The 144,179-nt window shown below is 35.8% G+C and overlaps 6 protein-coding genes and 1 long non-coding RNA gene across 8 annotated transcripts; 3 read left to right on the forward strand and 4 right to left on the reverse strand.

Moving 5' to 3' along the window:
* Nucleotides 1-7,615: 7,615 nt before the first annotated feature.
* LOC121254509 (putative UPF0481 protein At3g02645) lies at nt 7,616-101,671 on the reverse strand. The gene is made up of 3 exons (XM_041154573.1): nt 101,547-101,671; nt 8,418-9,787; nt 7,616-8,384 (listed from the first exon to the last, which is right to left on the reverse strand). Exons 2-3 carry the CDS (start codon nt 9,755-9,757, stop codon nt 7,700-7,702), a joined length of 2,025 nt encoding a protein of 674 aa, XP_041010507.1. The 5' UTR covers nt 9,758-9,787; nt 101,547-101,671; the 3' UTR covers nt 7,616-7,699.
* LOC121242293 lies at nt 33,390-34,388 on the reverse strand. Its single transcript, XM_041140197.1, has one exon. The coding sequence runs from the start codon at nt 34,386-34,388 to the stop codon at nt 33,390-33,392; it is 999 nt and encodes a 332-aa protein (XP_040996131.1).
* Nucleotides 36,817-47,333, forward strand: LOC121254517 (protein FAR-RED IMPAIRED RESPONSE 1-like). Of its 2 annotated transcripts, none has more exons than XM_041154598.1 (2): nt 36,817-36,828; nt 46,025-47,333. In XM_041154598.1, exon 2 carries the CDS (start codon nt 46,040-46,042, stop codon nt 46,952-46,954), a length of 915 nt encoding a protein of 304 aa, XP_041010532.1. In that variant the 5' UTR covers nt 36,817-36,828; nt 46,025-46,039; the 3' UTR covers nt 46,955-47,333. The 2 variants fall into 2 exon arrangements, with proteins under 2 accessions (XP_041010532.1, XP_041010521.1); XM_041154587.1 differs by lacking the exon at nt 36,817-36,828 and adding an exon at nt 45,243-45,563 and having other exon boundaries at nt 46,023-47,333.
* Nucleotides 48,388-49,425, forward strand: LOC121254526. The gene is made up of 3 exons (XM_041154609.1): nt 48,388-49,097; nt 49,203-49,274; nt 49,354-49,425. Exons 1-3 carry the CDS (start codon nt 48,675-48,677, stop codon nt 49,396-49,398), a joined length of 540 nt encoding a protein of 179 aa, XP_041010543.1. The 5' UTR covers nt 48,388-48,674; the 3' UTR covers nt 49,399-49,425.
* On the reverse strand, nt 54,492-56,510 carry LOC121242367. The gene is made up of 2 exons (XM_041140267.1): nt 55,600-56,510; nt 54,492-55,554 (listed from the first exon to the last, which is right to left on the reverse strand). The coding sequence occupies exons 1-2, from the start codon at nt 56,431-56,433 to the stop codon at nt 54,568-54,570; spliced, it is 1,821 nt and encodes a 606-aa protein (XP_040996201.1). The 5' UTR covers nt 56,434-56,510; the 3' UTR covers nt 54,492-54,567.
* LOC121242444 lies at nt 79,355-82,783 on the reverse strand. Its single transcript, XM_041140315.1, has 5 exons — nt 82,530-82,783; nt 81,893-82,439; nt 81,359-81,823; nt 80,432-81,211; nt 79,355-80,107 (listed from the first exon to the last, which is right to left on the reverse strand). Exons 1-5 carry the CDS (start codon nt 82,781-82,783, stop codon nt 79,355-79,357), a joined length of 2,799 nt encoding a protein of 932 aa, XP_040996249.1.
* LOC121254534 lies at nt 99,202-112,697 on the forward strand. The gene is made up of 3 exons (XR_005938658.1): nt 99,202-99,338; nt 103,935-103,942; nt 112,685-112,697. It is a non-coding gene; the product is annotated as an uncharacterized LOC121254534 (long non-coding RNA).
* Nucleotides 112,698-144,179: the final 31,482 nt, after the last annotated feature.

Consider the following 144,179-nt stretch of genomic DNA (forward strand, 5'->3'; position numbering starts at 1 on the left):
ATCGCTTGGTCTAATCTTTCTCTTATGAGTGCTTGACCCTATCTATTATTGGTCCATGTAAACTTTGGGCCCATGTAGCCAATGTCTATGAGACCATTCCTATCCATGAGAGCTTTTAAACCCTTATAAGGATTGTAAGAGATAGGTCTTCCTCCATATTTTTTAGATTAATCAATGAGGTCGTTGAAATCTCTCAGACAAATCCAAGGCCTTAGAATAGCTTGATATAATGAATCTAAATGACTCTAAAAGCTAGCTTTGTTGTTCCATTGGGTCGGTGCATATACATAAGTAATCAGCCATGGTTGATGTGTAGGATTAAAGTAGACTAAAACTGATATTGCATTAATATTTATATTTACAGGTTCTATTTCTACACCTGGTCTCCAAAAAAGTAAAAAGCCTATTTTTTTTATAAACTGCTGGAATGTGAACAAAATAATAGAAACCTAAACTATTTACAATAGATATGGTGCGATCATCCGTCATCAAGGTTTATTACAAAAAAACTACATCCGGATTATATTTCCTAATATTAGCCTTTAAGTTTCTAATTGCTTTGGGATGGGCTAATCCCCTACAATTCCATGTCATTATCTTCACTTGGCTGGTGGAGGCATTTTTAAGCTTGCCTCACAAGCTGATTTGGACTTTCCACGTGTGTGTGTTGGTGGCTTGCTATATGGATTGATTTTTGCTTTGCCTTTTGATTTTTTTTTTCCTTTCCTACTGAGCCTGAGTGCATTGCCAGGATAGTTAGTGCCATTGAATCTTCCTCTGTTTGTTGCTTTGGAGAATGGCATTCAATTGGATTTATTTTCTCCACTTTGATGAGGTGTTGGGATTTTCCTTTTGGAGCATCAGTAGACTCAACATGTTGCTGCCTTTTGGAGGAGAGTATTATTCGGCCAACTTGTTAAGGATCAGTTGCCATTTCAATCTACATGGGATTATTTTCACAATGAACATCTAAATCTTCTAGCTATTGAATATGTATCTTATTTGGATGCAATTCCAAGACTTTTTCAGAAGCTGGACATGAAGGAGTGACAGTAGTAAAAACATCTGGTTCACTTGAAGCTGAAGGGCTATGCTTTTGGCTATTAACGGGCTGATGACTTCTGAAGGCTTGTAGAGGAGTTCAGGCTTATTACCAAAGAAGAAGTGCTGAGGCCTATTAGAATATATGTCTTGTGGGTCCATAAATAAAGGCCTAGTTTCCTTTTGAAAACCCGAATTAAGCCCAAGTCCAATGCCTAACCCAAGCCCTAGCCCAATTCCGAGTTTTTCCTTCTAAGTGTTGTATTTCTGAATTGCCGTATATATATGCTTCCATTGAGTTCTCCATGGGGGGCAAATTTGCATTGACTCAATGGCCGAGAGAGTAAAGGAGAATATTCATGTACCCGAGTACTAAATTTGTCTGCCACCTGCTCTTCTGCGAATGGAGAAAAAAGGGATATTTTGCTACAATTCGAAGTGAGGCTGTTCGATTCTATAGTTGGCTGAACAGTGAAGAAATTAATGTTTCTTGGTGAAGAAATTAATGAGTTGGGATCATTGTAGCTATACTGTGTTGCTGCATCTTCTCTCATGGAAATTTCGCCCGGTTGCAGAGAGCTTGATGGAGTTGAAAGCAAATGATGTAAGTCTAACTTGCTTGCTGAAATTTGTTCAATATGGTCACTGCAAAAGTAGCTCTGGCCCTTAAGAGCAAGCTCATGTTATTTACTCGTATTTAGAGCTTGTTTTCCTTTGTTATAAGTGCCTATGGTTGAACCCGAAGGAGAGAAATCTTCAATATGCTCTGTTTCTTCATACTGCCCAGCACCCATTTGATGAAAAGCCTGACTATTTTCAAAGTTGTTTTGAAACTCTGCTTGTATCCAAGGGCCATACTTTAATCTTGTTGGTGATGAGCTTAAGAAACCACAAAAAATTTGGGAATGACCAAGCCTTCCACATGCATACAAAAGTCTGACAACTTTTCATATTTTAGAGCTATCCATATTTCATGGTTGCCGAGTCTTGGCATCATAAACCCTTGTTGAAGTGGTTTTGTGACATCTAGCTCAACTTTGATTCTAATAAATTTTCTGAAAGCTAAACCATAAAGAGGATCTTCCTCAATTTTGATCAAATTACCAAGGGCTTTCTCAATTTCTATTGCATTATTGAGAGTGATGCGATCTAGGGGTAGTCCATGAATTTGTACATTAAAAATTGCATGATTTAAATTGATTTCATGGAAAGTGGCTCTCGGAGACCATGGTTTCAAAATAAGCAAGTGCCCTTTGATATTCCAAGGGGCTTGATTCAGCACTCTTAACTTGTCTTGAGAAGTTCTAAAGGTGAATATAAACTTATTTATATCCATGTCTTCAATGAGAAAGTTTTGGAGAAAGTTCCAAGAGGCTTTAATACTAGAATGAATTGCATATTTGTTCAAAGGTCTGTCTACAACTAACCTTCATGTCAGGATTTTATCTGAAGTAGCTTTTGTTGTCTCTGGAGTAGGTTGAAGATTGAGATCATTCCATGAAAAAGCTTTTGTTTGAAGGATCAGTGAATCGATTTCCATTTGATGTTGATGTTGAAACCGTAATAGAAGTGGCTATTGTTTGGATTGAAAACTAAGAACGGTTTGACAGTCAAAATGTTGATGTTTGAACTTCTTCTTTGTATATAAAATAATTACGTGAAAAGGAGCAACCGTAAGTGCAGGATAGATTTCCACCTCCTAGATAGAGAAACTCTGACTTTTCTCTAGCCGATTCTTACAAGCAAAAATTTTTTTTGCTCTCTCGCTTGCATAATTGCATAGAATTGATTGCACTTTTGGAATCTTCCGTCAATGCGGACAATATAAATATATATATATATATATATAAGCAAGTAAGCATGTCATAGATGAACTAATAGATTACAGGATACAAGGTTCGATGGAGTGTGAGCCTTCTACAGTCTTCTCAAAGTCAACATATACAATACTAGAAATAAGAAAAGAAAGATCTGGATATAAAAACTTCGCTCTCACCCATTTCTTGCAAGGGGAAGCCGCTTGAAATAGTTTTTACATAGTATGATAAATAGACTATAATATTATGGCTAGAGTTGTGTTCTACATTTTATTGGTTTGGATTATCTGAAAGAGACTTTCACGACCACTTTAACTTTATCACTGGTTAGGAAAAGCAGGAACATAGGGTAGTAGCAACCAGAAATTGTGTCGAATCACCGGCGAAAGACCACCACTGATTGTGGTGGCGCGTGCAGCTAACGTGCCACCCTGGGAGTGAAAGTGTAGTTTGGATCTAAAATATCTGATGTCGCTGGTCCCAAGGGTGCCGCACTTTTGAACTGCTTTCTTCTACCTACTGGTAGATCGGCGACTGGAGAGTTTGGTAGTGGGGCGCATGTTAGTCTAAGGACGTCGAAAGATAGTAGATCGGCATATTTCAGTGCTATGGACGGAAAACTATAGGAGAAAAAATATAAAGGCAACTTGAAACAGAAAACAGGTCCACCGAAGGGGGAGGGTGGGTGGAGCTGAAGCTCCAACCCCCTCCCCCCAGAGTGAACGGAGAGAATCTCGAGTGGTGGAGAGAGGTCTTTGTTGCTAGAGAGAGAAAAATTCCCTCTAGCTATATATATATATATATATATACACACACACACATACATGACTTTATAACATATATATATGGTGACTCCAAGAAAAAAATAACGTTGGAAAAATTAAAGAGAAAAGCATTGAATTGACTACACTTGTTAAAAAAGCCATGGAAGAGGAAAAATGACTAAAAATATTAGGCAGGGGAATCCAATTCCACTCAACTCATATATGTAAAAGGCAAGGGAAATTAAGAGAAAGTAGATTGAAATAATGTTAAGCTTTTACTTGTGGAATTTTTCTACTGGCTTCCAATGGAGCCAATTCATAAGTCGAAATTAATAAGAGGAAAATGAAGAGGATAATAGGGGCCCTGTGAACCATCTTGTTGCTACTCACGATCAAAGCCCTTATCTTTTAAGAGACTATGGCTGGAGATTAATTTTGGGCCAATTATATAGCAATATCTACAAATAGGCAGACCATATGGGTCAAAAGCATTTCTTCCTATACTATGGCTACTACTTGGCTTCCTAAGAAAATCACCAAAAAAATTGATAGAATTCAAATGAGGTTCTAGTGGGGCTTTAAGGCTAACAAAGCTCACAATCTTACACCAAAATCTTGGAAATCAATTTGCCAACCTAAATTCTTAGGAGGTCTAGGAATGAGAACTGCAACAAACTTCAATAAAGCCCTTCTGAGCAAAGTTACCTGTCACCTTATCAATAAGGAAACAAGCACATGCAAAGAAATGCTCATCCAAAAATACATGAGACACTCAATTGGAGCAATATCTTTGCAAAACCAACAGATTCCAGTTTTTTGGAAAAGCATTCTCAAACAAAAAGACTTCATTCTCTTGAATCTCAATATCTAGATCTACAATGGGTAGGAACTAAAGTTTGGTCAGACCCATGGGTACCTTCTATTGATGGATTCACTCCAAAACCAAAAATACCGGATACATGGCAAGACCCTCAAATGACAGTTTCTAAACTCATTCTTGAGGAGCCAAGAAGATAGAACATAATTTTGCTACAAACTCTTTTTACTCAAGAAACAGTAATTGAAATTAAAAAAAAAAAATCCATCTAACTGAGCACCATCATCACAATCAGCAGGACAATTCAAGATGGATTCAACATACATCAGGTCTTTTTTCTGTAAAATTAGCTTATGCAGCTATTGGTCTCCAACAAAATTCAACAAATCTCACTCCCCCATGGAAAAAACTCTAGTCCCATAATCTTCAAGACATGCTGAAGCTCTTCCTTTGGAAAGTGTTAAATGACATGGTAATTACTAAGAGCCTCCCTAGGAGGTTTATAGCACTTTCTGAGGATCGAAAAATCTGTCCTATTTGTCATCAGGAGGAGGAGACTAATGAGCATCTTTTTCTAAGCTGCCTTTTCACAAGAATTCTTTGGAGACAATCACCTTGGCCACTAGACATAGAAGCATTCAAACCTTTAGGCATTAGGACTTGGATTGAAAATATTCTTAACCCTACCAAGCTAAATCTCTTTGATGAAGAAGTACATCATTTATAGATTTTTATTATTGTGGCAATGGATAATATTTGGTTCACTAGAAATAAAAAAATTCATGCAAACAACAACATAGCAGTAGATCAATTTGTCAAAAAAACCTTAGACATGTATCAGGAACATTGTAAAGCATGGGAGTGGAAATGTTCAGAACTCAACTCTAATTGGAATTGGAAACCACCTGAATTCGAAGACACCTAATCCATCACATTTGATGCTGCAGTGAGACAACATGGTAGTACATCAACAGCAGCTTGCAGATAAAAAAATGGAGAAGTTTCAATTTGTAGTGACCAGGTTTGTATGGAGTACTAATCCAAATCAGAGTGAAGCGATGGCAGCCTACATAGGAGTTCAAGAAGCATTCAAAAGAAATATCAGAAAAGTTATCATTGAAGGGGATTCACTAAATGTTATCAATAGCATTAATCATCCACAAAAATCAAACAATTGGGAATCAGAAGGAGTAACAAGGGATACCAAATTTTTGTTAAAAGAGCTGAAAGAATGGAGAGCAATCAAGATACATCAATCACAAAATCGATGTGCACATTCAATAGTGCAATGAGCATATTCCAACAATAAGTTTGAAAAAATCCCTCTGATAGAAATACGACCATATTTATTAGATTTTCATAGTGGGAATGACCCTCCCTTAGGTACTAGAAGCATGATCTCATATAATGGTTTGTAATATAATCTACTCTTGTACAAATGCTCTTTTACTAATGAAGTCACTTTAGAAAATATATATATATATATATGGGTCAAAAGCTGGATCATATTTCTAGTAGGAAGTTATATGTATTTCTGATTGGAAATTAATTTCTTTTGGTTATTGGATTAGTACAAAAATTACAAGTGGCTAAACTTTGAGTTGAGTGGCCCTGCACATGACATTATGATTATTGACTCGAAAGATTAAGTAACAAAGGGAAGATAACAAAATCATGATCAGCATTAATTGAATTGACTACACTTTCAATGGCAGACCATAAAAAGGAGGGAATTTGGCATGGAATCCATTGAAATCTCTATGAGATCCATCATGATCAAGACCACTCATCCGTCAATGATCATTTGCCTAACTTGTTCCCCCACACCTATCCAATAAAATCCAAGAAGCATTTTTTAGAAAATAGGCTACGTATGTCAATGACCAAAAATTCTAGTATTGCCACACCACATTCAAGTGTGCTAGCTTCCATCGCCCCTCAACCCATCAAAGGCACCAAATTTGCACTAGACAATCAGCCAGTACTATCACCCATGCACTCTAGGAGACTGCCATGGTCAGGCCCACCACCTATTCAAGATCATAATCTTGTTAATTTTCTAGCCATTTCTTGCTTGCTTGCCTTTATTTTGCGTTCTATATTAACTTGTTTGGGGTTTTCTGAGGTTGTTACACTTCTAGTTCATTTAGCAAACACTAATGAAGATCCTAAAACAATTAAGGAGTGGGGCCACATGCTTAGCAACAATGGGAATGAAATTTTTGAGTTTTTATTAGGTTTGAATATTATTTGGTATGACATATATTGATGATGCTATAGAGTAATTTTCTTATTTCCTACTTGAAAAAAAACTAAGATCTTTAGAGGATGATGATTTGAGAAAAAAGTTTCTTAGTTTGGAAAGTTTTCTAAAATAAGGTGAATATTCTTGGTTTAGATTTGTTTTCAGAATTAAAAGTATTAAAAGAAGGTTTTGCAAATAGATACTAGCAGTAATCCAATAGAAGCATTAGATTATATTAAAAAGTTAGATTCTTTTCCAATTGCATGCACTGCTTATAGAATGTTATTGCAATACTTGTGACAATTGCACCCGAAGAAAGAAGTTTTTCAAAACTAAAATTAATAAAACCATATTTACATTCAACAGTGTCATTAGAAGAAAGATTAGATGAGTTGAGATCAACTCATCTCATTACTATTCACAAATTTCAACTCATAAATCTCACAACTGTTTATAAATCATTTCATCTCATTTCATCTCTTATCTCAATCCAAACGGAGCTAAATAGATTGGCCATTTTATCTATTGAAAATAACATATTAACAAATATTGAGTATAAAAATTTGATAAGTAATTTTGCATCTCAAAAGGCAAGAAGAATGATATATAAAATTTCATGATAATACGTAGCCTTGCCGCTATGGTGGTCTTCTAACCATGTGAGGAATAACACTACTAGATAATATGTAGCCTTGTCGTACGGCTGTCTAAGCAATGAGAAATTCATTCCACGTTGTTATTCAAGAGCAGTGCTATTAATTGCACTGCTAGGGGCCCGAGTTAAAACATGGAATAGGCTAAATTGGATGCACGGATAGTCTTATCCATCTTAGCCTATTTCGTGTATTAGCCTAAGCACTCACCCGTGGCCAATCAATTTCATTCAATAAAACATGATTCATATATAAATAACTCAACAAAAGATAATAAGTCACTCTTACTTGGTAAAATCTTATTGTTCGATATTTATTACATTTACTAATTAAGAGAACACACATCAAGCAGCACCCAAAACTTACGGAATAATAGAAAATATGGTTTGTACAATTGTAAGTGCAAGCAATAAGAAAGCAGCCATAAATGAAATCCATGCCCAAGGACTGTTGAAATAATCACGCCTTAATTTTGCCATCCATACATTCCTGCGTCTCCTACAATGCATGTTCACATCCATGATAGTTCTAGCATAAATGTTGATTGAAAAACCGACATAGTGACCAAGCTTGTTAACCATGGTGGAAATAGTTTCATCATCACCCAAATTATTATGGATAATTCCTCTTCGACGAAGTAACTCAACATCCTTTGGAGTGTTAATGAGATGATCCATGAAGCACACATAGTTGTAGATGTAATTCACTTCGTAGGGTGGATGACAGTATTGCTCATATGCAATTAGATTTCGTAAGTAAGTCTCTGTCTGATCTTGTATGCTCAAAGGTGAAATCTCCATTAGCCCATTGTTGAACTTTATGGAAAACACATTAGATTTCTCTACCTTCTTGAATTTGATTCCAGCCTCTTGAAGCTCTGTGGCACCATGTATGTTCCTAGCTTCAATATCTCTAAGAGCAAGTAGACGCTTAAATTTCTTTGCCTTGTTGAATTCGACTCCAGCTTCCTGAAGCTCTTTGTCGTAAGGTACTGACTTCCAATTTTCAATCTTGTCCAAACAAAGTAGATGCTTCAATTTCTGTACTGTCTTTAATTCAACTCCATCCATTTGCGTCCATGTTTCACACGGTTTTGACTTCTGGTCTTCATTCCTATTTCGATAAGCAAGTAGATCCTTAAATTTCTTTGCTTTGTCGAATTCAATTCCAGCCTCTTGAAGTTCAATGGCATAAGGTATTGCTGTCCAGCTCAAAATCTCAAATAGACCATCCTTAAATTTCTTTGCCATATTGAATTCAACTCCAGCCTCTTGAAACTCTGAGCCAAACGGAATTGATTCCCAGTCTTCATTTTCAATCTCTACCATAATGACTTGGAATCTAGGTTTCTGAAATTTGCTGGTGTACGGAATTGTCTTCCTCATGTTTTCCATTTTTGCAAGTAATGGAATGATAGCTTCATGAATCAGACCAAATAGGCACTTAAATATCTCTACATTCTTGAGCTTGACTCTTGCCTTTTGACGTTCACTAGCATGATCTATTTCCGTATCAAGTAATGAAATACTAATTGTTGCATGTATGAGACCAAGGAGATGCTCAAACTCTGCATTCTTGATTCTGAACCTGACCGTTAAACGTTGATGTACCATGTCTAGAAGTGAAGGGGTGAGAGCTTCATGCGCCAAACAAAGTAGATGCTTAATCTTTTCGGTTGAATTATAACTCGATGCATCAACATTCCATTCAAATGGTAAAAAGCAAGAGAAAAAATTGAGGGCAAGATCATTAAGTCGTGCCTGGATAACCAGAGCTATGGAAGTAGAGCTTTCAATACTAATTCCATCTTTCTCCTCATCAATATCGACAACGTGTTCTCCTAACTTTTTGGATCTGTTATGAAGTATTGTGTTGTTACTCTCACTCATTCCGAACAATTTATCCAAAACAAAGAATGGAAGTTGATTTTCAAATAACAGTAGATCACAAGCTATTCTAGAGCGCACCCACCACATTTGAAAGATTGGGTCATCTTCATGATAATCTCCTGTTTTCCTGTAGATTTCATACTTGTGGAACAACTCAATAATGAAACACCCATCAAGTACCATCATTTCTACAAACTCCTCTGGGGTGTGGCTAATGTGTTCTCCATAGCAATTACGAGCTCTTTCTTCCAATTCTTTCAAGGTGGCAATGTATGTTTCTACACTTCCTTTCGTTCTTTTAAGCATTTGATGTAGATATCGCAATTTATGCATTTCCATAAACCCCTGGCCAACCTTGCTTTGATCGTTGTAAGGACCGATGGCAACCAGCACAGGCTTATACGCCTTCTCGTTTACATTACGTAACTGCTCATGCACTTTATACATACAACACTCGTTAGCATTTCTAGTCAACCTAGCATGCTTTTCCTCAAATTCCTTAATACGAGTGGACAGTGTCTCCCTGCTCATATTCTAAAGAAGTAGTACAAGTCTCTATTCCTAATACAAACAATAAAATTTCTCTATAATTTTAACAAAAGTTTCTTATAGAAAAATGCAAGCTACTAAATTGTTAATACGAATAGAGAGCAGACCTCATATTCTAGAAATAATACAACTATCTACTCCATGTATTTGCATACAAATTGTCACTAACATGTAACAACTAAGACAAATTAAGCTTCCCACTAAACTAGATTGGACAATTTCATTAGCTTATCTTGTGCCCTTAAGGAAGATGTACAAAAAACATGCTTTTCTAATAGGATTAAGGTAAGTGTTTTGAGGGATACTTGTCAATTTCTTCCATTCCAATATAAAAGGTGCAAAAGCTAGAAATCATGCATCCCTTTATCTTGAGGTTTTCTTTCTTCCATTCCAATATTGAAGGTGCTAAAGCATTAGGGGAGTGCCTTACTACTTCCATTCACCAACGTGGAAGACTATATGTAAATTCTACCCATAATTCATAAAGAAAGCCAATGAATTATTCGAGAGGGTTGAAGTTCTTTTCAATTTGGGAACTCCTTAGTTCATAAGGGTTTTTTCATCACTTATTCTCACTTACAGGTCAAAGATCTATGCTCAACCACTGGATGGTGCATCCCAAATGTTCGGGCACTCAATAACTCAACTTTGCTTTAGGAGGTAAACAAATTCTCCATCAGACTTCAGCAACAAGGAACAGAAACTAGGGTATGGAAAGATACTCTAGATTAGGGGTGAAAGATTTTCGGTCCGAACCAGAAAACTGACCAGATCAAACGGTTTAGTTCGAGCCAAACCAGACCAAAAATAATGACAGTCAGTCTCAATGCATAGTATATGAGACTTTTGGTTTTCGGTCCGGTGCCAGGCTATGGCTTTTTTGGACTGGTCCAAACCGAAATGTTTAAATATAAATTTTTAAATAAATTTTTTAATATATAATATATTATGATATATATAATATATTATTTTATAGAGTAGTGTATAAGTTAATTAAATTTAGTTAATTTAATTATTATTATTTTATTAAATTTAGTTTAAATTTTATTTTATTTTTTTAAATCTATTAACGTTCCTTTACTTAGTTTGATAGAAAAGAAATATAAAAGTGATTTTGATCCTAAAAATTTAAGAAGAATTCTAAATTAATTAAAAAAAAACTAGATAGTTTAAAAAAAAAAAAACGTTTAATAACAACTTGAAAAAAAACCATTAGGAATTTACAAAAACCCAAAAAGGAAAGATAAAATTTGAGGGATACTGGTTAAAATAAAAGGAGTCCAAAAACATAAAGATGAAGATTAAAATCTTAAATTCTATCTACTTTTTTGTGTTTGTATTTTTTTAATAAATCAAAAAGTTCATATCAGCGATAAGTGTTCAATGACCCAATAACATTAATATTTTATTTATTATTAATCCCTCCATTAATTTGAAACATCAAACCGGAACTAAAAAAATTAAAAAAAAAAAACGAAAACTTAACACCAAATTATTAAAAAATTTGTAATAACAACATAATTACACTTAAGGATATATAGACAGACATACGTACCTGGAGAACCAAGGCAATGGAGCGAACTTGCTAATTTGTTGCTCAAATGTTGATCTCCGTTGTTCGGAGTAGCACTTTAATCTTTTTGAATCCAAAAAGCCTAAAGGATAGAGATTATGTAAAGATGCACGAGCCTTCTTCTGCCCTCACATACTTGAAGGGAACATGACTAGACGTAGACTCTGCTAGGACCCTCGTCAGCTGTGTGACATGTGATCCCCGACCTCATGCCACGTTTAAACAGTAATATATGTCAAATCTGAAAAATAATATTTTAAAAAAAATTTATCATCCCCTCAAATTTTATTATATATAAATAAATTTCCGTATAAATCTACATATTAATATTATTATTTTTATATTCTAAATTTAAATTAGTATTATTTTTAATAAAATTTATTTTTTAACTAATCATATCGAATGGATGTATGTATTAGTACACAAAATCACTTACAATTAAATTTTTTCTATCTTCACCTCGCTATATACTATATTTTTTTTAAAAAAATTTTATCAAGTATATAATATATAAATGATGATGTGTAGTAAGGGCACGTTGATGAATCATCCAAGCATTTTTCTAGTTGTATTGGTCTTTTTTCAGAATAAGACTGATAATATTTTTTAAAAAGACAATGTTATATATAGTTATTGAATATATAAGAATAGTTTATTTATTTTAAAAAAATGAAATTTATTATAAAATATATATATATATATTTTTTATATAAATTAATATACTGTTTTAAAAGTTAGTTTAAGCATATTTTCCGTCCACAAACTATTACCCAATGTTACCCAAAGTTTAAATTAGTATCACATTAAGTTATTGAATTGTAGATCATTCATATATAGACACCTCAAATACTTAAGCCTTATTGAACTGTAGATGTTGAACCATTAAAAAACTTGCATTGCTCGTAAAAATTAATTTCCAAAACATTATATAATGTCGTTTTTGATAATTTTAATAAACATTATATATCACACATAATTAATCTTATATTATATACTGCACATAATTTATTAATTTTCTTATTAAATATGTAATATATAGATGATGAGTAGAATAACTTAATTAAATTAATAATAATAAATTTAAAAATATTTTAAAAATAAAAATAAATATTACGTGAATAATATTAATAAAACTCAAAAATGGTACAGCGATAGAATATATAAAGATGCTGGAGTAGTGCTAGCCCGAATTTGTCCAGAGGAAGGCAATTTTATTTTATTTTTTTATATCATCCCGACGTCATATTTAAGATGTAAAATGTTTACAAATATATAATAAAATATTTCCTTATTAGTTTTGTTTACTTAATAAATATAGAGAAAGGAGACAAAGCATTATTGTAGAGAAAATAATCATGTCCTCTCATTTTTGGATTCATCCGAACAAAGAATCATGTCGAGGTCCCACACCTTTCACCGAAAGACAGACCATGTAATAATCGTACTGTGCATTTCGAAAAGAGCCATGCTACAGCCCTGCTTTAGTCGTACGGAAAATGCACGTGTATACTACTTTTAGGTCAAGATTCGTTACATTACATTTAAAAAAAAAAAAGATTCGTTACATGATTGCGCATGATTTTGGATACGGATAAGCTTACTATTCTTTTGCCTGTTCTTTACTATTTTGTGTATATTTAAAATTTTATTTTTTTATTATTATTTAACATTCTTAATCATTAAACAAAATATTTTAAAAATATACAATTTTATTAATAATTATTTTCTTAACTATTAAATAAAAAAAATTTAAAAATAAAAAAAGTATTAAAAATATGATAAAATAGTAGTAAGATTATCATTATTTCATGACATTAGCCAGCATAAGGGCCGCTTGGATACATAGGTTCTCATTTTATCTCATTTCAACTAAGAATCTTCTTGTTCTTCATAAATTATCTCAACTCATTTTATTTTATCTCACTATCTAAATAGATCCTATGTATTAGGACGTTCATTTGGCTAATTATTAGACTAATCCAAATAATATATTTATTTAGTGTTTGTTTCTCTTAGATGTATTAAATAAGATAAATACCATAAAAATATTTCATAGAAATAAATTTATAAATTGACATTATTTGATGTGATATATTAAATTTTAAAATTATTTTTATTATAAAATTGATCTAATTTATTTCTTCCCACATTATTGCTTTGATATGTCTTCTTTTTATAAGGATATTGTACTAGGCTTTCAAAAAATAGTTTTTCTAACCTGGTGTGAGGAGTTAAACTAACCTGGTGTGAGGAGTTAAAAATGATACATTTTTTAGCACTAACATTGATTTTTCTATATGCATCTTCAAAATAACATCTTTTAAGATTGATTTTACATATCAAGAAAAACATCCATATTGGATTATGCATATTTGTAATTGATCATTTCTAATTAAGATGTTTTTTGAACTAAATATTAGTAAAATATTATTATTTTTTTATTTTTTTCTTAAAATTATTAGTTTTATATATTTTGCAATTAGCACCATATTGTACTATCTATTCCTACTTACTCTATGAGCTGCTTTAAGCTTCCTATGTCTTTGTGTTCTGAGTTAGAGAATTTGATTGCTAAGTTCTGATGAGATCAAAGGAATGAAGAAAATAAAATTAGATGGGTAAGTTGGAGAAAACTATGCAAGTCAAAAGGCCATGGTGGTATGGGTTTTAAAGACTTGCACAATTTCAACATGGCTCTTCTAGCCAAACAGGGATGGAGGATCCTAAAGAAGGAAAACTCACTGCTGTATAACATCTTTAAAGCCAAGTATTTTCCAACAACAAGTTTTAAAGATGCTAAGATAGGTGCAACATCATCCTATGTATGGAGGGGTATATGGGAGGCAAAAAGCTTACTTTTACAAGGATGTTGATGGAGGGTAGGTGATGGTAAGGCCATCAACATTTGGACAGATTACTGGCTGCCTCATCATAAACTTATCCCAGTCCCAGAATTTGTCTCACAAGCACAGATGGATTGGACAGTTTCTGAGCTTATTGATGATAACACTAAGAGATGGGATATGGAAAAGATTACTAGATTTTTACCCCCAAGAGAAGCATATGATGTCTTCAAGTTACCACTTCCTACTAATAATAGACCTGATACTATAATATGGGAGCCTAAGAAGAATGTGTTGTTTAGTGTTCGAAGTGCATACAAGTTGCTTTTAGCATCTCAAGAAGAGAGGCAGTTAGGGGAGGTATCATATGGAGAGGAGCAAAGGAAGATGTGGAGAAGAATCTGGTCATTGCAGGTACCAAATAGAGTCAAGATTTTTGCATGGAGAGTTTGTCATAATGGTTTGCCAACTTTAAAAAACTTACAAGTAAAGAAAGTGCTGACAGATGCAAGGTGTAGATGGTGTTACATGGAGGAAGAGGATATAAGTCATGCCGTACTATATTGTTCTAGACTTCAAGATGTTCTACTTTCTCAGTTTACTTTCTTAAAAGAAAATGTTGTTCAAACAGATTTTATACATATTGTGGAGAGAGTAGTTCGAAGGAACAAATCTGGGGAATTGGAAAAGCTATTCTTATGTGCTTGGGGTATTTGGTATAGCAGAAACCAATTAATTTTTGAAAATAAGCGGATAGGTCCATAACAAGCAATAGATCATGCTCTCTCAATTGCAAAGGAATATGAGTGTGCAATAGCAGAATAGCAGATGGGTTCTAAACCTCATTGTGGCTAGCTCCACCCACCTATTGGTAGTCTAAATCTAAATGTTGATGGGGCTCTATTTCATGATCAAGGTAGATCTGGTGAGGGGATGATACTACGAGATGAAACTGGGAAGGTGCTTTTTACAGCTAGTAAACCCGAGCATGAGATTATTGATCCTATGGAAGTGGAATTGCTGGCACTACTAAGGGGCCTACAATTATGTTTGCCTTTAGGAATTCATGACCTTCAAGTGGAAAGTGATACTCTTTTGGTTGTGCAAGAGCTTACAAAAGGGGAGGAGTCTATGTCTATTTGGGGAAGTCTAGTTCTTGAGATTAGAAATATGTTACTAAGGTTCCCTAAAGTTGTAATACAACATAGAGGTTGTATTGCCAATGCTACAGCCGATTGTTTGGCTAAATATTCATGGCATCTTCATGACTTAATGGTGTGGTGGAACTCATTCCCTGAAGTGGTTTCACATATCATTGAGCATGATGCCTTGTAGTTTTTTTTTTTCAAATGAATAAAGCTAGTCTTGTTATCAAAGAAAAAAATATTACCAATTTCATATATCAAAATGACCAATTTTATCGATAAATATTAATATGTATTAAAAATACTTTGTATCATCAACTTAATACAAATTTCATATATTAAAATCATCTTAATACAAATTCTATAAAGTTGATTTTAATGGGTAGGAGAGAGAAAAATAGTAAAATAATATTTGGAGAGTGAATAATATTTCTTCAAATTTGAAGAAATACTATTCATAGCTATGCAAAATTTTGAAGATGCATAATCTAATGTAAACCAATTTAAAGAGATATTATGCAAATATGAAGAAATTTTTTATTTCACTTAACCCAACAGATTAGCCTGCCTAAGTATTAGGTCATTGGCATTCAAGTCGAATGAGGGCACTGCCTACATTTGCCAATTAAAATCATGCTATAATTGTAGTTTAAACACTCGCATAGCTGTCTCACTTTCCATTATTACTTTTATATCCTAAATCTAACCTTGTGAGCGAAGTTCCATCTTATCATGAACTCAAGTTTGCGAGATAGAAGTTGTTTAAGGGTTCTTTTGGACACTTGGAAGGGATTTTTAAGGCTCCTAGTGATCTGACTCGCGATTAAAGAACCAGTCCACATGAAAAATAACCCCTTAAAAGTTAGAAATAAATGCCAGTTGAAATAACCACCTCAGATAAGATAACTCCTACAAGATAGGAACATTCAAAAAGGGATAACTCTAGGAATATAGGAGCTATCCGTCCTGATCATCTAGGGATCATGGATGATCCGTAGTGCTAGGAGTAGCAACCATTTTCAGTTACCAACGAATCCTTCTATAAGTAACCCTCAAAAGGTAACGAATTGGGCTCTCACTATTTACATACACTTACTCTCATATACTTCACAAACTTCGGCATCGGAATGTTCCTAGGACATCCGGTGCTGCCTCTCTACTTATCATATAACACTGTTTGGAAATAGACTTTTAGGTCAAGATTCGTTACATGGCTTTTGGATACCTATAAGCTTATCATCCTTTTACTTGTTTTTTATTATTTTGTATAGTTAAAATTTTATTTTTTTATTATTTTTTAACATTCTTAATCATTAAAGAAAAATTTAAAAAATATACAACTTCACTAATAATCATTTTCTTAACTATTAAGTAAAAAAAGTTCAAAAAAAAATGATATATAGATACATAAACGAAAAGCAAACTTTAATACTAATTTTAACAATGTGTACAAAGTCTCAGTAAACTTTGTCAGTGAGGAGCCTTTTTCCCATTTATTTAATTATTATTATTTTATTAAATTTAGTTTTAAGCATATCTTCCGTCCACAAATTACACCCCAATGTTACCCGCAAGTATAAATTAATTAGTATCACATTACGTTAGGAATCCTTAAAAGGCAAAATAAAACTTGAGAGATTCTGGTTAAAATAAAAGGAGTCCGAAAACATAAAAATGAAAACTAAAATCTTAAATTCTCTCCATCTTTTTGTGTTTGTATTTTTTTTAATAAATAAAAAAGTCATATTGAGGGATAAGTTTTAATGACCCAATAACTTTAATATTTTCTTTATTATTTATCCCTCCATTAATTTGATACATCAAACCGGAATAACACCAACACTACAAGAAAAATGGGTTTTTGTGACCATTTAATTACGGTGAAAAGATTATTTATGACCAAAACATATTAATTTTGGCTGTAAATAGTCATTTCGCTGGTATTAACTGGCCACAAATAAACAGTTTTTTTGTAGTGCAAATTATTAAAAAATTCTAAAAATAAAATACAAAATAAATTTGAACTATTTGAGAAAGAGTAGAAGAGATAAATTTCCCAGAATGCATCCACCGTAGGATATATAGATGGTTCATATATAGACACCTAGAGACACTAATTTAATTGTAGATATTGAACCATTCCAAAACTTAATTTGGGCGTAAATATTTGAGCAAGATGCAGCAGCCTAATATGTCCATGTGTGCAGGTTTTGTGCAGTTATTTAAATAAAAGTGGGATCTACCATAAAAGAAAAAACTAAACTTTTCATTTATGTCCAAAGTGTGTCTATTTTTGTTTTCTAAAAGACTGCAGGACTTGCATTTCTTAAAAGTATACGATTTATTTCATATAACAAAAGTTAAGAATGATGGCTTTGTAAGCTAGGGTACATATAATAGATTATTAAAGAAAGGGGAAGTTTTTAGAAGCTAGTTAACAGAGCTAGTTTTGCTATTAATTGGTAAGGGTGTAATCGGTCTAGTCCGGACTGATTTTAGATAAAATTTAAGACCAAATCGATATGCACCGGTTTTACATTTTCAAAAATCAATTAAGCATCAGTTACCCTCCCAAACCGGTACCTCCAATTTTACTGGTTTCGATCTAGTTCGATCCAGTTTTTCAGTTTTAATAGTATTAGTATTATGGCATACAATGGGATTAATATACTAATATACATTAGTATACTAATGTATACTAATTAATTAAAGTGAAATGTAATTAACATACTAATGTATATTAGTATTATTAATGTATTATGTATTTATCAAAAGGAATATGTTGAGAATTTATTAGGTCATAAAATTTTATTAATATATATATATATATATTATGTTTAAAGCATATGATCAAATAAATTTTCATGTTTACGATTAAAATTTTATCTTATAAATTATAATAACATTATCTTATATATAATTATAATTTATATTATTATATATAATATTAAAAAAATTAATTTAAAATATATAATATAATGAACCGATAAATCCTAAAAAGCATAGAATCGGAACCAGACCGATACCGGCCGGTTTTGAAACTAAAAAGGAATGGGTCCCGGACCAGAGTGGTCCAAAACCAGACTAGACCAGTTTTCCATTTTTCCGTTTAATTTTTACACCCCTATTAATCAATTTGAACTATTTAATCAAGAGTAGAAAAGATTAAATTTCATAGAATGCATCCACAGTACGTAGGATATATAGATGCATGGTTCATATATATATATATAGACACCTCATAAACTTAAGCCTCATTTAATTGTAGATATTGAACCATTCCAAAACTTAATTTGGGCATAAACCTAGAGACACTAAATATTTTCTTTCATTAAAATGTCGTACGTGTAATATTTGTAATAACAACTTAATTACACTTAAGTATATATAGACAGACATACGTACCTGGAGAACCAAGGCAATGGAACGAACTTACTAATTTGTTGCTCAAATGTTGATCTCCGTTGATCGGATCTGCACTTTAATATTTTTTGAACCGAAAAAGCCTAAAGGATACGTTATATAAAGATGCAGCAGCCTTATTCTGCCCCCACGTAATTATCCCCGACGTCAGAATATATATCACGTTTGAACAGTAATATATGCCAAATTTAAAAGTTATATTTTATCTCATCTATTTTTTTTTTTAAGATCAAGATCTCGTCTTATTATTATAATTTTAAGATTAATTTAGATAATAAGATAGGATAATATAATCTTAGATAAAATTTAAACCTTGACTAAAATATTTATTTTTAATATTATTATTATTTTAGAATTTTAAAAAAATTAAATTATTCAATATATTTTATGTAAAAATTTGTAAAAATTGTGATGATAAGATAAGATGAGTTGAGAATCTCAACTTGAGATAGTTTTGATATCCAAACATATTAAATTTTCATATAAAATATAATAAAAATTTATTTTTTCAAATCTTAAAATAATAAAAATATTAAAAAATATATTCTAATAATATTTTATTTAACTTTCAACTTTTATTAAAATTTAACTCATCTCAATTCACTATCTAAACGATATCAAAATAAATTTTGTTTACTAAATAAAACATAGAGAAAGGAGACAACGCATTGCAGAGAAAAGAATCAAAAGATCTTGTTTCCAAAAAATAAATCTTATAGATGTATTGCATGTTCGGGATGTCCGCTATTGAACCAAAGGTTTTAAATTTCATATAATTATATATCTACATATGAATTTTAATGATAACAAATGAATTCAAGAATAAAGAAGTCCCAAACTTAAGTTATCTACACAATAGAGCCAAGTATATTAACGAATCAAGTAGAAGCAACAAAAAAAAAATAAAAATGAACAAGCTTACAAATAAAGCTCTTGAAGTAATTTTGTAGATCTCTTGATAAAACTCGAAATTGAATTAAGGTTCAAAATTAATATTTTCACATAAAACATCAAATTATATTTTTTACATGTGCATGACATATTTAAAAATTAAATGTTTGAATTTAAAATTTTTAGAAGATGATTGATTATTATCTTTCACATGTGTATATTTTGTTTGAAACTTTTAAAAATAATTAATATTCTTTTTTATATATATATAAAAGGTAGATAATTCTATTTAAAAATTTTAAAAAGTAAATTATGCTATTTTATTCTATGTAAAAAGTAAAAGATGCACTTGAATCTTTTTGAATCGAAAAAGCCTAAAGGATAGAGATTATATAAAGATGCAGCAATAATTAAAGTGGCGCATCATTTGGTCCGTTTGAATTTAGAGAGAAATTAAGATGAATTGAAATAATTTATAAATAATAAAATAAAATATTATTTTTTTATATTATTATTATTTTAATATTTAAGAAAATTAAATATTTTTTATATTTTATATAAAAATATTAATAAATTATAATAAAAAATGAGATGAAGTCACTTATGATAGACGTAGACTCTGCTTGGCCTCCCTCGTCTGTTGTGTGACGTGTGAATGTGATCCTCGACGTCAGAATATATATGCCACGTTTAAACAGTAATATATGCCAAGTAATATTTTATCTCATCCTTTTTTTTTTTTTTTTTTATTTTAATTTGAACAAGAACGGATCTCATCTTATTAATTTTATAATTGATTTGGTAATGACATAAAAGGAGATAGTTTTAGATAAAATTTAAATATTTAATAAAATATTAAAATATTATTATTATTTTAAAATTTAAAAAGTTGAAAATTTTATTGTATTTTACGAAGAAAATTATAAAAATTATGATGATGAGATGAGATGAGATAGTTTTATATCCAAATAAGATTTTAAATTTTCACATAAAATATAATAAATAATTTAATTTATTTAAATCATAAAATAATAATAATATTAAAACATATATTTTAATAATATTTTATTTAACTTTCAATTTTTATCTAAATTTAACTCATCTCAACTCACTAAATAAAACATAGAGCAAGGAGACAACGCATTGCAAAGAAAAGAATCAAAAGATCTTGTTTCCAAAAAATAAATGTTATAGATGTGTTACATGTTGGGGATGTCTGCTGTTGAACTAAAGGTTTCAATTTTCATATAATTATATATCTATATATGAATTTTAATGATAACAAATAAATTCAAGTATAAAGGAGTCTAAAATTTAAATTGTCTACACAATAGAGCCAAATACATCAATGAATCAAAAGCAACAAAAAAAAAAAAAAAAAAAAGAACAAGCTTACAAATAAAGCTCTTGAAATAATTTTGTAGATCTCTTGATAAAATTTGAAACTAAATTAAGGTTCAAAATTAATATTTTTACATAAAATATTAAATTGTATTTTCTACATATGCATGACATTTAAAAATTAAATGTTTGAATTTAAAATTTTTAGAAGATGATTGATTATTATCTTTTATATGTGTATATTTTATTTGAAATTTTTAAAAAGTGATTGATACTTTTTTGATATATATATATATGTATATATATAAAGTAGATAATTTTATTTAAAATTTTTAAAAAGTAAATTATGCTATTTTGTTCTATGTAAAAAGTAAAAGATGCACATGAGTATTTTTGAATCGAAAAAGCCTAAAGGATAGAGATTATGTAAGTGCGGCTATTATGCCGTCCCATTTTAGTTCGTTGGGCTTATCGTCTTGCGTAATTTTTTTTTCTTTTTTATTATTTTACATTTTTTTACATATTTAAATATAATTTAAAAATAAAAAAATATACTAATATATTTAAAATCAATTCTTTAATTATTAAATAAAAAAATAAAAAATTTTAACCAACAGTCAAATAGACCTGTTTTTGGGGAGATAAAGTAGTGTTTCTCATTATATAAAGATGCAGCAGCCTTCTTCTGCCCCCACTTAATTAAAGGGCACATGACTTGTCGCCTCCTCCTGCCCCCACATAATTAAAGTGGTGCATCATTTGGTTGGTTTGAATTTAGAGATAAATTAAGATAGGTTAAAATAATTTATAAATAATAAAATAAAATATTATTTTTTTATATTATTATTATTTTAATATTTAAAAAAATTAAATTGTTTTTTATATTTTATATAAAAATTTTAAAAAATTATAATAAGAAATGAGATGAAGTCACTTATGATAGATGTAGACTCTGTTAAGTCTCCCACGTTTATTGTGTGACGTGTGAATGTGATCCCCGATGTCAGAATATTAAAAAATCTATACAACCTCCTACTATTCACACAACCTCTACATACCAAATTTCTTTTAATTTTTATTTTTATTTTTATCAAATATTTAATATATAAATAATGAATAGAAAACTTGAATTAGTTTAAAAAGAATAAATTCAAAAAAATAATTAAAAAAAATATTAAAAAATTTTAAAATTTTAAAAAAATGTGGTGTGTGAAGGATGGAAGGTTGTGTAGCATTCCTCTCAGAATATATATGCCACGTTTGAACAGTAATATATGCCAAGTAATATTTTATCTCATCTTTTTTTTTTATTTAAACAAGAACGGATCTCATCTTATTAATTTTAGAATTGATTTGGATAATGACATAAAAGGAGATAGTTTTAGATAAAATTTAAATATTTAATAAAATATTAAATTATTATTATTATTATTTTAGAATTTAAAAAGTTAAAAAAATTATTATATTTTGTGAAGAAAATTGTGAAAATTATGATGATAAGATGAGATGAGATGAGTTGAGATAGTTTTATATTCAAATAAGATTTTAAATTTTCACATAAAATATAATAAATAATTTAATTTATTTAAATCATAAAATAATAACAATATTAAAAAAAATATTCTAATAATATTTTATTTAACTTTCAATTTTTATCTAAATTCAATTCATCTCAACTCACTAAATAAAACATAGAGCAAGGAGACAACGCATTGCAGAGAAAAGAATCAAAAGATCTTATTTCCATTTTTTTTTTAAGAAATTCCATTAATAGAACTTCAACAAAAGTCAAGAATACAAGGGGAAACATTCGTCATATCAACAGAAGAAATAGAATGTAAAAGTGCATCCCTAGCAAGCTTATGCGCAACTTGGTTTCCTTCTCTTCATACATGTATAGCTGACCATCTTTCTCCTCATCAAAATTGACAACATGTTCTCCTAACTTTTTAGATCTGTTATGAAGTAGTATGTTGCTACTCTCACTCATCCCGAACAATTTAATCAAAAAAAGGAATGAAAGTTGATTTTCAAATAACAGTAGATCACAAGCTATTCTAGAACATACCCACGTCGTTTGAAAGATTGGGTCATCTAAAAAATATCTTGTTTTCTTGTAGAGTTCAAACATGTGGAACAACTCAATAATGAAACACCTATCAAATACCATCATTTCTACAAACTTCTTTGGGGTGTGGCTAATGTGTTCTCCATAGCAATTACAAGCTCTTTCTTCCAATTCTTTCAAGGTGGCCATGTATGTTTCTACACTTCCTTTCGTTCTTTTAAGCATTTGATGTAGATATCGCAATTTATGCTCTTCCATAAACTCCTGGCCAACCTTGCTTTGATCGTTGTAAGGACCGATGACAAGTGGCATAGGCTTGTATACCTTCTCGTTTACGCTACGTAACTGCTTATGCACTTTATACATACAACACTCGTTAGCATTTCTAGTCAACCCAGCATGCTTTCCCTCAAATTCCTAAATATGAGTGGGCAGTATCTTCATGATCATATTGTAAAGAAGTAGTACAAGTCTTTGTTTTTAATACAAATCATAAAATTTCTCGATAATTTTAACAAAGCTTTCTGATAGAAAAATACAAGCTACTAAATTGTTAATACGAATAGAGAGAAGACCTCGTATTCTAGAGAAATAGTACAACTATCTGCTCCATGTATTTGCATACAAATTGTCCCTAACATGTAACAACTAAGACAAATTAAGCTTTCCACTAAACTAGATTGGACGATGTCATTAGCTTATCTTTTGCCATTAAAGAAGATGTACGAAAAATATGCTTTTTTAATAGGATTAATGTAAGTGTTTTAAGGGATACTTGTCAATTTCTTCCATAGTTCCATTCCAATATAAAAGGTGCAAAAGCTAGAGAATCATGCATCCCTTTATGTTGAGGTTTCTTTCTTCCATTCCAATATAGAAGGTGCTTATAAAACATTAGTGGAGTGCCTTACTATCAAAGACCATTCACCAACGTGGAAGACTATATGCAAATTCTACCCATAATTCAAAAAGATAGCCAATGGAGTATTCAAGAGGCATTTGGAAGAAGCTGGGACGAGGCTAGACCCAAGAAGTCCAAGACCTTGCGAGGGAGTGGCAAAAAGGAAGTCGTAGCCCCATCGAGAACATGATGGTGTAAAGGTCCACTTGCTCGGCAAACCCCTCCAAGTCCACAATGCCTTGATACGGATCAAGCAGGACTAGTTCCGTAGAGTCTAGGACTCCGTGTAGATCTTGCATAGAGTTAAGGTCTGAAGCAATGGTCGGGTGGACTGCACCGTATAGCACCCTATTCGGAAGAACCCGCATCGTTAGGGTCGTCATGTGACCTATGAACTTGGCGAGAGGCGTGAGCTCCATCAGGAACCCACCACAAGCACTGCCACGAAAGGTACAATGAGAGGGCATCTATGGTTGTGCGATATTGAGAGGATAAGAAAAAAAGAAAGACAACTATGAAGACTATAGAAGGAAAGACAGGACGAAGGTATGTGCATGAGCTAGTGGGACCGACAGAGAGGAACAAAAGGTGACCATAGGGAGCTAGCAAGATAAGGAAGGAAACCGACGATTAGGAACCTACACTTCCCCTTAGGGCGACACGTTTCACTAGCCATAGGAGGAGACGTGATTCTGCGAAATGAGTGGGTTGAAAGAACGTGGGGAAAAGGGAATCGACAGAGGTTACTCTATTTGAGAGAGGATAGTCATGACAACGGGTCGACAAAGACCGCGCAAAAAAAAATAATGATGAAATTCCAGTCACACACGTGCGTGACAAGAATTCACAGGGTAACTATTATACCCAAAATGCGCTTTGAAAGATAAGAGCCTAACCAAGCTTGTTAAAAAAGTCTACTAGACTAAGCTCTGAACAAAGGTAAGGTTGTGCAAATGGCCTTAGAGTTTGCCATTCAGAAATGAGGACAAGGCCACCAAGGGGAAAATGGCAGCCCACCTCCCTTCAGGAAGGCCATGGTAAGGGGCAAATTCGCTGAATTGCAGATCGAACCTAACCTCGTTAGGGAGGATTCGTCGAGATCCTCAGAGGGCCCACCGCATTAAATGCGATGATGCATCCACTCGAAAAAGGGCCTATAGGATGAATTTATCTGTGTCAGGGAGGGTTCACCGAGGTTCTTAGCAAGGCATGCTGCATCAAATGCGCTAACTAGTACACCCAGTCGAGAAGTCAAGTCCGAAATTGGCCAGAATGGCCTTGGAACCCAAAGAGGTTACAGCATTAAATGCAATAGTATATCCCCTCTGGAAGGTGTCAACCACTTAACTAGCAAGGCCCCCCGTGGGAGTTATGATACAAATACGAAAAGGAAGAGAAATCTAAAGTTATGTTCATATTCTCTTATACTTTCTCCTTTCTACATAATCAATGACCATGACTTTGGTAAGAGCTAACTTAGGCATTGGTAGCATCCTTTGGCCGAAGAGGCTGCACTAGCCTTCTTGGTTTTAGGAGTGAACAATTTATCTAGAACGGAGTGGGTGAGGGTGAGAAACACATCCCTAACAATTTGAACTTGACAACACAAGATTATAACCCTTAATCTCATTTTACCTTTTGCCCACACACTCACTCACTCTCTCTAAGTTGTTGTTCTACCCCAACTATAGACCATTTTTGGCCCTTCAAAGTTCATTTTGCTCTGCTATTGAAATCCTTTATTCTTTCACTGTCCAATATATGTGCCATGACACATTTATAGTATTTTTTTCTTTAATGTTTGAATAGTTGGTCTTGATGTAGTGTTTTTTCCTTTTCTTTTTTGAATACATTCTCTTGTTAATGGAATTGTTGCTCAGAAATTGATTTCTTAGGCTTAACTTGAAGAAATCATCAATGTTGGCACACATTTTGGGTTGGGGGTGTTTTGTTGAGGGATTTTTCGGAAATGCAGGCCATGAAATTTGCTTGGCGTCTTATGTCTATGGATTCTTTGTGGTCTCACTTCCTTATATCCAAATATGGGAAAGGAAGACATATCTCATTGATGACATCTCAAAGGTCTGGTTCGAGGCACTGAAGATCTATGGTTTTAGTTATTCTGGATGTTTGTGAAGCTACCAAAGTCAAGGTTAAGGAGGGTCGGGCCTCATTCTGGTTTGATAGATGGTTTATTGATGGCCCTTTTATGCAATATGGTTGATATGGTGAGGAATCCTTCTTTGCAAATAAAAGATGTTTAGTCTGGTCATACTTGGAATTTGGAATTGTTAGAGCAACTAGTAGGGGATAAGCTGGCGGAGGAAGTGCATCATAGTACTTGTGCAATCAGACCTGGGAATGATGTGTGAGTGTGGAAGCCAGCTCAAGATGATCGGTTCACTTCAGCTAGTGCATGAGAATTAATCTGAGTCAAGGGCGAGCGACATCCGTGGATGGATTGGATTTGGAATAAGCACTTGCCAAAAAAGATTTCAATTTGTATGTGGAGAACTTGTTTTAGGGGTTTATCTATTGATGACAGAGTGCAGTCTCGTGGAGTAGTTTTGGCTTCAACATGTGACTATTGTAGCTCGCCAAAGATGGAAATGTTCGATCATGTCCTTGCGTCTGAAGAGGTTGCACAACAGGTCTGGCGCATGGCAGTAGTGCCGCTGGGGGTATCTTGCTTCCATGCAAGGACCTGGTGGAACTGAGTTGAAGTTTGGATGTCTTGTGCAAAAACATACACCAAGAGGGGTTTATTGATTGGTTTACTGCCAAGCATTTTTACGTGGTGTCTGTGGCGAAGTCACTGCAAAGCTTAGATGGAAGGAACCTAGGAAAATGCAGCGGGTGTCTAGCAGGCCATTCGGTTATGGTTAGGCCATGTAGTTAATGAGATTGATGATAAAAAGGCTTTAGCACCTATTTATGAACAAATATTGAGGGCCATGGACATTCAGTTCAGTCACCGTCCAGTTGAGAGAGCAGTGTTAGTAACCTGGTCGAAGCCATTGTGCAATTGGTGGAAACTGAACGTGGATGGTAGTTGTAGAGGGAACCTAGGGAGATGTGGTGGTGGAGGAGTGTTGCTGGATCGTAGGGGTGAGATACAAGTAGGTTTTTCCGCTCAATTTGATTTTGGCACAAACACTGAGGCTGAGTTGAGAGCAATATTGCAAGGGGTGGTGATATGCAAAGAGTTGGGTTGTAGACAGGTTATCCTGGAATGTGATTCCAAGCTAGTGGTGGACTGGCTTGTTACTCGTCTCTGCAATTTGTGGTATTTATAGGATTTTTGGGATGCACTTCTACATGAACTAGAGTTTAATAATTTTCAGGTGGTACATCAATTCTGGAAAGGCAACCAAGCTATCGACTATCTTGTAAGAAGAAGTGAAGAGGGTCTAAACTGGAGGTTTGTCACGGGTAAAAGTTTACCAAGTCTTTTGAGGGGCATTATCATATTAGATAAATGGGGCTCCCTAGTATTAGAAATTAAATTTGTTGGCTCTATTTGTTTATTTAAGGGGTTTGTTTTGTATGGTTTTTAGTTTTGGTTTGTGATTTTGTGGTTGGTTGTGTTCCACGGTTTTCCTCCACCCTGAATGAGGTTTATAAATAAAAGTTGAGGTGCCGTCCTCTTTTATTAAAAAAAAAAATTATTCGAAGGATTTCATGACTTTGCAATTGGCGGTACGCATAAAAAGACTTTTAGGACAAAAAAAGTTACGATTTAAAGAGGAAAAAAGAGTATATTGGAAAAACATAAAACCGAAATGAGTAAATAAAAGTCAACATTTGCTCCAACTCCAAGTCCTTATCAATATTGTACGTCTTCATTGATCGTGTGGACCATTTATGATCCACATTTGTCAAATTCTTCCCTTTCGAAAATAATTGTATTCTACTGTTTGGAAATGACTTTCACCGAAAGACAGTCCATGTTGGTCGTATGGTCCATTTCGGAAGCAACTCTATATTACTGTTTCGGAAAAGACTTTCAGGTCTAAGAGATTGAAAAGGTGACATTTTTTCCAATCCCAATGTCACTGTGCTTGACATTAGACTGCCTAAATATTAAGACATTTATTTGGCTAATTATTAAAGTAGTCGAGCAACAAATATATTTACAAGTTTATTTATTGATGTATTAAACATATCATCCATTTCACATCAACTTGCATAAAAAGTTATCAATACTTTAACATTGATGGGATGAGATGAGAAATTATGAGAATTATGTGTATTGTGAGAAATTGTGAGAGATGAGAACTTGCGAGAATTTTGTGAATAGTTGTAAAATGATTTGAGATAATATGTTTTATTGAATAATTTTTGGAAATGAGAGAGAAAAAGTTAAATAATTTTGAGTTAATATGTTTTATTATAAAGTTAAAAAATTGTTTGAATATAATTTTGAATATAATTTTTATTTTGAAACCGCCTTCTATTGTACAATTTTTGCCAAGCGGGGCTTGTTCCTGGTCTTGCCTTGGACGGGGGGAGTGGTTTCTCCCTTCCCTTTCTAGCTTCTGGCGCTTAGGGCTCCTCCTTTTCCGTTCTTGCTAGCGTCCCTCCTTCGTTTGTGGTTTAATGTAGTCAGCTAACATTTTTTCTAACTCTCCACTACCTGTCATCTCATTGATTCACCTTTTCAAAGTAAAGCAATCTTTAGTTCTGTGGGAGCTAGTTTGGTGATACCTACAGTAGTGCTAGTTCTTGCATGAGGGGCAGCCCTCTTCCTTAGACGTATGGCTACTTTCATGAACATTGTGGTTGTTATGGATCAAACGGCACCCTTGATCTTGTTGGTTGGCATATCGTTCATGCCTCTCATCTCGATGGTTCCGTCCATGTGTTTCTTATCTTTGTCTTTGGAGCTACTCTGGTTCTTATCCTCCGATTTCATCTCCTGTTTCCTCCGTTCTAGGAAAGCCTGTAGCGTGTCTTATGCATTGACAAAATCGTCTGCCCAATCCATAAATTCTCTTAAGGTGGAGGGCGTCCTTTTGGCTATCTTGGTCATAAAGGGGCTCTGAGTCCAGATTTCGCCTGGGAGGGCAGCCAGGTGATTTTTTCATCCTGGTCATCCGTGGTGAGTCTCTCTTTGTTGAAACGTGTAAAATAAGCCTTTAAGCTCTTCCCTTCTCTTTGTTTCATAGTGAGTAGATATGTGGCTGGTCGTCGATGCGTCCTACTTGCCATGAATTGCGTAAGGATTTGCTTTGCCAATTCCTTGGAATTGCCAATAGATCCGGGACACAACATCCCAAACCAACCCCTCACTATTCCTTTCAACGTCAGTGGTGAAGCGCAACAAGCCACTTCTCTAGAGAAGCCGTGAAGAGTCATATGCGCCTTGAAGTTCTCGAGGTGGTCGACGGGGTCCTTGGACCCATCATATAGTTCGAATTGTGGGACTTTGAATTTTGCTGGCAGAGGCACGACCATGACCTCCTCACTATAGGGAAGGTCTGTTTGAGTCAGTAGCTACTCCACGGAGGAGGAACCTCCCATCTTCTTCGCCATTTATTGATATTTATCAACCAAATTGTGCAGTTCGTCATGCAGTCTTTTCTTTTCAATTTCATCACTATTTATTCCTCCTATGATGTGCGCGTCTCCCTCAGCCTACTCATTTTGAAGTCGGGGGGGGGGGGGGGGGTGGGGTTGTCCTTTTGTTGCTTCAGCTATTTGTTCTCCTTTTGCAATTGCTCAACGACCTCCATCACTTGTTTCAGCCTTTCTTCAGCCTTCACCAGTCTTACTTCTACATATGTCATGCTTGATTCTGGGTCGCGGTTTGTGTGTGATCGAGTAGTCGACATGTGAAAATCATATTGAAGTCTGTAAGTATTCTACAGACAGTGCCACTATAGAAGATGTGTTTCACACCACCATGCCTGACCAAAACACTCTTACTTTGTAGGAATTATCTTATTTGAGATAGTTATTTCAATTGTAGATATTTATAATCAACCCCAGGGTCATTTTTATGTAGTCATGATTATGGGCTTTTCAGTTGTGGGTTGGGCCACTATTGGACCCAAACATCCTCTCCAATACCAAAACACTGCCGTCTGACACAATTGAATTGTTTGAAATGTAGAACGAGCATGAATTGTTGATTTTAAAACTAAAAATGACATCTTAAAATCGTGTGGTTAATAGTGGGTAATGCCGTAATTTTAACACATTTGATGGCAAAATGGGGACAGAATTTCAAAACACAAGCCAAAAATAAAAAGCTGCCTGTATTGAACTGTCTAAAAAGTATATATAACAATTATGAACCGTTGACTTTAAGGACAAAAATGGCATGTTCACCATAACTTTATGAGAGCTGCTACAGGGAAGCCTCCACGAATGTGCCAAGGTGGATAAGTGCAGGAAAACAAATAAAAACAAAAAACAAAACAATTTTTTTTTTAAAGAAGAATTCCATTTATAGAACTTCAGTTACAATCATGAATACAATGGGGAATAATTCCCATATCAACAGAAGAGATGGAATGTAACAAAGCATCCCTAGCAAGCTTATGAGCAGCTTGATTACCTTCCCTCCTAACATGTGAAGCTGACCACTCTTCATAGCTATTCAACTGAATCTTGACATCTTCAATGAGCATACCCATAGCTGACCAGTTCTCCTCTCTGTTGTTTATTGCTGAGATGACTGTCTTGGAGTCGCCTTCAAGGATGATCCTTTTGATTCCCAACTATAGACCAAAACAAGAGGCTTCCATAGCTCCCATAGCCTCTACCAACAAAGGGTCAGGGAAGAGGGGTCTAAATTTCCTTGAAGTTGCCACAACCCTCCCATTCCAGTCCCTGATGATTAGGCCTATCCCAATCTTGCATTGAATTCTATCGACAGCAGCATCCCAGTTGAGTTTATATATGTTTTCAGGGGGTGGGTTCCATGATGAGTTCCTGTGTTGCACTGAAATTTGCTAAACTGACTAATTGATAAGGCTAGAGTTCAATTCATTTAGAGTTTCCTTAGCCAGTTTAACCACTGAGTTGGGAAAACTGAACTCTTGTTGGAAGATGAAATGATTTCTCCTCATCCAAACTCTTCTAGCCACCACAACAAACTCTTCAACCAGTTCCTTGCCTCCTGAATCCTTCCGCTCTGTTATGAGATTCTTGATTGTAGTTTTGGGGGAGGAACAATTTTGAAGTTTCCTTGAGCACTGGTGCCATACATCCTGAGAAGCAGGACAATTCCAAATGGCATGAATGACACTCTCCTCTTCCAGGTAGCATATAGGGCAGAAAGGCTTTTCTATGATCTTCTTTTTAAAAAGATTTTGGTTGGTAGGCAGTCCCTCATGGCTGGCTCTCCACAGGAACAGTTTGTCAGTAAGAGTGATTTGAAGCTTCCACAAGTTCGACCAAAACCTCTCATCATTAGAGCTACTAGAAGCCTGGCCCCTCACAAATTCCATGAATTCCATCTACATGTGGTAGGCACTCCTCAAAGAAAAAGACCCTCGAGTAGTACCAGACCAAATTAGTTTATCAGGGTTGTTGTTATAGCTAATAGGGATATGCTTGATCAAAGTAGCTTCTTCAGGTAAAAACAGATCCTCCACCATACCAGTCTTCCATTGTTTTGTGCCAGGATCAATTAAGACACTAACAGAAGCCTCGGGACTCAGTACCCTCACTGGACTCATAATCTTAGCATATGGAAGTTTTGAAACCCACTTATCCTCCCAGATTTTAATAGCTTCACCATTTCCTACTCTCCACCTGGTGCCCCTTTTAACAAGTTCTCTAGCATCCATAATACTCCTCCAGATGAAAGAAGGCTTGCTTCCTAGTTTGGCTTGAAAAAATTCACTGTGGGGAAAATATTTAGCTTTCAGTACTAGAGAAGCTAAAGCTTGAGGATGATGCAGTAGCTTCCAACCTTGTTTTGCCAGCATTGCAAGGTTGAAGCTATGTAATTCTTTGAAGCCCATGCCACCAGCTGCTTTCAATTTTCCCATTGTCTTCCAAGATACCCAATGGATTTTCCTTTCCTCTTCAACCTGACCCAACCAGAAATTTCTCATAACCTTGTTTATATCTTTTAGAAGGGACCAAGGTAGTTTAAAAACCCTCATGCTATAAGTTGGCAAAGCCTGCACCACTCTTTTAGGAAGATTTCTTTTCCAGCTTGTGACAACAATTTGACTCGATAGCTACTTAACCTTTGTCTGACTTTGTCCATAATAGACTTGAAAGATTTGTATCTTGACCTGCCTATTAGAGAGGGGAGTCCAATATATTGTTCATAAGGAAGGCTAGATCTCACCCCTGCAATGTTCAAGATAATATCCTGGTTTTCCTTTGGAGTGTTCTTGCTAAACTGTATTGAGGTCTTCTCTTTGTTTAAACATTGGCCTGAAGCTTTTTCATAAATGTTAAGCAAAAAGATCAGCCTGCTCCATTCAAGGGAGTTTGCTTTGCAAAAGATTAAGTTGTCATCTGCAAATAGCTGATGGTTTAGGTGTATTCTGCTGCTTGCAATAGGGACACCCGATATTACTTTTGAGAGTTGAGCTTGGTTGAGTATAGAGCTTAACACTTCTGCACATAGGATGAAGAGGTAAGGAGACAAAGGGTCTCCCTGCCTGATTCCTCTAGTCGGCTTGAAAGGTTCTTAAGGGATGCCATTGAGTAGAATGGAGTATGACACAGATTCCACACACTTCATCACAAGTCTGATCCAGTTTTCAGCAAAACCCATTTTCCTCATCACTTCTCTTAGGAAAGCCAATTCAATACGATCATAAGCTTTGCTCATATCCAGCTCCAAAGCCATGAAATCCTATTTTCCTTTCAATCTGCTATTCATGGAGCGTAAAGCCTCAAAAGCCACTATAATATTATCATAGATTAATCTGCCTGGGACAAAGGCTGCTTGGGTAGGGGAAATAATGTCTTGCAGTATAAGCTTCAATCTGTTGGCAATGGCTTTTGAGACAATCTTGTACAAAACATTACAAAGGCTTATAGGGCGTAAGTCAGATACTTTAGAGGGACAATTTAGCTTAGGAATAAGGGCTATATGAGTAGAGTTTATAGCATCAAAATGGCCTTTAGAGTCGAGTAAGAAAAGAGCAGCTTCACTAACCTCAAGTCCAACCGTGCCCTTATGGTTTTGATAGAAAGCTCGAGGGAAGCCATCAGGCCCTGGGGAACTCAGAGGGTTCATGCTAAATAAAGCTTCTTCAACTTCTTGCCTTGTGAACTTTCTAAGAAGCTTTGAGTTCATTTCAGCTGTGACAGTTTTGTTCAAGTGCTTTAAGCATAAGGGAATGTCTTCAGGGCTAGAAGTAGTAAAGAGACCCTTGAAGAAGTTCTGAAATTTTGCACTTATCTCCTCCTTAGTAATCGCCTATTCACCATTTTCATCTGTAATTTTTCTAATCAAATTCCTTTTCCTTCTTTGGGTGGCACATTGGTGAAAAATTTGGTGTTCCTATCCCCTTCCCTCAACCATTTCTGTTTTGCCCTTTGTCTCCATTTTTTGTCTTCCTCCTCAAGCAACTTGTCTAATTCTTGTTTTTTGGCCCTTATTTCCTCTGTTAGATTCCCTATATTAGCCTTCTGTAGGTAAGATAACTGTTGTCTCTTGGCTTGATGTTCTTTACTTAAGCCATTAGCTATAGCTTTGCCCCATTTTTTGAGTTTATCTTTGCATCTGGACAGACCTGTAATAGCCAGATCGAGTTTGTTTTGTACCAAAACACTCCCCTTCCATGCCTCATTTACAATCTTGTGACACTCCTCTCTGGTAGCCCAGCAGGCCTCATATCTTAAAGGCCATTCTTCTCTGGTAAAGAACTGACTTCTCGAGGAGATGGATATTATTAAAGGCCTATGGTCTGACTTTTGGGCAGCCTCTATACTCACCATGGAATCTAAAAACATTTCAATCCATTTAGCACTTGCACATGCCCTATCCAATCTTTCCTTGGTGAATTGAGGACCCTGTCTGTTATTGCACCATGTGAATTTGTCTCCTACGTAGCCCAGATCACTCACCCCATTCAAAATTAGGGATTGTCTAAAAGCTTCCATCTGAGAGTAAGGTCTCATTCCCCCTCCATACTTTTCACCATTATAGAGGATTTCATTATAGTCTCCTACACAAAACCATGGTACATTATCAGTAGGTTTTAAAGTATTCAGTAAGTTCCAACTACTACTTCTCTTGGATATCAAAGGGTGGCCATAGAAACCTGTCATGAGCCATTCCCCCTTATTACCTCTTTGTTTGATCTTGGTAGAGATATGGAAATGAGAATAAGATGTCAACGACACATTCAAATCATCCTTCCAAAATAAAGCCATGCCACCACTTGCACCCTTGCTATCCACCACATAACAATTTTTCATTCCTAGTTTAAGTTTCACTTTCTCCATCTTAGACCTGGAACACTTAGTCTCCATTAGGAAAATGAGACTTTGGACCTTGGTCTTCACCAAGAGGTGAAGTTCGTGAACTGTCCGGGGGCTCCTAGGCCCCCGATAGTTCCAGCTTATACAAATCATGGCAATTGGTGGTGTTGCCTAGCAGCCACCACCAACATATCATCTTTGATCTCACCCAAACATGGTAGATTAAGCTTATGTTTTTTACTAATATCTGAGAGCCTTTTCTCATCTTGATCAGAGGCAAGATTCCTCTTCAGAGGAGTTAAACAGTGGACCTTTTGAGAAGTTACATGGATGTTCTCAACTGAACCAAGATTGTGAGCCCTTGCTTGTCTTTTCCATTGTGGGTTCTTCTTAACTTGAACCAGCTGGTTAATCTTCTTGGACATAAACTGATTTAGAGAGTTAACTTGAGAAGCTAAGCAGGGACCCTTGGCAGCTTTTGGAAAGTCTTCTATGTGACAATATGCAACATCACCACATCTGTAGGAGCTTCTGAGGACCCCCATCCTTTATCAACAGGTTTCGAGGTAGAGCCAGTAGTTCCTGAAAATCCTCCCTTATGATCTTTTTTGAAAATTTCCTTTTTTATTAAAAAAAGATCTTGTTTGATCTTTTACTGCAGTATGCGACTCTGGCGAAGTTTCCTCGAGACTTTCCACTTTCGGTAGGTTAGCTTGCCTCTTCTGTTGGTCCTCCTTTTTGGGAACCACAAAAGCATGGGTGTCCACTGCAGGATCTTGAAATATAGGGGCCTAATTATAGTCGATAGGGTGGCCTCCCTCCTCTGGCCTGTCCTGTTGCCGGACTGGATGCTCAACACTCTGGCCACCACCTTCGTATCTTTTAGTGATTGTGTTGCCAGCTTTTGGAGGGTTAGCACAGAGCCGAGGGCCAAAATCATTGCTTGATTGTCCGAATGTTCCTCGAGATCCTTTCGAGCAACCTCCAACCTTATGCTTAATGGTGCCACACTGGAAACAAAAGGAGGGAAGGCGTTCGTATTTAATAGGCAACCATACCTGTTTATCTTCTAGCTTTAGCAGCCTCTCTCTACACAGAGGACTTGTGATGTCAATCTTCACTTTCATAAGTAAAAAAGGACCCCATGCATTACCAGACCCATCGATGTCCAACTCAAGAACACTTCCAACTCCAGACCCCAGTTGCCTTCCTATTTCATGGGTCATGCTCACCAATGGCATGTTATGAAATTGTATCCAGAAAACCTCAGAAGAAAAAGATGGCGCTTCTTGCAGTAGGGTCCTTTCAAGATCCTCCATGCATACCAAGAACCTATCAAAAGTCCAAGGTCTACCTCGAAGTACCTTCTGTTTATCTTGTTGGTGCTAAAACTCAACCATGAATTTATTATGACCCATCTCTTTGAATTGTACCCAACCCACCATGCCACACTTTGGCCATTGTAAACCGAAAAGCTTCTTTGTTGACCATTCTCTCAGAAATGACAAGTACCATGATGCATAACTTCCGTTTTCCCGCTTCTCTATACACTTTTTGCTTTCTCCCTCTCCTTTGCTTTTCTCTCTCTCTCTCTCTCTGTGTATCGTTGGTTCATCTCCCGCACAACTTCACAAACAAATAAAACTTTCTCTTCTCCTGCCCTAACGTCGTGCATCCACAACATTGCAACATTTTTCTTCTCTTGAATAAAATACGTGTATAAATGATTTGTAAACATTTTTTTTTTTGGAAAATTCGAGATTATCTTCTTTGCATTTTATCTTAACTTGTATAGTACTTAAAAAATTTTCACTAAATTGATAGCATCCATTTTATCTTCATTTGTATGTGTTCCTTCTACAACTTGAAAAAATTTGAAAAAAAAAAATGTAGAGCAGCAACCATGGCCAAGATTTGCAATTTTTTTCTTAAAAAAATCATTTTTATGTACATCCTCGAATTTTTCTTAAAGATTTGCACCATTGAATAAAAGTCATACGTACAGGAAGACAAAACATGAAAATGAACTGCATTATTATCAAAATGATTAAACTCCACCTTTGGAATTTTTTCAAAATAGTGTTTCCTAATCTTTTTGGTCGAGTAGTTAGAGACCTAGAAACAAATCCACACAGGAAAACATATGTTGATATAAAACTTTAGGGATGAGTGCTATGCAGATTGTTGGTTATCTAATTGTATGAAATAAATAATTAGAGTAGTGAGGAGGAGTATTTTTGGTTGACTAGAGCATTTCTCCCGACACTATTTTTTTTTAATTTAATAATTAAGGTAATATTTTTTAGTAATGTTGTGAATTTTTTATTTTTTTAAAAAAATATTTATGATGATTAAAAGAATAAATGAAAAAAAAAATAATGAGACTGCTGGGCAACATGCCTTTACACAGGGACGTGATTACATTTGCTATTCTACGGGCAAGGGTTCCAAATTTTTCTAAGACGTGATTAGCTAAAAACTATAAAAAGACAATTTTTCTAATGAGTTAAAGTCTGAAGACGTGATTAAGGGACCGCTGACATGGGTAAAATGGTAAAATAGAATATTGTTGTTTTATGCGCGCAAGGATAATGAGAGTTTTCAGACTACTGACATGGGATGAGGATTTGTGCTTTCTGTGCCTCTCCCGTTCGTGCGTTCTAGTATTTTTCTAACTTTATAAATTTATTATGTGAACCATGACTTTATCCCCTTCCTTTACAGGATAGGGCTGTATTCACCGTTCATCTTCTCCTTGATGATCAGGGATGGCTTGGATTGCTCCCAGCTAGGCCATGGGGCCGAGCCTTTTACTATTTTTTTAATTAAAAAATTAATATACTTTTTTAAAAGTTAGTTTAAGCATATCTTCCGTCCACAAACTATTACCCAATGTTACCCACAGTTTAAATTAGTATCACATATATAGAATTGTAGATGATTCATATATAGACACCTCCAAAACTTATATTGAACTGTAGATACTAATGTCGTCTTTGATAATTTTATTAAACATTATATACCACACATAATTAATCTTATATTATATTCCCTGCATAATTTTTTGATTTTTTTTCTTATCAAATATGTAATATATAGATAATGGGTAGAAAAATTCAATTAAATTAATAATAATAAATTTAAAGAAATTAAAAAAAAATAAATATTACGTGAATGATATTAATAAAACTCAAAAATCGTACAGGGATAGATTATATAAAGATGTTGGAGTAGTGCTAGCCCGAATTTGTACAGAGGAAGGCAATTTTTTTTTTTTTCCGTTCATTTTTTCATCCTGACGTCATATTTAAGATGTAAAGTTTAAACAAATATATAATAAAATATTTCCTTTTTAGTTTTGTTTACTTAATAAATATAGAGAAAGGAGACAAAGCATTATTGTAGAGAAAATATATATCTTTTTTTCATAAATTAAGAAAAATGCTCTTTCGTTAAAATTACCTTTTCAGTATTTTATTTTATGTTTTATTTTTATTTAATAGTTAAAGAAATGGTTACTAATGCAACTGTTTGTTCTTCTAATACTTTTAATAATTAAAAATATTTAAAATAAATAATTAAAAAAAATCAAATACAGTAAAAGGAATGACCTAGCATTGTTCTTTTCCGTAATGGATCAATTCAACTAATTTGTTTATTATAATTTTTTTAAATTTTTAAACAAAATAAAAGAAATAATTCAACCTTCTTATATCTTAAAATAAAAATAATATTAAATAAATATATTTTAATAATATTTTATTTAATTTTTAATTTTTATCTTAAATCAACTCGATTAAAAAAAAAACCAAATTAGGCATTATTCTCGAAAAGGACCAACATGAAAAATGCGCAACAGAAATGGATCACATGGACTGTCGTTCGTACCGGTTGATGTGAAAATGCTTACTCAGGGCATTGGTGGTGGCTTCTCTATCTTTATCTTTATTTTTAAAGTTAAAAAATATGTTTTTAAATTTATCTATGTTAACTTATGTATCTCTAAATTTTTGCATAACTATAAATAATATTTCTTTAAATTTGAAGAAATACTATTCATTCTTTAAATATTATTTTACTATTTTTTCTTTCTCCTACCCATTAAAATCAATTTTATAAAATTTATATTAAGATGATTTTGATACATAAAATTTGTATTAAGTTGATAATATAAAATTAATGTTAATTATAAATATATATAAAAAAATAATTTTAGAAAACAAATAAAAAATAAAAAAAATAATATTTTATTATTATTTAATTTAAAGATATATAAATCAGCGTGAGAGTTTTTTTTTTCATATACAAAATCATTCTTCAAGAAGGATGATTTTATATATAAATATGCATAAACCACTGCCATTACTCTCAGAGCACTTACAATGAGTTTTGTAAAACCCATTTTTATGTAAAATTTGAAGAAAAGTAGCCTGAAACTACCTCCAATGGCTTCTTTATTTTCAAATATATTTTACATTTTACTATAGTGTTAAGCTAAATGTAGAGTGAACTATTCACAAATGTAAAAATATTTTATTTATTTATTCTCTTTTCATGTACTTTATCTCTCACAATAGTTTCTCTCTCTTTGTATTTTTTTTTCCCAACAAACTATTAAATAATATAATATAAAGAAAAAATAGATAAACTGATGTATGGTATATTGTAAAAATTAATATGTAAAATAAAAAAAGTGAATTTTAATGATATATCTTAAATGATAAGATATATAAACTATTGGGAGTGCTCTCAGCCCTCCCAATGATATATCCTAGGATCATATCGGCTTAAAGACAGCGAGGGAAGAGAATTGCAACACCCATGGAACGCGAGCACCTAAAAAGGTTCTATCCTTAGAAAAGCTTATCTCCTTACGCATTTACATTTATTTATCTCAGAAATAATTTTCTGCTTTTTGGAATGTACGTTTTTCTTTTAGACTCAAGAAAATAGAAATGAGTACTTGATCAATTACTAGGCGGAACAGACGTGAAGGACAAAAGACCACACGACCCTCTCCAATGTTAGCCAACAAAAGCCGAGTTACACACTCGTGGTGCAAATGAACGGGCGTGGAGGTCAGAATACCACCTGACCCTATCCAAAGTTAGCATCCAAAGGGCAAAGTTGAATACTCGCAACATAGCTAGAGCATGCGCAAAGGGTAAAAAAGGCATTTGTAAGCACATTCATAAGGCAAACAACAAAAGCATGGGGGTCAGAAGACCCCATAAACAACAAAAGCATGGGGGTCAGAAGACCCCATGACTCTCAAGTTCACAAGACAACCACCCACTAAACCCAAAGCACAAAAGCAAGCCCACAGGCGTGAAGGACTAAATAGCGAATGCTGCCAAAGAATAAGGACAAAAACACAAGGAACAAAACAGTCTGAATCAACAACCAAAACGTTAGAAAGAAGTACAAGATTTGCAAAAGCCCAAAATTAGACTTGAATTCCTCCAAGATTAGACTCCTCAAGTCGGACTAAGGGTTGGCCAAAAGGTGCATCTTCAGGCGTGCCAACCTGCGCCATACCCATATCCAAAAGCTCTGTCTAGGACAGCTCTGGCGGCTACTAACTGAGGGTGCAGTAGAACAATTTTGTTGTTGGCATCAATTAGTTGATGCTCCAACCTTCCCCAAGCCTCGCGCAGCTTGTTCACCTCTCTAGCCAACCTGGACACAATATCAATCATCCGATCTTGACAGGCATCAATCTCCGCGCGGTCCTTTTTATACTTGGCAAAATCAACCTCCGCCTGAACCCACTCACCTTATAGTTCGTTGATCTTTGTGTCCTTCTCATGACGCACCTTCCAGAATGCCCCCCTTCCTTTGAGCCAGCTCCTTAGCCACCTTTTCAAGCCTCTTTTCAGAAAAAGCCAAAGCAATAGCCGCCTCTTGGTACTTTCTCTCAGCGTCCAACTGGGATCACTCGGAAGAGTCTAGTGCCCCCCTTAAGGCATAATACCTCCACTCGGGTGGCGGCTCTCTCCATCTTTGCCATATGCAAGGCAAAGCTATCGTGAGCATGGAGGTTCTTAACACGAAGGAGCTCAGAACGAAGGCTGGATGACTTCTCATGAAGAGAGTCAAGGTTAGCCTCCAAGGACCGAACATAACCATCAGACTGCTCCAGATAGCCTTGTAGGAAGTCCCTCTTAGCCTTAAGGCTATCGTTCTCTTGCTTAGCAAAGTAAGAGAACTTCTGCCTCTCAAGGACCTCCTCATCCAAAGAATCCCTCTCCTCCACGATCCAAGACGCCAAAGCCTCTACATTCTATACAAGCGTAAAAAGCTAAATAAAGTCTCATACAAGCACCAAAAAGCACCTACATACAAACTTGAATGAAAAAGAAAGAAGGAACCTTACTGGAGCTAACATTCTCCTCAGGAGCTTGGTCATTTCCATGACTGCCTTTGATGGAGGTGCAAAAGCACGGCGGCCAGGATCTTCCACCCGACTGGCATCCTCCATGTGGCCGCTCCAAGCTATGCTCTAGGGCCACGATAACTTTAGGAGTGGGCGCGGATAGGACGTCTTCAACACGGGCGCCAACCAGTTCCCTCGCTGACTCATCTTGGTGGACTTTGACTCACGCCCTAATCCAATCTTCAAATTGAGCACCTACTTCAACGCCCACTTGTTGTCAAGGGCATTGCCACCCTTACGAGGGGTGACGTCTCCATCCCCGCCAAATGAAGACGTAGTCGGCTAAGGGATGGACACCCTATCCTGATCTGTGGGTGGAGTCTCGCCGCCCGAAATAGTTGTAGGCAGGGAAAGCGAAGAAGAATCTAGCCCCCTCGGGAGGCAACTCTGCCATCGACAGCTTCGGTCACAGTGTCACAAACCGCGAACGTAGGAACATCAAGCACCACTTCCCCAGATACGCCCAAAGCAAAGGCGGCAAATAGTCACGTCCACATCCACCCCCTGCGTCAACTTCTCAAGAGAACTAGAAGCACTAGTAGGTGTTGTGCCCTCGATACGAGGGCGCTTCAATTTTGGCCCTTAGTCTGGGGAGCACTTCGTTTCATTGGAAGGGGAACTGGTTTGAGTTTTTCCCCGATGACATGGGCGCGAATAGGCACCGACAAGAATCTGTCAATAGTCGAATCAGAAAGAAAGTCTTCTGACCACAGACCATCGCGGTTGTGGTCCTTCGCCCATTCACGAACAAGGTTTACATGATTTTGTTTTACATGATTTTGTTGACTATCAGTTGTAAATGCTAAAGTTGGCTAGGATTAGATGACTAAATGATAAAGTTTATCTTATCATTATAAGTTTGAATTTGAATGAATGTAAAACAATTGTTGACTTTATCTTGAACAACATTGAGTTTATCTAGAAGTCTTTAAGCTTGGTTAGATAAGTTAGTAACATGAAATTTGAATTCAAAAAGATCTGCAATTATCCAGAACAGAAGCTGAACACAGATCAGTAACTACAGAGAAGAATTATCGCGAAATGTTAGCAATCCGTTGGGAAACGTTCTCGTGGTTGACTCTACGTGTCAGCAGAATCCTACTTCAACTGAGACTCTTTCCAAATCTAATATTTAAAAGGATTCGGTTTCATGACTCTGTAGGGAGTTTGATTAACGATCATTGAGATATATTTCGTGTGCTTATGAAGGGAGAATCATCTTGAGGATTTTCACTTTTATTTTCATCTCTCCTTAAATGTGATCGTGCTCCAAGTGTGGAGGATCGTGTGATTGAACTTCAGCCCTTAGAGTTCTAGGAGGAAAGGCAATATTTGAATATCGCCAGAAGTTCTGGCTGCTACCACGGTAGAAGACAAACGGGTCGTTTGTCTTGGAAAGTAAGAGAGTCAAGTTACAAAGGTTTTGTAATTGATGAATACTTGTAATTGATTTTCAAATAATAAGATTGACTTTCCTGAGTTTGGCTGCCCTGTAGAGTTTTACATTTAAAGATTTTTTTAAGGGATTTCTCTTCGAAACCAATCATTGTGTTAAACAAAGTGTTTGATTTGCTTCAAGTATTTGATTTATTTAATAATTCTAATATTGAGATCTAACCAATTTTTTCAAGTAAATTGGTAAAAATGGGGTAATCCCTTATGAGCATCTCATCGGCGGGATACTTCCAGTCACTACCGGAGATCAAGAAAAACTTACTAGTCCATTGTTTGGCATTGGAATAACGCCCTTCAAAGGCTTGAGGTGTTGCCCGTGCACGTTGAAGCTGCAAATGTTCCCTGACAGGGAAACCACCCCGTAAAAAGAAAGGAATTCATTCTCCGTAAGGTTGGAGTACCTCTACCCAAGGGGCTCCAAAATGCGGCGGAAGGCAACGTAGGCTCACATCAGCATGCGCCATGCTTTATTGCGAAGCTGGGCAGGAGCAAGCTTCAAGAAATGCAGGACATCACGCACTAGGTGGATGAAAGAGAGATAAAGCCCGTGGGTTAGGGCACAAACTGTTAGGGCTATGTCCCCGCCATAGCCCTCCTCATCGACACACCCTTTTTCCAGAATGTTCATGTCTATCGACTCAAGGATGGGTAATGACTCCCTCCGTTCGCGAAGTCCTCCACATCTAGAACTGAGCGCCACGAATGCCCATCAAAGGAAGTGGGTCGACGGGTGAGAGAAGAATCTGGCTTTTGTTTGGGGTATTTCTTGGTAGAGCTGCAACTAGCCATTAAAAATATCTTGAAGAAGGAAATGCGAAGAAAACAGAGGGGAGTACGAAGGAATCTGAAGAGAAGGGAAGAACGGAGAAACGAGAAGGAAATAGAGGGAAATACAAAGAAATATGAGGAAGACGAAAGAGTAAAGAAAGAAGTTACGGGAAGTAAATGGCATGTGAAGCACATCTGAGAAAGGTAATCATGAGGGTTCCTGAGAATCCGAAAGGTTGGTTGCGCTGGCAGTTACACTTCTTTTTGAAAACCATTAAATTAGCAAGAATAATTATGCCTGACGCAAACCAAGTATTTTCTAAAAAGAGAAAGGGTGGAGACTGGTGCACACCACCTAGTAGGGACTATAGCCAAAAGAAGGAAAATAATGAATAAATGCTTACAGACTAGCCGAGCAAGTAATAAAAAAAATATTTAATTTCCCATGTGCCAGCACAAGGGAAATTAGCGGGGTAACTGGAGGGGACATTTAGACCCCTGGGCTCCGAGCCCATCTCTAAGGCCAAGCCCATCCATAAGTCTAAGAGGGCTTATTGGAAGCTTAAAGCTAGGAGCCCCATGGATAGAGGGCTTGTAACCACAATCACAAGATAAGATAATCCCGAAGAACTAGGGATGAGGCCCACAGTTAGACATAAATATCCTGAGTAAGATAACTCATACAAAACATGAGATATCTTCTTTAGTTAATAAGGGATCATGAGATATCTTCTCTAGTTAATAACTCCTATAAATATCTTCTCTGGTTACTAGAGTCAATCGCCATCACGCCACAACCTTCTATAAATAACTTGTTAGAGGTAACATACATTTTCGTCTTCATTTTCATATTCGTTTATCTTTACATTGTTACTGACTTAAATATTGGAGTTTACACAGGGTGACTAGCGTCGTTCTTTCATCGTCGCAAGGTTATCCATACGGTTGGCAGTGTGAAACACGTTCTTTATAGGTAACAACAAAATAAGGACACTAATTGGTCGGCATATTTGTTGCTATGGTTTCTGATGGAGCCTTTAACTCAACCTAAATTAAGGCCTCGTTCATTTTCATAAAACATTTCATCTCATCTCATCTCATCTCATGTAATCATTATAACTTTTTTAAATTTTTACATAAAATAAAATAAATAATTCAACTTTTTTAAATCTCAAAATAAAAAATAATATTAAAAAAATATATTCTAATATTATTTTATTCAATTTTTATTTTATTTTATCTGTAAAAATAAAGAAGGCTGAGTGCAATGAAGAGGATGGAGAGAGATGCATAAGGGAACCACTTTGCTCCAACTCCAACTGCTTATCAATATTGACTCCCTTGATCATGTGGTCCTCTTATGGTACGCATGTGTTCTTTTCAGAAATAACTGCATTGTAACCCAGATACGGACCATGTTGGTTTTAACGTGCATTTCGGAAACAGCTGTATACAGCTTTACGGAAATGAACTTTAAGGTCTTAGAGATTGTATAGGTCACATCTTTCCCAAGCCATGCGGTACTGTGCATGACCTCAGCCTCCCTAAATAAACTTAGCCGACACGGGAATGCCCAGGTGTATAGTCGTATTGACTTACAACTAAAGTTTTTACTTTTTACTTGAGCCGGCGAAAAAAAATCTTCGTAAGGTCATGGGCAGTCAAGCCGATTGAGGGCACACTGCCTACATGGGTTATGGGTATACATTTAGACAGAGTCCACATATTTCATTATATTTTGGCCATATTTGTGTATACATTTATTCTCAAATATTTTCTTCCAAAACATCAATTAAAGTACTTGCCAAGGAATCTCATCTTTAGTGGTACTCCTTCAACGTACAGCCTCCAATTTATAATTATTCTTATTCGAGTTTTAACTAAGAAAGTAAATTAATTATAAAGTGGTAACAACAAAATAATGACACTAATTGGTCGGCATGTTTGTCGATATGGTTTTCGATGGAGCCAACAGAAATTAAGAGTGCAATGAAGAGGATGGTGAGAGATGCCTTAGGGAACCATCTTGCTCAAACTCCCAAGTCCTCATCAATATTGCCTCCATTGATCACGTGGCCATCCGCATTTGTCATATTAGTTTGTCCTTTTTCCGATTGAGAAATGCTACCCATCCCGCCCTCAAGTCCCGTTCAGATATCCCGCTCGACGTGTCAATACACGTTGCAAATGAAATAGAGTAAAATAAGTGAAATAAGTGATTTAAAACACACGGGCGACAACCGAACCTGCGCGATACCCATCTCCACTTCTCGAGCAGCCTTCGCGAGCAGAACCTGTTCGGACCAGCCATCGACACCGCTGCCGAGCTCCATCTCCGGCCTCATCTCCGACCTCCATCTCCGACCTCTCATCTCCGACCTCGACTACATTTTTTCCTTTTTTTTTTCCTCCCCCAGACCCCGTGCGCTCTCTGCTTCTCCCTCACTCGTCTACCCCGTTCGGCGCAGCCATCTCCCCCAGCCCCACGAGTTCGAGCCCCACCAGTCTCTCGGCCATCTCTCCGACGGATCGGACCCAAGGTAGGTTCTTCAAGTTTCCCTTTCTCAGTTTCCCCTACAATTGATGTCCGAAGGTTTTTTTTTTTTTTTTTTTTTGTTGTTTGTCTGGGATTTGTTTTTTCTTCTGAGCTATGTTGCACTAGTCTTGTTATGATCTCTATGTATTGTACTAAGGAAGGGAAATAAAATGGAAAGATGGAGAAATTTGTGAAACAAGAACTTGCACTTTACATGTTTGTGAAAATGCCTCTGTGAGAACCTAAAATCAAAATGGATTGGGTAAACTAGAAGTTAACCCTTCAAGCTAGCTGATGAATTTCAAGACTTATGGAATTGCAGAAATAGATGGTAGCTGGTCATTTTATAAAATTTAGTTGATGACAGACATATGAATCATTTGCTTAATCTTTTTTATGCCAAATTTAGTTTATGCCAATGCTTTATTTTAATATCCTTGTTTCACATGTTGTATATTTGTAGAGAATTTGAATGTTGCAATGGATGCCGACATAGAATTTTCAAATAATGAGTGTGATGAGGTAGAAATTGATAAGGAGATTGGAGGTGATGAAACAATTGAAGAACCTACGGTTGGAATGCAATTTTCATCTGTAGAAGAAGTGCATGCTTATTATATGAAATATGGTAAGAAGAAAGGGTTTGGGGTATCCAAAAGGAATATTAGACAGGATGACGATGAGACAGTAATATGGTTTTGCTTGGCATGCGCGCGAGGAGGCACATCGAAGAGTGCTGTCGCCAATGTTATGAAACCAAGACAAACTGTAAAGATGGGATGTAAGGCTAGAATTAATACAGTATTAAATGTTGAAGGTGGATATACTATATCTAAGGTGATATTGGATCACACCCACGCCTGTAGTTCGGGGAAGGCAAGACATTTCAGATGCTTTAAGAAGGTTGATGCTCGTATTGCTAAAAGACTTGAAATAAATGACGAGGCAGGTATAAGGTTGTCCAAAAATTTAAAGTCTTTGGTTGTTGAGGCGAGGCGTTATGAGAATGTAACATTCAAGGAGGAGGAGTGTCGAAACTACATTGACAAAGTACGACGACTTCGCCTTGGGGTTGGAGGTGGTGTAGCTCTATGTAACTATTTCGAAGATATGCAAAAAAGAAATCCGGAGTTTTATTATAAAATTGACGTTGACAATGAGATGCGGTTAAAGAATGTGTTTTGGGCAGACGCCCGGAGTAGAGCTGTGTATGAATCATTCAGGGATGTGATTACATTTGATACAACATATCTCACTAATGCGTATAAAATGCATTTTCCACCGTTTGTAGGTGTGAACCACCATGGACAGTCAATCCTACTCGGTTGCGGATTGATATCCAATGAAGATGCAGATACATTTGAGTGGTTGTTTCAGTCAGGTTGCAGTGTATGAATAACCAACCGCCAAATGCAATCATCACAGACCAAGACAAGGCCATGAAAATTGCAATATCGAGGGTGTTTCCAACTTCTAGGCATCGATTCTGCTTGTGGCATATAATGAAAAAACTTCCTAAGAAATTTGGCTCACATTGTCGATACGAGGAAATCAAGAGTACCATACATAGATGCGTATATGACTCTTTCAGTCAGCATGAGTTTGATGAATATTGGTGTCGTATGCTCGATACATATGATTTGCATGAGAATGCATGATTAGTATCACTGTATAGTGATCGACATTATTGGGTGCCGGCCTATGTTAGAGACACATTCTGGGCAGGAATGTCAACCACACAGCGAAGTGAAGGAATGAATGCATTTTTTGACGACTACGTCACGTAGGGGTGAAAAACCGACCTATTGGTTCGGTTTAGACTTGAAACCGAGACCGCACCGATACACTGAAAAAAAGAATATCTCGACCGAAACCGGCCGGTGAAGGGGAAGAAAACAGTCGACGTTGATCTCGATTTTCTACCGGTCGGTTCGTCTGCTTCGTCGGCGACGTGAAGAGAGAGAGAGAGAGAGGAATGAGAAACACAGAAACCGAACCGGAAAACTTCGGTTTGAGCAAAGTTACATGTAAACTCGAACTCCATCATCACATATTCACAAAATTACAATATATACAACAAATATCAAATGATTCACAACAAATATCACATTATCACAACAATATCGGTACCCTCTCTGAGAAAAATAAAAGAACCGTGGTCCCCATCAACAAACCTCAACGAATCAAAGATGGAAGCTTGAAACGATGCAAATGGATGAAATGGCGCAAATGGATGGAGGGAGAGAGGGACGGCATCGGAGAGAGAGGGAGCTGAGAGGGAGACGAGAGAGTCTGAGAGAGAGAGCTAAGACGCAGAACGGCGCAGAAAGATGAGAACGAGAAAGGGGAAGGGGGATCTTAGCCTAATCATGAAATGGCGTCGTTTGGTTGAAACCAAACGACGCCGTTTGCTTTATTTTTTTTTTTCAACTAGGTGGATTAAAACGACGTCGTTTTACTCATTTAAGTGAAACGGCGTCGTTTCTTATATAGGTATAAAATGAAAAAAAAAAATTAGAATCGGTCGGCCGGTTCATCGATTTTTCACTGGGTTGAACCGATACCGAACCGGAAAACTTCAGTTTCAGAAAATATCTACCACACGCTGGCTGGTTCTTCACCGGTTCCGACCGGTTCCTGACTCCGGCGGTCGGTTCCAGTCGATTGCAGCCGGTTTGGTACGTTCCTGTACACCCCTAACTACGTGAACTCTAGAACTACTCTGAAGCAATTTGTTGACCAGTATGATTCGGCCCTTAGGAGGAAGGTAGAGAATGAAGCAATTGCTAACTTCAATTTCTTTAACACGAACATTCCTTGCATAAGTCGCTATCCTCTTGAGAAGCAATTTCAAAGTGCATGTATTCTTGCTAAATTCAAAGAGGTACAAGAGGAATTGCGAGGATTTCTATATTTGACTACTAAGGAGATGGGGTGTGAGGAAGGTAGATATATGTTCGTTGTTGTGGATGAGGTTTAAGTTGGTAATGACTTATTAAAACGTGTAACCTTTAATGTGGAAGTTGATCAAGATCCACTTGATGTGAAATGCAGTTGTAAGTTATTTGAGTTTAAGGGTATTTTGTGTAGACACGCTCTCCGTGTCTTAACTCAAATGGGCCAACATACAGTACTATCAAAATACATCTTGGATCGGTGGAGGAAAGATATTAAGCGAAAATACACCTTTGTGAAAAGTAATTATGACACTACTAGCATCGACGATGCACGAAGGTATGATAGGATCCAAAATCGTTTCAATGAACTGTGTTCCAATGCTTCAAAGGCTGAGAGCAGTTGTGTTAAATTAATTAGTCAGATAGAACAGTTGAAGACACAGTACCCTGGTATCGCTGATCATGATACTAGCAACATAGTTGATACAGCTCCTTCGACGGAGGCTTCAACCCCTAGAGTTCTTAGTCCTTTTGTAGTTCGGAGTAAGGGAAGACCACCGTCTAAGAGAAAAGTGCACCCCGCTGAGAAGAGTATTAAGAAATCCAGTACGAAAAGGCAATTGCACAACAACCAAGCTGAGGTTCATTTTTATTAATTTTGTATACTAAATTTACGATTCACTTGGTCTTGAATATTTTTGTTGTTTTTTATTTAATTTATTTTTAATTTATACTTTTAACACTAGGATCAACAAAGTCAAGTTTGGACACATGCGCCGGAATTTTTTTCAACTCCTTCGACTGCTCATCACTCACAGGTAATGTAAAACTAAAATATTTTGATAATCTTTTTAGTGAATTGTGTTGACACTAACAAGATTTTTTATGCCTTTATAGGACAACATTACAGAGGCTTTCCATCAAGACTTCAGTGCTTTTTGATTGGTAGATACCAGGGGAGATGAGATCGGAGATGGAGCTTGGCAACGGTGTCGATGGCTGGTTCTAACGGGTTCTGCTCGCGAAGGCTACTCGCGAAGTGGAGATGGGTATCGCGTGGGTTCGGGTCTCGCCCGTGTGTTTTAAAATCACTTATTTTACTTTATTTCATTTGCAACGTGTATTGACACGTCGAGCGGGATGTCCGAACGGGACTTAAGGGTGGGATGGGTAGCATTTCTCTTTGCAATTAAATGACAGTATTCGAATCCTTCCGAAATGACCGACCATATTGGTTGTATGGTCCATTTCGAAAATAAATGTATACCACTATTTCGAAGAAGACTTTCAAGTTGAGATTGAGGAGGTGACAATTTTTTCCAAGCGTTACATCAATGCGCATGACATTAGCATGCCTAATTAATATTGAATTGTCGTTCATTTGGCTAATTATTAGAGTAGTCCGAGTAATAAGTTTATTTACATGTTTGATTCTTGAGATGTATTAAACAAACCACCAATTTCACATGAATTTCTATTTGTGGGTCGTGTTGAGTCGTGTCAAGTCATCAGTATTAGATTATATCAGTAAATCAAACACAACCCATTTAATTAAATGGGTTAGAACCTAAAATCCTAACATGATCTATATAAACATGGGTGACACGACATGACCCGCTAAAACCATTTAATACTTATGTATACGACCCATTTCACCTATTTCAACTCGTTTAGCCCGTTTCAATCCTCTCATATAAAGAGGTTTAGATTACTCATATTTATTTTTTAACTTAATTAATTCAATTTCATATATAATCAATGATAACTATATAACATGATCCACAATTACTATTGGATTTATGATAAAATATTTTAGTATCAATATCCAAATCAATAATATATAAGAAAATTAATACTTTCGTAAAATAAAATTATATATTAACAACAAAGCTCAATAGTTTGAAATATTAAGTTGTTAAATACTAAAATTAATATTACATTCCAAGAAAAAAAAATTTTAAACTAAACATTTATAAAACTTGAAAAATATAATTCATTCATATAATACAGGTTGATTGCATGTTCTATGAACTCACTAGCAATTGACCTGTTTATTAATTGTGTCTCATTTGATCAACCCTTTTAGACCCAAACCCATTTATATCAAACCTAAATCCGGTAATTATTTTATTTCATAATTGTATCGAATTCATGAGTCGTGTTATATGTTATCACACCTAATTAATTTACCCCTACATCTCTGGCCACTTGATTGTTGTGATATACATATATATATATATATATATATTTTGTATGAAAACAATCATGTGGTAACATATGTTATGTATATGCCAGCGATTTGTTGTGTATACCGGCGACTTGCCAGCGATATAAAAATCGCTGGATTATGTATATGCCAGCGATTTGTTGTGTATATCCAGCGATACATAATCGCTGGAAAAATTGTTGAACCTTGTAGTGCATGTTCATATGACACGAACTGTATTAAAAATGAAGTTTAAAATTAAATTTTTTACAAATAAGATTCTAAGAAGTAAATGATACCAAAAGTGTATAAGTTTTCCTTTCTTACTTATCCCGACATAAAAAAAAAAAAAAAAAAAAAAAAAAAAAAATTCTTCGTAAGGTCAGGGGCATTGGAGCCAATTGAAGGCATTCAAGAACTTGAATAATAATACTATAAAATTATTTATTGATAATTTTTTAATATTATTTTTATTTTGAAGTTTATACAAGTTATATTAATTTTTGTGTTTAGATAATGATACAATATTGATTAAATAAAATATTTAAAAATTTAAAATTAAAATTTTTTATATTTGAATGATGTTTGAGAATGAAATTTTGTGAATTTTAAATTTCCATGTCTCATCTCAATTGCTAACCAATTAAAGCTCAAAATTTGGATACGAGAGACTGATGTAGGCCGAATGTCTTTCAGTTTGTTCCCCGGTTATTCTATTTTTATATTCCTTCTTCATCCACCATTCTCTCTCCGTCTCTGTGACTGATTTAATTTTATACCATCATGGGGTCTACAGTATAAGTTTGGGAACGAAATAACATTTAGGATTAATCGTTTAGGCCTCATAATTATATTGTCTTACTTCCGTAATTTTCTTTGGTTGATAACCTACTCTCAAACCCCTAATTAGTTCGAAGAATGACATGCAAGTTTAATTAAGCATTAAACTCTTGAAAGAGAATCAATCTCTGTATAAAATAAATATTAAGAATAGTAGTCGTACTTTAAAGAGAAAAACATAAGTTAAATTTTTTATTTTATTTTATATGAAAATTTAAAAAAATCATAAAGATGAGATATGATATTTTTAAAATTTCCAAAATTCTAAGTTTTATCTTTGAAAGCAAACCAGCCCTTACTTGTTGTTCGAACGTAGGCTTTTTGTTACGAAGGCTTCTAAGTTTTTTGTTTACGAAGAAAGATTCAGCTGACTGTTAATATTGTCTCGGGGAACCATCTCGATCCAACTCCAAGTCCTTATAATTAGTATTGTCTCCATTGATCACGTGGTCCATTTATGATCATCATTGTCATATTAAAGGTCCATTTATAACCTTCAACCCAAAACAGACCTGTTGGTTGTATAGTCCATTTCGGAAGCAGCCCATGTATCCACTGTCCCGAAAGACAAGTCGAGATTGAATTGATGATAATTTTTTCAAGCGTTACATCACTGCGCATGACATTAGCCTTCGTAGTAAACATTTGGACGTTTATTTGTCTAATTATTAGAGTATTCCGAACAATAAGTTTATTTACATGTTTATTTCTTGGGATGTATTAAACAAACCCCTAATTTCATGTGAATTTATATTTATACATATATTGTATTGAATCGTATTAAGTCATAAATATTAGATTATATATATTAATTTAAATACGATCTATTTAATTATACAGACCAAAACTTAAAAACATAACCTGATTCAAATAAATAAGCATGATACGACATGATCCGTATTTAATAATTATGTACACAGTCGTCATGTCTTGAAAAAACACAAGAGGCGGAGAAATGACTTTTAGATCGAGAAAAGTTAGTATTACACTTCCAACATTTGCGTCTCTGTATGTGAATTAAGGGTGTTGATTTAGAGATGAAGAAGAGTAAAGAGGAAAAGTTAAAAAAGACGACATGACAAATAACAAAACCATGACAACGAGTACGAAACTTGACTACACTTTGGGAAACGACACCAGCTAGCATTGACTAGACATGAGTGCAATCAAAAACGAAAAAAATAAAACTAAGAAAAGCCTAGCATACAAAATGAGTAGAAATGGAGAGGCCTTTTTTGGGGGTCTTCTTCGGTGTAGCGACCTTTCTTCAAATACCAAGCAATTCAACCCACGGTGAATTGAAGTCCAACCTTGATAGACTTTGAGATCGACTTCTTCCTGTCTCCACCTCTTCTGCCTTTTGGTGGCCCCACCGAGCCAACCTGCCTCTTCCTTCAAAGCCATAGCAACTCGGTGGCCCTACTGAGCCAGCCTTATCTTCATCTTCTTCCTCGGGGTGAAGAACAAGAAGAGGATCAAAGCCTTGGAGAATAAGCTGAGGACAAAGCTTTGGATTATGGGTTGAGAGAAAATCCCAAGAAAAGCTTCAGACTTGCAGATCCTGAGTTCTCGTTTGGCAGTGAAAGGACAAGTAGGGAGAAAGGGAAACGTGCTTCGTAGGGAGAAGAGATAGAGAGAAAAACAAAACATAAAAAAAAAAAAAGACACGCTAAGTGTGTGGTGTACTCCGGTAAACAGTAGGCTGATGCCAAAAATTTCTCTAACTTATTTGGGGTTTTGTGAGGTCGTTACACTTCTAGTTCATTTAGCAAACACTAGTGAAGATCCTAAAACAATTAAGGAGTGGGGCCACATGCTTAGCAACAATGGGATTTAAAATTTTGAGTTTTTATTAGGTATGAATATTTGGTATATATGACATGATATTGATGTTGCTATAGAGCAATTTTCTTATTTCCTACTTGAAAAATTATAGAGAAATTAGATTCATGTCTGCTTTAATTTCAACTAAAGAAATTGCAATTGAAATGAAAATAGAATCAATATTTCATGAAAAGCGAACAATTTGTATAAAGAAACAATTTGGTGAAAAATATTGATGATGAGACTGCGCCACATTAATCTGCCGAAAAGTTTTTTAGAATTGATTATTATATATATATATATATATATATATATATATATATATATAGTACTAGATCAAGCTAGCTTTTCAATCAACTAAAAATAGGTTCGAACAAGTTACAATATATGAAAATATTTTTGGTTTTTATTCAGTTTGAAAAAAACTAAGATCTTTAGAGGATGATGATTTGGGAAAAAAGTTTCTTAGTTTGGAAAGTTTTCTAAAACATGGTGAATATTCTTGGTTTAGATTTGCTTTCAAATTGAAAGTATTAAAAAAAGGTTTTGCAAATAGATACTAGTAGTACTCCAATAGAAACATTAGATTATATTAAAAAGTTAGATTCTTTTCCAATTTTATGCATTGCTTATAGAATATTATTGACAATACTTGTGACCGTTGCACCCGAAGAAAGAAGTTTTTCAAAACTAAAATTAATAAAATCATATTTACATTCAACTGTCACAAGAAAGATTAAATGGATTAGCCATTTTATCTATCGAAAATAACATATTAACAAATATTGAGTATAAAAATTTGATAAGTAATTTTGCATCTCAAATGGCAAGAAGAATGATATATAACATTTCATGATAATACGTAGCCTTGCCGCTATGGTGGTCTTCTAATGATGTGAGTAATAACACTGCTAGATAATACGTAGCCTTGCCATACGGCTGTCTAAGCAATGAGAAATTTCATTCCACATTGTTATTCAAGAATAGTGCTATTAATTGCACTGATAGGGACACGAGTTAAAGCACAGAATAGGCTAAAATGGATGCACGGACAATCTTATCCATCTTAGCCAATTTCGTGTTTTAGCTTGAGCACTCGCCCGTGTCCCAATCAATTTCATTCAATAAATAACTCAACAAAAGATAACAAGTCACTCTTAATTTGTAAAATCTTATTATTCGACATTTATTACATTTAACTATGAGAACAAACATCAAGATTAACACACTGCACGAAAAACCTAATGAATAATGGAAAATATGGTTTGTGTAATTGTAAGTGCAAGCAATAAGAAAGCAACCAGAAATGAAACCGATGCCCAAGGACTGTTGAAATAATCACGCCTTAATTTTGCCATCCATACATTCCTGCGTCTCCTACAATGCATGTTCACATCCATGATAGTTCTAGCATAAATGTTGGTTGAAAAACTGACATAGTGACCAAGCTTGTTAACCATGGTGGAAATAATTTCATCATCACCCAAATTGTTATGGATAATTCCTCTATGACGGAGTAACTTAACATCCTTTGGAGTATTAATGAGATCATCCATGAAGCACACATAGTTGGTGACGTAATTCACATTGCAAGGTGGATGACAGTATTGCTCATCTGCAATTAGATTTCGTAAGTAAGTCTCTGTATGATCTTCTATGCTCAAAGGTGAAATCTCCATTAGCCCATTGTTGAACTTTATGGAAAACAAATTAGATTTCTTTGCCTTCTTGAATTTGATTCCAGCCTCTGCAAGCTCTGTGGCACCATGTATGTTCATGGCTTCAATCTCTCTAAGAGCAAGTAGACGCTTAAATTTCTTTGCCTTGTTGAATTCGACTCCAGCCTCATGAAGCTCCTTACCATAAGGTACTGACTTCCAGTTTTCAATCTTGTCCAGACAAAGTAGACTCTTCAATTTCTCTACTGTCTTTAATTCATCTACATCCATTTGCGTCCCTGTTTCACACAATTTTGACTTCTGGTCTTCATTCCTATTTCGATGAGCATGTAGATCCTTAAATTTCTTTGCCTTGTCGAATTCAATTCCAGCCTCTTGAAGTTCAATGGCATAAGGTATTGTTGTCCAACTCCAAATCTCAAATAGATCATCCTTAAATTTCTTTGCTATATTGAATGCAACTCCAGCCTCCTGAAACTCTGAGCCAAACGGAATTGATTCCCAGTCTTCATTTTCAATTGCTGCCATATTGACTTGGAATCTAGGTTTCTGAAATTCGCGGGTTTACGAAATTGCCTTCCTCATGTTTTCCACCTTTGCAAGTAATGGAATGATAGCTTCATGAATTAGGCCAAATAGGCGCTTAAATATCTCTGCCACCTTGAGTTTGACTCCTTCCTCTTGATGTTCTTTGGCATGATCTATTTCTGTATCAAGTAATGAAATACCAATGGTTGCATGTATGAGACCAAGGAGATGCTCAAACTCTGTGTTCTTGAATCTGAACCCGATCGTTAAACATTGACATACCATGTCTAGAAGTGAAGCGGTGAGAGCATCATGCGCCAAACAAAGTAGATGCGTAATCTTTTCGATTAAATTATAACTTGATGCATCGACATTCCATTCAAATGGTAAAAAGTAGGAGAAAAAATCGAGGGCAAGATCCTTAAGTCGTGTCTGGATAGCCTGAGCTGTGGAGGTAAAGCTTTCAACACTAATTCCATCTTTCTCCTCATCAATATCGACAACGTGTTCTCCTAACTTTTTGGATCTGTTATGAAGTAGTGTGTTGTTACTCTCACTCATTCCAAACAATTTATCCAAAACAAAGAATGGAAGTTGATTTTCAAATAACAGTAGATCACGAGCTATTCTAGAACGCACCCACTGCATTTGAAAGATTGGGTCATCTTCATGACAATCTTCTGCTTTCTTGTAGATTTCATACTTGTGGAACAACTCAATAATGAAACACCCATCAAGTACCATCATTTCTACAAACTCCTCTGAGGTGTGGCTAATGTGTTCTCCATAGCAATTACGAGCTCCTTTTTCCAATTCTTTCATGGTGGCAATGTATGTTTCTACACTTCCTTCCGTTCTTTTAAGCATTTGATATAGATATCGCAATTTATGCTCTTTCATAAACCCCTGGCCAACCGTGCTTTGATCGTTGTAAGGACCGATGGCAAGCAGCACAGGTTTGTATGCCTTCTCGTTTACGTTACGTAATTGCTCATGCCAGGTTGTGACTTTTTTGGACCAGACCAGACCGGACCGAAATGTTTAAATATAAATTTTTTAATATATAATATATTATTTTACATAGTAGTGGATAAGTTAATTATGTAAGTTCCATATAATCTATCACTATTGATCATATAAAATGTAAAATAATATATACTATTAATTAACTAATATATCATATGATACTATATATTATTTTATGTAGATACATATAACTCTACTATTTATACTAAATTAAAGTAATTTAGTAATTTTATTAAGATATATAAGTTATAAATAAGCATGAATAATTTATAGATAATGAAATTATTTAATGTTCATTAACCATATATAGAACGTTAGAATCTCTCCTCTGATCAGCAACCTAAGCGCAGTTTGGGTATTTTATAATTTATACTGGATCAAGCTGGAATCTCTTATTTGAGAGGGTTATCCTGACCTTTTTTCGACACACGTTTAAAGCTTTGTTTTGGGATACCTCTATTCCCTACATTTCTTCTTGCAAAGCATTCAACAGAACCAACTTTCCGACGGCACAATGTTTCTTTGCAGAATCTTGCTTTCCTTTTTCTCTTTTATAAATGTATAGCAGTATATATATATATAGGCAGCTAGTAAAAGACTTGTAAATATATATAAAAAAAAAAAAACAGAGTTAATAAAACCATATTAAAGTTCTTGTAAAAGGCTAAAAGGAGACTCTAATCTCGATATTGGAATCAGGCCAGTTATTTATTAAATTTTTTAAGCATATCTTCCGTCCACAAATTACATCCCAACGTGACCCGCAAGTATAAATTATTAATTAGTATCACATTATGTTAGGAATCCTTTAAAACTTAAAAAAAAAAAAGAAAAAAAAAATCTATTCACGTTCCGTTAATTAGTTTGATAGAAAAGAAATATAAAAGTGATTTTGGTCCTATATAAAAATTTAAGAAGAATTCTAAATTAATTAAAAAAACTAGATAATTTTTTAAAAAATAAACGTTTAGATAATAACAACGTGTTGAAAAAAAATTAGAAATTTACAAAAATCCAAAAAGGGAAAATAAAATGTGAGCGATACTGGTTAAAATAAAAGGAGTTCGAAAACACAAAAGATTAATAGGACCCAATAACATTAATATATATATATATGGTTCTCTCTATCCTTTTGTGTTTATATTTTTTTAATAAATCAAAAAGTTCATATGAGCGATAAGTTTTCAATGACCCAATAACATTAATATTTTCTTTATTATTACGCCCTTCATTAATTTGAAACATAAAACCGGAACTAAAAGAACTTTAAAAAAAAAAAAAAACTTAACACCAAATTATTAAAAGATTCTAAAAATAAAATATATAAATAAATTAGAACTATTTGAGCAAGAGTAGAAGAGATCAATTTCACAGAATGCATCCACCGTAGGATATATACATGGTTCATATATAGACACCTCATAAACTTAAGCCTCATTTAATTGTAGATTTTGATATCCAAAAGTAGAGATACTAATTATACTGTCTTTCATTAAACATCCTAATTAGTATATTCAGGTAAAATGCTGTGTAATTGTAATAACAACTCAACGATATAGACAGCCTGCAGATAATTGTATATGCATGGCCAAAGAAGGAAATGGAACTTATTAGAGCATTCGCAATAGACTAGTCAAATGTCAATACAAGTCCAAACTTTAGCTAGATGTGAGAAAAAACCTCCATATTGGACTAGCCAATAATTTAAAGCTTAAGACTTGATGAATAGTAAATCTTAAGTCCTCTCTAAATATGACTAGCTACTATTCATAATGGAAATCAATATTTAATGATTTTATCACTTCCCTCTCTCTTTAAATGGTAAAGCATGCATGACATGCACATTATTTCTATTGATTGATAAAGTAAAAAATATAATATTATATTATTATTTTAACTTTATAATAGCTAGTCTAATGTGAACTCACCTAATTAAAAATTAAGATTCTAATCAAATTTTAGACTTGATAATAGTTAGACCATTAAAAATGCTCTTACTTACTTGCTCTATTGCTCAACGGCCTACATATGATTGTTTCTTCGGCTGAATCGAGAAAGCCTGAAGGAGAGATTATAAAGATGCAACCTACATAGAGGGAACGTTAAAGACTCTGCTAGGCTTGTCAGCTCTGTGACATATAAATATTCCCGAGGACAGCTCTAACTCTAAGACGCAGTAAAGTGTAAAACAAATATACAATAGACTATTTTCTTTTTAAATTTAGTTTACTATTTTCTTTACTTTGGTATATTTAAATTATAAAACAATATTTTATTGTATAACTGTAAAATGATTGTGAGAGGAAATTACCTATTTAAGATGTTAGAATTAAAAAAATTATAGTATAGGGATATATAGATATATATATATATATATGTATGTTTATGTATTAGGAATATAGGTACTTCAATAATGTTTTAAATGACTTGCGCTTAGTGAATTATTTGTGTAGTTATAGGAGATGTAAATTCGTATATTTTTTTTGAAAAAATTAATAATTTGAGATCTTTATGAAAAATCTCATTTTTCAATAGTAGACATAACTATTTTTTAAAAAGAGTACGTACGTGAGATTATACATCCTAAAATTATATCCAACATTAGTTAAAATTTAATTTTTTTTCTTAAGTTCTGAACTGGTTTGAAAATTTGAGAAAACAGAGTGAAAAGATAAAAATATGGTTGGTTGACCCATGACCCGAAATATGTTAATTTCAAATACATATATCATGACCTACTAGAATATGTTGAAGTTTCAACCTATAGTAGTGGCACACCGACACCGGAAATGTATAAATAATATAAAATACTTGATCAAAAATAATATTTTTTTGAAATTCCTAAAACATCTAAAATGTGTTAAAATATGTGTAACACATTCATTTTATACCTTCCATCGCAAAATAAAAATAATAACTTTTATTATAATAAAATAAAATTTGAGAAACCCATCTTTGTAAAGTCATTCTTTTTGGGCAATATCAATATTATCATATAATGAAATCAGTCACATCTCTATAATCTTTCACAGGTTAATTTTTCTCTTTAATTAAAAGATTTGCATTTTGAAAACTTAATGACTTCTAGTTTTAAATAAAAATTAGTAACTTGATTAATAAAAATTAATTAACTAATTAGATCTATTATTGTTTAAATAAACTCAACTTATAAGTTAGAGCCTTGAATACGAAAAGAAAATTAACTAATTATTTCATCTTGATGGGAGTTTCAAATTGGAAATTCGGTCAGCTGGGAAATGAGTCTCATACAAGTGTGAGTAAAGAACCGGATTAAAAGCATCCATAATTTTAATAAGATGGTTTAATTGTGTTTAAATTCATCGTGGTAGGTTGTAATAAGAGAATATACATGGGCAGGGGAATTGGCCATGTTTGTAAGGTAGAGTTTGACTCGATCAAAGTGATTTTAACTAGTTAATTAACTAATTCCCATTTTAATATATAGATGATGCTGCTACAATTATATTATACACATCACTTGCAATTATGATAATTTTTATTAAGTAGTTATCATAATTGGTTAGGTAGGGTTCTTTTTTTTTATTATTATTATTATTATAATAGGTTCAAATTGTTCCAAGTGCCTATATAAATTAGAGCCTTGAATATGAAAGAAAAATTAACTAATTATTTTATCTTGATGGGAGTTTCAAATTGGAAATCTGGTTAGGTGAAAACTGTGTCTCATGATACAAGTGGGACTAATTTTAATAAGATAGTTTAATTGTGTTTAAATTCAACGCGGTAGGTTGTAATAAGAGTATATACTTGGGGAGGGGAATTGGCGAAGTTGGTTAGGTAGAGTTTGACCTGATCAAAGCGATTTTTACTAGTTAATTAACTAATTCCCATTTTAATATATAGATGATGATGCTACAATTATATTATACACATGGGATCAGAGAGCCTAAGGATTAGAGAGTTTTTAATGTTAAAATTAATAAGTATTCTTGAAAGTTTGTAAATAAGTAAAAGAGTCTAATGATCAGAGAGCCTCTTTCGTACCTGGAGCTGGCTATTTATATCATGGGTTGGGTTGGGTTGGGGAGATCATCTTTGTCTCCACAAAGTTCATGCCTTTCCTTCTATTTATGTTGTCAGAGTCCTTTAATGCGGTGTAACTCTATGACGGCACCATAAATGTGGCGTATAGCTTGATAGTGGCGTCATTAATGCGACGTGATTTCTTGACTTTCTGTTTATACCTTGTGAGTCTTTGATGGTCTGATGTCGACGGATCGAGGGTCGTCCGCGTTTCCCGTTGCGCTATGTACAAGTTTTTGTGCTCTGAATGCGGCTGCAGGCTGTTAGGCTAACCTGTCTTGTCGATTACTTGTCTCCCTTTTCTGGTAGAGGTTTTACCCCCTAGGGGGGCTTAGTGGCGTTTGAGCCAGGTATCGGGCTAAGGCCCAATGGGCCCTATGAAGTAAGGGAAAAATCCCCTTACAAGTTTGAGGGGAATTCTTTCTTTATTCCTTAACCCTTTGCATTGCAAGTCCACCCAGCCTTCTTTGCTGCAAGCCAAGCATGGTTCGCCTCACACCAACGTGGTGATATGTTGTCGATTACGTTTTCACATTGAATAGCATCCCTGCGATTTCTATGTTGTGACTTCGTGTTATGTAGCCATTTATTCCACACATCGTATCTATAGATATACTCTGCAGGAGTTGCGATAATTGAGGGATTCTGGTACATTGAGGGACACGTGGTGCTACATGGAATTATGACACCTCAGGAGTTCAAACGTTAACCCTGCCTATATAAGGACCCTTCCTCTCTATTGGGAAATCCAATATACTCATTCTGCCTTTCACTCTACTTCCTGTGCTCCTTACCCCACTGTTTGAGTTCTTCGTTCCTCTACTTTCCTTCGTTTTTCTCCCAAAACGTTTTTGCTTTTCCTTCTATCTCTCATGGCTCCAAAGAAATCTTCACGCCTTGCTGGATGGGTTGGATCCTCTAGTGGTGCCTAGGCCACTACTCATTTCATTTGCAAAAACAAACATGGCAGTCGTGTCAGTATAATCTGAGTTGTGGAGGTTGAGCTTTCAACACTAATTCCACATTTCTCCTCATCAATATCGACAACGTGTTCTCCTAAATTTTTGGATCTGTTATGAAGTAATGTGTTGTTACTCTCACTAATCCCGAACAATTTAGCCAGAACAAAGAATGGAAGTTGATTTTCTAATAACAGTAGATCACGAGCTATTCTAGGAAGCACCCACTTCATTTGAAAGATTGGGTCATCTTGACAATCTCCTGTTTTACAATAGATTTCAAACTAGTGGAACACTCAATAATGAAACACTCATCAACTACTATCATTTTTACAAACTCATCTTAGGTTTGGCTAATGCGTTCTCCATAGCATTTAAGAGCTGTTTCTTCCAAAGTTTTTTTTCAAGGTGGTAATGTATGTTTCTACACTTCCTTTCATTCTTTTAAGCATTTGTTGTAGATAGCGCAATTTATGCTCTTCCATAAACCCCTGGCCAACCTTGCCTTGGTTGTTGTAAGGACTGATGGCAAGCAACATAGGCTTGTAAGCCTTCTTGTTTACATTTTTTTTTAAGCAAGCAGATTTTATTAGAAAATGAAAAGATGATACATGAGGAAGGGATGAGGTTTTCCAACAAACACCCCAGTACAATAGCCACAGTGCAAAAGTGATGGAAAAACAAAAATTACAATGGGTTTTGGGACTAATTTCTTGGTCTCTACCCATGCCCTATAAAGAGGGTGTCATCTTAAAAGATGGTTTTTAAGTAAGCCATTACTGGAGGTGGTGTAAGTTGTGGATGCACTGTATTTTATTGTCTTAAGATATTTTTTGGAGAGATACTTATTCTCTTTTTCAAGATCATCGGTTAGGAAAAGCGATAACATAGTAGTCCCTTTTTCAAGACCGGCATCGGATGGACATATTTGGTGGAGCATGGAGGCCACGCGCCGATGGTTGGGAGGTGAGGTGGTGTAGATCTGAATTATCTTGAGGTAGGGAACCTGCTAGTGTGGCATGTGTAACTGGCAGAGTCATCAGGGCGTGGCGGCGCATGAGTGCCACGCGTGGAAGCTGCCTACATTTTCTCTGTGGTTCAATGTCGTTCCAGAAGATCAACGACTGTAATGTTGTGTGGTGGGGAGCATGTCGATAGGTGGTCACTGGATAGCGGTAGATCTGACCAAAACCGAACCGGTGGAGAGGAGGAGGAAAAAAACCATTACCATAAAAGCATACACACTAAACGGTTTCATAAAGGGAATGAAGAGGAGGGTGGGAGGGCGTCTCGTTTAAGTTACGTAAATGCTCATGCACTTTATACATACAACGCTCATGTTTAAAAATTCAAGTCAAGCTAGCAAGCTTTTTCTCAATTGCCTCAATACGAGTGGAGAGTTTATCCCAGCTCATATTGTAAAGAAGTAGTACAAACCTCTACTCCTAATACAAAGCATACAAATTCTAATTAATTTTAACGAAAATTTCTGATAGAAAAATGCAAGCCTTTTAATTATTAATGCGAATAGAGAGAGCATACCTCATATTCTAGAGAAATAGTACAAATCCGCAATGCTTTAAGTATTTGCATACAAATTGTCACTAAATTTATACTATTTTTCATTAAAAAATAACATGTATTGACTAAGACAAATTAAGCTTTCCACTAAACTAACAACTGTAGGTTTTTCTAAGTCTCTTCTCTAGTTTTTCTCTCGAGAGTTTTTTCTTTCACGCAAAACTAGAGGCTGAGTAAAGGAGTCAACTTTGGGTTGTTTGTGGTACGAAGCCATCAACGGAAGGATATGATGGAGGAACTAGAAAAGCAATGGGAACAAATGAGCCTCACGGAGGAAGAGATGTTGACAAATCATTTGGATGCAGGAGAAACAGAGGTTGTTCAGCGGAAGGGTGAGAAGTGCTTGATTGGAAAGGTCTGTGTTGACAAGGCTATAAGTAAGATAGTGATAACTTCAACAATGGCGAGAGTATGGCGATTGAGTAAACGGCTACTTTTATGGAAGTAGGCCCGAATCTATTCATCATTGCTTTTAGTACTCATGCTGATAAATAGAAGATAGAGGAGGGGCAACCTTAGTTGTTCGAGAATAGCCTATTCATATTCCATGAGTTTGATGGGGAGTCCTAGCCAAATAAAATGGTTTTTGATGGTGAAGCTTTCTGGATGCAAATGCATAATTTGCAACTGGCTAATATGAACCAGAATACTGGTTTGAAGATTGGCAATTCAATAGGGAAGTGGTGGATGTTGATGTCGGTGATGACTGAATTGGGTTGGGAAAATCTTTCCAGATCAAAGTGGATTTGGATCTAACAAAGCCAGTTGGAAGAGGAAGAACAATGTGTTAATGGTGTTAACGCTTGCATACCCTTAAAGTATGAGAAGTTACCATGTTTATGTTTCACTTGTAGTTGTATTTTGCATAACAATTTGCTGTGTCAAAGTCTGAAGGAAAAGGGCGATGGTAATACTACTTAGTTTGGGACATGGCTTCGAGCAGAAGCTGGTGGACGTCATATGTTTTCTAATTTTGATGTAATTTCAGGGAAACCCATTGTTGTTGCGGAGTCTAGTAATAGGAATTCCGATGTTATGAAGGTGGTTCATGGTCAGGCTGCTACGGTGGAGACTGGTGTTGAGGAAGAAATTAGGGTGGTTACTTCTCTAGAATCAGTTATGGGTAAGAACTAGGATGCAGTTACCAAAAAACAAGGAGAGGTTACAAAGATAAGAGCGAAAGGAATAAACTGCTCAAAAGTTTCAAATAGTGGAGCAACTATCACAAATAAGGATGGAAACAAATTACGTGGGAAAGGGTTAGTTACTGATGTGGTTGCTGGTGGTGAAAAGGCTCTGATATGTGATGATGGGCCAGATATGGAGTGAAGGCCCATTCAACATGGGCTAGCTATGCTAAAAGTCGATAGTAAGCCCATTGAGGGAATGGATCAACTATGTGATGTGAAACCAACTACCTGGAAGGCAATGCTTGTACAAGACAGACTACAAGATCAACGGAACTTGAAAAAAGGGGGTTGGAAATTGAAGGCACGCAAGAAAGGTATACACCCAGTCACATGTTCTGTCCAGCTAAGGAAGAAACGTATTCTGAGAGAAGGGGAGGAAGATGACAGTGACAAGTTTCAATTCAAGAAACTGAGAGATGCAAATGTGGTCTCAATTCTTGATAATATTGATGAATTGGCAGAAGTTGCTCAACACCCTGCCAACAATAATGAAAATTTTAAGTTGGAACTGCCGAAAGCTTGGGAACCCCCGTACAGTTTAGGAGCTTTACCTCATGGTAAAGTACAAGAAACTCTTTTTGGTCCTTTTGATGGAGACCAAACTTATTGCTAATAGGTTAATTTCTTAAAAGTCAAGTTGGGATATGAAGGGTGCTTTGTGGTTGACTCAGTTGGAAGGAGTGGGGAATTAGTTCTTTTGTGGAAGGAAGAGGCAGATGTGGAGATCATTAATTACTCACAAAGTCATATTAGTGGTGATGACATTGTTTAACTGCAGTTTGTGTGATCTTGGTTGGAAAGGTTGCTTATACACATGGTGTAATAATCATGCTGATGAATCTTTCACAAAAGAAAGGCTTGATAGGGTAGTTGCTAACCCAAAATGGTCAGAGATATTCTCTAATTCTGTAGTTGAGGTATTAGCAGTTTGCAATTTAGACCATAATCCTTTTTTATTACATTGTAGTAAGAGTCATGAACATATTCTTGTTCATAAAAGCAAGTTCAAATATGAAAATTGTTGGGCTCTAGAGGAAGTTTGTGTTCAAGTTGTGGATGAAGAATGAAATCGAGATGATGAAAGTGGAGATGTAGTTGGCAGGGTGCAGAAAAAACTAAGGGCTTGCATAACAGCTTTAAGTAGATGGAGCAAGCATGTTTTTAGGGGGAGAGAAAAATTGATTCAAGACAAGACTGAGTAGATTAGAAGACTGCAATTGGAAGGGGATAAGTATAAGGTGGAGGAATTAAGAGAAGTAAGAAAGGAATTGGGGATAATGTTAGAACATGAAGATCAAAACTAGAGACAAAGAGCTAAATTATAATGGTATCAAAAGGGGGATAAGAAAATGAAATATTTCCATGCTTGTGCAACAGAAAGGAAGAGAAGGGGTTTCGTTACCAAGATCAGAGATCAAAATCAGGTTTCGAGGTATGGAAAAGTTGATATCAAGAAGAATTTACAGATTATTTTCAAGGCATTTATTCTTCAACATGTCCAACATTTGAAACTATCAATGCAGTAGTGGAAAATGTACAGACAAAGGTGACTTTACAGGTGAAAGAGAATCTTGGTAGAGTATATACAGTTGAAGAAGTGGAACTTGCCCTTCATCAAATGTCCCCTTTAAGTCACCAGGACTAGATGGATTTGGTGTAGGCTTTTTCCAGCAACAATGGCATACAATTAAGGATGAGGTGTATGCTGTAGCTTTCAAATTTTTAAATAATGGCTCTCTTTCATCCTCTTTGAATTATACATACATTGCTTTGATTAAAAAGGTCTCTAAACTTGAAGCAGTGCAGGAGTTTCGACCTATTAGTCTTTGTAACGTTCTCTATAAAATTGTTTCAAAGACTATATCAAATAGATTGAAGAGAATTCTACTTGATTTAATAGCATGCAACCAAAGTGCTTTTATACCAGATAGATTAATCTCTGATAATATAATGGTGGCATTTGAGGTTCTTCATTCTATGGGAACTAAACAAAAAGGTAAAGTGGGGAGCATGGCTTTGAATTTGGATATCTCAAAAGCTTATGATAGGGTCGAGTGGAATTATCTGGAGGCTATAATGGTTAAGTTGGGTTTTGAGCATAAATTTATTTCTTTGGTAATGATGTGTGTGAAGTCGGTGAAATATTTTGTTCTGGTGAATGGGAACCCTACTAGAGAGATTGTACCAAGTTGTGGTTTGAGGTAGGGAGATCGAGATCCCCGATCTCCCTACCTATTTATAATTTGTGATAAAGGTTTGACTTCCCTAATCAATATGGCATAGCATAAGGTTCTGATTAAGGGTGTGAGTGTTGCTAGGGGGAGTCCAAGAATTAGTCATCTCTTTGCAGATAACTGTCTTATTCTGTAGAGCTAGGAGATCAGATTGGGATAATTTACAGATTCTTTTAAGGACCTATGAGATAGCATCTGATCAGAAACTAAATAGGAACAAGACTTCAGTATTTTTTAGTACAAACACAACTGCAAGTTTTAAGCAACAATTTGTGAATGAAGTAGGGGTAGCAACATGTGAAAGCTATGAAAGGTACTTGGGATTGCCATCAATGATTGGGAAGTCTAAGCATAATTCTTTTAGAAGTATTAAAGATAGAATATGGAACAAAATTTCTTGCTGGAAGAATAGTTTTTTAACAACAGTTGGTGAGGAAGTTTTAATAAAAGCTGTCTTACAATCCATTCCCACTTATACAATGAATGTTTTCAAGCTTCCTCAAAGGCTTTGTCATGAGATTTCAGCTATGTTGGCTAACTTCTAGTTGGGGAAGAAAGATAGGAGAGGGGTGCACTGGAAAAGCTGGAGTTTTATGGGAAAGGCCAAGAATTTGGGTACGATGGGGTTTAGAGATTTAGAAGACTTCAGTTTAGCACTGCTTGCTAAAAACAGTTGGAGGTTTCTACAAGATCCAATATATTTTGTTGCCAAGGTTTATAAAAGTAAATACTTTAGCAAAGAGAGTATTCTTGATGCTAAGTTAGGCAGTTCCCCATCATTCATTTGGAGAAGTATATGGATGGCAAGAGAGATGTTAAAAGAAGGCTTAATTTGGCGTGTTGGTAAGGCAAACAGATTAAAATATGGGGACATGAGTGGTTGCCAAAGCCCTCAAATTTTAGTGTTCGATCTCCAATTTCATCTCTTGGAGTTGAGGCTAAAGTTTGCTAGCTAATTGAAGAGGATGTTCATCAATGGAAAGAAGATACTATTCGAGCTCATTTTAATGAAGAAGGGGCTGCAATGATCTGTAATTACCTATCAATATCAGAGGTGGGGAGGACAAACTTATCTGGAATTGGAGTAAGGAGGGGAAATTTTTTGTTCGCAGTGCCTATTATATGTTACAAGAAAAAAGAAGAAAGGACAAGGGAGAGTGCTCCAATAGAGGAAAAATAGATGAAAAATGGAGTAAGATTTGGAATTTGCAGGTTCCAAATATGATAAAGCAATTTCTGTGGAGAGCTAACAATGATGCTTTACCTATTAAAACTTCTCTTTGTAAGAGTCAGATTTGTGATGAATCTAACTGCTCAATATGTGGCAATGCTGAAGAGACTATCATGCATGTTTTATGTCAATGTCCAGCAACTAATGATGTTTGGACAAATCTAGTAGCGTTCTGCAGAAATGGACAGTCACTAGAAATGATTTCCAGGAATTATGGGACAAGTTGTGCAGTCATTTAGATAAAGAAAAGCTGGAGGAAACTTCTTCAATATTGAGGGGTATATGGCATCGAAGGAATAAGTACTTATTTTATAACATGTTTCTTAACCCTTCACAGGTAATCAAATGGGCTTTATCACAGCTAAAGGAAAATAAGGAAGCACAAGAGAGATTAGGTGGGAGACAAGCTAATGAAGGAGGGGGAGGGATAGACCGGCAAAGGAGGAGGAAGCCAGCAGAAGAGATTTTTAAAGCTAATTTCGATGCTGCTATTGATAATCAAAGAAGCTAGTTGGATTGGGAGTTATTATCCGAGACTAGGAAGGTTAGATTGTGGTAGCCTTTTGTGATCAAGTGAAGATGGCAGCTGATTCTGCAATGGCAAAGAATTTAGCTTTGAGGAAAGCAGTGAAACTGTGTTCTGATTTAGGCCTTAATAAGGTGATATTTGAAGGAGATGCTCAAGTGATTGTGAATGCAGTAAACAAAGATAAAGAACATTGGACATGGTATGGGCAAGTTTTAGAGGATGTAAAGCAGTTTCTCAAAATTATGTTACATTGGAAAATAGCTTTTATTCGTAGATCCGGTGATGGGTGTAAATGATAAAGTTGGCTAGGATTAGATGACTAAATGATAAGGTTTATCTTATCATTATAAGTTTGAATTTGAATGAATGTAAAACAATTGTTGACTTTATCTTGAACAACATTGAGTTTATCTAGAAGTCTTTAAGGTTGGTTAGATAAGTCAGTAATGTGAAATTTGAATTCAAAAATATCTGAAATTATCCATAACAGAAGTTGAACACATATCAGTAACTATAGAGAAGAATTATCGTGAAGTGTTAGCAATCCGTCAGGAAACGTTCTCGCAACTGACTCTACGTGTCAGTAGAATCCTACTTCAACTGGGACTCTTTCCAGATCTAATATTTAAAGGGATTCGGTTTTATAACTCAATTAAGGAGTTGGATTAAGGATCATTCATATACATGTTCGTGTGCTTATAAAGGAAAAATTATCTTGATAATTTTCACATTGATTTTTTTCATCTCTCCTTAAGTGTGATGGTGCTCCAAGTGTAGAGGAACAAGTGATTGGATTTTAGCCTCTAGAGTTCGAGGAGGAAAGGCAATATTTGAAGATCGCCAGAGGTTCTGGCTGCTACCGCGGTAGAAGACAATCGAGTTGTTTGTCTTGGCAAGTAAGAAAATCAAGTTGCAAAGGTTTTGTAATTGATGAATACTTGTAATTGATTTTCAAATAATAAAATTGACTTTTCTGGATTTGGCTGCCCCATAGGGTTTTACCTTTAAAAAGTTCTTTAAAGGGTTTCCCTTCGAAACCAATCATTGTATTGATCACAGTATTTGATTTATTTCAACATTCCTACTATTGAGATCTAACCAATTTGTTCAAGTAATTTGGTAGGTGATTTATTGGAATAATAGGGATACTTTGGAAATTTCAATTGGCATCAGAGTGTGGTTCATTCATTCGAGTGTGATCTATGCCCCTGCAATATGTCATCCTTGACTGCCCCACCGCACTTCAATGATGAAAATTATGCATATTGGAAAGTACGTATGCGAGCTTTTCTCAAATCATTGGATGAACGAGTGTGGCATTCTGTTGAAAAAGGATCGACTAAACCAACAACAAGTATTGACGATTGGACAAAAGATGAAATCAGCAACTGTAACTGGAACATCAATGGACTGAATGCTATATTCGTGGCTGTATCTCCTGAACAATTTAATAGGATATCCATGTGTGAGGTTGCTAAAATAGCATGGGATATTCTGGAGGTTACACATGAAGGAACAAAAACTGTGAAAAATTCAAAAGTACAATTTTCAACCTCTCAGTTTGAAGAGATTAAGGCCTCGTTTGTTTTCAAGAAATATCTCATCTCATCTCATCTCACTTCATCATTACAACTTTCTCAAATCCCCACACAAAATAAAATAAACAATTCAACTTTTTCAAATCCCAAAATAAAAATAATATTAAAAAATATATTCTAACAATATTTTATTCAACTTTTTAACTTTAATCTCATATCTGAAAACAAACGAGCCCTAAGATGCTGGAAGATAAAAGTTTTTATGAGTTTTATGCTAAACTAAATGACATTGTTAATTCCAGGTTTAATCTCGGATAAAAAGTTGAAGATTCAAGAATTGTAAGGAAGATTCTGAGATCCTTACCTGAAAGATTTCGGCGTAAAGTCACTGTTACTGAAGAATGTAAAGACTTGGATGTATAAAGGTACAAGAGCTGGTCGGGTCTTTACAAACATATGAGTCTTCACTTCCTCAAGCAAGAAAAGGTAAGTCTATTGCCTTAAAAAATATAATAGAAAATCATGAGGATTCTTCAGATGAACAAAGTCTAAATAATGAGGAAATAACCCTCATTGCAAGGAAGTTCAGAAAATTCATGTTTAATAAAAAGGATAGTAGTAAACTAAAACGAAGAAAAGAGTTTTCTAGTAAGAAAAATGAATCTGAAAATTGGAATAAAAATAAGATTGAAAAAAAGGACAAAGTGAAGTGTCATGAATGTTCAGGGTATGGTCATATAAAAATTAAATGCTCAAATTTCAGAAAAAGTAAAGGAAAAGCATTGATTGTCACACTAAGTGATAGTTATGAATCTGAAAATTCATCATCTGATAATGAAAAATCTTTTATGGCTTTTTCCACTATTGTGAAGGATTTGACTAAGGTTGAACTAACAAAACTTGAAAGTGAAAGTGTATTTAGTGATTTGGATGTAGCACTGGTCGAAGTTGATCAAGATTTGAGCATACAAGAAGCATATAATGATGTATGTGAAGAAGTAGTCAAACTGAGGAAATTCAACAAGAAGCTGTACAATAGACTTACTACTGTGGAGAATGAGAAAAACAATCTCTCAGAGGCACTAAAGATTGCTGATGTTGAGATATCTAGATTAAATGATCAAAAGGATGTGCTGGAAAAAGAAGTTGAAAAATTTCGAGCAAGCAAAAGTCAGCAACGCAGAAATTAGAAGAGATGTTGAGTTTTCAGAAGGTAAGTAATGACAGAACTGGTTTAGGATATACGACTTCAAAAAGGAAAGAAAAACTAGCCTCATTATCCGCTACAATTACCTCTAAAGGTATAGTTTTTGTTAAATGAAGTCAAGATAAAAATATTCAAAATCATCATTTACCTAAATCAGTATTTTCAACAAATCTGCATGATAAATCAGTCACGAGAATGATGAAAGGTAAATATGATGATCAATTTATTCCTACTTGTCATAATTGTAGAGTTATTGGTCATATAAAACCATATTGTTTTAACTTTTATGAAGTCCAGAAAATGAAAAGTAAAAGAAATACAAAAGGGAGAGGGAAGAATCTAGAAGATCAAGTTGATGGATTGAATCAACAGATAAACTTCTTAAGTATTAAACTCAGTGAATTAACTGATTTTTGCTTAAAAAACAGGAGCATTCAAAGAAATAAGAATGAAAAGAACAAGTCATCACCAAAGTTAAAATGGGTAATAAAAGAAAATGCTATGTGCCTTGTTGCTCACACAGCACTTAAATAAATGGAAGACTGCCTATGGTACCTTAACAGTGCTTGTTCCAGACACATGTCTGGAGACAAATCCTTATTCAAGAAAGTTGAACAAACTGATGGAGGCACAGTGACCTTTGGAGATGGGAGCAAAGCTGTTGTAGAAGGGAAATAGAGTATTGAAATATCTGGTTTACCTGTTCTACATAATGTCTTATTTGTTAATGGTCTTAAAGCAATTTTACTCAGCATTAGTTAGTTTTGTGATGATAATCTTTCTGTCAGTTTTCAAAGGATGAGTGTAATGTATACAATCAAGCTGGAGAATGGATTTTGAAGGGCACTAGAACCTCAGATAATTGCTATGGAGTCTCTTCAAGTTCAAAGTTAAAGTGTCATACAACCTTACTTGATGAAACTAAATTATGGCATCAACATCTTGGACACATTAATTTTAGAGATCTATCTAAAATTTCAAAAAGAGAAGCTGTAGATGGGCTACCTAAAGCCAAGAAAATAGTGTGTGGAGCATGTCAAGAAGGAAAGCAAACTAGAGCTCAACATCAGAAAATTACTCACATACTTACTTCTCGACCACTTGAGTTATTGCATATGGACTTGATGGGTCCAACACAAACCGAGAGTCTTGGTGGAAAGAAATATATTATGGTGATTGTGGATGACTTCTCAAGATTTACATGGACCATTTTATTGAGAGAAAAATCTGAAGCTTTTGATCTTGCCAAAAAGTTGTTCAAGAAACTACAAATTGAAAAGGAAGTTTCTATCTCTAAAATATGTAGTGATGATGGTAGAGAGTTTGAAAATACTAATTTCACTAATTTTTGTGATGAACAGGGTATACATCAAGAATTTTCTACACCCATTACTCCACAACAAAATGGAGTGGTGGAAAGGAAAAATAGAGCAATTCAAGAGATGGCCTGAACCATGTTGAGTAACAAGAAGATGACATTATACTTTTGGGGAGAAGCTGTAAATACAGCAAATCACATTCTGAATTGAGTGGTTCTAAGACCAGGCACCAAATATACACCTTATGGTTTGTGGAAAAATAAAAAGCCACGGTAAAATATTTTAAGGTTTTTGGGAGCACATGTTATATCTTGAGAGATCGAGAAACACTCATAAATTTGAAAGCAAAAGTGATGAAGGAGTGTTTCTAGGATATTCTTCAAATAGTAGGGCTTATAGAGTTTACAACTTACAGACAAAAACTGTTATGGAATCAATTAATGTTGGTGTGGATGATATTTCAGCTGAAACCACCATGCAGGAACTTGAAAATATGAAGGAAGTGGTACAAGCTGTTGAAGAAGACTCTCAAGAGCAAGATATAGAAGAAACACCACAAATTTCACCAGAAAAAGAATCATCTTCTAGAATTACTCAAAATCATCCAAAGGAAAATATACTTGGTGATCTAGATGAAGGTATGAGACTTAGAAAAAGAGTACTAAATCAAGTTTCTTTTGTGTGTTATTTGTCACAGGTTGAACCCAAGAAGGTTGAGGAAGCATTGAATGATGAAAGTTGGGTCAATGTAATGCATGAAGAACTTCATCAATTTACTAGAAATGATGTATGGGAGTTAGTTCCTAGATTAGAAAATTGCAATATTATAGGGACAAAGTGGATTTTCAAGAATAAATCTGATGAACATGGCACTATTGTGAGGAATAAAGCAAGGCTGGTTGCACAAGGTTACATACAAGTGGAAGGAATTGATTTTGATGAAACATTTGCTCCTGTGGCTCGTTTGGCATTTTACTTGCACTTGCATGTCATCTAGACTTCAAATTATATCAAATGGATGTCAAAAGTGGATTTCTAAATGGACTTTTACATGAAGAGGTATATGTCGAACAACCTAAAGGGTTTACTAATCATCTTTATCCTGATTATGTGTACAGGTTAAAGGTAAACAACTCTTAATTGCTCAAATTTATGTTGATGATATTGTCTTTGGAGCAACACTAGAGTCTCTTGCACATGACTTTGCAAATGAAATGAAATCTGAATTTGAGATGAGCATGATTGGTGAGTTGAATTTTTTCTTAGGCATTCAAGTAAAACAAAGTAAAGAAGGAATTTTTATCTCACAATCTAAATAAGCAAGAGATCTTGTTAAGAAGTTTGGAATGGAAGGAAAAAGTAATGCTTGCACGCCTATGAGTACTTCAATAAAAATCAGTAATGAATCTATAAGTAAAAACATTGATCCCATACTTTATAGAAGCATGATAGGAAGTCTTTTATATATCACAGCAAGTAGACCCGACATAGCTTTTTGTGTTGATGTGTGTGCTAGATTTTAGGCTAATCTGAAAGAATCTCATCTTACAGCAGTGAAAAGAATCATAAAATATCTTAATGCTACTGTTGATTATGGGATATAGTATTCAAAAGACACTAATCTAACACTTGTTGGTTATTCGGATGCTGATTGGGCTGGGAATGCTGATGATAGGAAGAGTACTACGGGTGGATGTTTTTATGTAGGTGGAAACCTTGTAGCTTGGATGAGTAAAAAGCAAAATTCAATTTCTTTATCCACCACTGAAGCCAAATATATAGCTGCAGAGAGTTGTTGTACACATTTTTTATGGATAAAATAGATGTTTGATGACTATGGTTTTCCTCAAGATACCATGACAATCTATTGTGACAACTCTAGTGCTATAAATATTTCAAAAAGTCCTGTCCAGCACTCTAGAACTAAGCATATTGATATTAGACATAATTTTATAAGAGACTTAGTTGAGTCTAAAATAGTATCCTTAGAACATGTGTCTACAGAACATCAATTGGCTGACTTATTTACTAAACCTTTAGATGGTCTAAGGTTTGAGTTCCTAAGGAAAGCCATTGGCATATGTGATATCAAGTAAGTAACATCTTATTAGATTAGTTTAGGATTTTTTTTTTAAAAGAAAAACATTTTTTTTAAGGTATTCTTATTTCTTAAGGAACATGATTGATAAACTCAAAGTCTGAACATGTGTGGTATTACTTAAAAAATTTCTGAACTCATGCACTTTCTTCTTTGTGCAGTACACTCCATGAATACTAACCCAATGAGTCATCTTGACAAAGTTCACTTACAAAGCACTGTGAGAAACTTGTATGTATGCATATTATAATCAAAGTATACATTGGATATTGACATGCTCATAAAAGAAGGAGTTCATGCCCTAAATTGACTAATACTAGTTGAACCTAGCACATTAATAAAAAGCTCTCCTCTTGCCAAACACTAAGAGTTGATCCATATAGAAAAAGTCGGTGATAAATCATTACGGAAAAAGACAAACATCCTACACGGATCTACCTCCTTAAGTTCTTATAGAAAGAATCATTGCTCTAATCATTATGGAAAAAGATGAGCAATAAACATGAACACAAAAAAGGGGTTGTACAAACTAGTGTTTGGAGGGACTACTCATGTATCTAGGCCCTAGCATAAAATTTGACTTTTAAGGCGAGTAACAAACTCTTGTGAGCATCTCAGTGAACATTGAAGAAAGAAGTTATAAAAGTGCTATGATATAAGGTTACTCACTCACACACTCACTTGAACTTTGAAATTGATGATCTTATGAGGAGTGAACATTCATAAGTGATTGTTGCAAATGAGTGTGGCAAATGATCAGTTTTTGTTTTTGTTTTTGGACCACACTATGGTTAAACTATGAGTAATATTAAGCATGTTACTTATCTCATTATTCATTTTTTACAATAAAAAAAAACCTTCATTTTGTTTATATATTATGTTTTTAAGTTTTCTTATTTTTTTAAAAAAAATAAAAATAAAAATAAAAAAGCTTCTATTGGGTGAGTTTTGGGTGTTGGTCTGCTTTAGGGGACTCTGTGCTAGTTACTTGGAGTCTTAACTTTTTTACTTAAAAAACACGTGCTCGGCATCAAGTCTCTTAAAGTGACTAAGATATTTAGTCAAACAACCATATGTATATTCGCACACGGCATAGTTCTCTCTGTCGAAACCATACTCATTCACGACATCTCCTTTACTTCTCTAACAAACCTAGAAATTTGGCATCTCATCTTATTAGTTTAGTGCCTCTTGACCCAGTCAATTCCTTTCGGTATCAAGGTCAGATTTCTATCTAAAATCAGAATTCTTTTATCTCTCTAAACCTATGGTTCTACATATATATCTGGAGATTGGGTTGTGAAGTTTGGATTTGTGTAGTTTGGGATATTTTGTTTAATCTACCTAGTTGTTGCTCTGATTACTCATTTGAGAGTATTTTTTTACATGTATTAAGGATTGTTGTGTGTGGGATTCCAAACTTGTTGATTTTGGATTTTCACGGGAGCACACCACCTATTTGTGAAAATTTCTGAATCAACCTAGAGTTACTATTCAGAGCTATATTTTTGACTTAGTTGATTTTATGCTTCAAGTGAGATTCAAAGAACGTGCTAAGTGCCAAAAACTCACAACCCCAGTGCCAACTAAGAGCTCCACCTCCTCAAGTAAGGATGAACCTGTGGCAGATCCACGTCAATCAAGAGAAACCTCAAATCATTCTCTTCCACTCGTGCCTGCACGTACTGAAGCCACTACTATTCGTTTTACTTCAAGTGATGCTGAAAATGCTTATCGCACTACTTTTTCTAAAAGATCAGTGTTGGGTGAAAGGGAGGTAAGTATTAATGATTTTCCTTCGGATGATTTTCAACTCATCCAAAGAATATTTACTGAGAGAGGCTGTGAGAACCTTACTCATGCATCTCCCACTCCTTGTGTTGAAGTTGTCTGCAAGTTCTATTCGAAGATTGCTCACTTTAACCTAGATGAGCATAGCATTACGTCTATTGTTCGAGGAACTCAAATTGATGTTTCTCTTGCTGTTTTAAGAGACTCATTTGATCTACCTGAGGTGGAAAATCCTTTATATCCATATAAGGGCAGGGGCTCCAACAAAGACTGCAATGCGCAATCTATTTGTTGGTCCCGATGATCCAAAGTGGACAGCCAAGTCTCATAGGCTACCTCTTAACAATATGCTTCCTCAGTTTAGACTCTTGGCAAAAATAGTGCTCACAAATCTCTGGCCCATAAGCGTCACACAGAAATTACACTTGAGAGAGCCTACTTGATGTATGCTTTGGCAACTGGAGTCTCTATTGATTTTCCACATCATGTTATTGATATTATACATCGTTGTCACGTGAAAAAAGAGCAAAATATTCATTTTGGCAACTTAATTACCAAGTTAGCTATGAAAGCCAAAGTCCCCCTTTGGGCAAATGAGCCTACATGGAAGATGCCAAGGTCTATCTCAGCCTTAACTGTGGTCAAATCTGCGGCTGTCCTCACTAAAAGGAGACCTCCAACTAATGAGTCAGCTTTTTCACCCATAGAGCCTCCTGGTTCTATGACTCAAATTCTTGAGAAAATCTCTCTTTTGTCTCAAAAGATTGATTTGTTTCCTGCAAAATGGGAAGAAGGCCAGTCCAAGTTAGAGCAACAATTAGCTGCTGTACGCTCTGATTGTGTACAAGCAAATGATCGATTGGTACAACTTTCTTTGGATGCCCAGTAGATCATGGCAAATGTGGCTGACTTTGATGATGAGTTCTAGATCCCCTTGGCTGATAGCAGACGAATAAGGGGGAGAAAAAATTGAGGGGAGCAGCAGCAACAAAATGGGAGAATAGCTACATTAGAAGGAAACTATCCTATTATGTTTTTACTTTTTCATGCTTATATTATGCTTTGAATGCTAGACTAATATACTGGCTATTAACTAAACTAGTACTTGATATTGGGTTGATTTCTTTATGTCTAAGTCAGGTTATTGAATCACAACTGTTGAGAATCTTTACTATTTTTTGGTTTGTTGTTTCGAAATATGTCATAGGAAATTTACATTCATCAAGATGTCTTCGTCACCAATCTGCCAAAGGGGGAGATTGTTAATGCTAAAGTTGGCTAGGATTAGATGACTAAATGATAAGGTTCATCTTATCATTATAAGTTTGAATTTGAATGAACGTAAAACAATTGTTGACTTTATCTTGAACAACATTGAGTTTATCTAGAAGTTTTTAAGGTTGGTTAGATAAGTCAGTAATGTGAAATTCAAATTCAAAAATATCTAAAATTATCCAGAACAGAAGCTGAACACAGATCAGTAACTACAGAGAAGAATTATCGCAAAGTGTTAGCAATCTGTCAGGAAACGTTCTCGCAACTAACTCTACGTGTTAGTAGAATCCTACTTCAACTGAGACTCTTTCCAGATCTAATATTTAAAGGGATTCGGTTTTATAACTCAATTAAGGAGTTGGATTAAGGATCATTCAGATACATGTTCGTGTGCTTATAAAGGGAAAATTATCTTGATGATTTTCACTTTGATTTTTTTCATCTCTCATTGAGTGTGATCGTGCTCCAAGTGTAGAGGATCAAGTGATTGGATTTCAGCCTCTAGAGTTCTAGGAGGAAAGACAATATTTGAAGATCGTCAGAGGTTCTGGCTGCTACCACGGTAGAAGACAAACGGGTCGTTTGTCTTGGCAAGTAAGAGAATCAAGTTGCAAAGGTTTTGTAATTGATGAATACTTGTAATTGATTTTCAAATAATAAAATTGACTTTCCTGAATTTGGCTACCCCATAGGGTTTTACCTTTAAAGAGTTCTTTAAAGAGTTTCCCTTCGAAACCAATCATTGTGTTGATCACAGTATTTGATTTATTTCAGCATTCCTACTATTGAGATCTAACCAATTTGTTCAAGTAATTTGGTAGGTGATTTATTGGAATAACATGGGTACTTCAGAAATTTCAATGGGGTTGCTCACCTGTTAGCCAAGCAAAGCTTTATCTATGGATGGTGGTAAAGTTTGGTTAGAAGAGGGTCCTTTGTGATAAAGGACTTGGTGTCTTCTGATATGCTATGTATCTGATTTTTTTTATTAATGAAATGTTATGTGGTTAAAAGGAAAAATAATAATAAAGCAAAAAAACTTCCCACTAAACTAGATTGGAGGATTCTATTATTTTTTTTTTTTTTGAAAAGAAGCTTAAGAGCTTGTTCCATTATATCATATCTGAAATGCATGGGGGAATTTCCTCCATAATAACAATTACATCATAAATGACTAAGGCATCTCGTGCCAAAACATGAGCCATCACATTTCCACTTCTTTTGACATGAGTGACATTCCAAGTATCAAAATTTCTAAGTTTCATCTTGGCTTCAGAGACATACATGCCAAAGCTGGATAGTTGATCCTCCTCTTTCTTCAAAGCTTGGACTGTTTGGGGTGAATCCCCTTCAAATATAATCTTTGTTAACCCCAGGTGCAGTGCAAAATCCACTGCTAATAGTGCCCCATATGCTTCAGCCAAAGAAGGCAGGGGAAGAAGACTTTGTTTTCTCCTCGTAGTTGCTATTATTCTACCTTCACAGTCTCTGACTACTATACCAATACCAACTTTAGCTCTAATTTTGTCCACAGCCGCATCCCAATTAACCTTGTAAAAAAATATTGGAGGTGGTTGCTAAATAATAATGTTGCTGTTACTAAGAGCTGAGGAGCCATTTTTCTGCATTTCCAAGTCCTTCATCATTCTTAAGTTCTGATTTGCAACCAAGAAGACTTGATTAGGGTGTCTAAACCTTTGGTTAAAAATAAACTCATTTCTCCTCCACCAAATTTGCTTTGCAACCATAACAAATTCCTGTATGCACTCAAAACTCATTTATTCTGCAATAGCTTTGAAAATCTCTGAGAAATCCATATGTGGGAAATGCCTTTTCTGAATGCTCTTGGTACATTGGCTCCAAACATCTCTTGCTGACTCACAATCCCATAAAGCATGTGCTACTGTCTCTTCCTCTATCTCGCAAATTGGGCACTTTGGATGTTCAACAATCTTCTTCTTAAAAAGGTTTGACTGAGTTGGAAGTGCATTTAAGCAAGCTCTCCACAGAAACACTTTCTCTCCTGGTGAAACTTGTAGTTGCCAGAGAGTTTTCCAAACCTCCTTGAAATTATGACTGCTCGATGGTTGCCCTTTAAGAGCTTGGTTCATCTCCTGGTGCATATGGTATGCGCTCTTGACTGTGAAAAAACCTGAAGAGGTTCCTTTCCATATCAGTTGGTCAGGACTAGTGGATGAGCTGATTGGAATTTGAGCAATGAGATCAGCATCTTCTTTACAAAAGATGTGTTCCACAAGCTCCATATTCCATCTCTTTTCCCCTGGCTTTAACATTTCTTGAACTTTAGCATTGCCATCAAGTTGGGATATTGGGCTTTTAACTATAGATGGTATGGTCTTAGGTAGCCATTTGTCTCCCCAAATTCTGACCTTATCACCAGACCCAATTCTCCAAAAATAGCCTGCATCAATCAGGTTTCTTGCTTTAAGTATACTCCATATATATGATGGTTTCTGACCCAACTCTGCATTCATAAAAGAAGTCTCTTGGAAGTACTTGGCTCTTAAAACCTATGAAACAAGGGAAAAGGGATTATGAATCACTCTCCAACCTTGTTTTGCTAGAAGAGCAAGGTTAAAACCTTCTAAGTCTTGAAAACCCAAGCCTCCATCAGCCTTAGATCTTCCCATTTTGTTCCAAGCCACCCAATGAATCCTTCTTTCTGCCTCATGCTACCCCCACAAAAAATTGTGTATAATGCTGTTTAAATTTCGAAGGAGTTTGGCAGGTAGCATAAAAACAGACATGCTATAAGTTGGGAGGGCTTGCACAACAGCCTTGATGAATATTTCCTTTCCTGCTTGAGATAAAAATTTAACCCTTTGATTGCTGACCCTCATTCTGACTCGGTCCAGAATATCTCTGAATGATTTCTCTCTTGTTTTGCCAACAACAGTTGGTAAACCAAGATACTTCTCATAAGCCATTGAGGACCTCACTCCTGCAATGCTAAGGATGAAATCTTGAGTTGCCTTAGCAGTGTTTCTACTGAATTGTATTGAGGTTTTTTTAAGATTCAGTCTTTGACCCGAGGCTTCCTCATAAATTTTCAGCATATTGTGCAGCTTACCCCATTCCAAAGCATTTGCTTTGCAAAATAACAAACTGTCATCAGCAAAAAACAGGTGAGAAATTCTGATTCTACCCCTTGCAAAAGGCACTCTTGAGATGACTCCTTCTTCTACCCCTTTGCTGATCATAGAGCTCAAAGCTTCAGCACACATTATGAAGAGATAAGGTGATAATGGATCACCCTGTCTAATGCCTCTTGAAGGTCTAAACTCACTTTGAGGGACACCATTGACTAAAATGGAGTAGGACACTGATTCCACACATCTCATCACCAACTCTATCCAAGCAAAATCAAACCCCATTTTACATAAGGCAGCTCTTAGAAAAGACCACTCAACCCTATCATATGCTTTGCTCATGTCAAGCTTCATTGCCATATACCCTTCTCTTCCTGCCATTTTACAATTCATAGAATGCAAAGCCTCAAAAGCAACTATTACATTATCAGAGATAAGCCTTCTAGGAATGAAAGCTGATTGGTTCTGAGAGATGATGCTAGGCAGAATTTTCTTAAGTCTGTTGGCTATGACTTTGGAGATAATCTTATACAAAACATTACAAAGAGATATTGGCCTGAAATCAGAAACTTTAGTACAGTTCTTCTATTTTGGGATTAAAGCAATGAAAGTATTATTAATAACATCCAAGTTGCCTTTTGAATTGAGCACATACAGAACTGATTCACTGACCTGCCTCCCTACCACATCCCAGTTTTGTTGATAAAAAGCTGCTGGAAAGCCATTAGGTCCAGGTGAGCTCAAGCCATCCATTTGAAACAAAACTTCTTCAATCTCCTGAGCACAGTAGGGCCTCATCAATGCTTGGTTCATATCATTTGTGACTATGGGATTGGTGGCTGCCAAACAACCATCAATGTTCTGAGGGTTAGCAGTGGTGAAAAGCTCCTGGAAGAAAGCTTGAAACTGCTGGCAAATTGCAGATGCATTGGTAATTTCCTGATCTCTGTCATCAATAAGTTTGCTGATTCTAATCACTTTCCTCCTTTGAGAAGCACACTGGTGGAAATACTTCGTGTTCCTGTCTCCTTCTTTAAGCCATCTCTGTTTTGCTCTTTGTTGCCATTTTAGATTCTCCTCTTCCAACACTTTTTCAAACTCAGCTTTCAAGCCTTTTATGCTGTCATGCTTGTCCCCCTGATTGCACTACTGTAGTAAGTTGAGTTGATCCATTTTTTGTTGAAATTCTTTCTTGGTATTACTCACAGCCTGTTTACTCCACTGTTGTAGTTTAAATTGGCACCTCTTCAAACCTTCAGTAGTGTAGCTCAGCTCATTTGAAGCTAACCTAGGTCTCTTCCATTCATCAGCAATTAGCTTGTTACACTCTTCTCTTTGACCCCAACTCACCTCATATCTGAAAATTTTGGTATGACTTCCTGCACCCTGCTGATGATTTCCATTGGTGATGAAAATAGGACAGTGATCTGAATTGAGTGCAGTTAATGAAAGGGTCACTACTCCAGTGTTCCAGGCAGCCCATTGAGGGTTGCACAAGGCTCTGTCAAGCCTTTCTTTAGTGAATTCAATCCCACCACGATTGTTAGACCAGGTAAACTTGTTCCCCACATACCCCATATCAGTAAGGTCACAATCCTCCAGTGCCTCTCGAAAGCATTCCATCTGACCATAGGGTCTTAGAGGCCCTCCAACTTTTTCATTAGTGCTAATAATTTCATTAAAATCCCCAACACAAAGCCAACCCACATCATTTTCTGGTTTCAACTTTCTAAGCAACTGCCAACTACCTTTCCTGTTAGCAGCAATAGGGTTTCCATAAAATCCAGTTAAGATCCATGTCTTCTCTTTTATCGAGTCCTTAACTTTCAAGGAAATATGCTACATAGTGTAAGACACCAGAACTGCATCCACATCCTCCTTCCATAAGAAAGCCAGACCACCACTTAAGCCTTTACAATCCACCACAAAACTGTTTTCCATATTCAGCAACCTCTTGATTTTCTCAACCTTGGATCTTTTACATTTTGTTTCCATCAGGAAAACAAAACTTGGGGCCTTATTCTTCACCAAAAAGTGAAGTTCTCTAACTGTCCGAGGGTTCCCAAGCCCTCGGCAATTCCAACTTAGACAACTCATTACTGTTGGTGGGGCTGAAAATCAGCCTTCACCAAATCTTTAACAAAAGTCTCCATATCCACCACATGATCTTTCTTTTGTTTCTTATTCCCACATAACTCAGAAGCCTCAGCCTCAACCTTTGCACTGCCCAACCTCTTTTTCCTCTCATCACAATTTTGCAACTTCTCCTTCCTGTCAGTAGCATGCTCAACATAAAATTTGTCTCGAGCTCTTCTTTTCCAATTAACTCGTTTTTTTGAACTTTCCAACAATTGAGCCTGCTTAGTCAAAAACTGATCTAGATCATTAATGTGTGATGCCAGAGTGGAATCAGTTGATATAGGACTAGCTTTGGTCTTTTGCTGATCTCTATCAGAAACTGAAGCCTTAATAATAGCCTCTTCCTTATTTGAGACTCGATCTGAGTTGGAAAGTCTGACCCCATTATCAATAGGTAACTCCTTCATTTGAAAAAAAAATTCCTTTCCCAGTCCTCCCATTCCCTCCTTAATGACCCCCTTATCTGCCTCTCCTTCCTCCACACGATTCTCCTCTGACAGAATAAAACCACTTTCCTTATGAGTACTATTTTCCTTATTGATTTCTTGAGAATCCTCCTGCATGTGATCCTTTCCTTTTGAGTCATCATCCTCACCACAGTGCCCATTCTACCATAGTTTTCTAGTAGTCTGTTCAGCCCTATCCTCTCCCCCTCCATACCTCTTTTGATTAAACATATTAAAAGGAGTAGCAGCAGCACGCAACCAAGGGCCATATTGATGAGAATCACCATCCTCTCTTCTAACAGTTGACAGTTTTGGGCATAACTTATTAATGTGTTTGATAACACCACACTTCAAGCAAAAAGATGGTAGTTTTTCATACTTGAATTGCGGCCATATTAGGAGACCATCATAATTTAAAAAGGTACCTCTCACCAAAGCTTTGGAGATATCCACTTCCACTTTGAGTCTCATGAATTTCCCCCATCCAATCCCCCATTGATCAGCAATAATATCCACCACTTTCCTTGCACACTCCCCAACCTTCATGCCAACCTCTTTTGTCATACAAGCAAGAGGCATGTTATGAACTTGCATCTAGAAAACTTCCTTTTGAAAAGGAATGGCATTCAAAGATAAGTCACTATCAAAATCTTGAAGGCACACCAACCATCTATCAAAGGACCAAGGCTTTCCTTGGATGATCTTCTGCCTGTCCTCATACTTTTGGAATTTTAACAAAAATTTGTTCTCACCCATGTTAGAGAATTCTATCCAGCCTAATGTGTTCCATATCTTAGACATGGTCATCGTGAAAGCTTCTCGGTTGATAACTTTATCTGCAATGACCATGGCTAGCAAACAGGACCTTCCTCTTTCCTTCGCTTTGCGAAGGGTGGATGACTCCACCTTGACTCCTGAACTCTCCTGCTTAGTAAGGCTAAACCCTTCCCATAGTTTTGTCAAGTCTTCAGCCATCTCCAACTCTTCAAGCAAGGAAGTCCAACCTGAGAGACTCTACTCTAACATAAGAGAAAAAACCTCAACTCAGTGAGGACTCACTGTTTACTCTACTCTTACCCCTTAGATTGGAGGATTCTATTAGATTATCTTGTGTCGTTAAGAATTCTAAAATAGTACGACTTAAGGATAAAAAGAAAGCAACAAAATAAAGAAAGCTAAAAATGGCCCTACTGTTTTGGTAGGCTTTTCTCTTCAATATGCGATAATGGACTTGCTTAATCTTTCGCCGTAGATCGCTCCTGCAGATTCATTCTTTTCCTTTATAGGAACAGAAAGAAAAACCACTAGAGATGAGAGTTACCAAACACAGAAAATTGTAGTAACCCAAGGAAGCGTTGACTTGCAATTTACAATGGCTTCTTTATATTTCTATAAATAATATCTCATTAAAACTTACTTTATTTATTTTAACTAATAGTTTTTATAATGCATTATACATCAATTTATCTATTTTCTCTCTATATTAATTAAGTCTTATTTTTTATTGCATATTTATTTTATTAAATATTTATTCTAAATTCTAATAAAGTTGTAATATTCACAAATCTTTCAGTATTAAAAATATCTCACCAAATAGTATTGTGATTGCAATATTTATTTACACAAAAATTTAAAAAAAACAAATAATCCAAACAAAAATTAAAAATAAAACCAAAAGATAAAAGACGAAATGGGCTTTATAATATAAGATAATATAATAATGGTTAGTACATGGGTTTTACGTTTCTGCAATTTGAGATTTTGATTGTCAACTTTTGCAAAATTGAGATATGAATTTTAAGAAACTTATAATTCAGTACCTCTTGTTAATTTTACAGTTAGAACCTTAATAGCATGATTGACACGTGGCATCCATATGCCATATGCGAGTCTCTGATATGAGAATGACACGTGGCCTGTTTTTAATTTACTAATGAAAAACTGTGAAGAAACCTATTTGAAAATGGGAATTGCTACAATCACCCAAGTTGAGCACAGATGTTTTTTTACCGACTGACATGTCCCTCTTAAGTGGCATGCCATGTGAATTAAAAAATAAAAAAAACACAAAACAAAAATGAAAACAGACCCAGCCATCATCATCCCTCTCCTCTCATTTCTAATATTGCTACAAGTGCCTCTCCTGCCTTCCTCCTCCAGTCCTCACCGGCATGACATTCGTCTATTTTTGACACCGTCCTCTAGTCCTAGACCATCTTCTGTGGGCCTCGCTTTCCCCCTCTTTCAAGTGGTGGTATTTCTTCCATCTTTTTCTCTATTTATACTTAAATGATAAGATTTTTATCTACAAATGTTAAGAAAAATCAAATGCTCAAAAACATAAAATTTGTTTGGAAATTCAAACTCACCAAGAATTAAATAAGAAAAAGGGACAATTTTCTCATTGTTGACAATGACTGTTCAGCTTCTTTACTTTGTTTCACAACAGGTCGTTCACATTGTCACTTGACTTTGAAAAGAAAAAGTCTACGGATTGAGCTTTGAACACTTCTTCACCAGTCCCAAATATACAGTTTTGTGAAGTAAGCGAATGGGAATTTGACCATTTCACTCTTCGTTTTTGGTCTCTGGTCTTTTCAAAAAGCTGGGGGAGATGGAGGCAACGGGCGAGGGCTCGTGGTTCAAGGAGATGGGTTCGTGTGCTTCTATGGGAGATGAGGGTTCGTGTGGTTCAGAGAGATGTGCTCGAGATTTTTAGGGAGATGAGGAAGATTAGGAAGATGAGGAAGACTAGGGTTCGTAGGTGGAGATGAGGGAGATGAGGGGGATGGGGGCTGGTAGGTGGAGATGAAGGAGATGAGGGAGATTTTTTATTTTCTTATTTTATTTAAATCCACCTGGGCATAGAATTTTCCTTTGAAAATACCTTAAAATTCATGTATTAATTTCATAAAAATTGAAAATTAAGGCCACGAATTGCAAGAAGTGAAAATTCAAGTATTGATTTTGTAATTAACCCTAAAATTTATTTAAGTGTTTTGAGACCTATGTAAATTATTTATAATGAAAAGGCCAAAAGAAAAAAGAAAGAAAAAATGCTACTTATCATTCTCACAGCACATATTATGTCATTTGTTATTTTTGTCTTTCTATTTAAATATACATATCTACACATTAATGTGTATGCATTTAAATAGAATAGTAAAAATAATAAATAACAAATTAGTGTGTAGTGTAGGTGATGATAGGTAGAATTTTTCAAAAGAAAAATAGAGGGAAGAAAAGAAGGGCTACTCACGTGGCCAAAGGTAGATGTAGACTGTAGTGTATGTTTGGGATTGACCTAGATAATATAATTTTCAATTGTAGAGTTTTATAAAAAAAAAAAAAAAAAAAAAAAAAAAATTACATTTAGTAAATTTTATAAATTTACCATATAAAGCACGTACAAATTTATCGAATTGTTTTGCAGGAGGGGTGGATCCCCCCTTTCATCTTCTCGTTACTGAGGATGGGTTGGATTTGCTCCCTTGATCATGTGGGAGCCTTTTCCCATTTTTTCAATTGTTGTTTTTTGTTAAATTTAGTTACCCAAACTACACCCAAATGTTACCACAAAAGTTTAAATTACTATCACATGATTACGTTAAGTATCCCAAGTCCCTTTTTTTTAATCTATTAACGTTCAAAAGAAATAGAAAAGTGATTTTGGCTCTAAAAGATTTTAAACTTTTTATAATAACTTGGAAAAATTTAGGAATTTACAAAACCCAAAAAAGGGATTATAAAAGGTGAGGGATACTGGCTAGCACTTGATTATCAGTAACCTCCTAAAGTTTAATTCAGTACAACTTATTCCCTTAGATTCAAGTCTTTGTCTTTATCATTTACCGCCCTCCATTAAATTGAAATATTAAATAGGAAGTAAAAGAAACTTATTTTTTTAGAAAAAATATAATTTGAACCATTTAAGCAAGAGTAGTAGAGATATTGAGCCATTCAAAAATTTGGCCGTAAAGTTAATTTCCAAAGCTGGCGAAACTAATTTTGTCTTTCACTAGAAGGCTACTTGTAATTGTGATAACAACTCAACTCAATTATATGTAACTCAATGACTTGAAACACCGGAATTGGCTTTTTTTTTTTTTTTTTTTTTTTTGTTTTTTTTTGTTTTTAGAAGAGCCTTTATTAATAGCCCTCACTTATGGCAGAGAAATACTGTGGTGACAAAACCGACACTAGGGATTTACAAAAAAAAACACTAACACCATCCGTTGTATCCAACCAAAACAAAACAAAACCAAACCAACAAAACTACTAAAACAAGCTAGTAAAATATCATCTAAAACAAACCTATCAAAATAAGACCAGATAACCTAGACATGCCTATAAAAGCAAAACCCGAAAACAAAAACGGAAACCAATAAGATAATGACCCAGATTAGTGCAGACATAACCTGTGATATGAAAACTACAAGTTTTTCGCAGGTGAATTATAAGTTTTTTTTTTTGCTCATAACTTTACTGCAGTTAAGAGCATTTTATGCACGAAACTTTTCCACCAAAGTGAACTTACCCAACTCTTTTCATACTACACATTTCTAACATAGTCCCGCACCAATTAAACTCAACACCCTAGCTCTTACACCTTAATGCTGGAAGACTCTACTTTTCCACTCTGATCAAGCCCAGCAGCAGAGGAGGGAGCTCACTCATGGTTTTCCATTCCACTTCACCTTCTCTTGCGCCCTTTCTAGCTAACCAATTCGCAACGGCATTTCCTTCCCTGTGAACATGCATAAACTTTGGATCCATAGTTGTGAGCAAAGCTTGAAGTTCCTCCCAAAATTCCTCTTAATACTAGATACCACATCTATTATTGTTCAACCATGACAGTATCACCCTTGAATCCATTTCAATATCTACTGCTACTAAATTCATCTTTTTACATTATTTAACTCCCTCCACCAGTGCTCGTAATTCTGCATAAGTACTGTTTCCATAACTAAGATTCATTGAGAACGCCAACAACAAAGCTCCCTGCATGTCCCAAATAACTCCTCCAGCCCCTGAAGCTCCTGGATTCCCTAGACTACTTCCATCCATATTCAGTTTCACACGTCCCTGTGATGGCTTAGACCATGATATAAGTTTTATTGGTTGTTGTTGGATTGAAAACTGAGATATATTCATATTATTAAGAATGTAAGAGTCAGTTTGAGTAAGCTTCTTTGGTTTGGAAAAACATTGACAAATCACGCCTATCCACTGTTTGATAGATTGCCACACCACCTGGGCAGATTCAGCCTTACCTTCCATACGGCATTACACCTTCAAGCCCATAACCTCCACGAGATAATAGTAGGCAGTACACCCAAGATGACACCTATTTGAGAGACATTTGAAGCTCTCCTAAACCAACTAAGACAAGTTTCATGCCAATTTCTTCCAATCGGTAGACCAAGAATAGCTCCAAATTTTTTTCAAACCTCAGCTGCAACCTCTCCCTCAAATAAAACGTGCTTTAGATCTTCATGTTTTCCTTAACTACAACAGTTACACTTCAAGACCAAAGGAATTCCAATTCTCCTAATTCTATAATCCACTGCTAAAGCTCCATGTCATGCCTTCCACATTGGAACAAAAAAATTTTTTGGGAGCATATTATTCCAAATCCATTTATGCCCCTCAAATTTTGGCCTCATACCCGAACACATTCCCAGGCTGATTTGGTGGTAAATTACCACTTTCAGTTTTAGTCCAAATTAGCAAGTCATTTCCCTCTTTACAATTAGCAAGGACATTTAGTACCCTCTCCGCATTTTCAATCCCCACCAGCCTATCTAACAATGCCATATCCCATCCTCTAGCCAGTTGGCAATCTTTAACTTTCAATAGAGGTTGCTCACTCACAAAAAAATTATCAGCAAAAGGTCCCTGATCCAGCCACTTATCATATCAGAAAACTACATTTCCTTCTCTGAGTTTCCATTTAGAATTGCTCAAGACAGTAGGGATACTCCTAACGATCATACGCCAAAAACTTGTACCCTTTTGAAAACCCAGAAGCATCAAAGGTTTATTCCCCACATATTTCGAACGAAAAAAGTTTGCCCAAAGAGAGTTTTCATGCATCAGTTTCTAGGCAAATTTTAAATGAAGAGCATTTTGCATTTCATCCAAAGATCTAATACCCAAACCTCCTTCTACTATTGGCCTACATATATTTTCTCCAAGCAACCCATTTTTTCTTACCCCTTCCATCACTTTTTTCCAAAAAAAAAAGAGCTCATTAACCAATTTAAAGAAGAGATAATTAATTTTAGAACTTGCAAAACTGCCAGTAGATGTAACCCCATACTAGCAAGAACATCTCTCAATAGAATCACTCTTCTCCCCACCGATAACAATCTCATTTTCCATCCACTTATTTTTCTTTTAACCTTACTCACCAACTCCTCCAAATCCCCAATTTTAAGTCTTCCCAAAATAATAGGAACCCCCAAATATTTGAAAGGAAATTTTCCTTCTGAAAAACCCGTCAATCTTTTGAAATTTCTTCTTCTAGCTATTGGAATTTATTTTTGAGAAAAACATAACAGTTGTCTCTTTATTTATCAATTGACTAGACCATTTCTCATATATAGCCAAAATATTTAGAATGCACCGAATTGATCTACAGCCTCCATTAGTGAAGACAACCATATCGTCCACATACATTAGATGAGAGACCAAAGTAGTACCTCGAGCTTGTGTGAATTGGCCAAAACTTTTCTCCTCCACACTTTGTTTTATTAGCCGAGATAGGACTTCCTGTAAAATAATAAACAAATAAGGCGACAAAAGATCCTCTTGTCTTAATCCTCTACCACCCTTGAAAAAGCCTTTCATAGTACCATTCATTAATATAGAGTACCAAGGCGTAGTCATACACTCGTTAATCATGCCACAAACTGTAGAAGAAAACCCAAAGGATCGGAGCACCTTTAGGAGGAACTCCGAATCAACACGGTCATATGCTTTGGCCATGTCGAGTTTCAACATCACATTTTCCCCATGTATTTTTTTATTAATAGAATGGACCATTTCCTGAGTCCGACTAATATTTTCAAATATACTTCTTCTAAGAATAAACGCACATTGTTCAATAGAAATTATTTTTGAAAGTAGAATTGCCAAATGGTTCACAATCACCTTTGAACAAATTTTATAAAACACCGAACAAAGACTTATCGGCCTAAATTTATCCAACCCCGTTGGTGTATCTATTTTTAGAATTAATACCACATAAGAAGACATATAAAATCTCGACCATTTACCCCCTCAAAAAAATTCTTCCACTGCTGCCATGATATCCATCTTAATAATGTCCCAAACGCTTTTAAAAAAATCTAATCCAAAACCATCTGGGCCTGGAGCACTATTAGAAGGAATGGATTCCAAAACATTTTTCACTTCATTAATCAAAGGAATTGCACCAATTGCCTCACTCTCCTCCAATGTTTTAACGGGCAACATTGTGACGCCCCGACTCCCACGTATATGGACACGAGAATCGTGACGTCGGGATGATGACAACATGGGTCACGCATCCCAACAAAATGTGCCCAAGTGTGTGCAACATGCAAAAGTGCACAACAAAAGTCGCAGCAAATAATATAATAAGTCAACTAAGTACCAGAAATTTAAAGACAGGTATCCAAAATAATTTACCTTTAAAAAGTTATACAGTCATCCCAAATATATTACAAAAGATAAATACATAAAAGAATAGGATAATAAATCTCGATACACGAGAGAAATCCCAGATTGCTCTTCCAACGAAGCCAAAGCCTAAGGCTCGTCATCCTCATCTGCATCAAAATCTGCGATACCATAAAACGGTACCATAGGTAAGTAATAATCCGAACAACCCTCGAGATAAAAATGCATTAAAGCAACCAAGTAACAGATCCCAAAACCTTATTTCTCCGAAAATGAGTATTTTTCAACACACGCTAAAAATCCCATTTTTTGCCAAAACATGAAATCCGACATTTTCCCAGAAAATGATTTACACAAAATCACAACCATATATCGGACACTGTAGGTGGGAATCACAGGCGAGACTATACCACAATCCGTGCTTACCACCATCCCTACCGCGTGCACCGTAGGCGGGAATCACAGGCGGGACACAACCACCATCCCTACCGCGTGCACCGTAGGCGGGAATCGCAGGCGGGACTCTACCACCATCTCTGCTTACCACCATCCCTACAGTTCCTTTCCACACAATGAATACATATCAGAGCACTGTAGGCGGAAATCACAGGCGGGACTCTACCACCATCCCTGCTTACCACCATCCCTACCGCATGCACCGTAGGCGGGAATCACAGTCGAGACACAACCACCATCCCTACCGCGTGCACTGTAGGCAGGAATCACAGGCGGGACTCTACCACCATCCCTGGTTACTACCATCCCTACAGTCTCTTTCCTTTTTTCTCAAACCAGTCAATCCAAACATTTCAAACATACTCAAAATCATTTCTCACATGAAAACCCAATTTTCAAATAAACACGTGAACATGCATGCACTCATGTGAAAACCCAGTTTTCAGTTACAAACATGAACATGCGTGTAAATGAAATGAACACAGCACGACAACAATAACCAACAACCAACAATATTAACACAATCCAATCACACAAACAACTTTATTCTCCAATCCATCCGACCCCCGTACTCCTCGGACTCAGTCCGGCAAAACCAATCAATAATTCAATACAATGTAATGAGTTAGTGCAAAAATACATTTAAATCACAAGAGTTCTTTAGAAAATACTTACAGTGCTATATAGTAATTTTCGGCGGATCACGGAAGTGCAAGAAGTGACAATGCAGCTACGGAACAGTGCCAAATGCACTGTGGCAGTGGGTCTCAAAGACCCACTTTTGAACGGGTGTAAACGAAGACCCGAGATTGATAGGGTAGGGCTTAGGGATGTCGATGAAGCTAGTGGTGGTGGTGGTTGGCCGTGGGTGGCGACGCAAATGGTGGTTGAAGTGCAAAAATACCCAAAACGGAAATGGGGTTGGAAGTGCTTCACAGGTGACAGATCGAAGCTGGGGTTGGGTTCATTGGGTTGCTAAGAGGTCGAGGATGATGTGGTGAGAAGATGGTGGCCGGAGGTGGCACGACGGCGGCGCTGGAGCGAAGATGACGCCGGGGCTTGAAGGGCTGGTGGTGGCTAACAACGGCACGAATGGAGTTGAGGTTGGTGGAGTGAGGTCGCCGGCGGCTGGAGAGGCTAACGGGCTAGGCGGTGACGGTCACCGCCGGCTCACGGCGGTGCTGGGTGGTGATGGAATAAACGGACAGAAGAGAGGGAGAAAGAGAGTGTCGCGCACGGGAGGGAGGGACCGAAGGAAGAAATGAGGAAAAAAAGAAAAGAAAGAGAAAAGAAAAGGAGAGGAAAGAAAAATGAAGGGAAAAGAAATGAGGTCCAATCCTCATAACTTGGGTCACAAAAATGATCAAACGGAAACGATTTCAAAACCACAAGTTAAATAAAATAATTTAAACCTAATGGTAAAGTGAAATTGAAATAATTAAATCCAACAATAATTAATTTAGAATAAAGAGATTTTAAACGCATAACAATAATTAATAATTAAGAAAACACTTCAAAATAATTTTCACAAAATTCAAAAAAATCATAAAATAAACCAACTAAAAATCCAATAATTTTAAAACAAGGGAATAAATTTCTGAATAAATAAAAATAATCCTTCAATAAAATTTCCTAAAATATGGGGTGTTACAGCCTCCCCCCTTAAAATAAAATTTCGTCCTCGAAATTTGTAGAGCTAAACATCACGCTAAAGCAGGATACAAGATACAACCCAAAACACGCTTGAAAAGACCATACCAACAACTCCCAACAAGCATGAGTAATCCACTCCCAAGTCTACTCTTGTAGGCGATTCCATTATGCTCGCATTAGTCTCCCAATGACACATCAAGTCTATTACTCCTAGGGCAGCCAAGTAATCCAAAATTTCCATTTCCACAAAAACATTAATACAACACTCAACAAAACCCAATGATTATTATCTTCCCACAATAAACTGCTAACCTCAATCAGCTCCTATGCTATAACTTCCAAACCTTCCTTAAATTCTACAAGTTGGTAATCTATTAGTCACTTCCAAAGTTAATCATCAATAAACATTTCCATCATCCAGACTTATTCCCTCAAAATCAACAAGAATTATATCTTAAATCCGCACCACCCAAAAGTTCAATCTCTAATTACAAGTATCATATCAAATTTTCAAACACTACTAATTCCTTAATATCAACACAAAGTTTGAATCCTTAATTATATCACAACATAACACCATCAAGTACAAGGTAGTCCAACACCTACTAACTAGAAACTCTTACAACATTTTGGTAGAAAAATTCTTGAACTCCCAAAACCATGAAATATTACACACTTTCCTCAAAATCACCAAGAATTCCTTTCTGAATCTGCACCAACTATTACCCTTAATTCTGACATGGATCAATCCTAAAACCTGTCACTATAACCTCGAACTAATAACAATCATTATCCAAACTAGACCAACACATTCAATTCTCAAAGAAATAATCCCCTTAAAAATCCCTATCTCAATAACTTAACTTCGAGCAACCTCATTAATAGTCACAGATTAATCAGTCTCCAAAATAAATCAAGCTAACACACCAAGCCTGCAGAATTAAAATTCCAATCTCATTATAAATCAGTCATTCAAATTGCAATTCTAAAACCTTAAAATATATAAGAATCAGTTTCCGAAATCTGTAAGATTGATGAACGTATATACAATAATAAAGCAATCGACTCTCGAAGCTTTCAAAATCTAAAACATTAAATGATAACAAATCATTTCCTAAAGTCTGCAAAACCTTAAACATTTGGTGAAATTCTTGTAAATCTACCCTTAAAAGTCTCTTGAACTTACAACCTACTATTCTAAAGCCTCATGTCAAATTTCCACAAAATCTATAACCTCTATTATCCTACTCCCCAAAAAGATCACCCAAACCAAACCGTTCCCTTCATGCCTCAAGATTACAAAAGTAAACCAAGCTGATAAAAGTTCAAGCCTACTACACTACATATTTATACCTAACAATGGCATTCTCGGTCGTACCATCTTCCTGCCATAGCGTAACCCTTAACCCCCACATTCAACTCAAAACAAATTAAAATATAACTACAGCAAAATAGATTTAAAATATAAGAAGATAACTTGAAATAAAATAGAATAAAACCAACAAAATATAAAAACATACAATAAATTAAAACCATTAAAATAACATACATCAAACAAAATAATTTTAAATCACAACTTTAAAACTTTCTGGTACTGCATCTACAGGATATGTGGTTTTACCCAGAGTCGAACTGCTCTGATACCACCTGTGACGTCCCGACTCCAACGTATAGGGACGCAAGAATCGTGACGTCGGGATGGTGACAACATGGTTCACGCATCCCAAGGAAATGTGCCCAAGTGTGTGCAACATGCAAAAGTGCACAACAAAAGTCGCAGCGAATAATATAATAAGTCAACTAAGTATCAGAAATTTAAATACAGATATCCAAAATAATTTACCTTTAGAAAGTTATACAGTCATCCCAAATATATTACAAAAGATAAATACATAAAAGAATAGAATAATAAATCTCGATACACGAGAGCAATCCCAGATGACGTGGTGTGAAGATGGTGGCCGGAGGTGGCGCGACGGCGGCGCTGGAGCAAAGATGACGCCGCGGCTTGAAGGGCTGGTGGTGGCTAACAGCGGCATGAATGGAGCTGAGGTTGGTGGGGTGAGGTCGCCGGCAGCTGGGGAGGCTAACGGGCTAGGCGGTGACGGTCACCGCCGGCTCACGGCGGTGCTGGGTGGTGATGGAATAAACGGACAGAAGAGAGGGAGAAAGAGAGTGTCGCGCGCAGGAGGGAGAGACCGAAGGAAGAATTGAGGAAAAAAAGAAAAGAAAGAGAAAAGAAAATGAGAGGAAAGAAAAATGGAGGGAAAAGAAATGAGGTTCAATCCTCATAACTTGGGTCACAAAAATGATCCAACGGAAACGATTTCAAAACCACAAGTTAAATAAAATAATTTAAACGTAATGGTAAAGTGAAATTGAAATAATTAAATCCAACAGTAATTAATTTAGAATAAAGAGATTTTAAACGCATAACAATAATTAATAATTAAGAAAACACTTCAAAATAATTTTCACAAAATTCAAAAAAATCATAAATTAAACCAACTAAAAATCCAATAATTTTAAAACAAGGGAATAAATTTATGAATAAATAAAAATAATCCTTCAGTAAAAATACACTAAAATATGGGGTGTTACAAATATAAGATGAGATAAATCCGGCAAACTTTCCTGACTCTCCTTTTTCAGAAAATTAGAGAAATAATTTACTGCTCTTAAATGAATATCCTCAGGAGATCTCAAATACGTGCCATCTTCGAACCTAATTTCCGTGACTCACTTTTTTCTTTTGTAAGATAAATACGCATGAAAGAAATGTGAATTTTGATCCCCTTTTGCATGCCATTTAACTTTCGCCATTTAAGCCAATCTAGTTTCTTCCCGGCGTCTCCAATTAGCTAATTCCATATGTTTAAGCACAAGTTCTCGTTCAATCCCCGGATCCCATTTATGTTGTAGCGCTGATTCGAAGCCCTCAATTTGAGTTTCTAACCCCTGTATATGTGCTTCAATTCTTCCAAAAATTCTCTTATTCCACTCTCACAAAGCCCCTCTTAATTTTTTCAGCTTGAAAGCCAACTTCAAAAGGCCCATTCCCCCCACATCCTCCTTCCAGATACTCCCCACAAAATCATGAAATTCTAGATGCTCTATCTACATTTGTTGAAACTAAAATGGAGAAGGTCCATACAAGAAAGGGTCTGACTGAAATTCCATAAACATTGGCAAATGATATGACGTTGATCTCGGTAAATAGCAGTTACTCACATTTGGAAATCTTGTCAAGCAACTAGCATTCAATAAACATCTGTCCACTTTTGCCCTGCTTCTTGATAGACCTCTTTGCCCATTAGACCAAGAGAACCTTCTTCCCAAAGACTTCATGTCCATTAATCCACAATTATCAATCCAAGAATTAAAATCACTCGAGCCATGTGTCGAGCGGCTCTTCAAGCGAACTCTCTAACTTCCCTCCGCTCGAGGGGTGTATCGAGCGATGTCGAGCGAACTCTTTGACTTGTCTCAGCTTGAGCGGTCTATCAAGCTGTCTTGAGCGAACTCTTTGACTTGTCTCCGCTCGAGCGACTAGAGACTCCGCTCGAGCGGTGTGGACCAGACTCCACAATACTCAACATCCATAAACTTCCATATATGGAAATGAAAAATGACACATAACAGGGCCGGCTGGGATGTTTGTTCTCGCTTCCAAATAATATTGGACACATTTCAACCGAAATTAGGAGGGTAATAAGTAGGATAATAGAAGCCTTCGTTTGAATCATGTTGCTGAATACTAATCAAAGATTCAAAATCCTCATCTCTCTTAAAAAGAGCTGCTGATATATATATATATATATAGTCACCATTATGTGACATATATATTCGCTAAAGGATTATAAACTTACAGAGAGCAAGATCAAGATGTTAATTAATATTTTTGCTTGGAAAAGTCTTTACGTTATTTTCTTTTCCAGCTTAGGTTAAGTAATTAATTGCACAGAGTTGAGTACTACACTTTTGGAATCTTAAATCAATGCGGACAATAGATTGCTATTAATGAGAAATTTCATTCCACATTGTTATTCAAGAACAATGCTATTAATTGCACTGATAGGGACATTGTTAAAGCATGGAATAGGCTAAAATGGATGCACGGACAGTCTTATCCATCTTAGCCTATTTCGCGCTTTAGCCTGAGCACTCGCCCGTGTCCCAATCAATTTCATTCAATAAATAACTCAACAAAAGATAACAAGTCACTCTTAATTTGTAAAATCTTATTATTCGACACTTATTACATTTAACTACGAGAACAAACATCAAGATTAACACACTGCACGAAAAACCTAATGAATAATGGAAAATATGGTTTGTGTAATTGTAAGTGCAAGCAATAAGAAAGCAGCCAGAAATGAAACCCATGCCCAAGGACTGTTGAAATAATCGCGCCTTAATTTTGCCATCCATACATTCTTGCGTCTCCTACAATGCATGTTCACATCCATGATAGTTGTAGCATAAATGTTGGTTGAACAACTGACATAGTGACCAAGCTTGTTAACCATGGTGGAAATAATTTCATCATCACCCAAATTATTATGGATAATTCCTCTACGACGGAGTAACTTAACATCCTTTGGAGTATTAATGAGATGATCCATGAAGCACACATAGTTGGTGACGTAATTCACATTGTAAGGTGGATGACAGTATTGCTCATTTGCAATTAGATTTCGTAAGTAAGTCTCTGTATGATCTTCTATGCTCAAAGGTGAAATCTCCATTAGCCCATTGTTGAACTTTATGGAAAACACATTAGATTTCTCTGCCTTCTTGAATTTGATTCCAGCCTCTGCAAGCTCTGCGGCACCATGTATGTTCATGGCTACAATCTCTCTAAGAGCAAGTAGACGCTTAAATTTCTTTGCCTTGTTGAATTCGACTCCAGCCTCATGAAGCTCCTTGCCGTAAGGTACTGACTTCCAGTTTTCAATCTTGTCCAGACAAAGTAGACTCTTCAATTTCTCTACTATCTTTAATTCAACTACATCCATTTGCGTCCCTGTTTCACACGATTTTGACTTCTGGTCTTCATTCCTATTTCGAAGAGCAAGTAGATCCTGAAATTTCTTTGCCTTGTCGAATTCAATTCCAGCCTCTTCAAGTTCAATGGCATAAGGTATTGTTGTCCAACTCAAAATCTCAAATAGATCATCCTTAAATTTCTATGCTATATTGAATGCAACTCCAGCCTCCTGAAACTCTGAGCCAAACGGAATTGATTCCCAGTCTTCATTTTCAATCTCTGCCATATTGACTTGGAATCTAGGTTTCTGAAATTTGCGGGTGTACGAAATTGCCTTTTTCATGTTTTCCACCTTTGCAAGTAATGGAATGATAGCTTCACGAATCAGGCCAAATAGGCGCTTAAATATCTTTGCATTCTTGAGTTTGACTCCTGCCTCTTGATGTTCTCTAGCATGATCTATTTCCGTATCAAGTAATGAAATACTAATTGTTGCATATATGAGACCAAGGAGATGCTCAAACTCTGTGTTCTTGAATCTGAACCCGACCATTAAATGTTGACATACCATGTCCAGAAGTGAAGGGGTGAGAGCATCATGCGCCAAACAAAGTAGATGCTTAATCTTTTCGATTGAATTATAACTTGATGCATCGACATTCCATTCAAATGGTAAAAGGCAGGAGAAAAAATTGAGGGCAAGATCCTTAAGTTGTGTCTGGATAACCTGAACTGTGGAGGTAGATCTTTCAACACTAATTCCATCTTTCTCCTCATCAATATCGACAACGTGTTCTCCTAACTTTTTGGATCTGTTATGAAGTAGTGTGTTGTTACTCTCACTCATTCCAAACAAATAATCCAAAACAAAGAATGGAAGTTGATTTTCAGATAACAGTAGATCACGAGCTATTCTAGAACGCACCCGCCACATTTGAAAGATTAGGTCATCTTCATGACAATCTTCTGCTTTCTTGTAGATTTCACACTTGTGGAACAACTCAATAATGAAACACCCATCAAGTACCATCATTTCTACAAACTCCTCTGGGGTGTGGCTAATGTGTTCTCCATAGCAATTACGAGCTCTTTTTTCCAATTCTTTCATGGTGGCAATGTATGTTTCTACACTTCCTTCCATTCTTTTAAGCATTTGATGTAGATATCGCAATTTATGCTCCTCCATAAATCCCTGGCCAACCGTGCTTTGATCATTGTAAGGACCGATGGCAAGCAGCACAAGTTTGTATGCCTTCTCGTTTACGTTACGTAACTGCTGATGCACTTTATACATACAACACTCGTTAGCATTTCTAGTCAACCCAGCATGCTTTCCCTCAAATTCCTCAATACGAGTGGATATTTTCTTCCTGATCATATTGTAAAGAAGTAGTACAAGTCTCTGTTCCTAATACAAGCCATAAAATTTCTCGATAATTTTAACAAAAATTTCTGATAGAAAAATGCAAGCTACTAAATTGTTAATACAAATAGAGAGAAGACCTCATATTCTAGAGAAATAGTACAACTATCTGCTCCATGTATTTGCATACAAATTGTCACTAACATGCAACAACTAAGACAAATTAAGCTTTCCACTAAACTAGATTGGACAATGTCATTAGCTTATCTTGTGCCATCAAGGAAGATGTAGGAAAAACATGCTTTTTTAATAGGATTAATGTAAGTGTTTTAAGGGATACTATTCAATTTCTTCCATTCCAATATAAAAGGTGCAAAAGCTAGAAATCATACATCCCTTTGTCTTGAGGTTCTTTTTCTTCCATTCCACTATTGAAGGTGCTAAAGCATTAGGGTAGTGCCTTATTATCAAGGGCTTCCATTCACCAACGTGGAAGACTATATGCAAATTCTACCCATAATTCAAAAAGAAAGTCAATGGATTATTGGAGAGGGTTCAAGTTCTTTTGGGTTTGGGAACTCCTGAGTTCATAAGGATTTTGTCATTACTTATTCTCACTTACAGGTCAAAGATCTATGCTCAACCACTGGATGGTGCATCCCAAAGGTTCGGGAACTCAATAATACAACTTTGCTTCAGGAGGTAAACAAATTCTCCTTCATACTGCAACAAGGAACAGAAACTAGAGTATGGAAAGATATTTTAGATTAGGGATGAAAGATTTTCGGTCTGGACTGAAAAACTAAGTGGATCAAACGGCTCAGTTAGGGCCAAACTGGACAAAAAATAATGATAGTCGGTCTCGATCCATAGTATATGAGAATTTTGGTATTCGATATGGTGCTAGGCTGTGGCTTTTTTGGACTAGACCAAATTGGACCGAAATGTTTAAATATAAATTTTTTAATATATAATATATTATGTTATATATATTATATATTATTTTATATAGTAGTGTATAAGTTAATTATGTAATTTTCATCTAATCTATCACTATTGATCATATAAAATGTAAAATAATATATGCTATTAATTAACTAATATATCATATGATACTATATATTATTATATGTAGATACATACTCTACTATATATACCAAATTAAAGTAATTTAGTAATTTTTCTAAGATACCTAAGTTACAAGTAAGCATGCATAATTTATAGACAATAAAATTATTTAATATTCATTAATCATATATAAAACGTTAGAATCTCTCATCTGATCAGCAACCTAAGAGCAGTTTGAGAGGGTTGTCCTGACCTTTTTTCGACACACGTTTAAAGCTTTGTTTTGGGATACCTCTATTCCCTACATTTATTCTTGCAAAGCATTCAACAGAACCAACTTTCCGACGGCACAATGTTTCTTTGCCGAATGTTGCTTTGCTTTTTCTCTTTTATAAATGTATAGCAGTATATATATATAGGCAGCTAGTAAAAGACTTGTGAATATATATATATAAAAAAGAAAACAGAGTTAGTAAAACCATATTAAAGTTCTTGTAAAAGGCTAAAAGGAGACTCTAATCTCGCTATTGGAATCAGGCCATTTATTTATTAAATTTAGTTTTAAGCATATCTTCCGTCCACAAATTACAGCCCAACGTGACCCGCAAGTATAAATTATTAATTAGTATCACATTAGGTTAGGAATCCTTTAAAACTTTTTAAAAAAAAAAAAAAAAAAAAAAAAATCTATTAACGTTCCGTTAATTAGTTTGATAGAAAAGAAATATAAAAGTGATTTTGGCCCTAAAAATTTAAGAAGAATTCTAAATTAATTAAAAAAACTAGATAATTTTAAAAAAATAAACGTTTAATAACAACGTCTTGAAAAAAAAACATTAGGAATTTACAAAAACCCAAAAAGGGAAAATAAAATGTGAGGAATACTGGTTAAAATAAAAGGAGTTCAGAAACACAAAAGATTAATATGACCCAATAACATTAATATATATATATATATATATATATATATGGTTCTCTCTATCCTTTTTTGTTTGTATTTCATTAAAATGCTGTACGTGTAATATTTGTAATAACAACTTAATTACACTTGAGTATATATAGACAGACGAACGTACGTACCTGGAGAAACAAGGAAATGGAAAGAACTTGCTAATTTGTTGCTCAAATATTGATCGGAGTTGCACTTGAATATTTTTGAATCGAAAAAGCCTGAAGGATAGAGGTTATATAAAGATGCAGCAGCCTTCATCCGCCCCCACATAATTAAAGGGGACGTTGACATAGACGTAGACTCTACATGCTAGGCCTCGTTCGTCAGCGGTGTGACTTGTGATCCCCGACGTCAGATTTAAGATCTAAAGCATTTCTCAAACATATAATAAAAAAGAGACGACGCATTCCAAAGAAAAGAATAAAAATTCAATGTTATAGATATGTGACATGTCCGGGATGTCACGATGATATTTTTTTCATATATTTAAATATTTAAAAAAGTACATAAATTTACTAGTAATCACTTTTTTAATTATTAAAAAAAATTAAAATAGAGACATATTTAGGGGGGTCGTTGAAGAATCATCCAAGCATTTTCTTTGCCATATTGGTCCTTTTTAGAAATATTTGCCTAGTTCGGATATTGAGGTATTCAATATCTTATTACTATTTTTTAATTTTTATTAGTTTTTATTAATTTTTTATTATTATTTAATATTTTATCATTAATTTTTTATTATTTATCACTACTATTTACATAATACACGATAATATATCACTATTTAAACACAACCTAAAAATACTACTTACACCCGAAAACAGACCAACGTTGGTCCCATGGCCCATCTCGAAAACAGTTATATACCACTGTTCCGCAAAAGACTTTCTGGTCCAAGAGATTGAAGAGGTGATTAGGCTAATTATTAGAGTACTGGTTGGAGCAACAAATTTATTTACATGTTTGTTGATTGATTTATTAAATATAACCACCCATTTTACGTTAAATCTTTTATGGATTGTGTCAAATTATAAATATTAGATCATATGAATCAATCCAAATACAATCTGCTTAATTAAATGAACTAGACTCTAATAAGGATCTTTTTGAAATTTTAATTATTCTTAAATATTCTCAAACTACTTTACTCTTACAAATAATTCGATACTATTTACAAACAGTTTGATAATATTTTTATTCATCTTTTTCTTTTCTTTTTTAAAATTCAATAAAACATCTAACTCAAAATATTTATTACTATTCACATAATCTAATTAACTAACTAAAACCCAAATCCAATTATGAGATATGAAGTGTCCAATTAAGAGATTAAGGGGTAACATTTTTTTCCAAGCTTTACGTCACTGCACACGACATTTGATTATTTGATTATTTGCTAACGACGTTTACGTTAATTTATCTATATATTATTTATCTATATCCTTTAAATATTATTTCTTTCTTATTTCTAATTTATTGTTTTAAATATATTTTTAAGTACTACCATTTTATAAATTAATGGGAACACAATATTTCTGTTGCCAAAATAACATCAATAGCCTAATAAAAATTCAAAAATCAAATAAAGATGGGAAAAACTTATTCATCCTATTTTTTCATAACTTTTTATCCTTTTTTCATGTTTTGAAAATATTTTAACATGACTATTTTTCCTTTTATTAAATAATGAAATGTTCTAATAATATTATAGCTTTTTTTTTTTTTTTAAATAAAAGTGTAATTGTGAGAAACATAAAGAAAGATTACGGAAAAGAAAGAAATAATAATAAAATATTTACATAGATGAATAGTGCTCGTTAAATGCAAAGAATCACTTTAACTCCCATGAATTTTACATTGATTTTAGATAACTATAGTTTCGTATGCGGTGCGGCAAAATTACAAGACTTTTTTTTTTTCTTTTGTTTCATGCATTTTTTTAGTGATCTTAATTAACAATATAATTAAAAAAAACTTACTTAATCATTAAATTATATAAAAAAAAGGGGTATGGGGATGCTTTGTCGGGACACAAAGCATGATTTTCCTTTTATTTTAGTTGAAAAAGTTACAAAGAAGTAGAAGTTTTATTATCCTCTATAGTATTCTTTCCAATGTGGCAAGAGAGGTTTGAGTGGTACTCCTTCAACAGCATCAAAATTATAATTATTCTAATCCGAGTTATAACGTCTAAGAAAGTAAATTAATTATAAAATGGAAACAATGAAATAAGGATAGTCGGCATGTTTGTTGATATGGTTTCCGATGGAGCCAACGGAAATTAAGAGTGCAATTAAGAGGATGGTGAGAGATGCCTTAGGGAACCATCTTGCTCCAACTTTATGAGCCACATTTGTCTCAATCACGTGATCCATTTATGAGCCACAATTGTCATATTGGTCCTTTTCCGTAATATATAACTTCATTCTACTATTCGAAAATGACCTTGACCCAAAGACGGGTGTTGGTTATATAGTCCATTTTGAAAACAGCTGTATACCACTGTTACAGATAAGATTTTCAGGTTGAGATTGAGGAGGTGAATTTTTTCCAAGTGTTATATCACTGCGCATGACGTTAGCCTACCAAAATATTGAAACATTTATTTGGCTAATTATTAGAGTAGTTCGAGCATAAGGTTATTTAGGTTGCGTTTGGATGTTAAATTGAGTTAAATTGAGATAATAAAATATTGTTATAATATTATTATTATTTTAGAATTTAAAAAAGTTATAATAATGAGTTGAGATGAATTGAAAAAGTTGTAATGATGAGTTGTTTATTACATGTTTGATTCTTGAGATGTATTAAACAAGCCACCAATTTTACATGAATTTCTATTCATTGCTAGTGTTGAGTCGTGTCAAGTCATAAATATTAGATTATATGTATCAATCCAAACACGATTCATTTAATTAAATGGGTCAGAATCTAAAATCCTTGCACGATCCATATAAACAAGGGTGACATGACATGACCTACTTAATCCGTTTTATAAGTATGGATATGACCGTACTTAATCAGTTTCAACTCGTTTAGTTTGTTTCAATCTGTTTCATATAAACAGGTTGAGATTATTTGCATATTTATTTTTAACTCAATTAGTATAATTTCATATATAATCAATGATAACTATATAACATGATCCACAATTGCTATTAGATTTATAATAAAAAATTTTATATCAATATCCAAACTAATAATATATAAGAAAATTAATACTTTCATAAAATAAAATTATATATTAACAATAAAGCTCAATACTTTGAGATATTAAGTTCTTAAATATTAAAATAAGTATGACGGGCATGTTAGGGGTTGTAGAAAGAGTTTTAAAAAGTGTTTAAATAGCTTTGAAAGCTATTTAATAAAAAAATTAGGTTGTTTCGGTGTTACATATTAAAACACTTTTAATCTCAAATAAGTTAAAAAGTAAGTTTGATGTTTTTCCTCAAACCTGTTTTTCTGAATAATGCGGAATGTAATTCAAATTTTAAAAAGACTGTAAATGGATGAAAATACCGATACAACTTTCAAACTTTCGAGTAGATGGTCATAATCCTTAGAATTCAAAACATCAAAATTTCTACCTTAGAAAGTACTTTTTAAATTTGTTTCCAAACAAATATAACATGATTGAAAGTACTTTAAACATACGGTTACCAACAATAAAAAACTTTTAAAGAGTACAACTTATTATTAAGCTATAAGTTATAAACTCTAAAGCTATATATAAACTATATTTCCCACATCAATCCCGAACATGCATTACATTTCAAGAAAAAGAAACTTCTTAAACTTAATATTAATAAAAAATGAAAATGTAATTTATTCGTGTTATAGATTCACATTTGTGTCATTGTTTCCTATCATATTCGTGTCGGATTCATGAGTCGTGTTATATGTTACTACTCCCAATTAATTTACCCCTACATATTTGGCCACTTGATTGTTTTGATATATATATATATATATATATATATATAAATTGTATGAAAACAATCATGTGGTAATTTGTTGATATGATAGGAAGTGAATTAAAATGAAGTTTCAAATTAAACTTTTTTAACAAATAAGATTCTAAGAAGTAAATGATACCAAAAGTGGATCTTCGTATCGACTTACAAGTAAAGTTTTTCTATTTTACTTAAGCCGATGAAAAAAATCTTCGTAAGGTCATGGGCATTCAAACCGACTGAGAGCACATTGCCTACATGGGCCATTTAAAATCAGGCTATAATTGCAGTCAATTCAAATTTTAAGCATTCACACCAGTCTGTCTCACTTTCCGATCTTACTTAGATATTCCAAATCCAAACTTGTGACCTAAAAGTCTCATCTTATCCTAAAGTCCAACATGGAAGGAGCTTAAGGGGTTATTTGGATACTCCCAAGTCCTCATCAATAATGTCTCCATTGATCACATAGTCCATTTATGATTCGCATTTGTTATATTAATTTGTCCTTTTCGCAATTAAATATATGCCAGTATTAGATTGATCTGAAATTACCTTCACCCAAAGACAAACCATGTTGGTTGTATGGTCCATTTCAAAAATAGTTGTATACCACTATTACAAATAAGATTTTCAGGTCGAGATTGAGGAGGTGACAATTTTTTCCAAGTGTTACATCACTTCGCATGACATTCGCCTGCCAAAATATTGAAACGTTTATTTGGCTAATTATTAGAGTAGTTCGAGCATAAGGTTACTTACATGTTTGATTCTTGAGATGTATTAAACAAGCCATCAATTTTACATGAATTTCTATTCATGGCTAGTGTTGAGTCGTGTGAAGTCATAAGTATTAGATTATATGTATCAATCCAAACTCGATTCATTTAATTAAATGGGTTAGAATTTAAAATCCTAGCACGATCCATATAAACAAGGGTGACATGACATGACTTGCTTAATCTGCTTTATAAGTATAGATACGACCTAGTACTTAACCTGTTTCAACTTGTTTGTTTCAACTCATTTAGCCTGTTTCAATCTGTTTCATATAAAGAAGTTCAGATGATTGTATATTTATTTTTAACTCAATTAGTATAATTTCATATATAATCAATAATAACTATATAACATGATCCACAATTACTATTAGATTTATAATAAAATATTTTATATCAATTTCCAAACCAATAATATATAAGAAAATTAATAATTTAATAAAATAAAATTATATATTAACAATAAAGCTCAATAGTTTGAGATATTAAGTTCTTAAGTATTAAAATTAATGTACGGGCACGTTTGGGTTTGTAGAAGGAGTCTTAAAAAGTATTAAAATAGTTGAAAGCTCTTTAATAAAAAAATTAGATTGTTTCGGTGTTATATATCAAAGCACTTCTAATCTCAAATAAGTTAAAGAGTATGCTTGATGTTTATCCTCAAACATACTTTTCTGAATAATGTGGACCATAATTCTAATTTTAAAAAGATTGTCAAACGGTAAAAATACCGATACAACTTTCAAACTTTTGAGTATATGGTCATAATCTTTAAAAATTCAAAAACTCATAATTTCTACCTCAGAAAGTACTTTTTAAATTTGTTTTCAAACAAATATAACATGATTGAAAGTGCTTTAAACATACAGTTACCAAACAGTAAAAAACTTTTAAATAGTACAACTCATTATTAAATTATAAGTTATAAACTCTAAAGTTATATATAAACTATATTTCCCACATCAATCATGAACATGCATTACATTTCAAGAATTTTTTTTTTAAACTTAACATTAATAAAACTTGAAAATGTAATTTATACGTGTTACAAATTCACGTTCGTGTCCTTGTTTCCTGTCTAGTTCATGTCGGACTCATTAGTCGTGTTATATGTTATTACTCCTAATTAATTTACCCCTATATCTCTGGACACTTGATTGTTTTGATAGATATATATATATAAATATATATATATATATGTAAATTTTATGAAAACAACCATGTGGTAATTTGTTGATATGACAGGAAGTGAATTAAAATGAAGTTTAAAATTAAACTTTTTTACAAATAAGATTCTAAGAAGTAAATGTACCAAAAGTGGATTTTCGTATCGACTTGCAAATAAAGTTTTTCTATTTTACTTAAGCCAATGAAAAAAATCTTCGTAAGGTCATGGGCATTCAAGCCGATTGAGAACACACCGCCTACATGGGCCATTTAAAATCATGCTATAATTGTAGTCAATTCAAATTTTAAACGCTCACACCACTCCATCTCACTTTCCAATCTTACTTATATATTCCAAATCCAAATTTGTGAGTTAAAAGTCTCATCTTATCCTAAAGTCCAACATGAAAGGAGCTTAAGGGCTTGTTTGGAAACTCCCAAGTCCTCATCAATATGATCTCCATTGATCACATAGTCCATATATGATTCCCATTTGTCATATTAACTGGTCCTTTTCGCAATTAAATGCTAGTATTAGACTGTTCCGAAATTACCTTCACCCAAAGACAGACCATGTTGGTTGTATGGTCCATTTCAAAAACAACTGTATACCACTGTTACAAATAAGATTTTCAAGTCGAGATTGAGGAGGTGACAATTTTTTCCTAGTGTCACATCACTGCGCATGACCATTAGCCTGCCAAAATATTGCAACGTTTATTTGGCTAATTATTGGATTAGTTCGAGCATAAGTTTTCTTACATGTTTGATTCTTGAGATGTATTAAGCAAGCCACCAATTTTACATGAATTCCTATTTGTGGCTAGTGTTGAGTCGCGTCAAGTCATAAGTATTAGATTATGCGTATCAATCCAAACACGATTCATTTAATTAAATGGGTCAGAATCTAAAATCTTAGCACGATCCATATAAACAAAGGTGACATGACATGACCTGCTTAATCCGTTTTATAAGTATGGATACGACCTAGTACTTAACTAGTTTCAACTCATTTAGTCTGTTTCATATAAACAGGTTGAGATGATTTGTATATTTATTTTTAACTCAATTGGTATAATTTCATATATAATCAATGATAACTATATAACATGATCCACAATTACTATTAGATCTATAATAAAAAATTTTATATCAATATCCAAACCAATAATATATAAGAAGATTAATACTTTCATAAAATAAAATTATATTTTAACAAGAAAGCTCAATAAGTTCTTAAAAATTAAAATTAATATTACGGGCATGTTTGGGGTTGGAGAAGGAGTCTTAAAAATTGTTTAAAATGCCTTGAATGCTCTTTAATAAAAAAAAAATTAGATTGTTTCGGTGTTACATATCAAAGAACTTTTAATCTCAAATAAGCTAAAAAGTACGTTTGATGATTTTCCTCAAACGTACTTTTCTGAATAATGCGGAATGTAATTCAAATTTTAAAAAGACAGTCAATAGAAAAAAATACCGATACAACTTTCAAATAATTACAACTTTCAAAATTTCGAGTATATGAATATTTAAAAATTAAAAAAATCATAATTTCTACCTCAGAAAGTACTTTTTAAATTTTTTTCCAAACAAATATAACATGATTGAAAGTGCTTTAACCATACGGTTACCAAACAGTAAAAACTTTTAAATAGTACAACTTATTATTAAGTTATAAGCTATAAACTTTAAAGCTATATATAAACTATATTTCCCACATCAATCCCGAACATGCATTACATTTCAAGAAAAAAAAATTTATTAAACTTGAAAATGTAATTTATTCGTGTTATAGATTCACGTTCGTGTCATTGTTTCTTGTCATGTTCGTATCGGATTTATGAGTCGTGTTATATGTTATTACTCCTAATTAATTTACCCCTACATCTCTGGCCACTTGATTGTTTTGATATATATATATATATATATATAAATTGTATGGAAACAATCATGTGGTAATTTGTTGATATATATGACAGGAAGTGAATTAAAATGAAGTTTAAAATTAAGCTTTTTTACAAATAAGATTCTAAGAAGTAAATGATACCAAAAGTGGATCTTCGTATCGACTTACAAATAAGGTTTTTCTATTTTACTTAAGCGGATGAAAAAAATCTTCGTAAGGTCATGGGCATTCAAGCCGATTGAAAGCATGTTGCCTACATGGGCTATTTAAAATCATGCTATAATTGTAGTCAATTAAAATTTTAAACACTCACACCACTCTGTCTCACTTTCCAATCTATCTTATATATTCCAAATCCATACTCGTGAGCTAAAAGTCCCATCTTATCCTAAAGTCCAACATGTAAGGAGGTTAGGCTTGTTTGGATACTCGAAGCATTTTAGAATTCTGTAAATATTGTTGAAATAGTTTAAGTTAAGATGTTTTATTCAGTTTTAAAAAATAAGATGCAAGAAGTTAAAAAAAATTATTATAACATTAAAAATTCATTTGAATATAATTTTGTTTTGAAATTTGTAACATTAAAAATAAGATGCAAGAAGTTAATGATTTTTTTGTTTTAAAAATTATTAGGTAGTACTTAAATCAAAATGTTAAAAAATGGAAACATTTTTGTCTTTGAATGATGTTTAAGAATAGAATTATTAGAAGTTTTCAAAAGTTTGAAAATTATGTATCTTATCTCATTTGCCAATCGAGCTCTAAAGCTCGAAATTTAGATTGGAGAGACTGACGTAGGTATGCCCTTTATTTTTTTCCCCAGTTATTCATTTTTTCTATTCCTTCTTCATCCACCACTCTCTCTCTCTCTCTCTCTCATTGCGATTTAATTTTCAACTATCTTGGGGGTATGCAGTGTAAGGGGAAATTGTTGAGAAAATTCCCATTAGTTTGAGAAAGAAATACCATTTAACATTAATGGTTTAGACCTCATAATTATCTTATCCTACTCTTTAATTTTCTTTGGTTGATATGCTACTATCGAACCCCTTTCAAAGAATAACATGCGAGTTTAATTAGGCATCAAATTTCACTCGTTCGTACGTGCAAAAACAAAGTAATTCACAATGACCGACACCAGGATGGGATATTATTGACACTAATTTATTTAAAAGAAAAGATATTTGCAATCGGAAATTATACAATAGCTGTATAATCACTTTCGAAGTTTAAAAAGTGTTTTTACCGGCCTCAAATCTCTTTTAAATAAAAAAAATATGTTTGGTAAAATTATAAAAAGTGCATTATTAAAGAAAAGCTTAATATCTACTTTTAAAAAAGTACCAAATTGAAGGTTTTATTGAAAACTGTTAGAATATAAAATAAATAATAAAACTCTACCTATTCTTATCAGTTTAAACTTTTGTGACAAGTGATGATTTCACATGGTATCAGAATAGAGGTTTTGAGTTCGAATCTTGATTCTACACTAATATGTTCCATTTAATTAAATATTTCAAGTGTATAATGCAAATGATGCTAAATTTTTTAGAAACAACGTAATTAACTCTGGTATGGATTTAAAACTCAGTTCATCTCATCTCAACTCATCTCATCTCATCGTTACAATTTTTCTAAATTCTCACACAAAATTAATAAATAATTTAACTTTTTCAAATCTCAAAACAATAATAATATTAAAAAATAATATTCTAATAATATTTTATTTTATTTTTTACAAATCATTTCAACTCATCTCTAACTTCAAACCAACCCAGGCGCATGTTTAGAAAACCATGAATGAGTACTCCGTTCCTCCGTCGTTACTTTTTAAGGAGTAAAGCATATGATAAGATTACGAACTAGTTTTTTAGTTTTTAGCGATTTAGAAAAAGTACGTGGATTTAGAGTACGTGGATTTCATTATATTTAATATTGAGACCATGTTATTTTTACACCCCTTTAATTTTTCAAGGTGATATCTGTCTTGTAACAGACTTTCTTCCACGTAGATCGAACAAATGTACATCAGATAAATTATAAAAGATCATGAAGGTTATTAAAATAAGCATAGTGGTTGTTTAAAGGGAAGACCATAAGTCACAACTCTAGTTTAAGCAAGCATAATATAACACAAAGGCTTAGTGACTGTTATTATAAATGGAGAGGACATCCTGACTGGTTAGCCCTGTTGGAGTATATGTGGAGATTGGTTTTTGGATTTGTGTTCGACGGTCTCAAGCATATTTTGAGAGAAAACAATTGTCTAGTGAATGCATATTGTGTGAGAGAGCAAAAAGTCCTAGAGAGTGTGAGTTGAGATTGAGTGATTGTACTCTCCTCTGGTTAATAAGATTTCTGCAACTCTGTGGACATAGGTAATTTGCCGAACCACATATATTGTGCATCGTGTTCTTGATTTTGTTGTTTTTACTTTATTTGTCATCGTTAGTGTGTATGTTTTGCATAGTATTTCACAACAACTAGTATCAAGAGCCAAGGTCGGATCTGAAGGAGAATGATGGTTGGAGATAAAGTGAGCACACCAGGAAACGAGAAGTTCGACGGTACTAATTTTGGGTGCTGGAAGATGTAGCTTGAGGATTATTTCTATAGGAAGAGGCTCCACCTTCCACTGTTGGGAAAGAAGCCAGAGAGCATGGTTGATGTTGAGTGGACCCTGTTAGATCGACAGGTTCTAGGTCTTGTTCGGTTGACTTTGTCTAGAATAGTGGCATACAATGTCAGTAAGGAGAGAACCATGGTGGATCTCATGGCAACTTTGTCAGGTATGTATGAAAAGCCGTCTGCAAACAATAAGGTGCACTTGATGAAGAAATTGTTCAATCTAAAGATGTCTAAATGTATGTCTGTAGCCCAACACTTGAATGAATTCAATATGATCACAAATCAATTATCTTCTGTAGAGATTGAGTTTGATGATGAGATCAGAGCGTTGATTCTGTTGGCATCGTTACCAAATAGTTTGGAGGCCATGAGGATGACTGTGAGTAGTTCAGCCAGCAAGGCAAAACTGAACTAAGATGACATACGTGGCATGGTGCTTGCTGAAGAGGTACGTAGGAGAGACTTGGGTGAGTCCTCGGGTTCTGGATAGGCCCTGATTGTTGACAATAGGGGTAAAGAATATGACAAGTCAAACTCCAAGAGTAGAGGGAAGAGCAAGATGAGATCTGGGTAGCAGATCACATGCTAGAGTTGTGGCAAGCTGGGCCACATCAAGAGAAACTGCAGGAATCAAGAAATTGTTGAGGATGATGCTATGAACGTAGTGGTAGAAGAAATTCATGATGCCTTACTTCTTGCAGTGCACAGTCCGATTGATGATTGGGTGTTGGATTCAGGGTCTTCGTTCCATAGCACCTCACATCAAGAAATCATGCAGAATTATGTTGCTGGTGATTTTGGGAAGATGTATGCGGCTGATGGAGAAGCATTGGATGTAGTGAGAGTGGGTGATGGGCACATCACACTTCCAAACAGGAGCATGTGGACTTTACAGCAAGTCAGACATGTTCCAAATATGAAGAAAAACCTAATCTCTGTGGGACAGCTTGATGACAGCGGTTTTGCAATAGCGTTCTCTGGAGGAGCTTGGAAGATTACTAAGGATGCACTGGTCCTAGCGAATGGTAAGAGATCTAACTCTTTGCATTTAACATCAGGGTCCAGTGATGTGCAAGGAAATACAAGAGTGCAAAAAGGCAGGCTTGATTGCTCGAAACATATGAGGAAGCCAAAGGGAGTCAGCTTTGTCATTCCTCATGAAAGCCTGTGAAAGTTGGCTAAGGTTGCCAAGATCGGTTTGAGACCGGATACTCCTGGTGCAGTGGGAGTTGTGAATCGCCTTGTGGATGTGTTGACTAAGGGTGGTGTATGTGGAAGACTGAAGTCGGGCTTGACTTCAGTGCGTCTTCTAGCTTGAAAACGGAAGCTGTGAGCTGTACAGATGATAGGGCTTGGCTGGAAACAGTGGCTGGCATGTGGAAACCTAGTCTCCAAGTGGGAGATTGTTGGGGTATATGTGGAGACTGGTTTTTGGAGCTAAAAAAATGTTTGCTGAAAGTTGGCTCGACAGTTGCTCAACATACCATTCGAGTGAAGATCAAGTCCAAGAGTTCGCTCAAGTGGGACTCAAGTGAGACACAAACCCTAGTGTTCGCTCGACACTCCGCTCGAGTGAAATACTTTTTGTGGCATTACATTTCCAGCACCACTCACTATAAATATATCATATTAGACTTGTGTTGGACGGTCTCAAGCGTATTTTGAGAGAGAACAATTGTCTTGTGAGTGCATATTGTGTGAGAGAGCAAAAAGCCCTAGAGAGTGTTAGTTGAGATTGAGTGATTGTAATCCCCTCTAATTAATAAGATTTCTACAGCTCTGTGGACTTAGGCAATTTGCCGAACCACATATATTGTGCGTCATGTTCTTGATTGTGTTGCTTTTACTTTATTTGCCGTTGTTGGTGTGTGTTTTGCATAGTATTTCACAACAAGCCCCACATGGGCCTGGGCTTTTGCTTCGAGCTTGAAGCTTGCGCCATTACCGAAATGCCCAATCAATACCGAGAGTACCCAGCCCACTGCCAATATTGACTAGGTAACCACCCAGCGGTGGTAGAAGATAATAATAGTTATCATTTGAATTTACTAATGGATGAACCTTCATATTCATATTTAAATTTGAATAATGGATAACCTTTATCGCCAAAAGAAGGAGAATGGCTCAAAAACTCTATATAAGAGGAGAACTCAGGTACGTAAAATCCATCTGATTCTTTAGTATTAAAGAGTTACTTCTCAATCACCGACTTAGGCATTGGAGGCGTTTCCTCGAACCCCCCAAGTTGTCTTACTCTTTGGTTGCAAGTGGTCGTGAGGTGGTGGTGGTGAAACACGTCCATAACAGTTGGCGCCCTCTGTGGGATCTCAAAGTCTCACAATCAGTGTGCTTTTCACATGCCCATCACCACATGGTCTCAGGCGACTAGATATCAAGGAGAAACTTCACAGAATATGGTACAAAGACTCTCAAAAATGGAGGAGATAATAAAGAAGCTTACCACGGAGGTTGACTCATTGCGGAAGGAGAATGATGCTCTCAAGTCACCAAACGAGCTGTCAGGAGAGGATGCGACACCCAGTTAGGTTGATAAGGTAGAGATGAAAGCAAACAGTGCTGGTTTGGTAAGGGCCACCGAGAGGACGAGGAAACAAAGAAGCTGCACCACGACGTGCGCAACGTAATGGATAAATATGAGGAGAAGGCCAAAAAGATAGGAACGTCCTCTTCAGTCGACCAGTAACTATCCAGCACAAATCTGCCATTCTTTGCAGAAATTATGGCAATGCCCCTACCCCCAAAATTCAAGGTCCCGTCGGTAGATCTATATGACTGCTCCAAAGATCCTGTGGAGCATCTTGAAACTTTCAAAGCCCATATGGTGCTTCACAGATTTCTGGGAGAAATTGCGTGTAGGGCTTTCCCTTTGACTCTAAAGGAATCAGCGAAAGGATGGTTTGGAGTACTACAACGAGGTTCCATAGAAAGTTTCAAGGAACTGGGCCGGCAATTCTTGGCCCAGTTCATGAAGAGTAGAAGACGCTGGAGGCCAACCGCATATTTGTTAGCATCATTGCTTGGAGGTATTTGGTTAAGGAGCTCTTTTATGGCTGAACTAGCCAGGAAAACCCCTTCCACATTACGAGATTTCATGGATAGGGCTAACGATTTTGTTAATGCTGAAGACACTTTTTGCCTTGACTGCCAACCAAAAAGGAGTGAGTGGGAATTGAAAGGAGGTCATAGGAAAGACGGAGATAGGGGTCAAAAGGTGAGGAGAGACCAAAAGAACTTAAGGCTTGATGATAATTTAAGAAGACATAATGGCGATTATGTGCAGTACTCCAGTGCACAAAATTAGGACAAAGCAAAGGAAAAAGTACAAAATGACATCAACGAGAGACAGACTAAGAATTATTGCACTTATCATAAAACAAGGGGGCATAAAACCGAGGATTGCCACAAGCTGAAGTGAAAAATAGAAGATATGAGAGGCAGTGGCGAGTTGGAACGCCTGATCGCCCAAAACACTACCCCCCCCCCCCCCACGATGTACAAACGATCGAAAGCCCAAGTACAAAAAATGGAAGAGTGAGAGCCCTAGGCGACAGGAATCACCAAGAAGAGAAAGGAGGTCGCATGAACCTCGAGACCGAAGGTCGAGAGCAAATGCAAATCAGGAAAATTCTCCCTTAGGTGAAATACACACGATTGTTAGCGGATATGTTAGAAGTGGCCCGACCTCCTCAGGAAGAAAGGCATATGCAAGGTGGGCAATGTATGAAGAAGTCTATAACATGGAGAGACCCGTCAAGCATCCCCGAGTACAAATATCCCCCACATTATCTTTTGGCGACGAGGACTGCCGAGGGGTTGTGTATCCCCACAATGATGCCTTGGTGGTAACAATGTTGGTGGTGAATTTTACCACGAGGAGAATATTGATTGATAATGGAAATTCGGCGAATATCCTATTCTGGGATGCCTTCAGCAAAATGGGGGTTGGTGTAGATCAGTTGAGATCAACACTAACTACGTCAAAGGGGATCACTGTTGATGCGGTACAACCTATGGGATCCATTACGTTGTCAATATCCATAGGCACAGATCCCCATGTCGCTACTACTATGACTGAGTTTTTAGTGGTAAGAACTCGGTCAGTATACAATGCAATCAATGGGCAACCTACATTGAATGCCTTAAAGGCAATTACCTTGACATATAATCTAAAAATGAAGTTCCCGACAAGAGCTGGAATAGGCGAGGTACACGATGAATAGGTCCTAGCCAGAGACTGTTACGTGCAGGAATTCAGGCAAGGACTAGGAGAGGTGAGTGTTGTGGATATTGAGGATACTGAGGAGGGGGCGATCTTCCAACCGCCGCCCCAAGTACTGACGACTGAGCTGGAGACTAGAGATGAAAGCGCTTTGAAGCAAGGGGAAACAGATGAGCCCCTGGAGTTGGTCACTCTTGAGCAGGGTCATCCTAAGAGCCATGTGAAGATAGGGACCAAACTAACAAGAAAAGAGAGGCAGCAGTTGATAGACTTCCTTCTAGACTATAAAGACGTGCTCATATGTAGTCATAAAGATATGCCCGGGATGGGCGAGGAGATCATCGAACACAAATTAAACGTACACCCGAAGGTGCGCCCAGTAAAACAAAAGAAGAGAAACTTTGGCACTGAGAAGTATGAAGCAATCACTGTGGAGGTGGATCGGTTACTGGCAGCGGGATTCATCAGAGAAGCACAGTATCTGAAATGGCTGTCCAACGTGGTATTGGTGAAGAAATCCAACATAAAGTGGCGAATGTGCGTAGATTTCATCAATCTCAACAAAGCTTGCCCGAAAGACAGTTTTCCACTCCCGCGGATAGATATGATAGTAGACGCAACAACAGGGCATAAAATGTTAAGTTTTATGGACGCCTACTCAGGATACAACCCAATCAGGATGAATAAAGCTGATCAAGAAAAGACCGCTTTCATAATTGACCGAGGGCTATATTGTTATAAGGTGATGCCTTTCGGCTTGAAGAACGCTAGGGCAACTTATCAGAGGTTAGTAAATGACTCACTCAAAAATGAGTAGCACAAAGGTTATCCCAAGTGCAGAAGGATGTCGCATAATAATTAGGAATAAATTCCTAGATCGTCTCCTCAGGGAAAGTTACTTAAAATCAAACTCGTTTAAAATGGTGAAAATATTCACAAAGAGAAAATAAAAATGATGGTATGTGCAATGAATAGAAGAGTGCAACAAGAATGAAAATGGCACTAGTGATTAACTATATTCATATTTTTGAATTTTTGAGTATCGAAATGAAATGTAAAAGACTAATAAATTGAAATTAACAATCAAAGAATCAAATAACTAAACAATCTTAATTAATCTGAAAATTAAATAATAAAACTGAAATTATTTAAGTCCTAATTAAGGTTTAATCAATCTAATAGCAATGGAATTAAGAGATTAATAAAACTAAGATAAGAATTAAACTAGATTAGAAAGTGATTGACAAAATATGAATTGAGAATTGAAAAGCTCCAAAATAAGATTCGAGAGATCATCCTTATATTTAAATCACAAATTCTTAAAATCAATTCATAGTAATTGTAATTACTAATAAATGAAAACTTATAGAAGCAAGAAAAATAAATAACATAAATAAACAGCAAATAAAATGCCCAAAGGTTTAAGCCAAATATCTCAAAAATACATTACAAACTTTAAACTAAAATTAAATAAATAGTAGAGAATGAAAAGAGTAAGCCAAATAAATGGAGAGGGGGATGGGATGTAGTGGAGGTAGCGGTAGATGTTGGATACCAGAGGAAAGGAGCTCTTCAACAGCAGTGCTTCCAAAAAGTATGTTCTTCCCTTTAAGCCGAAAAGAAACCTACTTTTATTTGTGCATGTTGCATCCGTCCAAAAGCCTTGTTTTTTTTTTTTGGCCTTTTTTTCCTTTTGGCGTGCATTTTTTTTTTCCTTTTTTCCTGTGCGTTTTGATAAAGAACCCTAAATTGCTTGTCTTTTTTACTTTTCCCTTTTGTGCCTTTTTGACTTTTTTCTTTTGTATTTCTTGACCTATAAAAATAATAGAAATTAGAAATAAAATAAAATAAAAAATAATAATAAAATATCAAAAATATTTTGTGCATGTGAATGAACATTGTCCAATTAAATCACAAGTTATAAAATTAAGCATAAATCATGCTATTAACCAATTTAAAACACAACTCAGATTTATTCATCTTAACCATTTTTCCATCTAAAACTAATAATAATGTAATGAAATCAATAAAATATATTAGTTTTAAATGTATAAAATATGCAATAACTCAGCTCAATCACACCCCCCAACTAGTGTTTTGCTAATCCTTGAGCAAAATTGTAAAAATTAATTGAGATGTATATCGCATAAAGATTGAAATCAAATAGAAACAATCAAACACAGTTCTAAATTCTCACAAAAGTGACACGTTACCACTCAACCTCTAGGGCCTATACCCACCAAGACTATCTCAACAATCTTTCACATAGAATTGAGGCAAATGTCTTAGAACTCAAATGTGTGTGTGGAGTTAAACTGGTTGTGTGTTTCTCATTACTAGCCATGATTTGTCATCGAATTTTTCAACCTTAAGATTAATCATTGCTGATTCTAACTACCTCAAAGCCCAAGGGAATAGCAGTTTTCACGCCAGCTCTATTTTTAAAGGTTGGACACTCAACCCCCAAAGGTATGGGTAACTGTTTCTAGCCCTTTACTTAGGAAATCTCACTAAGCTGCCTTTATCCTTTTTTCTTTATTCTTTTCAAATCTCTTTTCATTTTCTTTTTTTATTTTTTTTAAAGTATGGCTCGGTAGTCCTGCAGTTTACTTTTCCTGTGTTAAATCAGTGAACAGTAAATAAGGAACACTACAAGTGTAAGCATGTGCAAAATGTCCTTCAAAATTTGCCCTTCGTTCTATAAAAATCTCACCAAGTCTCATCTCAATGAGTATAGCATCCCGGTGTTTCAAGCCACACATCAGCAAAATATGATGCATCAAAAATCATGCTCTATGCTTAAGTTTGAAAATAAATCTTCACAAAATGATTCCGTTTCCAAGATACTCAGATTTCACAAAATACTAGAAATAGAGAGTGTGTCAATCATATATGTATCAATGCACATCACATTGATGCAATTTTTTTTTCTTGGTTTTAAGTCTGTGCACACATGCTACCCCAACTAGTGAGAGACATGGTACTCAATGAATCGAACGAAAGAAAACAAAGTGCACATGAATAATCAAGCAAAACAACAACAAAAAAAAATGAAATATAAAATCAAAGCAAAACAACAAATGAAAACAAACAAAATGCAAGTAAAGAAAGCTGTAAAGGGTGAAAATATCAAAACACTTCCTTGGAACCTTGCACAAGCAAGATCTCTTCGTGTGGATCAAAGACCTTCAGAAATGGCTTTAGACGTTGTCCATTGATAGTGAAGCCATTGCCATTCTTCGGATTGACAATGTCTACCACGCCGTGAGGATGAACCTCTTTTACAATGTACGCCCCTTTCCATCAAGATTTCGACTTCCTGGGAAAAAGATGCAGTCTTGAATTGTAGAGGAGCACTTTCTGATCAGCAACAAGATATTTGTCATAGATCTTCTTGTCATGCAAGACCTTCATTCTCTCCTTTGCCAAGCAGGAATTGTTGTAGGCCTCTCTCCTTATTTTATCAAGCTCTGAAATCACATCAACAGCATGCACCTCTGACTCGTCGTAATTACCAGGCATCTTGCAAGTATTGAACACATTCATTTCCAATGTCATATTCCAAAATGTGAGTTTCAGCACACTACTTCGATAATTTATCAGTGCATTGGAGGTAGTAAGGAATGGGCACCCAAGAATGACAGGCACCTGGTAAATAGTAGTGGCTGGCTGTTGCATATCAAGAACTACAAAATCTACTGAGTAGTAAAATTTGTCCACCTGGACTAGCACATTCTTAACAATACCCCTCGGCACCTTGACTGATCTATCAGCTAATTGTAGCTTGATGGAGGTCTTTTTTAGCTCACCTAATCCCAACTGCTCATACATTGAGAACAGTAGCAAGTTCACATTACTCCCCAAATCAAGTAGAGCTCTCCCAATGTGTGACTCACCAATCATAATGGAAATGTGGGGAGAGCCCGGATCTCCAAACTTCTGAGGAGTCTCGCTCAGTATCAATGCACTAACTTGCTCCATTAGGAAAACTTTCTTCTTTACATTCAGCTTCCTCTTCACTGTAGACAAGTCCTTAAAAAATTTTGCATACGAAGGAACTTGTTGTATGGCATCCAAGAGTGGAATGTTAGTCTTTACTTGCTTGAAGATCTCCTGAATCTCAGTGTGGTATTTATTCTTTTGGCCAGCTGCCAATCTTTGAGGATAGCGAACCACAGGTTGGTACCCCCTACTAGTTTCAGCATCTGCACTCATAGGCTTCTTCAACTCTGTTCTCACTACCTCTGGTTCTTTTCAACTTCATCAGTCTTTGTTGCATCTACAGGTGTAGGAGCAACTACTTGTGTGTCCATAGTCATCTCTGGTTGGGGAACTTCCTTTCCACTTCTCAAAGTAAGAACGGTCTTCGCTGTCTCAAAAACATCTCCTAAGACATTATGCACTTGTTGTTATTGTTGCCGGTATACTTGGGGATTAGGCTGAGGCTGTGCTGGAAATTTTCCTGGGGATTAGGTTGAGGTTGTGCTGGAAATTTTCCTTTCTCTTGAGTGCTCAATGTCGTGCTCATCTTATTGATGGTGCCGCGCAAGTCATTTATGGCCTGAGTGTTTTAATTGTTTGTGGTGGCCTGAATCTGCATGAATTGCTGAAGTGTATTGGTCATCTGTACCATACTATCATCTAGAGACTTCTTCGCAGATGATTGAGGCTGAGAACTCTGTGCAGCTACATGAAGCTGAAATCCTGGAGGTGCTACAAAAGGATAGCTCTGAGAGCTCTGATATGACTGATACTGGTGTTGAGGAGCAAGCTGATGAAATGGCTACTGAGAAAGTGGAAGAGACCAGCCAGGCTGATCATTCCTCCCTGAGAAATTTGGTTGATTCCTCCATCCTGGATTATATTTATTGGAGAAAGGCTGATTTTGTGCTCTGTTAACCCAATTCGCTGATTGCATCTACTCAGAGCCACTCTCTTGAAATACTGGCATAATTGGGCAATCTTGGGTCTTGTGGTTTGAATCAGCACATAAAGAACATACCTCTACTATCTTCACAACCTTCACCTTTTCCATCTCCATAACCTCCAGTCTTCTAGTTAATGCAGCTATTCAGGCTTGAACGTCAATGTCCTCCTTAAGTTTATATCTGCCCCCACCAGAAATAGCCCTCAGTGGCTATGCTGTCAAAGAAACTCGATCAGTCCGAGTGTTCCATTGTTGTGCGCTCTCAGCAAGGTAGTAAAAAAATGGCAATACTGCATCAGGTTCCTTGTTAAAGAATTCTCCATTGCACATAGTCTGAACAAACTGTTTACATTATGGAGTGAGACCAGTGTAAAAGTAATTCACCAACCTCCAAGATTCAAAACCGTGATGTGGACAAATGTTCACCAAATCCTTAAACCTTTTCCAGCTAGCCTAGAAAGTGTCATCTGATTTCTAATTGAACTGGTTGATCTGCTCTTGTAAATATTGAGTTCTCTGAAAATGAAATTTTTAAGAACTCACGCTGCATATCAGACCAACTAGAGATAGAATTAGGCCTCAAAGAATTAAACCAAATCTTCGCTTTATCCTTCAAAGAGAAAGGAAATAAACGAAGTCTAATAAATTCATTAGTAGTGGCTCTATTGATAAAAGTAGTGCAGGCCAACTCAAAACTTGTCAAGTGTTGATAAGGACTCTCAGAATCCATCCCGTGGAACTAAGGTATCACTGACATCATGCCATACTTAATAGAAAAATTACGTGCATCAACAGATAAAATAATGCATGATGGTGTAGTGGTGCGAGTGGGCTGCAAATAATCCCTAAGAGTGCGTGGTGCAAGTGCAGCCATGGTTTGTTCAATTTCAATGTCCTCGTCTATAGAAAAAACAGAAGAGCTATCTATCTATGAGCTGTGTATACTACTCTAAGTGCTCAATATAACTCTAACCAAACTATTTGAATTGTCTCTCACCCATGACATTAAATAGTCCAAATAGCATAAGTAAGGTTCATGTGACTAAGTAGTAGGTGACAAGTGAAATGTGTAATCAGAGATCAGACAGTGAAAGAAACATTTGAGATGATAAAACAATAAATAAATAAAATAACAAGTCTAAATTTACATCAAGCCACTATCCCCAGCAACGGCGCTAAAAACTTGACTCACTCAAAAATGAGTAGCACAAAGGCTATCCCAAGTGCAGGAGGATGTCGCGTAATAATTAGGAATAAATTCCCCGATCGTCTCCTCAGGGAGAGTTACTTAAAATCAAACTCATTTAAAATGGTGGTATGTGCAATGAATGGAAGAGTGTAACAAGAATGAAAATGGCACTAGTCATGAACTAGATTCATATTTTTGGATTTTTGAGTGTCGAAATGAAATGTAAAAGAGTAACAAATTGAAATTAACAATCAAAGAATCAACTAAACTAAATAATCTTAATTAATCTAAAAATTAAATAATAAAACTGAAATTATTTAAGTCCTAATTAAGGTTTAATCAATCTAATAGCAATGGAATTAAGAGATTAATGAAACTAAAGTAAGAATTAAACTAGATTAGAAAGTAATTGACAAAATATGAACTGAGAATTGAAAAGCCCCAAAATAAGATTCTAGAGATCATTCTTGTATTCAAATCACAAATTCTCAATCCATAGCAATTGTAATCACTATTAAATGAAAACTTAAAGAAGTGAGAAAAATAAATAATGGGCAAATAAAATGCCCAAAAGTTTAAGCCAAATATCTCAAAAATACATTACAAACTTTAAACTAAAATTAAATAAATAGTAGAGAGTGAAAAGAGCAAGTCAAATGAATGGAGAAGGGGATGGGATGCAGTGGAGGCAGCGGCAGATGTTGGATCCCACAGGAGCTCTTCAACAGCGGTGCTTCCAAAAAGAAACCTATTTTTATTTGTGTGTATTGCGTCCATCCAAAAACCTTTTTTTTTTTTTTTTTGTGTGGCCTTTTTTTCCTTTTGGCATGCATGCGTTTTGTTTCCTTTTTTATTTTTTTTTTCGTGTGCTGCCTAGCTACGTTTTGAGAAAGAACCCAAAATTGCTTGCCTTTTTTACTTTTCCCTTTTGTGCCTTTTTGACTTTTTTTCTTTTGTATTTCTTGACCTATAAAAATAATAGAAATTAGAAATAAAATAAAATAGAAAAAAATAATAAAATATAAAAAATATGCTGTGCATGTGAATGAACATTGTCCAATCAAATCACAAGTTATAAAATTAAGCATAAATTATGCTATTAACAAATTTAAAAGACAACTTGGATTTATTCATCTTTACCATTTTTCCATCTAAAACCAATAATAATGTAATAAAATAAATAAAATATAGTAGTTTTAACTGTATAAAATATGCAATAACTCAACTCAATCAGTAAACAAAATGTTTAAATACCATATCGGGAGAAACATGGAAGTATATGTCGATGATCTACTGGTAAAAAGCATGGAGTTTGCCCAGCATGTAGAAGACCTTGAGGAGGCTTTCCAGGTTTTGTGGTAATGTCGGATGAAGCTCAATCCAACCAAGTGTGCATTCGGAGTGCAACCAGGAAAATTCCTTGGATTTATGGTGTCAGGAAGAGGAATCGATGCAAATCCTGAGAAACTTAGAGCAATAATAGAGATAAGGTAGCGCACAAATCTGAAGAAGTACAGAAGTTGGCAGGAAAGATAATAGCTCTTAACAAGTTTGTATCCTTATCAACAGATAAATGTCTTCCTTTCTTTCAGGTTCTTAAGAAAGTACAAGATTGGGATGCCAGGTGTGAGGTGGCATTTACACAGCTAAAGGAGTATTTGGCTAACCCGCCATTGCTCAGCCACACCAAGCAAGGAAAGCCATTGTCGTTGTACCTTATAGTGACCCAAGATGTTGTATCAGCAACATTGGTACGAGAAGAGGGGAAGGAACAGAAGAAGGAGTTCCAACATCTGCATCAATGTGAGGACCCGAAGACACTTCAACTTCATCTTGGCGAGGAGGTGCCTGATCAATTTGAAGATCCTCCTCGGGAACAATCAATGATGGTTCGCCGTCTCCCCTAGGACAAATGCTAAAGGGAGGAGAAGGGATCAAGACCTTACTCCCATTAACGAGAGAAAGTGCTGGAAACACAAAAGGCAAATCGGGAGTAACTTTGCCAGAAATTGTCGAGGTAGGGGCTAACCAGACACCGCTGCTGTTTCCTCAACACGTTCCTCCTCGCCATGATCCACCCGTGGATATTTCATGAGAATAGAAAAGGATTGAGTAATGACCAGCGGGGATGAGGCCAATGTAACTAGAGGAGCCTCTAAGGATTGGAAGTCCGCGGGCGTAGATGAAGGCACTGTAAGCAGGTCGGGATCCAAAAGGGCAACATTATCCTCCTCCAAAGGGATGTCGTCGCCTTTCTGTTCTAAATCGCCGGCAACAGCCTCCACTGCAATTATGTCCTCAAGGTCCTCCTTGGCTAAAGCCATCACATCATCCAAGGAAAAGGCTGGTGGAGTCACAAAGGTGGTCAGTTTACTTGGTTCCTCTTGAGGAGATGCCAACTTGATGCTCCCACTCATCTGAGAGTCCATTTTGCTCGGTTTCTCTCAAGGAGGAACCAACTTAATATCTCGACTCGCTTTGATGGCATAGACTCATCTAAACGAGGTGAAATATGAGTCCTCTTAAGTTTTCTCTACTTTTGCCCATTTGCACCAAGGCAGCTTTTCCTCTTTAAATCACCCGCTAGCAAGGGGGCACCCAAAAACTCACGTCCTGATATATTGGCCCAACTAGGAACCATCAGGAACCTTTTAATATTGCTAAGGGTCAAAAGCACATTTGAAAAGCATAAATTGGAATGAGCCTGGGCCCAAGCCTCTACTAACTTGACACGGGCCTCCTCATAAGGGGAAAGAAGAACCTCAAAGTCATCTCCATCGGGAATAGGAGACTAGCAAACCCTAATAGGAAGTTCCCAAGTAGAAGCTTCATCAGTGGGGAATTCCCAACTCGAGCTAGAGAGCAAGAAAAATTTGTTCCCCCATTCTTTTGCAAGAGAATACTTGCACTCTAAGTCAACCAGTTTACTACGGGATCTAAAACTACAAAGGTTCACCTCCAAATGCCTAAACCCATGTACGAACAAAAATTCACGGGCTGTTAGGTCAGGATACTCAACGCCCACAGGTTCCAATACCCTAAGCCACAACACACAACAAGCATCAAAATTCTCTAGGCGTTGGGCACCAACTGAGTAGGGGCGAGCCCTAGGACGTCTAACATGTCGTGGACTGGTCGAATGAAGGCCAATCGAAGCCCCATAGTAAACCTGGCAAAATAAAGGGCAACAGAAATGGCCATACCTTTCGCATCAATAGCTTTCTGGTTTGGAGTGGGTACCCTCAAACCAACAGAGTTAGGAATATTGAAGTTGTTTCGAGCATTCTCCAGTTTGCGAGAAGAAATAGTTGAAGACCATCGAGAACCCACGAATATAGACGCCGGAGGAGAAATGGCAACTCGAGTAGGGGAGTCGTGGGGTGGTGAAGGGCCACAAGTAGAAACCACAGCCTTGACTTTGGAAGAAGAATAAGCCATGAATGAAGAAGAGAAGCCGCGAGAGAAAAAGGAAGTAGATTGGCCAGACGGTAAGCAATAACTCAGAAAGCTAAGCAAGAAACGTGAAAGAGAAAGAAGTTTAAAAGAGGAGGGAAAACAAGATCCCAATGAGCATTAAATAGGAATTGAGGTGAATTGATGGTTGGCATAGAAAAGAAATGGAGGTGAAACGAAACCTTGACACATGCCTTGAAAAATGAGACGACGAACGAGTTCAAGTCCCATCATGCCATGCGTAATAAGACTTCACAGGGTAACTAGAGAGAACATCCTGACCGGTTAGCCCCACATGGGCTTGGGCCTTTGCTTAATGCCTAAAGCTTGCCTCATTACCGAAAAGCCCATTCAATACTGAAAGGGTCCAGCCCACTATCAATACCGACTGGGTAACCACCCAGTGGCGATAAAAGATAAGAACGGCTATCATTTGAATTTATCAAGGGATGAACCTTCATATCCAGATTTAAATTTGAATAGTGGATAACTATCATCGCCAAAAGAACGAGAATTGTTCGAAAGCTCCATATAAGAGGAGAACACAGGTATGTAAAATCCATCTAATTCTTTGGTATTAAAGAGTTACTTCTCAATCACTGACTTTGGCATCAGAGGCATTCCCTTGAACCCCAAGCCGTCTTAGTCTTTGGTTGCAAGTGGTCTTGAGGTGGTGGTGGTGAAACACGTCCATAACAATACATGTAAACAATTTTAATCATTACATGAATATCATCTCATTTTTATTCTTATCCTGCTGTTCCACACGGGCGAAAATTTAAAAAATTATAAAAGTGATTGATCTTTAAACAACGATCGGTTACGGCCTCGAGGCCATGGCCCACCTTTAGGCTAGACCATCCTGTTGGCATTGAGGGCACGACGGCCGTTTACCACCTAGCTAGGGCCGGTCATGAACCATGAGCAAGACTCTGAATTTTACTGTTGCTATGGTACTCGTCATGGCATCTCGCCTTTTGTAGTACTCGTTCTACAACCTCCAAATTGTAATTATTCTTATTTGACTTTTAAGTAAGAAAGTAAATTAATTAATAACAACTCATAAAACTAAAATGGTAAAAAAAAAATTAATGACACTAGCTGGTTGGTGATGACATGTTTATTTAATATATTGTTTCCAACGGACCCATTAACTCGGCCGAAATTAAGAGCACAATGAAGAGGATGGTGATGAGAGATCATGCCTTGTGAACCATCTTGCTCCAACTCCCAAGTCCTTGTCAATATTGTCTCCATTGATCACGTAATCGATTTATGATCCACATTTGTCATATTAATTGGTCATTTTCGCAATTAAATGGTAGCATTCAATTGTTTCGAAATGACCTTCACCCAAAGACAAAACATGCATGTTGGTTGTAAAGACGTACAGGAGTTTAGAATGATGTCGGGTTTACAATTATAGATGGTAGGAAGAACTATATGAGTTGGTTAAAGATATGGTTAAGAATGGTTAAAACAAGTTCAAGATTTTATTTATTCATTTATTTATTTCTAACTTGTTTTTAAATATTTCAGCTAGTATTTATATTTTGTTTATACATATTTTGTTTTCTTTCCCTAGAACATTTAACTGAGTTTAAAATCTCAAGATGGTTACTCGTTGTCGAGTTCGAAACTTTGGAGATTTGAGGTTTAGAGATTGTACATACTTTAAAAGTGGTTTTGATGTGATTTAAGATCGTTGATTTCTGCGAGTTCCAGGATATGATTTTTGATGATATCTAAGGTCTTAACACTTGCGGACCTATGGAATGAGTTCCGCGACATTAGAGGTTTTAGATTTTTGCATATTTTAGGAAAACGATTTTTTAAGACATTCGAGATTTTAATACAGGTAGGCGTAATTCTATGGACTATAGGAAATGATTCTGAGAAGATTTAAGGTTTAGACCTCAAGTTAACTTCTTGGAAATAGTTTTGGTTAGGAACTTGAGGCTTAGATTTGTGATATTGATGTTTTAGAGGCTACAATCATATTGGTATAAGTTCTGAATTTGACTCTGGTGAGTTAAAAATGTACGGATTGGTTAAATGTGGAGGTTAGTTCTTTTCTGATGTATGTGATTGAGATTCAATGTTTTTAGGACTATAAGTTGTTAAAGTGACCAACGGAAGCGTGGTTGTAGTGATATGATAGTTTGAGAGTTTATTTCGTTATTTATTGAGGTTTTATATTAGGTGGAGATTTTGGAATTTATTATTTGGTCTTTAATCTCATTATGGAGGTTTATATTCTAGACTTGAAAAGGCAGTGTGTGTGAACGTGTATGGCTTGGGAAAATATGGGAGAATACGATCGACAATATTGGAGTATTAGAATTTGGAATATTAGGTTTGACAACTTTGGAATATTAATTAGGTTCGACAATATGATTGACGTTTGGGGTAGGCATGAAATGGTTGTAGCGGATAAATATTTAGGCTTTGCTTATGGTACTAGCAAATTTCGAGGACGAAATTTTTTTAAGGGGGAGAATGTAACACCCAGGCCTAGCGCCAAGCTTGTTTTTATATATTTGAGTTAACTATATGAAAAAACCAGTTGAAGTTTTTTTTCTTCAAATACTATTTATCAGCCCATTTTGGTTTTATCGGTTATCAAATTTTTCTTCCAATGGACTTGTCTCTATAATTAAATTTTTTGAAATGAACTCTACCCAATCATCGTATGGCCTGTGCCCCTTTCTATTAAACCAGAGACCCAATAAAAAAAAAAAAAAAAAAAAAAAAAAAACTCTCCCCACCTTTACACATCTCTAGTGTATTTTTATCCACTCCCTGCACTCGCACGACTCTATTTCCATCCGCATGCACGTCTCCCTCATTTCTCTAGGGTTTTCATACCGCCCTTTGATATATATTTATGCACTTATCATCTCATGCACGGAGAGACTGCCGAACTCAGTTGCTGCCCTCCTCAGCTAGAGCCCCTCCACCACAAACCACCAACACTGAAAGATAGCTCACTGCAGAAAACTCCTCCATGCACGACCAATGCAACACCCTTGTTTAGCCACCGTGTGAAACTGTCCAGCTCCATGCATAGCAGCTAGCGACGCTGACCAGCATGCCGGGGTCTCCCACGCATGTCGAAAGCCACCGAGCCACTCTTTAAACCTCCACTGCTCTACCTTGCACCACCGCACCCCACACTTAGCCTCCCAATGTAGAAGCTTTGTTGCACGCATCACTGAAACACCCCTATTTTTGCATCTCAAAATAGAGCACCACTCAACCCGTCCGGTGCCACTAGCCATGGACGGGTTGAGAGAGAAATAAATTTCATTTAGGATTAATTGTTTAGGCCTCATAATTATCTTGTCTTACTTCCATAATTTTCTTTGGTTGATAAACTACTCTCGAACCCCTAATTATAAATTCAAAGAATGACATACAAGTTTAATTAAGCATCAAATTTCATCCCTCATATGTATGAAAACAAACCTCACAATGACCAACACGGGATGCGATATTGACACCACGTTATTTATAGCCTGTTTGGGTTTGAGTTTGGAGGTTTACAAAATGCTTTTATCAGCCTAAAACCCCTTTTGTGGGGGGAAAAAATTAGTGTGATTGATAAATTTATAAAAAGTGCACCAAGCACATAAAGAAAAAGATGAAATTCCACTCTTTAAGACACTACCAAATTGAAGTTTTTGTTGAAAACATCCAGCAGATGACGCTATAATATTTTTTAAAAACTACCATGACAAATTCTAAAAATGCTTTAGGTGCATGTTTAGCTAACCATGGCTCGCTTCTCCGTTAAGCAGTCATTAATTTATAAGGAATAAATCATATGATTGATTTTCGAATGATTGTTTTTTTAATTTGCAGAGATTTAGACAGTACGTGACTTTCATTATGTTTAATATTGAGACCATGTTATTTTTACACTCCATTATTTTTTCAAGGTGATTGATGTGTCTTGTAACAGACTTTCTTTCCGTAGATCACCACTTTTTTTATTTAGCAAAATATAAGAATAGTTATTTAAAAATAACAAATGTATATATATAAGATAAATAAAAGATCATGAAGGTTATTAAAATAAGCGTAGTGGCCGGTTGTTTAAAGGGAAGAACAGAAATTACAATTCTAGTTTAAGCAAGCATAATATAACACAAAGGCTTACTGCTCGTTCGAACGTAGGCTTTTTGTTACGAAGGCGTCTAAGTTTTTTGTTTACGAAGAAAAATCCAGATGACCGTTAATATTATATATATGAGGCTATGAGCAAAGATTTAGATACGGATAAAAGCGCAATGAAGAGGATGGTTAATATTGTCTCCATTGATCACGTGGTCCATTTATGATCCTCATTGTCATATTAATGGTCCATTTATGACCTTCAACCAAAAACACACCATGTTGGTTGTATATATGGTCCATTTCGGAAGCAGCTCATGTATAAGTGGTCTCGGAAGACTTTCAGGTCGAGATTGAATTGGTGACAATTTTTTCAAGCAATAATTTTTCCAGGAAGATAGCTAATGTACATCACTGCAAATTACATTAGCCTACCTAAATATTAGGACATTTGTTTGGCTAAGTATTAAAGTAGTCCGAGCAATAAGTTTATTTACATGTTTCTTTCTTGAGATGTATTAAACAGGAGTCGTGCTAACGTGCTGCCCAACTTTGACAGCTGGGCGTAGGGCTGCAACTCGACCTGAAACAACCAGGTTTGCGCCGTATGCGATTGGTCGATTCGTAAAAACTTATGGGGTTTTTACGAGATTCCTAAAGTCAATAAAAATTCCACCAATGAATTTCTAACAGGCTGTTACATCCTCCCCTCTTAAAAAAAAGATTTCGTCCTCGAAATTGACGCAAGTACAAACATAAGATACGCTCAAAAGAAGAAGTTGCTTACCAACCTACTGCCCATCACTGGATGCCTCATCACGCCCAAGGGGCAAGTATCGTTCTTCTTGAGGTAACGCCTTCTTTTCATAGTCAACACTATTCTTATCTATAACCATCGCATGGTTATACAAAATAACTACTACTATAACATTAGGGTATAATAATCCCAAAGGTTACTGCCTAAACTTAATGACTTCAAGGCTGACCTTCTACAATACTGAATCCTTGCTTAAAAGAAATCACTATTCTATTCACTATTCAAAGAATTATCCACAACGTGTATATATATCTATCATTCTTAACTCTCTTCCTCTCAAATTATATCAATTTGTACTGGAATCCTTCTACAAGGTAGGTCAAGTCATACCAACATACTTTCTAAATCTAAAACTTCAAGTATTCATGCAGTTCAATTTGGAAGAATTTAATCCATACACAACTGAATTCACATTCTATTTCCTCAAGGAATTATATCTACCTAGGACTAGCTTACTCCTTCATAATCACCATGAATCGTTCCTCCTCCTAGGTGGTACCTCGATAAACGATAAGCTATTAACCTTAACTCAGGACTTTCTCTCTTATGATTGACATAGCTCTTCTATCCATCATGTGCTGCCTCTTATTTTGACTCTAATCCAAAGAATTTGTTCCTACTGTTCACGTAAATCCTCAAGACAAGATTTTACTCCCCATATAAATGTCTCCAATATAAGGGCAATCTAGGTTTTCACAAACACGGTGCTTCGCCAGAAACCATTTATTCGCAATTGGATAAAACCATTATCATAAGTGAATCCTACTAAAGCTAAAGCTTCTCCCACACACTGTACTCTTCCGAACACAAATTTCATTGTAACCTTTGAATCAAAACAAACTCCAAATACGTGGGATACTAATTCATCAACCTTGAATATCCTTCCTCGTACTATCAAAAGGTATTCCATATCTACATTGGTATGAATAGAAATACTCTTAATGAGAAATGTTACTCTTACCACCTGGTAACAATTCAGAGTACGAACTGAACTCTCGTGCAATACCACAATCACTTAAAATAGGGCCTTGCTTGAATCAAACTGCGTACAAGTTATAAACCTCAATGATTTAACTTACCCAAAGTATCAATAATGCAATAGTACCATCAATTGCAATCTCATCAACCTTAAATAAGCTTAACAATACAGAGCTCTTAGAAAAATACCAGTGACGGCACCAACTCTTTTAGTTCCTGGGGCGTCAGCATCTGCGTCTCTAGAAGTACCTGCATACACTTAAGCTACTACTGGAGGTCATGGCTTTGGTTTGGAATCTCCAATGGGAACAGTTCCATTTCTCCAGCCTCTTTTGGGACAATTTCTGATCAAGTGGTCAGGTTGGCCACATATGAAACAGAGTCCTAAGGTAAGTTTGCACTTGCCTCCATGTTTAATCACTTGATTAAATCACTTCCACATACTATTAATCCTTCAAATTTGTGTTAGAACATCATTATCCAACCTTGTTAATCCTGAAATTTTGATTAGGCATTGGATTTGGGCTTGATAGCAACTCAAACCCTCTTTGAACTCCAAAATTTAGGCCCATCCGGTTTAGGCCCACTAAGGCCCACGAAATTGACCACATTAGCATTGCTTCATGGCTAAGTTTTGTACCCCCACTTAGCTGGCCAGATCTTTACAAGAAGGGCCTAGAAGGTTCTTGAAATACAAAGCTAAAGGGCCACCTCACTCTTTCACTCTTACACTCCACCTTGAAAAAAGATCTTGGACTGATTTTTATGAGAAGAAAAGGCCAACACTCAACCTTTCCTTCAGTCCTATCACTTTCCATAACTTTGACAGCTGCGCGTAGGGCTGCAACCGGACCTGAAACAACTAGGTTTGCGCCCGACCCGAGTGTTCCCATCCAAGGTTCCAATCCGACTAGACTCGACCCGAACAAACAGAGATCGGGTCGAACCCGTATGACCCGACATTCACCACAGAGGGCCAAAAAAAAAAAAATTGGGTTCTTCACTTCTGCATTGATGTACAAACTATTTCTATCATCTGTATGATCTGATCACAATATCAAATTATCAATCTCAGATCAACATCCCAAAAAACAAAAAATGAAAAGTGCAGTTTCCTACATTTCAGTGTCTTCTACTTACTTTACTGACAGGAGAAAAATAAAAGAGAAACCGAAAGGAAATTTCTTGGGAAACAAACATAGAGAGAGAGAGAGAGAGAGAGAGAGAGGAAAAACCATTTTAGCGCTTTCTGTAAACAAGAAATATTTTGTAAAGATATCAGACAAAGGTCAATCATGAATTCCATGATCTTCACTTCCTTCGACGCCGTGTGTGCGGAGTTGTTGGGCCAAAAGGTGAGGGCTTCCTTCCCTTCCATCGCCTAGGGCCGCAGCAATACCACCACTGCCAGCATCGACGTGAACAGGAAACAACCACCATCGACGACGTATGTTAAGAAGGAGAAGCAGTCGCAGAAGCGGAGGACGCCGCGGTTCGCACAGGACTTGGACGGGCCAAACTGCTTTGAGATTTTCATCTCTTATTAGGCGAACTGCAGTTCGCAGAGAGGGGTTTCGTCCATAGTGTCTTTTTGTTGCATTGAAAGAGAGAGAGAGAGAGCGCGGCGGTAGGGTTTGTGTTGGATAGTGAGAGAGAGAGAGAGAGAGAGAGAGCGGGGCTAGGATTTGTGCTAGATAGAAAGAAGAGAGGGGGGGCTGCGGTTTGATCGGTTTCATCTGCTTAAAAGTGGGTTGGACATCATCCAACCTGCATCTAATTTTAATCCGATTGTGTGCTGGTTGATCGGATCAGTTTTGTCGTGTGGGTCGGGCTTATTGTGTTTTTGCACAGGCCTAGCTGGGCATGGCTGCTAGCTAGCACAAAGGTGCTTTTTTATTTTTATATTCTTTTATTTTTTACATTTTTTTAATATATTTAAGTATTTTTAAAGAATAAAAAAATATACTAATACACTTAAAATTATTTTCTTCATCATTAAGTAAAAAAATGTTAAAAAAATTTAAATACATAAGCGGTAAAAATGAGGGGGCAAACTCAGGCGGCACATATACTAGCATTTTCCATTAAACAAACTGCCAATTTCACGTGAATTTGTATTTGTGCATGAGTTGTGTTGAGTCATGTCAAGTCATGAGTATTAGACTATATATGTTAACTCAAACATTATCCCTTTAATTAAATAGACCAGAACTTAAAATCATAACATGATTCATAGAAATAAGAGTGTCACGACATGACCGGCTGAACCCATTTAATAATTATGGGCATAATCCATCTAACCTGTTGCAACTCGTTTAGCCCATTTCAACTTGTTTAGTATAAATGGGTTGAGCTGAGCGTATAATTATTTTTTAACTCAATTAATATAATTTTATAAATAATCAAGAATAACTATATATAAAATAATTCAGATAAAAATATCTTTCTATCAACATCTAAACTAATCATTTATAAGAAAATTAATATTTTTATAAAATATTAAGATAATGACTGGTATGACGTAATAAAATCAAACAAAATCGCTTTGAGAATTATATATTTAATAGATAGATAAAGACGTAAAGCTAATAACTTAAGTGGGCTCTCAAAAAATAGGTTGTAATTTTCAACTGAGGTGGTTTATTTGAGAATTTTATGCAAAAAGGAGAGTAGGAGATGGGTTTAATTAATTTGATTATTTTCACGACTTCTAGAAACTAAATTACATTATACAAGTGGTGTTGCCCTCTTCGCTCTTTCGGTGGACCAAATCTTTGCTGCATCGGTCGACTCTATTTAAATTGGTAACTTTTCTTGTGGTTCTAAGTCGATGGCTTTTGGAGGGGCCTTTCTATCCTTACTAGACGGGCCTAATAGTATCAGTTGAGGCCCGTACGAATTTTGTAATGGTGAAATTTGTATGCCAGTTGTTTTGGTGATCATTTGCTTTGACTCGGGTTGGATTCAATTAAGCAGGATTGTTCCGAGGCATATATGCTGGTCGAGGCTACCCTCTGCAAGATCGATGGAGGCATCATCCCTCATAGCAGGAGCCAAATCGACGAAGATTTTGCCTCCTACACCGTCGGACCTCTTGCTTTTATCAAGGTGGACTTTGGTTGTGCCATTGGGCATTGTTGTTGACGCCTGGTTGCCGGAGGTTGTTAGTTGGAGTTGACGGAAGGGTGGGAAGTGGGAGGAGCGGCCCCGGGGGGGGGGGGGCACTGGTGCTCTAACCCATGGCTAATGGTCGCCGTGGGTGTGGAGAGAATGAGAACTAAAATTGGCACAAACTGGAGGGGATACTGTTTTCTTGGGCTTCTACGTCAGAGCCAACTCGTCCGAACTTAGGAGATAGAGCTATAAAAAGGATAGGAGAGGCCTTTTGAACCATCTTGCTGCCACTCAAAACTCCTCGTCTCTTGAAATCTAGTTGGAGATACAGTACGTTTTTTCATGTACCAATATATCTAGACTATTTACTTGGACAAACCATATTATTCAAGTAATATATATATATATATATATATATATATATAGCTCCACAAAAGATATGGTGCGGAGCCACATAAATCACTCTTACTTGGTAAAATCTTATTATTGGATATTTATTACATTCAAGAGAGAACACACATCAAGATTAACACACAGCACCAAAAACTTACGGAATAATAGAAAATATGGTTTGTACCATTGTAAGTGCAAGCAATAAGATAGCTGCCACAAATGAAATCAATGCCCAAGGACTGTTGAAATCATGCCATAATTTTGCCATCCATTTATTCCTGCTTTTCCTGCAATGCATGTTCAATTTCCTTGAAGTTTCAGAATAAATGCCGGTTGACAGATTGATATTGTGACCGAGCTTGTTAACCATGCATGGTGGGAATAGCTTCATCATCACCCAAATAATTTTGGATAATTCCTCTTTAACGGAATAATTCAACATTGTTTGGAGAGTTAATGAGACTGTCGATGAAGCACACATAGTTGGTGACGTAATTGAGAAATCTCCATTAGCCCATTGTTGAACTTTATGAAAAACGCATTACCTTTCTTTGCCTTCTTGAATTTGATTCCAGACTCTTCAAGCTCTTTGGCACCATGTATGTTAATCTCTCCAAGATCAAGTAGACGGATAAATTTCTTTGTCTTGTTGAATTCGACTCCAGCCTGAAAAAGAAATTCGCCGTAAAGTCTTGAATTCCAATTTTTATAATTCGCAAGTACATCCTTAAATGTATTTGCATTGTTGAATTCAATTCCACCCTCTTGAAGTTCAAAGGCAAGCAGAATTGATTCCTAGGCTTTAATCTCATTTACATGATCCTTAAATTTCTTTGCCATTTTAAATTCAACTCCAGCCTCCTTAAGCTCTGACCAATTAGGAATTCGCTAAAGAAACAAGGTATTGCACTTGATTTTATTTATTTTTGAACACACAGATATTGCAATTCGTATTAGCCTTAAATACAAGTTTCTAATGAGCTAAGTATGGAAATATACAACGTAAAGCATTTACATAGGAAATAAAAAACTGACAGCATTTATAAATAATTTTCAAACAATCCCTTGATTTACTGCTGGACAGATTTGCTGCTGATTTATTGATTTGCTGCTGATTTGTTGCTTCGGGATTGTGACAGATCTTCATCATCTTCCTTAATATGCCCCCGCAAGAACGGACTTCCATCAGTAAGACCGATCTTGTTCTTGAGATGATATGTACGTTGTCGTGAGAGGGGCTTGGTCAATAAGTCAGCAAGTTGATCATTGGTATGAACATGCCGGACAGTAAGCATATTTTTTTGAACCAAGTCACGAACAAAATGAAGATCAATTTGAATGTGTTTCATCCTTGAATGCTGAACCAGATTGAAGCTAAGATGAGTGGCTCCCAAATTATCACATAACAACAGTGGAGGATTTTTGAGTGGAAACTGCAATTCTTGAAGGAGAGATAGAATCCACATACATTCAGCAGCAGCTGTTGCTAATACCCGATATTCCGCTTCGGTAGATGAGCAAGCAATTGAATGTTGTTTTTTTGAGCTCCATGATATAGGTGTTGAACCAAATAGAATTAAATATGCTGATGTCGAACTTCGATTGTCCAAATTTCCTGCCCAGTCCGAATTCGAGAAGCATACAAGAACTGGATCAACTGCTTTTCTTATGGTGATGCCATGAAAAAATGTATTCTTCAAGTATCTCAACAATCTCTTGGTAGCTGTCCAGTGAGTTGTAGTGGGAGCATGCATGAACTGAGAAAGTTTGTTAACGGCAAAGCTGATGTTAGGCCTAGTCAGTGAGAGATATTGCAGACCTCCAATAACCTTTTTGTATTCAGTGGCATCAAATGAGGAGGTGCCATCATTAAGCTTTAATGAAACGGAGGTTGACAAAGGTGTTGTGACATCTTTGGCACCTTCCATGCTTGTTCTACCAAGTAGCTCTCGGATATATTTGTGTTGACTTAGAAAGACTCCATCACTTGTGGGTATTACTTCTATGCCAAGGAAGAAGTTTAGAGACCCCAAGTCTTTAAGAGAGAATTTTTTTCCAAGCTGATCAATGATACTTTTCACAAACGTCGGATTATTGCCAGTAATGACCAAGTCATCAACATAAACCAAGCAATAAACAAGGATAGAATCATGGTGATACACAAATAAAGAGGAATCAGATTTAGCATTCATAAACCCAAACTCAAGTAAGGCATTTTTGAGAGCAGAGTACCAAGCACGAGGTGCTTGTTTGAGTCCATATATTGCCTTTTTAAGGCAACACACATAATCTGGTTTTTTCGAATCCCGAAAACCTAGGGTTGTTTCATGAAGACTTTCTCAGTGAGATGACCATTTAAAAAAGCATTGTTTACGTCTAATTGTCTAAATGATCACCCCTGCATCACAGCAATAGATAAAACAGTTCCAATTGTCACAGGTTTGACCACGAGAATTAAAGTCTCTTTGTAGTCCAAGTAAGGCCTCTGATTGAAACCTTTTGCCACAAGTCTGGCTTTGAATCGATCAATTGAACCATCTGCATTTCTTTTAATCCGAAAAATCCATTTGCATCCAATTATATTGCACCATTTTGGGGGTGGAACAAGCTGCCATGTATCATGACTCATGAGGGCAGTTAATTCCAAGGACATGGCTTCACGCCATCTGGGATCAGAAATGGCCTCAGAGATTGTGTTGGGTTCCAACGATGGAGGAAGGGGATGCTTGGTGACCAAAAAAGATTTTTTTTGGTCTGTAAATGTTATTCATTGATCGGGTTACCATAGTGTGTGTGCACAAATCAACAGTGGAGGGTATCACAGACTCGGTTTGGGTAGGAACTGATGGATGAGGTTCAGAAATCGGGACAGATGAAATTTCCTATTCAATCAATGGAGATGAGGAAGAAATATTTACTTGAGAAGGATTCAGAGCCGGAGAAGACACAACCAGAGGCGAGCGATCCATGAAGGTATCCATTTCTTGAATCGTGAGAGGCGGAGCCGAAGGGGATGAGATTTTGGGCAAGGTGATCGGAACATGAGACTGTTTTTCACTTGAGGGCAGAAATGAGTCTGCACGATTTAGAGAGTTGGGCGAAGCCAAGGGAAATTTCCCTTCATCAAACAGGACATGTCGAGAGTGATAAAGACGCTACGTTTTGGGCTCCATACATAAATAGGCATTTTGAGACAGAGAGTAACCCACAAACACACACACGCATCACTTTGGGTTCCAGCTTATTATTGTTATAGAGCTTGGTAAAAGGGTAGCATAAGCAACCAAATTGTTTGAGTTTCATGTAGTTTGGTGCTTGTTTAAACAGATGCTCAAATGGGGATTTATTTTGAGATATGGAACTCAGCATCCTGTTGATAAGGTAGGCAGCAACTTGAAAGGCATAGGGCCAAAATGATCGAGGCATGTGAGCATTTGTGAGGAGAGTGAGCCCTGTCTCAACAAGATGGTGATGTCGTCTTTGAGACATGCCATTTTGTTGTGGGGTGTACGGAGCAATGGTATAGTGAGCAATGCCATGGACAAATAAATAAAATTTTAACCCAATATACACTCCACCATTGTCCGAGTATAGACTCTTGATTTTGGGGTTAAATCTATTTTCCACAAGAGGTCGAAATTGAGGAAAAATAGTTTTGACATTGGATTTATTGTGCATAGGATAGAGCCAAATAAATTTAGTATAATGATCAACAAAAATAATATAATATTTTGAACCATCAATACCAATATCATGAACGGGACCCCAAACATTCGAATAAATTAATTCCAAGGGAGCATTGCTAGTCAAGCCATGAGAATTAAAAGGTTGAGGATGAGATTTATTTTGAGAGCATGAATTACAAAGAGATGAGTGCCCATGATTTTTTGTGGGTAAGGAAAAGGTACGAATAATATGATTAACAATTTTTGACGAGGAATGATCAAGTCTTTTATGCCAACCGTCAGATGTAGTGCGTTCATGCACATACACTACAACTTTTTTTGAAACCATGGCCAACGATTCCGGTAATGGATACACACCATCTTCACACTCGCCTTTGAGTAGCGTCGCCCCTGTGATCTGATCCTTCACCAAGAAATAAGAGGGATGAAATTGTAAATGGACATTGTTTTGTTTGGTGAAATGATGAAATGAGATAAAATTTTTGTGAATGGTGGGAACGCAAAGAGTATCATGTAAATGAAAAATACAATTAGGTGAAGCAAAAGACAAGGAACCAACATGAGATACAGGCAAACCTGAACCATCACCGATTACCACCTCATCAGTACCATCATATTCCGAGTGTATTGAAAGATTGGAAAGATCAGTGGTCATGTTGTGGGATGCAGCAGAATCAACAAGCCATTTCTGATTCTTTCCTTGAGAAGAAGCTGCACAATTTGCTGTGATTTCAGTTGAATTAAACTTGAAACAGTTCTTGGCCGTATGGCCCATTTGGTCACAAAGTTGACATTTGGGTTTATATTTCTTGAAGCCTGAATCTGAAGGCCCACGTCTGCCACGACTGCGGGAGCCATGTGAAGGGTTCCCCTGTGAAGAAGGCCCTCCATTTCCAGAGAAGCTCTACTTTTGTTGCGTGTAGTTGGCGATGGCTATGAGAGTTGCCGATTCTACTTCCAGTCGGCGGATGTAATTTTCATGACCAACTAGCAAGTCATGAAGTTCCTCAAATTTCATTGAGGTTTCCCGAGCATGGATGGGTGCTGCAATCTCACGGAATTCTGGTCCAAGGCCATTTAAAATATAGAGTGTGAGATCATCATCCGAAACAGGATGATCTATGAGTGCGAGTTCATCAGCAAGCATTTTTATGCTTTGGAGAAATTCGGTGACAGATCTACTACCACGGGTGCTCAATGTTAAATCCTCCTTGAGTTGCATTTCACGTGTTCGAGGTTTGCCTGCATAAAGTTGAGTAAGTGCAGACCAAGCCTGTTGAGATGTTTTGCAAGAGGCAAGAAGTGGGGTGATTGTCGTGGAGGTGGAAGCAAGAATGGCATGGAGGAGAAGTTTATCTTGGCGAACCCCCAGTGGGAGTACGCGGCTTGGGAGGTGGCAGAATTTGTGGCATCAATGGCTGGGCATTGATGTTTTCCGGTGACAAAATCAATAAGGTCGTAACCTATGATCAGTGCCTCAAATTGAGATCTCCATTGGGGAAATGTGGCAGGGGTAAGTTTATCATTAATGGTGGTGGCTGGGTTGATTATGATGATGGATGTTTCGGAGGAAGAGGATTGTGCAAGGACAACGGCCATGATGAAGATAGAGGAAAGAAGAACAATGTAGGGAAACTTGTTAGAGGACTGACTCGCTCTGTACCATAAAGAAACAAGGTACTGCACTTGATTTTTTATTTTTTTTAACACACAAATATTGCAATTTGTATTAGCCTTAAATACAAGTTTCTAATGAGCTAAGTATGGAAATATACAACGTAAAGCATTTACATAGGAAATCAAAAACTGACAGCATTTACAAATAATTTTCAAACAATCCCTTGATTTACTGCTGGACAGATTTGGTGCTGATTTATTGATTTGTTGTTGATTTGTTGCTTGGGTTGGGATTGTGATAGATCTTCATCATCCTCCTTAATATTTGCTCCCAGTCTTGATCAATCTCTTCCATATTGTCTTCGAAATCCCCTTCCGAACCCTCCCTTAGTAATAGTTCTTGATTACTCATATCTTTCATTTGGAATGACAGCTTTACTTATCAGACCAAATGGATGCCTAAATATCTCAGCCTTCTTGAGTATGACTTTTGTGTCCTGATCATGACGTTCTCAGGCATGATTTATTTCTGTACCAAGTATTGAAATACTAATAGTTGCATGTATGAGACCAAGGAGATGCTCAAACTCTACGTTCTTCAATCTAAATCCAACCTCTAAACGTTTCCATACCATTTTTGGAAGTGAAGGGATGATAGCTTCATGCAACAGACAAACTAGATCCTTAATCTTTTCTTTTGAATTATAATTTGATGCATCCACATCCCATTTAAATGGTAAATAGGTATTGAAAAAATCGAGGGCAAGAGCACTAAGCAGCCTGGAGATCATACTCAGATCTGTGGAGGTTGAACTTTCAACATTAATTCCATCTTTCTCCTTAATATCGACAACGAATTCTCTTGAATTTCTAGATCCGTTACTCTCACTCACCCTGAACAATTTAACAAGAACGAAGAATGAAAGTTGATTTTCAAATGACAGTAGATCACGAGCTATTCTAGGAAGCACCCACTCCATATTAAAGATTGGGTCATTTAATGTATTTCCTGAATCTTTGTAGGTTTCATACTTGCACTTGTGGAACAGCTCAATAATGAAACACCCATCAGGTAGCATCATTTCTGCAAACTCATGGGGGCTAATGATTTGGCTAGTGCAATATTCTACATAGCATTTACGAGCTTTTCCTTCCAAATACTTCAAGTCGTTCATGTACGTTTCTACTGGTTTATTCGTTCTTTCAAGCATTTCTCATAGATAGCGTAATTTATGCTTTTTCATAAACCCCTGGCCAACCTTGTCATGGTAGTAGTAAGGACTGATGGCAAGCTGTACAGGCTTGTAAGCCTCCTCGTTTCCTTTACATAACTGCTCATGCACTTTATACATACAACGTTGTTTCGCAATTGGAGTCAAGCTTTCAAGCTCTTTTTTAAATGAAAGCTCTTCTTTAATCGGCTCAATGCGAGTGGAGAGTACATCTTGATGATCACTCATATTGTAGAGAAGTAGTACAAGTCTCTCTTCCTAATACAAAACATACAAATTCTCACTAATTTTAACAAAACATTTTGATAGAAAAATGCAAGCTTTTTAATTGTTAATATGATTAGAGAGAGCATGCCTCATACTTTAGAGAAATATATAGTACAAGAGCCGTGCTACATACAGTCCCTATTTTGGGACTCTTTTACAGTCCACACGTGTATGTTAACTAAATGACCAAAAAGCCATTGGTCTTCCACGAGCAGGGAGAAATCAGAAGTTCAGAAACCCAGTCCATTCCCTCCTCTAGTCTTCAAATGAGAAAGAGAGCAACTAGTGCCATCGACTGCCCAGACGCCCACCAACTGCCCATCAATGCCTATCAGCACCCTCTCCCATCAGATAAGAGACTGAGAGACCAAACACAATATCAGATACCGAGCTCCCCGTCGTCCATTACAATATCAAAATCTTCACCAAGCAAAATGCCAAGTCTTGTGGAAATTTAACAAATTAATGGTTTTGATTTGACCCAGATGAAGTTTTAAGCCCAAGATTCAAACAGGCTAAGTCGATTCTCCCTTCCCCACACAAAACAGAACTCACGCACAATTCTTTGAAAACTTAATTTCTTCCCAATTTTGCCACCATTCAAAAAAATACCCAGAAGAAAAGAAAAACAAAAGACATATAAGCAGAGCTAGGCTCCTCATCTGCCAAAAGCCAAGCGAAAACAACAACAAAATGCAAAAATTTCCCTTGTTTTCTTTCCAGAGCCTAATCCAGACCTTTCACAAATTCAAAAACAAAATCAATCCATATGTGAACAAGACCTTGAGTTTCCAGAGATATATTGGTTGAATAATGTGGAACTAGAAAGCCTGAATCTGATGCATTTGGTTGGAAATGGGCTTCCCTTGCCGGAATGTGACGGAATTACAACGAGCCAAGCTAAGAGTTCAAGAAAAGGAAGATAGACAAGCATGGGAATCCATATTAGTACTAGTATCGTGTTTTGTTTGGTTATAGTTTAACTGAGGAGAGGAAAACAATGACACAACAAGAGACCCTTTTATGCATACAAACAACAATCATTGTACGTAATCAAGCCATAGCAGCCAAAGCCCAGATGAGATTTCATAGCAACGAAGACCAAAAATTACTTAATCAAGCCATGAATAACAGAATTCCAGCCGGAAGGAAAAAGGCTAACCACCACAACCACAGAAGATTCAAATCATAGTTTGAATCGATTGACTGGAAATGCGATTAAGGTTCTGGGAATTAAAGAGTGACGAAAAGAATCGAAGTGGGCGACGGCGATTGGGCAACACGAAGTGGCAACGGTGACGTGGGATTTAGAGACCCATGGTGCTTAGGTCTGAAGAGAGCTGCTGATCCCCCGCGAACATAATTTCTCCCTATGTAGCAAAGCCAACGGCTTAGACAGCTGATTCCTTCACTTAAACGAAAAGATTCATTTTTTTTAAGTGAGGCCTGCTTTGCAGTCCTCGAACAAGGACTGCAAATAGAATAATTCATAGTACAAATCTTTGCTCCAAGTATATTTGCATACAAATTGTCACTAGTTTAATAGAATTTTCCATTAAAAAAATAACATGTATCAACTAAGACAAATTAAGCTTTCCACTAAATTAGATTTGAAGATTGTATTAGATTATCTTGTGTCATTAAGGAGGATGTATGTAACGCCCCGATCCCTTACTGGTCGAAGAGTTACTTCCTATCACTTAAACTCACATTTTAACAATATAAATATAGACTGCAAATTCCCAATGTCATATTAAAATTCGATTTAAACTAACTTCCTCAATATAACCAATTTTTCAAAATACCAATTCATCATAACACAATAAAATTTCTTAATAAAAAATCACCAATATTCATAAAAACTTTCTATGCTTAATCCACTATACTTAAATCATCTTACTCAATGCCTCATAATTTTGATCCTCAGCTAAACCATCAAAATATCTAAAAAATATTGTGGAGATAAGGGGGAAGTTATCAACAACTCAATAAGCAGAGAGCATATGCTAGCATGTAAATATGAACATTTATAAAGTTTGGTATGCAGGACAAAACATTTGCTTTTAGAATGCTGAAACAACATGTGTACTTTCAAAATGCATAAACAAACTTGGTACAAAACATCAGAGTAAAATTTTCAGAAAACAAACTTGTTCCCAAAACGAAAATCCTTTGGCATATCCAAACTGAAACACTATATTCATATCATCTCCTAGCATCACATCGGGACAAATACCATGCTTAACCCCCGTGGTAGGGTTACAAAACCACCATTATACCCATGGCTGGGCTG

Source organism: Juglans microcarpa x Juglans regia, chromosome 1D (genome assembly GCF_004785595.1).
Source record: "Juglans microcarpa x Juglans regia isolate MS1-56 chromosome 1D, Jm3101_v1.0, whole genome shotgun sequence".
In the NCBI taxonomy this organism is placed as follows: Eukaryota; Viridiplantae; Streptophyta; class Magnoliopsida; order Fagales; family Juglandaceae; genus Juglans; species Juglans microcarpa x Juglans regia.

Coding starts and splice junctions, on each gene's coding strand:
- LOC121254509 (XM_041154573.1), bottom strand. CDS start 9,757: ATGAGCAGGGAGACACTGTCCACTCGTATTAAGGAATTTGAGGAAAAG. Junction 8,385..8,417: donor AAGTCAAAACCGTGTGAAAC/ATGGACGCAAAT, acceptor TGAATTAAAGAC/AGTACAGAAATTGAAGCATC.
- LOC121242293 (XM_041140197.1), bottom strand. CDS start 34,388: ATGGAGAAAGTGAAACTTAAACTAGGAATGAAAAATTGTTATGTGGTG.
- LOC121254517 (XM_041154598.1), top strand. CDS start 46,040: ATGGATGCCGACATAGAATTTTCAAATAATGAGTGTGATGAGGTAGAA.
- LOC121254526 (XM_041154609.1), top strand. CDS start 48,675: ATGGGCCAACATACAGTACTATCAAAATACATCTTGGATCGGTGGAGG. Junction 49,098..49,202: donor TGCACAACAACCAAGCTGAG/GTTCATTTTTAT, acceptor TTTTAACACTAG/GATCAACAAAGTCAAGTTTG. Junction 49,275..49,353: donor CGACTGCTCATCACTCACAG/GTAATGTAAAAC, acceptor ATGCCTTTATAG/GACAACATTACAGAGGCTTT.
- LOC121242367 (XM_041140267.1), bottom strand. CDS start 56,433: ATGAAAGAGCATAAATTGCGATATCTATATCAAATGCTTAAAAGAACG. Junction 55,555..55,599: donor TCATTCCATTACTTGCAAAG/GTGGAAAACATG, acceptor CGCGAATTTCAG/AAACCTAGATTCCAAGTCAA.
- LOC121242444 (XM_041140315.1), bottom strand. CDS start 82,783: ATGAGTTGTCTAAGTTGGAATTGCCGAGGGCTTGGGAACCCTCGGACA. Junction 82,440..82,529: donor GTTCTGGTGTCTTACACTAT/GTAGCATATTTC, acceptor TGCTGCTAACAG/GAAAGGTAGTTGGCAGTTGC. Junction 80,108..80,431: donor TGGACCGAGTCAGAATGAGG/GTCAGCAATCAA, acceptor CTTGTTTCATAG/GTTTTAAGAGCCAAGTACTT.